The sequence below is a fragment of the Eubalaena glacialis genome, chromosome 11 (assembly GCF_028564815.1).
Source record: "Eubalaena glacialis isolate mEubGla1 chromosome 11, mEubGla1.1.hap2.+ XY, whole genome shotgun sequence".
Taxonomy (NCBI): Eukaryota; Metazoa; Chordata; class Mammalia; order Artiodactyla; family Balaenidae; genus Eubalaena; species Eubalaena glacialis.
In genome coordinates this window covers 68,227,851-68,372,029 of record NC_083726.1, presented here as the reverse complement: position 1 = coordinate 68,372,029, position 144,179 = coordinate 68,227,851, and the positions used below count along the sequence as shown (strand labels likewise).

The window sequence follows — 144,179 nt, the reverse complement described above, 5'->3', positions numbered from 1 at the left end:
GTCTCATTCCCCTAGTCCCATTGGAAAAGTATCGTATTGATTATGATTTTGGCAGAGATTAATATTACTATTGTTATTTTGCTACAACTGTCCTGTTATAGAAAAGAATTACTGCTTACTGGGAATATAGGCTGTTTACTGAGAATAGTAGACTCTGGTTTGCATATAACTTGCATTAAGTTTGTATGTTGTTCATTTACAGTAAAAAATCGTAGATGTCTCTTCACACCCTAAATGTTCCTTCCCCTCCGGAGACCTTGAACACCTCTTTTTTTTTTTTTTTCTCCTTTATCTTTCTTTAATCCTTTGTTTGCCTCAGTTAATTTTTTAAAAAATCTTTATTGGAGTATAATTGCTTTACATTGTTGTGTTAGTTTCTGCTGTATAACAAAGTGAATCAGCTATACGTATACATATATCCCCATATCTCCTCCCTCTTGCGTCTCCCTCCCACCCTCCCTATCCCACCCCTCTAGGTGGTCACAAAGCACCCAGCTGATCTCCCTGTGCTATGCGGCTGCTTCTGAACACCTCTTTTTAAAAACTTAATCTTCCTGAGACTTCCCTGGTGGTGCAGTGGATAAGACTCCTCGCTCCCAATGCAGGGGGCCCGGGTTCGATATCTGGTCAGGGAACTAGATCCCACATGCATGCCGCAACTAAGAGTTCACGTGCCACAACTAAGGACCTTGCGAGCCGCAACGGAGACCTGGTACCACCAAACAAATAAATTAATATTAAAAGAAAAACAAACTTGATCTTCATTAGTTTCTCTGTCTTCTTCACTTCAAATTAAAAAAAAAAACATTTGCAAGAAGGGCTCTGATTATATGTATAAAACAGTGACATTTCACAGATGTTACACAGATGAACAGACTATTGAAACCCTACATTTTGGTGAGGTTGTGTTTGGAGTTCCAGCTGATAGTGTCATCTTTTATTGCATGCTTATTAAGTAAGATACATTGTCTTTTTATTAAAGAATTCTTAAATGATGATTATTATTGAAGACAGAATGTTGACATTTATTTAAATAGCTGAGACTCTTTTGTTACTTTATAGACCCATGGCATTGTTTTGAATTCTCCTTTGTCAGTTTTTCAACAAATATTTTATGGACACCCGCCATGTGCCCAGGACCATGCTAGGTACTGGGATATAAGGTGGTACTGGTGACCAAGAGACTCGGCTTAGCCTCCTCCCTCATTGCAGTTCACAGTCTAGATGTTGAGACAGACAAGTGAAGGAGGAGCTATAATACTGATCTGTAAGGGTAATAATTAGGGGTAGAGTAGCCGTCCTCATTAGACTGAAACTGAGGCTTGGCTACATTAAAATGTGAAAGAAAGTAACATTTCTTTCCTTAAGAACCTACTCTCTCCACACAAAAGAGTGGAGAAGAGCTTGAAAGTGTGTTTAAAATTTAATGTAGACGTATTCGAGCATATTTGGTGTGAGATTGTGTGCCACATTTGAAATGTGTCAAGGGACAAGAAAGAAGCCATATTGTGAGAAGGCAGACTCTGGTATGCTGAGCCAAACTTAGCAAAAGGACTGACCGAGGGATGGGGGGATGTTATTCCTTCATATGTGCTGTGGCCTTGGCCTCCGAACTCATCCTATCTTTTCCAGCATCCTGGATCTCTGTGTGTGAATAAAAATTCCTCCTGCTTTGAAGTTCAAGCAACCTTCTATGGTGGGAGTCTCTAAATGATCTACAACAGAGAATAAAGTACATCTTCTTCACTTTACAAGAGATTGCAGAGATGTCAGAGCATGGTGAAGATGGCTATCTTCAGAAGATGGCTATTGAAGTAGTCAATGCAATGAGCAGTAATCTGCATCTCAGTAGGCACCATGCAGAGCTTGGAGTGGCTGAGACTAGCGGTGCTCCTTGGCTTGGATTGCCAGTAGCCAACAGACGTAGCAATAGCGAAAATATACATTTTCTGTGGTATCTCTCTAAGTAGTTTTGCACCTTTGAACATTTTGTAAGGTCTCTCAAAAATATTGCATGAGATGGTGTCAGAGACCAGTGCAACTGGTGACACAGACTGATTCTTAAGTGCATGCAAGACCCTCCTTGGGAACTCCTATGTGCTCCCAAATGACCTCACAGGGAAGTTTCTTTATGAACTGCGTGGGGGCTTAGCACAGTCAAGATGTGGCATGAATATTAATAAAACTTCTATTCCAAGACTGGGAAGAAACTCTTCAAGCCTGAATCAAATCCTTGTTTTTGTTATCTTTCTTTTCCAGTCCCATTCTTGTTCTCTGGTATATGTGCCTCTATCCTCCAATGAATTCCGTCCCTTTGGCAGTTTTAAAACAAGGTGTCAAATTATTTGGCCCACTTTCCATTAAGAGGCAGCATCTACATTCCCTCCTGAATCTAGGGAGATGTGTGAGTCCTCAACCAATAGGATAGGGTGTAAACGTGTCTAAGTGGTGTTGTGTGACTTTTTAGGCTAAGGCGTCTTGTGCCTCTTGGAGGCCTGAGTGCCATATAAGAAATCCCACTGCCTGGGACCACCATCCGGAGATGCAGTACACTGGTGCTCTGGTGGACAGTCCCAGCTGAGTCCAGCCTTCCAGACATCCCTGCCAAAGTGCCAGACATGTGAATGAACCATCTTGTATCCTCCAAATCCACCATCTGCCAGCTAACCACTGAGTGACCTCCATTAACACCGCAAGAGACAGATGAATCACCCAAAAGCCCTCCAAAATATTGCTTTTCCCTCTTATCTCAATTATTATGGCTCATATAATTTAAAAATCTCATTTTTAATTAAAAGTTTTCAATTAGGAACTTTGTAAGTGGAGAAAATCTCTCTTTTAAATCTGTTCAAACCCACAAAATCATGATATAACAATGGTTGTTGGTTTGAGCCAGCATCTTGAGGGGGGGTACTTTGTCACCCAGCAATAGATAAGTGGAACAATTTCCTTAGGAGCTGCTTTTTGGGAAATCTGTTGTGTTCTGAAATTATGTGTTCTTGTTTTTAAAATTCAGAATTGCATTTTGTACAATTTTGAATATAAGGGGTTAAATGACGTCAAAATAGTCTCCGGCCAATATCTCAGTTACCTTATGGCTCAGGTTGGCCTTTATGGGCTGGTCTGAGGACCTCATCACCAATAAGGAATGATGTGTGTGTTCTGAGTACCCAACGCCTAAGCAGTGAGTGAATTTCTGGAGTCCAGCTGTTTGTTGGTTGGGAACTGTCTATATTGAAAGCAACTGTAGCTCTGGGAATGAACTCAGCTCCAGTGAACTCAGGCCAGGGCTGTCTGCAAACTGAGTGGGCGTGGCTCCAGAAAGGGTGGCAGGGCCAGCTTCATCAGCCCTTTTTTCTGTGGCGCTCTCACCTCCATACTGCGCTCTGCGCTGTGGGGGAGCCTCACCCAACTGCTCTTAGATGCTCAGTAACATTTTGCTTGTATTTCTTCCATGGTGCTTGCCGCATTCTGCCTTGAATTTTTATTTCTACATATTTATTTTCCTCTATTTTACTAAATCGTAAGCTTCTTGAGAGCAGGGGTTATGCTGCATTAATTTTCTATCATTGGACAGTGCATGCTGCCTTGCAAGACAGATAAATATTTGTGACTAAATGGAGAGTTCCTCCTTAAAATGACTGCAACAGCCAATGCATGATGTCCTGGCCTTAAATTGCCAGCCTGCGGAACTTTTTCCTTTCTCTTTATGAATTTAGAATCACGGAATATCAGAGCTGGCTGGGAACTTAGGGATCATTTACAGATGGAGGAGTGGGAACAGGGGCTGCCTAGTGAGTGTGAGAGCTGGAACTGGAGCCCAGGTGTCCTGACTCCGCGCCCTAGCTGCTTCCACCAAACTAAACAGCCTCGTGTCATTCATTTACCCATTCTCTCCATCCTGGCAATGGTGATAAGATACCGTAAGCAGCTGCTCCACAGATCTCTCTCTAGCCAGTTTTGCATCTTTGACCATTGTTAAAGTCCCTCAGTTTTGCTTTCCCACCCCATCTCAATTATTGTGGTTACACCATTTTAATAACTCATTTTCAAGTATTAGTTTTCAAGTACAAACTTGATAGGGGCTGTGTCTCCCTCAGAAAAGTTTTCTTAATGCTCTCAGACCCACATTAAATGCATTCTTTGATTCAGTAGGTATTCATCACATATTTATCATAAGCATTGCAACAGACTGCTGTGTGGTCTTTTTCCTATTTATCATGCTATTATTAATTTCTTTTTAAGATACTCAAAATCATCATTTGATTTTATTTCTTTTCTTTTTAAAAAATATTTATTTATTTATTTGGCTGTGCCGGTCTTAGTTGGGGCATGAGGGATCTTTTAGTTGCAGCATGCGGGATCTTTTAGTTGCGGCATGCATGTGGGATCTAGTTCCCTAACCAGGGATCAAACCCAGGCCCCCAGCATTGGGACCGTGGAGTCTTAACCACTGGACCACCAGGGGAGTCCCTGCTTTTATTTCTTACTTGAAATATTTACTGTTGTTTTGGATGTGCTTTCCATTCATTCATTCATTTATTCAGTAAATACTTGTTGGGGCCCCTTCATGCACTGTCCTAGGAACTTGGGATAGAGCGCTGAATGGGATGGGTAGGGTCCTTGTCTTCACAGAGACTACACTTTAGCTTTGTTTTGGCTGTCTTGGTTCTGCCTTTCCCTCTGTCCATCCTGAAATTCCCTGGGTGGGAAAAAAAAAGCATAGTTTTTCATCCCATCACATTCTGTCTTACATCCCAGGACTCACCTCTTCCTTCTGTCCGCAGTCAGTACTTCTCTCTTCTACCCCACCCATTCCCAACACCTGGGGCTCTGTCACTCACATGCTGTGCTTGTTCAAATGTCTTTGCCTTTCCCAAACAAACTCTGGAATGTCCATTCCCAAACTCTGGAATGTCCTCACCACTCCCCTTCATCAGAAAAACACCCATTCCTCTTTCAAGGTCTAGACCAGATGTTCTTCCCTCGTGAAGTTTTCCACTCCTCAGCCACACTAGCCACCTTTCAGTGGCTCAGTAGCCCCCAGATTCTTATAATAAAGACGCAAAATCAGTCTACAATATACATGAATGCAATTCAAATTAGAATACTAAGGTGTTATTAAAAAAAAAACTCAGAAGAGATTTTTATTTTTTTAAAATAATATATGCACATGTTAAAAATTCAGTTGTATAAAGTTCCAAATTACTTCCTTCTATAGAGGAAACTATGGTTACAAGTGTGTTGTAATCTCTTCTAGATACATACGCTATGCATGTATGAGTAGGAATCAAGAATTCTGTGGACAGAATTATTTTAGGTTCATTTGAAAAAATATGTAGAAAGAAAACTATGTATAAGGATAGTAAAAGATGATGTAGGGGAGGAAAAAGTTTTCCTCAACCCTCTTAGGGTCCTTGGCTGGGTCTGAAAATTAAATTGACAAAGACAGATTAACAAGACAAAAGCATACAAATTATTTAATACAAGTTTCACGTGACACAGGAGTCTTCATAAGGAAATGAAGACCAGAAAAAAAAACAATTCAATCTGAGTATTTTAATACTGGGTTTGATGAAGTGTGGACAGTCATAGAGAAATATAATAGGGCAAGGGGTATGAGGTACATATAGTAAACTGGGGAAACTTAGCAAGGCCTGTGTGTTAGGAGCCTTCTCAGGGTCCTTTTGTCTTGTTTCAGAGATAAAGGATGCTCCTTTCTTCCAGGTTTAGGGAGGGCACCTCTCACATGAGGGTTTTATGATTGTTTCAGGGAAGAAGGACAGAGTGGGGGGTGTTTAGAGTGACATTCTTGTTTCTGCTGTTTTCTCAGACTTCTTCAGCTTGAAATATTCAATATGCCAAGGTGTCATCTTTTGTGGTAGTGTGTCCTGAACCCCATCAATGACTGCCTTACCAGTTGTTATAATAATCACAGCTAATACTTACTGACCACTTACCTTGTGCTAGGTACTGCTCTGAACTCTTTACATGCATTAGCCATTTAATCCTCATAACAGCCCCATGAGTTAGGTACTATTATTATCCCCTTTTATAGATGAAAATACTGAAGTACCTTGCCCAGAATCACAAAGTTGGTGGAGTTTGATCTAAATCCAGACCTTTAATTTCAAGAGCCCCTTCCCCACTGAAGACAGATATTTTTCTCTCTCCCAGACCCAGCTCAAGAGTTACCCCATTGTGAAGCTTTTTTCACTCACTCCCCGGCTAGACTTTCTTTGTACCCCTATGTTTGTTACCCTTACTGTAGCATCTATCAGAGTTAACTGTGTTATATGTTTACTTGTCTGTCTGCCCTTTGCTAGAAAGCAAACCTTATAAGGAGAGAGACTATGCTTCACGTACTTACTTAGTATCTTCTGTGCCCCGCCCAGAGTCAGGGCTTAATAACTGCTTGTTGAGTGGAAAGGCTAAGTCTTTGAAGGAAAAACTTACCTTGTCTGGTGTAGTTCATGACCAATTTATGGTGCTGTTCAAAAATATCATTGTTCCAGTCAGCAACCTTTAAAAAAACCTGATGATTAAGGAAATTATAAACCCTCTCCTGCTGAATCTTAGCGGGGAAAAAAAATCCTTAGGATGATTATATTTAAATTAGCCTTGAGATGTTAAGTCCTCATATCAAGTATTTCCCCTTGTAATAAAAATAGATTTTTCCCCCTAGTCTTCATTCACTCTTCTGCCCACCAAATACACACGAACATCGCTGACAGACCCAAAGGCAGCAGTAGGGAAGAGGTATGTCATACTCACCTTTCAATGTCTACTTCTGTTTTGATTTCCCCAAGGGAAAGTATTGTTTTTAAAAAAAATTGCTATAAAGGTAATACCTTGTCATTGTAAAAAAATACATCCAATGAAGAGATTTATAAAGAAGAAAGTGAAAATCACCTGGAAACTTATTATCTAGTAATTTTTACAGTTAGCATTTTAGCAATGTATATTTTTTCAGGCTTTTTTCTGTGCCCATGCCCAAAAATATTTTTTACAAAAAAAGATCATATTAATCATACTACTTTATGCCCTGACTTTTTCACCTAAGATAAATCTGGTCATCTTCCATAGTAATAAATATTTAATTTTATGGTGTTTCTTATCTGGATGCATCATGAGTTATTGACCCAATTTCCTATTGATGGACTTTTTAAGTTGCTTCTAATTTTTCACTGGTATAAAAACGTGTCTCGGAATTGCTGTCTTGGATTCTGCACATGTCATTATTTTCCTAGGATAAATTCCTAGTTGTGGAATTGCTAGGCCAAAAGATATATGCATTTTAAAGTTTTGGAAACATAGTGCCAAATTTTTTTCCAGAAAACCCTTTCCAATTTCTACTCTGGTTGACACTGTAGACAAGTGCCTGTTTTGCCACATTTATCGGCAGCATCGATGAACATTGATCATTGTTGTTAATTTGCATTTCTTTGATCATTAGGGAGGTCAAATATTTTCTCATTGTTTTTCTTGGAACTTTGATTACAGCAGTTTGTGTGTATGTGTGTGTGTTAAAGAAGTTTTTAATTTTTAATGTGTTCAATCTATGATTTTTTTGAGGTATTCGCTTTTGGGATCATATTTAGAAAGGTGTCTTTCATGACTAAAATAATAAATTAATGCACCTATGTTTTCTATTATACCTTTATCATTTTGTTTTTTAATATTTAAATTTTTCATCTGCCTGCCAATTATTTTTGCATAAGGTACGAAATAGAGTTCTAGCTTAATTTCTCCCTATTTTTAATTGATTATCTTACTTCCTTTTGAAAATAATTTACCTTTCTTCTGTTTAACTAAATAGTAATAGCAAATACTTGAATAGTGATTTGTACAACACGTACTGTTCCACTTGCTTTATGTATATGAACTCATTTAAATTTTATCACCACACTACGAAACAGGTACTATTATTATCCCCAATTTATTTTTTATTTATTTATTTTTTTAAAGAGATTGGAGTTTATTTATTTATTTATTTATTTTTTTATTTTTGGCTGTGTTGGGTCTTCCTTTCTGTGCGAGGGCTTTCTCTAGTTGCGGCAAGCGGGGGCCACTCTTCATCGCGGTGCGCGGGCCTCTCACTACCGCCGCCTCTCTCGTTGCGGAGCACAGGCTCCAGACGCGCAGGCTCAGTAGTTGTGGCTCACGGGCCTAGTTGCTCCGCGGCATGTGGGATCTTCCCAGACCAGGGCTCGAACCCGTGTCCCCTGCATTGGCAGGCAGACTCTCAACCACTGCGCCACCAGGGAAGCCCTATCCCCAATTTATTAATAAGGAAATTGAAGACAGAGGAGCTAAGTAACTTGCCCAAGGTCACGTGGCAAATCATTGCTGGAGCCAAACTGGAATCCGGGGAGTTCGGGTCCAGAATCCACTCTCCTAAGCCCTATACTGCCTCAGTGAAACTCCTCAAGGTCCAGTTCTAACCTGCTTACCCCCTACACCTTCTCTATTCACCCAGTGAGACGTGCTTTCCTTCCTTTTACTTGAAACCTGTGTATTCACAGTGCTTAAATTCCTGGTTGGCAGGAAGACTGTGTGTGTGCATGGCCCTCTTCTGAAACAAATGCCAATTTCTTTGGTGGCAGGGACAGGAATTAAGAATGTTTGCTCCAGATGCAGTGCTTTGCTCATAGACGCATGGAGTCTTCCTTTCTCTATCATTAGTTTCCATTTTAATTTAAAAATAATAAATGAATATAGTAAGCATTTATATAGCACAAGAGTGAACACTGAGATATGTCTGTTCCTACAATCTCCTTCCAGATTCATTTACTGGAAATTTTCTATTTATATATAGGTATATATGTATATTTTGTTTTACATAAATAGGAATATCCTAAGTATCTCTTCTACACCTTTTTTAATATTCATGTATCTTGAACCTAGTTCCATATGAATACATATAGATCTAGCTCATTCTTTTTAATGACTTTATAGTATTCCATTGCAAGTATGGGCCATAATTTACTTAACCAGTCCCCTATGGGTGGACATTTAAATTGTTTCCAACCTTTTGCTTTTACAATGATGAAATGAACATACTTGTACATTTGTCTTTAAGGACATATGGGAGAATATATGTAAGATAAAATTATAGCGGAGGAATTGTTCAAGGTGTATATGCATCATAAATTTTGATATATAATACTAATTGAACCATAGATTTCTAAAAGTTAGATAATATTTTAGAAATTACATAACTGACTTTAAAGAGTTATTGAATACTGAATGACTTTTGAAGAGAGAGCAAACTAAACATGTGAAGACAAAAATAATACTAATAAGTATGGAAAAAGGCTTTCAAATTGATTTGATATTTACTCTGAATAAGATAAGCGTGGATTAAAATTAATAAAATGTAAAGTGGTAGCCAAAGTCAAAGAGCACTGATCCGATCATACACTGGTTGAAAAACAGCATTCGAGGGTTAAAATCAGGGCATTGGAAACCAGACTTCCTGTGTTGGAATCCATGGTATGCCGCTTGTTAGTTGTGTGACTTTGGGCAAATTTACTTAACTTCTCTGGGCCTCAGCTTCCTCATCTTCAAAAATGGGGGAAGTAATAGTGCCTGCTTCATAGAATTGTAATGAGAATGGAAGAATACATATGAAACGCTTAGAGCAAGGCTGGTACACTGTAAGTGCTCAGTAACTGTTAGGCACTAGGTTAAGTGTCATTAAAATAATCGTGGTAAAGGAGAAAAGAGTGTCAAATGAGCTGATTGGTAGCATATTCACAGACTAGAGAATTGAAATGCAAGAAACTGGGAATAGATATAAAAGCATGTTTAACTACCAAATGTAAAATAGATAGGTAGTGGGAAGCAGCTGCATAGCACAGGGAGATCAGCTCGGTGCTTTGTGACCACCTAGAGGGATGGGATAGGGAGGGTGGGAGGGAGACGCAAGAGGGAGGGGATATGGGGATATATGTATACGTATAGCTGATTCACTTTGTTATACAGCAGAAACTAAGACAACATTGTAAAGCAATTATACTCGAATAAAGATGTTAAAAAATAAATAAATAAAAGCATGTTTATCTGTGGTGTTCATTTGACATAGCTGGAGAATCTCTGCCTTTGTTTTCCAGGAAACACAATTGTTCTTGGCTCCACTTTAGAGGATGCACATGGCTCAGTGCAGGATGAGACTGACTTTGGCAACTGAATGGAACACTGGAGTGTTCAGTTTTAAGGCTGATTTATGAAAAAACAATGTCAATTAAGCCATTGATTAAAACATCCCCATACAACAATACAAGAAAATGATTGTTTAGAGTGTTGGATGTGATTTTTGACTCTTGAATCAATTGCTCTGTTCCATTCATGAGAATAGCAGGGATTTTAACAAACACTACATAGTGTTTTTCATTTTTAAAGAACTTAAAGTTCGCATAATTTTATATACTGTTGAGTAAAACTATTAAACAGATATATTTGATCCACATGTGTATACTTATAAATGCCATGCTATTATTGGTCCCTTGAATTTATATAATGATGATAACAATAAATTCTGTACACTTGTATAGTGTTTAAAAATATTTTACAAATTTTTCAATTTCTGAGGACTGGTTCCATTTTTTTTTTTCATCATCTGCCCCGATTAACCTCTACTCTTGAAAAAAAAAGTAAGAAATTGGGACATCAGGGCTTCCCTGGTGGCGCAGTGGTTGGGAATCCGCCTGCCAATGCAGGGGACACGGGTTCGAGCCCTGGGCCGGGAAGATCTCACATGCCGCGGAGCAGCTAAGCCCTTGCGCCACAGCTACTGAGCCTGCTCTCTGGAGCCCACGAGCCACAGCTACTGAGTCCGCGAGCCACAACTACTGAAGCCCGTGAGCCTGGAGCCCGTGCTCCACAACAAAGTGAGGTCACTGCAGTGAGAGGCCCGCGCACTGCAGCGAAGAGTGGCCCCCGCTCGCCGCAACTGGAGAAGGCCAGAGAGCAGCAGCAAAGACCCAGCGCAGCCAAAAAAATAAATAAATAAATAAAATTTTTAAAGAAACAAAGAAATTGGGACATTCAGCTTCTTTAATATTAGGTTAAAGAAAAAAAGTATTTTTCTATTGTGGAGAAAATGCATAGTCAGGAAAGCATATAAAATTAATCCTTGTTGAAATGTTAATTTTATAATAACATTAGCTATAAAAGAAATCATGTGAGAGTCTGATACCATTAAAATCAGTTGATTTCTGTAGGACACAAATGACATGGATGCCTTGTGGTGGTGGGGAGGAATACAGCTATTTCTAACTTGATAACAAAATGCTATTTCTGCATTATTTTTACCTGTAAAACCTCTCAGGAAGAGACAAATTACTTTTCTACCAGCTAAAACGAAACCTTGTAATTTAATTCTTTCATTGCACAAGCTGTAGGATTCCAGATGGTGGTGCTGTTTTCATGAAAGAAAACATTCTATAAATCTGTTTTATTTTCTTAGAGATAAATTATTATTATTGCTCTTTTATTTGCAAATTGAGCTGTTAAAGCAACAATACCATCTGGGTACGATTTCTATTAACCTTTAAAAAACGACTGTTTTCAATTTGGGATTATTTTAATCTATAGTGATTAATCAGCAATGTGCTTAGCAAAAAAATAGCAGTATATTTATTTATGGTGGGTAGTAACATAAAAATGTGCATCATGGTTCTTTGTATCTGAAAAGCAAAATGTCCAGAGAATGCCCTTATCTTTGCAAACCACAGTGCTGTATTTACGAAGATATAAAAACCTGTAGAAAAGGTGCAAAATTTAAGGTGGTTAAAATGGCAACACTACTCAAATCCGAACAAGGAAGCAGACTGTTAAAGCCACAAAATATATAACTCCTAGCAGCACTGCTTTTACTTTAGATAATGCTTTGTCGTTGTTTGTTGTTTTTCTCAGTTTAGCCTCCTTGGTGTGAAAGTCATAAAGAGAGAAAAGTAAATGCTTACATATTTTTGTTTTCAAAAGTCACTTCCCAAGAGATGAAAATTTCTTTCTTTCTCTAAAGTTTTCTATATGAAATAATGTCTAAATATCTGTATGTGGTTCTCTGAATACCTGTGGTTACTTAGGGGAAAACAGTCACCACATATTTACTTAAATTAGATAAAAGCCAGTGTTTCTTGCAAAAGTCTACAGCAGTTCTGTGAATCTGGGCAGAAAATTGTTTCTGGTGTGGAAATTGTCTGTCCCTGGCAGAAGCCCATATTAAAATGATAGAATTAATCTTTCACTGTATGAAAATCAGTCATTCCCTGTCAGGAAATTTGATACCCAATGTCCCTCCCCTCAGTCAAAATGACCTGAAAGTTTTTGACCTATCTTCATTTTTTTTAGAGGAGTAGACACAATGATGTACTCAGAAAAGAATCCAAAGACTTGGAATCTAGAATCTCATCAGCTACTAACTTTGACCTTGGGCAAGATGCCTCACTTGTCTAAGCTGTTCCTTATAAATAGATGAGAGGGTTGGACTAGAATATAGATGACCTCTAAGGCCACTTCTAAATCTATAACTATGATTTAAAATCAAAGACATTAATAAAGATATAAATATATATTATATACATTATATGTTAATATGAATATAATTATATATATATCAAATATATATATAAAATAAGCAAAAAGCTATTATCTCACATAAAAAGCAAGGGGATAGGGTGATTACAGGGTGCTTAATTTAGCAGTCAATGGCATTATCAAGGACGTAGATTTTTTTCTCTTTTTGCTCTGTCATCTTTACTGTCTTGGCTTTCTCCTTAGGCTTGCCTCCTCATGGTTGCAGGACAACTGCTGTAATTCTAGGTGTTACATATAGACATGACCTCATCAGATAGAAGAAGAAGAGCCACTTCTATTTGGTGGGTCTTTTGTTACTTGTAAGGAAAATCTTTCCTTGAAGCACCATTATCCCCACCCCAACGGACCTGCTTTCATGTATCATGTATTATTAGCCAGAATTACATATCACATGCTCATGTTTAAACCATGACTGGCTTAGATCAATAAAAATTCACCTCCTGGAGGTAGAAAGGACTCATATCTCAATGAAATTGGGGTTCTACTAGCAAGAAAGAATGGGAGAAAGAAATGGCAGCTGGGTAGGCTACCAACAGGGCTAGCCACGCTGCTAAATAGTGATTTTCTGCTGTCACCATGCCCATACGCTAGGATCAGAAATATATTGCATAATAATAATAATACAAATAAGTCCACCTCCCCCCGCCCCTCCCCCCAATTTGGGCTTAAATTGCCAACACGATGCACCATTACTCACAAATACTTTAGAGTATAATTCCTACAAACATGGATATTCTCCTACAGAACTACAATATATCCATCAAAATCAAGAATTAACACTGGTACATTACTTTCACCTAATTCGCAGAAACTTTTGTTTCTAAGAATTAGAACTAAGTTTCCCTATTGTTCCCATAACATTCTTTATAGTTATAGGATCCAGTTCAAGATTGTGTGTGTTACATTTAGTTGTGGACTTCAATCCAGAACAGTATTCCTCAGTCTTTCCTTGACTCTCATGACCGTGACACTTTTTTTTTTCCCTTAGTATTTATTTATTTATTTATTTATGGCTGTGTTGGGTCTTCATTTCTGCGCGAGGGCTTTCTCTAGTTGCGGCAAGTGGGGGCCACTCTTCACCACGGTGCGCGGGCCTCATTATTGCGGCCTCTCTTGTTGCGGAGCACAGGCTCCAGACGCGCAGACTCAGTAACTGTGGCTCACGGGCCCAGTTGCTCCGCGGCATGTGGGATCCTCCCAGACCAGGGCTCGAACCCGTGTTCCCTGCATTGGCAGGCAGATTCTCAACCACTGCGCCACCAGGGAAGCCCCAACCGTGACACTTTTGAAGGTTATGGGCCAATTATTTTGTTGAGTATTTCTCAGTTTGGCTTTGTCTGATGTTTCCTCATGATTACATTCAGGTAATGCATTTTTAGCAGAAGTGTCACAAAAATGATGCTGTAAAAATATGTATTATTTATATTATATATTAAATATATATTTATATTATAAACATACATATAATATATGACATGTATTATATGTGTATACACTTAGAGAAAGCATTGATTGTAGACAATCCATAAAGTTTTAATATAATTTTGTACCTAAAGTTTTTGTTTTTTTTTAAATAAAGCTGTTGCTCTTGAATTGTGCCCTATTCATGATATATATTCTATCCCTTTTTGGTCAGAATTTATGAGCTTCATAAGACACAAAACTGATTAGCAAGAAAAGAATAAAGTATATTTGATTCTCTTCTTTGAGCAGATTGTGACATACCTTGTTCAAAAGGGAAGGACCTAGTTAGAATGGTAAAAATTAAAGGTATGTTGAGAAGTAATATATCTAAGTTCTAGAATCTGAAGTACAGTCAATAGGATAGCAGGCCCATGGATAGATTTACCGTTCAAGATGATTTTCCCATCAACAATATTGTGAAGGAGTATTGCATCCTCTGCTTACACAGCACTGTCAAAATTCTTCTAAATCAATTACTACAACGCAAGTTCATAACCAATACCTTATGACTTTCTGAAAAGAAGTTAAATTTTGGATTATCTGATTTTCTTTTTCATATACTTGTACAAATTAGATTGCAGATCAAGCAACTACAACTAAGTCCCTTTCGTAGACTGTAGCAATATGCTTTTATGAAAAAATGAATATAGACTAAGTATTTATTTGCAATTGATATGTACTGTTATACTCATGAAATAATTAAGCTGATAAAGTGATATAAACCAAAATATATCTGTTTTACTTTTGAGCTATTTGAGCTATTATAGGATGATAAAACAATCATTAACCAATAAAGGAAAATTATTACCCGGCAAAAAAAATATAAGTAATGTATCTATATGGAGTTTTTTTTTTTCCAGGAAGTACTTTGCATACAGTAGATTCTCAGTAAATATTTGTTGAAGAACATTGAATTTTAGGGTAGAGCACAATGAAAAACATTTGGTGAGCATCAAATCAAAAGAAACAGGAGTAGAATTATTGTGGCAGAAGACCAAGGAATTACCTGCCAGATGGAAGGAATAGATAGTGCATTCTTACTGTGGATTACAAAACTAAAATGAAGGCATGATATTACGGAATTGAAGAGAATAAGATGTACTTTTTTTTTCTAAATTAATTAATTAATCAATTAATTAATTAACTAATTTTTGGCTTCGTTGGGTCTTCATTGCTGTGTGCGGGCTTTCTCTAGTTGTGGTGAGCGGGGGCTACTCTTTGTTGTGGTGCGCGGGCTTCTCATTACAGTGGCTTCTCTTGTGGACCACCGGCTCTAGGCACGCGGGCTTCAGTAGCTGTGGCACATGGGCTCAGTAGTTGTGGCTCACGGGCTCTAGAGCACAGACTCAGTAGTTGTGGTGCACGGGCTTAGTTGCTCCGCGGCATGTGGGATCTTCCCGGACCAGGGATTGAACCCATGGCCCCTGCATTGGCAGGCAGATTCCTAACCACTGTGCCACCAGGGTGTACTTTTTACTTCCTTTGCTCACCAGTTTTGTCTCTTGGGAGGCTCCGAAGGCTATCCTGGCTTGAATTTTGACCAGCAAAAAAGGAACCTATTTGTTAAGGTGATATAGCAGGAACCTTGTGAAAAACGAGTTACATCATCTCAAAGTTCTGATTATCAAAAAAGTGATTGTGGGGCATAGATAAAATACACATGAGGCTTGAGAAAAACAGATTTCAAGAGTTCAGAGAAAAAAATTCATCATCTGAGGTACGTCAAAAATAAGGCAGAATTCTGACAATGTGAAATGCTCCTCAGGAGTGTCCAATCTTGAGTTTTATAGAAGGGTGTCAAACTGGTCAAATATGGGAACATCAAGGCCAAGAATCTGGCAGTAAAAAACCTGCAAAGGAACAGGCTGCTGGTTACCAACAGAGTTCTAGAGGGAAAGAAGAGAATAAACACCACACTTACCTCTCAGAGTCCAAGGAAAGTTTTACTTTGGAGTACAGAATGATTTGTTCATGCCATGTGTACACAGAAGGAAAACTAATTTTCTTTGAAGATCAATACATTACAGAAGAAATTTTAATCAGTTAGAAAACTGACTGATCTGTAGCAAAGAATCAATAAAACTTGGGTTATGGAATTATAACTGAGCTTGTCTCCCAAACCCCAAGGTATTATGACTTTTGTAGTGAGACATTGTAATAAAGAATCATTACAATAAGGTTTAGTCCATGGGTCACTACATAACTTTCTTTCACAGCTTCCAAATCTTTTCCAACCAGAGCTGGAAGAAAGCAAATGTGCCACGGCTGAATGCATCACATGACCCTACCCTACCAAGATCTAACTGGCACCCTCCTCAACTCCCAAGCTGTTTGTGTGACAACACTTAGAATATAAACCCTAGTGGATCATAGGTCTAAGTGTAAAAGCCAAAATTATAAAACTTTTCGAAGGAAGCAGGAGTAAATCTTCATGACTTTGGGTTAGGTGATGATTTCTTAGATACAATATCAAAAGTACAAGTGATAAAAGAGAATATTGTTGTTTGTCTATTTTATATGTAGTAGTGTGTATATGTTAATCCCAAACTCCTAATTCATCTCTCCACCCCCCGCCCCTGCTATCCACTTTGGTAACCATAAGTTTGTTTTCTGTATCTGTGAGTCCGTTTCTGTTTTGTAAATAAGTTCATTTGTATCATTTTTTAGATTCCACATGTAAGTGATGTCGTATATTTGTCTTTGACTTACTTCACTTAGTATGATAATCTCTAGGTCCATCCATGTTGCTACAAATGGCATTATTTCATTCTTTTTATGCTGAGTAATAGTCCATTGTATAGATATACCACTCCTTTATCCATTCATCTGTCGATGGACATTTAGATTGCTTCCATGACCTGGCTATTGTAAATAGTGCTGCTATGAACATTGGGGTGCATGTATCTTTTTGAATTAGAGCTTTCTCCAACTATATGCTCAGGAGTGGGATTGCAGGATCATATGCCAACTCTATTTTTAGTTTTTTAAGGAACCTCCATACTGATTTCCACGGCAGCTGCACCAATTTACATTCCCACCAACAGTGTTGGAAAGTTCCTTTTTCTCCACACCCTCTCCAGCATCCAGCATTTGTTATTTGTAGACTTTTTAATGATGGCCATTCTGATCTGTGTCTTCTTTTGGGGTTTATTTTTCATTATTTGAAAGTATATTCTTCACTAATTTTTTCCCAAGATGATTCATGCTTGATAAATTTTTTGAGTCCTTACATTTACAAAATTGTCTTTGCTTTCACACTTGAGTTATAGTTTGGCTAGGTTAAAATTTAAGGGTCAAATTTTTTCCTCAGAACTTTGAAGATGTTGTTCCAATTTCTTCTTGATTTCAGTATGATTGATGATGTGTGATGTTAATATGATCATTGTTCTTCTGTAGATCATCTGTGTTTTATGCTCTAGAAGCCTTTAGATTTCCCTCTTTATTCTTTTCATTCTGAAATTTCACAAGGATGGATCTAGATGTAAATTCTGTTTTTCATTTGTCCTACTTGGAACCTGGTGGATACCAACATGAATATCTTCTTTCTCTGAGAAACTTTGTTTTGCTAATTCCTCATTTATCTCCTCTTTTACATTCTCTCTGTTCTCTCTTTCCAGAACCCCTATCAAATGGCTCTGGGAATCGCTGAGTCAGTTCTTCTTGTTTCTTAATTTTTCTTTCATATTCTCTTTGTCTTTTCACACTATGTTTTTCTTTGTTTGTTCTTTTGTTTTTTTTGTTTTGTTTTGTTTTCTGTTTTTTGGGTTTTCTTTGTTTTGGCTGTGTTGGGTCTTCGTTGCTCTGTGTGGGCTTTCTCTTGTTGTGGTGAGCAGGGGCTACTCTTCGTTGTGGTGCGCGGGCTTCTCATTGTGGTGGCTTCTCTTGTTGTGGAGCACAGGCTCTAGGCGCACGGGCTTCAGTAGTTGTGGCACGGGCTCAGTAGTTGCAGCACGCGGGCTTGGTTGCTCTGCGGCATGTGGGATCTTCCCGGACCAGGAATTAAACCTGTGTCCCCTGCACTGGCAGGTGGATTCTTAACCACTGTGCCACCAGGGAAGTCCCTCCCACTATGTTTTGAGAGAATTCGTCAGCTTGGTATTTCAAAATGCTGTTCATATGTGTCCATTCTACTATTTAGCTCCCAAATTGACCTTTTAATTTTGATGATCAAATTTTTAATTTCTACAATATTCAGTTAATGCTTTAGTTATAATAGCTTACATCTTTCCAGAGATATTTTTATGCGTATTCTAAAAACTTGTAAGCTCTTTTAACTCTGTTCAAGATATTTTATTTGTTGAATTTGGTCTTTGTTTCAAGGTGTTAGTTTTCCCCAAATGTTTGCAGAGTCTTAGTTGTTTCATCTTTTGAGAATCAGTAAGTTTGTCTGTTCTGTTCAAACACTGTCTATGTGGGAGTGGCAAGACGTTCAGGGATGCAGGTTGGTACTGGCCATTGGGTTTTTTCCTCATGTAGCTTCTCTAACCCTTAGAGGGCACTCTTCTTGGTTTCTTGGCCTGTTTCTCCAGGCCCAGGGCACAGCTTCACTGATTTAGCTTGTGGGTTAATACCACTGTTTTTCTATATCTCCCTGTATCTTTCAGAGTCTTACTGGCTTGTCCACTGTCTCCTTCCTGCTCTTCGCTGTAATTTCCCTAGAGAAGGGGAGAATTGGATGGGAGGTCTCTGCTATTCTCAGGTTGTATTCTTTGTTTTCAGTTTTTTTGTTTTTAACCATGTTTTAGGAACTTGGGGAATTACAAATCTCGAGGAAAAAAAAGAAAGAATGTTTAACCAAAATGTTGAGAGTCTTTCCTCTGACCCTATACAGTTACATCTTTAGCCTCAAGTGCTACTTAAAACACAGGATATGAAGTTAAGAAAACTGATATTTGACTTCCAGTTCTGCCACATTTCTTGGTGTTGCGATCCATTTTTGAACCTCAGTTTCTTCATCAATAAGTTAAGGATAGTAAGAATATCTGCAGCATATGTTCTGTGATGATAAAATATATCAGGAAAGTGAACATACTTTGTGAGCATCAAAGAGCTACTCAAAATCCATTATTCATCACATTAAATGATGCCTCCTCAGACCTTAGGTGTGTATGGAGGAGGGTAGTAGGAAATAGGAGAACATAAGGTGGAGGAAGAGACTGACACAAGCTCTTGCCCCGGACTTCTGTTTTACAATCACTGCTTTCAATTCCTTAGAATTCCTACCACCAAGATTTTCTGTGTGTCAAATTCAGAAGCACTGCTTCCCTTATGGTATAAAACCTAGCCAAAAGAATCACTGAGAAGATTACCATGTAACTAGAGCTGATAACTGGTTATGGAAGAGAGGGCATAACGGATGGCTGTTGATACTCAGATAAGATTATAAAATTACATTAACTTTTTCCTAGGACTTCATCAAAGTGACAGTTTTATATGTATCTTGTCCTCAGTGTAAAAGAACTTGGAGTTATCTGAAGTTTCAATCTGAAAATATCTTCTATAAAGAGAGAGGTTTTTTTTTTTCCCTCAATGATACAGAAGGGGTAGAAACATAAACACTTCAAAGGATCTGAAATCCATGTGGGCTGGAGCCCCGGTCAGAGTCCCCAACAGGGTCTTTCTCCTCCGAGGAGTCTCATGCTCTTCCTTTCTCTAGGGAATGCATTTTCCCAGCCAGTTCAGCCCGAGATGTGCTGCAGTGACAGGTGTCCACGTTGAGGCTTAATGTCAAGAGGTCCAATGAGTATCAAAAATACTACAATGCAATGGATAGAGAGCTTTCCTTCCAGCGCACTTTCATGTAGGTTATAATAGGTGGCCTCAGCTAAGATTGGAAGTCTGTATTTTACTTCTTGATGAAAATAAGTTTTTGCCAAAATGTTTTCTTCACGAGTGCGAAATTGTCTAGCTGAATCAAAATGGCGCCACCTGCCCATGCGTTTCTTATGTGGGTGGTCATTGTTGTTTTTTAGAGAGGAGAGAATGTGTGTTTCCCTCCATTTTTATTCTTCAGGGATTATTCTGTCATACAGGATTCAGCATGGTTTACCCAGCACTCACTCACTCTTCTTAGGTTCAAATAAAGGATGAGTTTGGGCTAAGGTTTCCCATATTTTAAAATGGAGGCACCTAGTGATGGTCAGGATTTGGGGAGGGAGTAGATTTAATAGACCAGGAGAGACTAGACACCATCTGGGGCTATTTTCAGCTAGATCAGCTAGATTCTTATTGACCCAAAGCTGGCAGCTTTTCTGTAGCCTGTAAAATATGAATATAGTGAGCTCAGCCAGTTCTCAGAGGCAGGTTCTCATATTGTTGGACATTCCAGCAGTGGTTCCCAGAATGTGAATTTCATGAACAAGTACAATTAAAAATAAAAGAAGTATGGAAATACAAAGAAGACCAAAAATGTTAGAACAAAAGTCAGTCCTTTAAATGGAGTAATTTCAAATATATGAAAAACTCACTATAATATCCTTAATTTTCTCATTTTTTTCCCTGACCAATGAAAATTAGATCCTGGGTCAACATATACATAGATGTTTGAGAACCAACTGCCCCTAGTCCTGCAAATCTACTTCAAATCTTTAAAGAGCACCTACCATGTGGGAACAAAAGGTGAAAAAAGCTCTCCATTGTAAACATACTTGTGTAACTAATTATTCAGATCACTTCACCAATAATGTCTTACTTGAATTCTTTTTATTTTTTAATTTTTAAATTTTTTATTGAAGTATAGTTGATTTACAATGTTATGTTAGTTTCAGGTGTACAGGAAAGTAATTCAGTTACACACACACACACACACACACACACATATATATTTCAGATTCTTTTCCATTATATGTTATCACAAGATAGTGAATATAGTTCCCTGTGCTGTACAGTAAACCCTTGTGGTCTATCTATTTTATATATAGTTGTGTGTATCTGTTAATCCCAAGCTCCTAATTTATCCCACCCTCCCCCTTCCCCTTGGGTAACCATAAATTTGTTTCTATGTCTGTGAGTTTATTTCTGTTTTGTAAATAAGTTCATTTGTATCTCTTTTTAGATTCCACATATAAGTGATATCATATGACATTTGTCTTTCTGTGTATGATTTACTTCACTTAACATGATAATCTCTAGGTCCATCCATGTTGCTGCAAATGGCATTATTTCATTCTTTTTATGACTAAATAATATTCTTTTAAATAAAGGATGTCTTTGTGCAGATATCATCACTCATAAAGCTATTTTTGGCTATTGTTTCAATCATAAGTCTGAATGACCCTGAGGTGAATAAAAGGGTAAACATTTCAGCATCGAGTGTTTTCTTATTTAAGCTGATGATTAGAAACCTCTGTTTGCTGAAAAGGCAAGAAAGATGAAGTATGAAGAAGAGTACACGTACACCTAAGTGTGCCTGTTTCTTTGCTGTTACGTATGTGTAACTAAGAAGCAAGAACTCAGATAAATGAATTGCAGTCTTAGGGCGTGCTCCGGAAAAGCCAAACTGGCATTTCTCTTTCGTCAGGACTGGAAATACACAAATAGATTGCGCAATTAAGGAAGGGTTGACTGAAGTCGAGGAAGTTTTCCCTGTTCCTACCCTTATTGATCAACAAGCTTAATAGGCTACATGGGAGCAGGGCGGAGGCTGGGTGGGGAGCAAGGGACTGCTTCATTCTAGGTATTATTGGGTAGCTGCCAAAGACAGTTAATAAAATAAAACAGCTCAGGCGTCTAACGCCATGAGGTACAAGATCGACGTGATGCTGATGCGGCTCACCGTTTTAGTTACAGCAAACTAATTACCATACGCCTAACTTCTAGTTATATATAAGGGGCCATTTGCGCAGCATCTAGTACTTTCCATATTATCTCACCCTGGAATCTGCAAATTAATAAAGGTGATATATTATTACAGAAAAAGATGGAATCTGACGATGATCTCAGACACTGAAGGAACCAGCTGTCCCACAGCACACGTGATTTTTCATGCTTCTTGGGAACTGGTGTTCTTATACTTCCACTGTCATTACTTTTTCCTGGTGAGCTTTTGCCCTGCTGGCCCTACTTATGTGGCCCAGCAGCCCACAAATCTGACGTCACAGCATAACGCTCCATGCCCTGGCACACTTCCCTGGTGAGAATCTACCCAGCTTCGCCTCTTGACTGTATCAGTCTCTGCCAATTGCTCTTGTAAAAAGAACTCCTTTCTAAAGCACGCAGTTTGTTTGGCTTTTATACAATGGTCTAGTCACAAACTCTCTGTGACAGCTCCACCTTGAGTATCCCCTTTGGGAATTCAGAAGAGCTATGGTTACATTTGGACTCTCTTTAACTACAACATTCTTTTGGCTTTTACGCTGGCCTCAAACCTGGTATAAACAGTGATTCTGTACTTGCTGAGTACAGTTTTCTTGTCCGTTTCTGTTGTCAACTCAGAGGAAACATGGGATATGGGCCCACAAGTAAGATCATCATGATGATAATTGATAACCTGTATTCCAGGCTTACTGTGCTAAGCGATTTATAATGTGGTGTCCCATTTATTCCTCCACAACCACTCTATGGGGTGGCTATTATTATTCCCATTTTATGGTCAAGAAAACTGAGGCTGAGAAAGATTATACTTTCTCCTAGACAAGCCATTTGTCCTTGGGTCATGTGGGAGAATCCTGGAAGAGAGGACCAGGCATTATGTGTGTGCACACACACACACACACACACACACAAATACCGTAGTCTAGCTTTGCTCCCAATCAGACATGGCATCAGTGCTTGTAAGGGCGTTTTTGCTCTGCTTAGGGCACCAAGTATCTCCAAGAGACAGCCTTTTCTTGATGCCTCACCTGGTGGTGGGCGGCACTAATGAGCAGTTTTGTTCAGGCCAATTCTCCACCACAAGAAAAGAACTTTGCCTCTATCCCAACCACCTAAGGACCACTCTCCAAGGCAGTTCCCTAAAAGGCAGGGCATGCTGGATGCCTCTTTGGACAGGATGGAAGACATATTTCCCATCATCTTCTTCTTTTATGTGGAGGTTTGATCTAAGGTTTTGCTTACAGGCGGTGCCGTAGCACTGGTGTGTAGGTGAAACTTCCTTAAGAGGACAGCCTCCTTTGTCAGTAAATGCTTCCCTTCACCCACTTGACATATAAGATGGACCCTCCTTACCAAATTCCTCTCTGTAGTAAATGGTGTTGTGAGGTTCTAGTCTAGATTTAATACATTTCCAAAGTAGTCACTCCCCCACCCAAAGTCAGGAAAATTGGACAAGTAGCCATTTTTACAATACTATTTTGAGAACTCAAAACTAAAAGTCTAATACAGAATAAATAGAAATTCCAAAATGACAAACATTTCAGCATGCCTTTCTAAAATGATGTTAAAGAGAGCTCTTCCTTCTAAAAGCAAATGAGTTCTGAAGACACAGGGTGCGTTGAAATGTTCCTGTTCTCTGGAAGGGTTTTGGAATTCTGCTTGATTGTCAGAGGTAACTGGGATATTATTTAGAAAGTGAGATAATCCAGTACCAAAAAAGGGTCTGTTTAGAATTATCTCAGTGTCTGCTGAATTCTTTTTAGCTTCAATGATAAGAGAGATGAACTTGGCAAAAAGAGCTTCCTTCGAAGGCCCCTTTCTTGAAAGCTGAATCACTTTATTTTAGAGAGGAGCTGGAATGATAGGAATTCTATTACCTAAATTTCCTCTATTGAACCTCTCTTTAAGACATATTCTGGAAAATATTAAGATTATCTAATTATTTGTTAAAATCAAATTTAGTTATAACTTTTGGAGGAACTTCCTTATGATATGACCTTATACCTGTTTACTGCTTAGTCAGTGGGTTGCAAGGTGTGAACAGAAAATCAGAATGGAGTCAGTATTGCTAAGAGAGCCCTCTAAAGTGGAGCCTGCAGGCCATTGAGGAAGTGTGACTTATGCACTTCTCAGTACAAGTGGAATCTGACATTTTGACCACTTATTGTCTTAATGCAGGCATCCAGAACATCTACCCAATGTTCCAGAAACTCAAGATACTTATCAGACCCTTACCCTAAAATAACTCATGACAGTCTATCCATTAAGGACAAATATTTCCTTTCTTGTGACAAAAAACCACCTCCATGGCTTTTTTCTTTATAAGCCCCTGACTCTTTCTCTTCAGAATACTCTTTCAGTTTTACCTGAATCAATGTCTCCCAAATTGCAGTTATTAAGACCCAAATAAACTCTTTTCTTATTTGCAGCCTTTATGTTTCTTGGTCAACATTAAATAGTGTCAGACAAATGGGATACAGAGTGACCTACCCCATCCCCTCCAGCACCATCACAGATCCAAGTAAGGTACCTACAAGAGTCCATCGTACTCTATTGTCCCCCGCGTGGTCCCAGGTCATGGCGGTGAGTCCTGCTGTACCCAAACCTCTTGTCTTGGTAGAGGTTCTAGTTTACTGGAGTGCCTCTATTGCAAGCTTCTGTTCTGGGGAGTAATTACTCTTAGAATAATGGGAGGTTTACTCTTTAAGGGTAAGGTTACAGAGCAGCATCCTCCTGGAACTTTTGATGGTTTTATGTACAAGAACTATGGGCCCTCCTCCTGCAAATATTTGCCTTGCTGGATTATGATTACCTGGAATGATTTACAGTTAAATTGGCGACTTGGGGCTCCTTTGAAATTCCAAAATTAGTCTATCTGTGTAGTCAATTAGCAAAAGGTTGCAAGAAAACAAGAATGGGAAGCCTATGTCAATTGGTATTTTGAGGTCTCCAAACATAATAATTAATCCACTATTGCTTCCTTAGAGAAACTAACTTACAATTATCTCAAAGGATTTCCAAACTGGAAAAATCCTCTGAGGCTTCTGAGAGCTCTCTCTCTCTCTCTCCAGCTTCCTCTGTTCCTTCGGGCTCCTCTGAATGTCCACCGTAATGCTCTCCTTCTTGCTCTCCATCTTTCTCTGAACCTCCTTTTTATAAAATGGAGATTGAGCTCCTGCAGAAGGTTAGTCATGCTGCCTCCACCTCCCACCCCCCGTAATGCCAGCCTCTTTTAAAACCATGTGTGATGTAGTTGGATGGGTGGATTAGCCTATGATGGCATTTAAGTTATATCTCACAAATCTGTGCAAAGCTGGAAATCCAGCCCTACAGGCAGTTCAAATTCCACCCATTCCTTTTCATCGATCCCCAGACCTCCCTTATTTATTTCAAAACTATTGTAACCTCTCTTTGAACTCTTATCTAGACCATCTTCAATTCCTAAGACTGAAAAAAAAAAAAAAAAAGGAGGAAAAGAAGTCTTTTTAAACACAAAATGCTAAAAGGACTCTCTTGCCCAAACAGCTTCCTTAAATTTCTTGTCAAGGGCCAATGCAGATCTTAAAAGTCTTCTCCACAAATAGTAAGACTTTAGCTACCTGAGTGAGTAGACTTAATTTATTCCAATTGTTATTATAAGCTGATGAGTTTTATATTATACCCGATTGATGACGAAAGTTTTAAAATGAAAACTATGAGATCTTTATGCCTACCTGTATGCATGTATGTCTATGTGTGTACATTATAAATAGGGTATTTTTAACCTCTGGATGGTATTGCCAAAATTAATTTGTGAAAGAGCTTTATTTAATTGGCTTAAAAAAGCAAGTGCCTATATAAAACTATCAGAAATGTAATAGAAACTAACCCAAATGAATTTCAGATTCATGTCATCTGGGAAAATATTTGGTGTTAAAGCCAGTTTAAGTTTGTTGGTTTAATTAATACAAATAAGTCTTTAGAATTGTCAACATTAAGTATAATACTTTTATTGTACCTAGGTTTACTAAAAGTCAAATAAGTTTCCATTATCTGTAATAAAATTTGTCTGCAAGAAAAATAACTTGGTATGATGAATTATCATAGGCAAATTAAATGTAAATGAGATAAGAGTTTTAGGTGAACTCTTTAACAATAATTATGTGTTATTGTATGTCTACTTAAAAATAGTTTCCCCAAATCTTTTTGGTAACTTGAAACTTCAGAGTTTTGTTAAGTTAAGTTAAATGATGGGACTTCATTGAATGTCTAGGTCATTTCCAAATAAGATAAAATACTGAAATATTAATTGCTAAACAAGTCTAAGGTTACCTACTTTTGACCTCTTATTACAGAAAGACTAAATGTGCCTGGGTCTATTAGTTAATATGTATACCTTGTGTGTTATTGAAATATTGTATTATGAAGTAGCATATGGTTCTAAAAATTATAAAATGCATTTGTAAATTTGCCAAGCCCCAAAATGTTAATACAGTTCACAATTGTTTACTCCTTATTTTCACTAAAAAATTAAGATTTCAAAGAATTAAGAATCTAAATTAATATATGTAATTAAAACTACTAGAATTAATAAGAAAAACCTTCCATTCAAGGAAATTTTTTTAAAGATATAAGGAATGGAAATGCATTTTGTTAAGGGAAAAGAAAGTGAATTTGTCCCAAAGCTGGTAATTTCTAAATGGGAAAGAAAACAAGGGACAAATAAAATGGCCATAGAAAGTTGTAAAAGGTTTGTTAAAAAAAAAAAAGGAATCTTTAGAAAGGAATTTTATGTGTGGTCAGAACGTGCTAAAATTGGAATAAATTTAATTAAGCAAATGAGTTTTAATATCAAAAGTAAGCTGGTACAAAATTTAAATTTGGTTTTGCTCTCTGTTTTTTTTCTATTGGCCTGCTTTTGATAATAAAGATTATGAAAGGTTTTGTTTGTTTGTTTGTTTTGTCTTTTGTTTTGTTTTAGTTTTTTTTGCCTTCAAGTAATCCATCTTAAAAAAAAAAAAAGAAACAACAGAGGTTTTATGTCTTGTCAAGTTAATCTCTTATGTTCTATGTTCTTTATCAGGTCTTTGAATACTTAAGTAAACCTTGTCCTCTGGATATTAAAAGAGCTAAGGTTTCCGCAGAACTGTATTTTGAACTTTCTGTATTTGCCTATGAGGTCTGTAATTGTTATTTTGGTTAAACGGATTACTAAGCATTGTTTCACAGTGATCTATGATCCTATTTGACCAAGTGTTTAAAAAACTTTTGATATTTTTGACAAACGTCCCCAAATCAAATTCTAAATGAAGTCTTTTTGACTTAGAACTAACTCTGAGATATGAGATGTTTCAGAGGGCTCTTGAAATATCTCAAAGATTGCTCTTTCTTTATGGAAAGGGAGATTTTAAGCTAATTAGGCTTATTTGATATGTTAAATTACATGGGAAGCATTGTCAAATAAGAAATAATACTAAGCCTTCTTTATGTTGTGTCTGTAAAGGTATATGTTATAAGTGTTTCAGAAACTATGTGAAATTCCTGAAAATCTGATATGTCCTGGTATAATATCAGTCATAATTCTAGTTATTATTTTTAAATGTTGTATGCCATAGAAATAATCAAATTTTCTTGTCAATTGCATTGTAACCAGATCTTTAACCATGCCATTTTAGGCCTTTTAGCATTTGTAGGCAGTTATTGTTTTACTCTGATGTTTTTGCAAAAATGCTTCATCTTCAAGAAAATTCATAGAAAGGATTTTTTGACAAATACAGGTTCTGATAACTTTTGGATCATACCACTGAAATGGGTAAAAAGTTACAGATGCCTAATGGAAAAACTAATGGCTTCATAAAACTGCTAACAAAAGGTCAAGGTCAAGAACTAATTATAATTATAATGACTTTTTGTTTTAAACATTGCTGGTTCTTTTATGTTTTGCTTTTCCAGATTTAAGGAAACTTTTTCTCTCAAACTGTCTATGATTTGCAGGAATTTGATAAAGTATACCTTTGTAAATGAAGATGAAACATTTATCTCTTTCTCCCTACCTGACCCTTCAGAATTCAGAAACTCTTAGTAAGTATTCTTATTTTCATGGCACTATAGTTATTTGCATAAGTTCAATAGGAATCCATTCTCCTTATAACAGGACATGATTAGAAACATTGGCTATATTACCAAGGCTTTGACTTTGAGTATACATAAACTCAGATATGATCATGCAGCTTGACGGAACTAAGGTTGACTTTATGGAGCCAATAAAGCCCCTTGGAAAAGCAGCCTGGTACCTTGCTTGCAAGATTTCCAGCATCCTGACCAGGTGAATAAGGATGGTCACTTCCTGGCAGGTACAGGAACCTCAAGATATTTGGCATACCTCAAGAAGAGAGTAATTCACCCAAGTCTATAGGTATTGCAGACAAAGTCTGATGGAAAGTACTCGGACTGGCTTTCCTGGCCTTAAGAGACTATCAAAAATTCAAGCTAATATTCTTTAAGAAAAGTTCCAACAAAGCAGATTTAAAAGAGCCTATATGATCAATTGCTGTTCTTATTACACTTATGTAAATAATCAGGCCAAGTTTATTGAAAACAAACTTATTTTGTAAGCAAGTAAGTCTTAATTTGACTACTTTTGGTAGAAATGAGGGTTAATTTTGAGAGAAAACTTATGTTTCAGTAACACACATTTGTGGGTATTAGATTTTAGTGCCGTTAATTGTCTTTGAGGTTTTGGTATTTACCTGTAAACTGAACCAGGTCCTAAATCCTTCTAGTTTCCTCCAATATGTGGCTATGACTCTCCATACTAATGTTTCCAGTTTTTCTCCTTGGAATCACTGAGAACTAAAATTGCCCTTTTTCTGAAGCCATGCAAGCTAAAATTGGACAACTTGATAAAAACCTCAGAGAAATCATTGTAACTGCTCATGTATAGACAATCCTCATGACTGTTGCTGTATGAGAAATTCAGAGAGTTTACCTAAACACCCGATGACATCATCAGAGACATTTCAAACTGCAAAAGATGCTTTGAACCTGACATTTAGAGATCTTTTTCAGTTGGCTCCCCTCTGGACTTGGTGCCTTATAGAGATCTGAATTGCAACTAATTATACTGATCATAATTCTAACTTGTTCACTCTTTGTTGTTTTTAAAATGTTGATACTTTGTATTTCTTGTTGTTGTACTATGATGCCTTCCACAGGAATAATGATAGCTCAATGTCTGGAGATGATTAACCACTCCTATAAGATTCCTCCTAATGAAGAATCATGAACTTCTCCTATTTTGAATGCTGTCTAAGACTCACTTCCTAGATGGCTCCTTGTTGTTCAAATGTGGCCATAAAGTCTCTAACAGCATACCTCTCACACAACCACCTTTTTCTCTCCTCCATGGGATATGACTCTCTAGGAATGAGACTTCTCAGTGCTGGGAAGTAGATGCCGATGCCAAATAACCAAATGGTTGATCATCAATGCTTTCTAAAGAAAGATCTTAATCAAAAGGGGGAAATGTGAAAGGAAAATAAAAATGGAGTCAGTATTGCTAAGAGAGCTCTCTAATATGTGGCTGGGAGGCCACTGAGGACATGTAACTTATGCATATCTTAGCCTGGGTGGAACCTGATTTTTGAACACTTATTGTCTTAACATAGGCATCCAAAACAATGTTCCAGAAACTCAAGATACTTATCAGACCCTTACCTTAAATAACTCATAATAGCCTATCCCTTAAGGAGAAATATTTCCTTTCTGTGTCAGAGTACAGCCTCATGGCTTTTACCTTTATAAGCCCCTCACTCGTACTCTTCCCTAGAATATGCTTTAGGTTTTATCCAAATCTGTGTCTCCCAAATTGCAATTCTTAAGATCCCAAATAAATTGTTTTCTTATTTGTAGTCTTCTGTGTTTGTTAGTTGACAGAGGGAAGCATAGCCAAGGACTGCAGTTCATTAATGCATTGTTCCATTAAATAATGGATGATGTTATAGATAATAGTCTGCCTAACGTGATTTGGTCTTGAGTTAATTGACATTGAGTCATATTTTACCTTTAAGTTCTGCTGTGTTCCTGTATTGGTGTGAAACTGTCCATTATCTCCAAAGGCAATCCTTAAATTTGAAGGAATTATTGGTCTGGAGTTGGAAGCAGGCAGCTTAAAAGTTCAGCAAAGGCTTAACTAGGAGAAAAGGGCAAATTGTATGCCTGGTTAGGATATGGATTGGTGATTCTTATCACATACCTAAAAGTAAGTGAAGTAGAATAAAATGGGTCACAGAAATTGTTGAACCAAGTAAATTCCATCCATGACTTCTTAATCAGTCCTGAGTATGTATTATTTTCAGAAAAAAATCTTCTTTTTGTGTTTCTAAAGAGTGAAATTTAAAGGAAGAGACACAGAATAAAAGATGAAATAGTATAGACAAATTAAACTAGGGCAAAGTAAGTCCCTTCACCTGTGGTAGGGGTTTTCAAACTTTAGTATGCATCAGAATTCTCTAGGGAGCTTAGTGAGTATGCAGATCCCTGACCATACACATGGCTTAATAGATCTTGGGAGGACCCAGAAATTTACATTTTTAAAAGACACCCAACTATTCTCATTCAGGTAGTCCAGAGATCATACTTTGAAAGACAATGAAGCCATACAAGGAGAGATTAATGTTGGCAGATGCTAATACAGCATTTCTTCAGGTAGTGAAACTTCATAGTGGTTGGGCAGATAAGCCTGAACAGAGAAACTTTGGAACCCATTTTTGGGCTGGGGCTTGCATATTGTTTCATTCCTTCTGGGTTATAAAAACTACATTCAGGAAAAGGTAGGGAGCAACAACAACACTCTACATACACACACACATCTATGGTTTCTAGACTTATTAATATCTTCTACAAATATATTCTGAGATGCTTATTTCATCATTAGTAAAGCCTTTCTTTAGTCATGTCCATGAATAAACCTTTGACCTTTCTTACTTTCTTCACATCCAGATTGCATAGAACACTCCAAACTCCAACCAGCACTGACAAAGGACCTTCAGTTGAGCCTTACACTGTTCCAAGATTGAGAGAAGCTGCTGGCTTTTTTTCCCTTTCTCTACACCTACCTCTCTGCTTTGACAAGACTCCCCTATCCAGGTGCTTTGAGGTAGACTCCATCTATAATCTCTGACCTGGCCCAGTTCATGACCCTATTTTTTTGAGATTAGCAGGGTGCAAACAGATTTAGATTCCTACCTCAAACCAGCAGAATTTAATATTTAAATCAGCTTCCATTCATTCAATAACATTTGAGTGCTACTCGGTATTTGAGCATCTACTATGTACCAGGTATTGTTCTAAGCACTTGGGATACATCAGTGAACACACTAGAAAGATCCCTGACCTTGCAAAGCTTCTATTCCAGCAGGGGAGACAGTCAACAAACAATAAACATTATTAAGGCAGTAATTGCTATGAGAAAATGAAAAAGTAGAGCAAGGGATGTGTGTGTGTGTGTGTGTAAGTTGAGGTATTACACAGAGTGGTCAGGGTAAGTCTTATTAAGAAAGTGAGAATTGTGCAAGGATTGAAAGGATGGGAGTGAGTTAGCCAGAGGATATTTGTGGGAAGAGCTACAAAGAGCAAAGACCCTATGACAGAGACGTGACTTGCATGCTCAAAGAGCAGTCAGGAAGCCAATGTAGCTGTAACAGATCGAACAAGCAGTATAATAGAAGGAGATAAAATAAGAGGTAATAATGGGGAAAGTCAGGAATAACGTCAACATTTTTGTCTGATCTACTAGGAGATGGGAGTTGATATCAACTGAGGGCGGGAGGGCGGGCTGTGGATGGAACAAGTTTAGGGAATAAGGGGAAATCAAGCAGTTTGTTTTGTAAATACCAGACATCCAAGTAGAGATGTTGGGTAGGCACTTGAGTATATGAGCTTGGAATTCAGAGAGATATAAAATATGGGAATCATCAGCATATAGATTTTATTTAAAGACATGAGACTGCTTGAGGTTATCAAGATGTAAATGAAGAAGAGGTTCAAACTCTGATCCCTGGGGTACTCCAAAATGAAGAGGATAAGTTAAGAGAAGCAAATAGCAAAAGAAACTGAGAAGAAACAATGAGAGAGGTAGTATGAAAACTAAGAGAATGTGTTACGCTGGAGAGTATTAGGGAGAAGGCGACAAGTCAGGTTGCTGACAGGTTAAGGTCTGAGGTTTGACCATTGGAATTAATATTGGTGACCCTGACAAAAGCAATTTTGGTGGAGTAATGGAGGTAAAGCCTGACTGAAGCAGGTTCAAGTGGAATAAAAGGAAAGTAATTGGGGACAGTAAATATAGACAATTATTTCTAAGAATCTTGATACAAATGGAAAGGAAAAATGGCAGTTGCTAATGAGGAGTTAAGAGAGATGTTTTGTTTTGTTTAAATTTTTATTGGAATATAGTTGATTTACAATGTTGTGTTAGCTTCAGATGTGTAGCAAAGTGAATCAGTTATGCATATACATATATCCACTCCTATTTTTTTAAGATTCTTTTCCCATATAGGCCATTACAGAGTATCGAGTAGAGTGCCCTGTGCCATACAGCAGGTTCTTATTAGTTATCTATTTTATATATAGTAGTGTGTATAAGTCAGTCCCAATCTCCCAATTTATCCCTCCACCCCCTTATCCCCTGGTGACCATAAGTTTGTTTTCTACATTCATGACTCTACTTCTGTTTTGTAATTTGTACCTTTTTTTAAGATTCCATATAAAAGCAACATCATATGATATTTGTCTTTCTGTGTCTCACTTACTTCACTCAGTATGACAATCTTTATGTCCATCCATATTGCTGCAAATGGCATTATTTCATTCCTTTTTATGGCTGAGTAGTATTCCATTGTATATATGTACCACATCTTCTTTATCCATTCCTCTGTTGATGGACATTTAGGTTGCTTCCATGTCCTGGCTACTGTAAATATTGCTGCAATGAACAATGGGGTGCATGTATCTTTTCTTTTTTTTTTAAATTTCTAATTTAATTTAATTTTTAAAATTTTTGGCTGCGTTGGGTCTTTGTTGCTGTGCGCAGGGCTTTCTCTGGTTGCGGTGAGCAGGGGCTACTCTTCGTTGCGGTGTGCGGGTTTCTCACTGCAGTGGCTTCTCTTGTTGCGGAGCACGGGCTCTAGGCACACAGGCTCAGTAGTTGTGGCACACGAGCTCTAGAGCAGAGGCTCAGTAGTTGTGGCACACAGGCTTAGTTGCTCGGCGGCATGTGGGATTTTCCTGGGCCAGGGCTCGAACCTGTGTCCCCTGCATTGGCAGGCTGATTCCTAACCATTGCGCCACCAGGGAAGCCCCGCATGTATCTTTTTGAATGATGTTTTTCTCTGGGTATATGCCCAGGAGTGGGATTGCTGGGGCATATGGTAGTTCTATTTTTAGTTTTTTTAAGGAACCTCCATAAGAGAGGTGTTTTTATGGCTGATTTTTAAATGGTAGAAATATAAACATGCCTGTATGACTAATGAGAATGATCCAACAAAGAGAAAGAGGATCAATACTATGGGAGAGACAAAGGAAAACTGCTAGAGCAATGTTCTTGATTAGATGAGAGAGTCTAGGTCCCGTCCACAAGTACAGAGACTGGCTTTGTAGAGAGTTCAGATAGTTCACCTGTGGTAACAGGCAGGAAAGCCAAAATATGGGAGATGATGCTGATTGGCAGGTACATGAGATGGTGTGATGAAGTTTAGGGAACTTCTCTTCTGATGCTTCAATTTTCTCAGTGAAGCAGGAAATAAAATCATCTCTTGAGATTAGAGAGGAAGATGAGGTTTTGGGGTTTCAGAAGAGAAAATGTGTGAAAAAGTTGTTTGAGAGTGGGAGAATGAGTGAACTTGTTATAAAAGGTGTGCTCATCTGTAGCCAGTAGGGGCCCAGTTGTGGTTCCTGGTCATAAATTTAAAGTACAACTTGTCAAGAGTTTGTGGTTTTTCTCCAGTCATATTGAGCTACATATACAGGTGCAGGCACAGAGTAGGTTTTCAGTTGGATTTAACCTAGGGAGAAAAGTGAAGTGACTCTCAAGAGGAGTTGATTGAAGACAGTTTAATGGAGGGACAGTCTTCAAAGGTGTGGGCAACGTTAAGAGAACCAGCAAGGATGATGAGGCATCCTAGGGTTAGCAGCAGCAGGGAGCCATTGCTTCCCCAAGGCTGAAAGGGTGAGAGGAGGCGTGGTCATCAGAACCCCGTGAGTGTTAGGGCTGCAGGAAAAGAGCTTGTCGATCTGGAGCTGTGGCCTTAGAGAAACTCAGCCAATGCTGAGCTGCAGACTGACAGGAAAGGAGAAGGGAATTGATACCCCTACCTCTCTTTCTCCTGCCCTCCACTCTCTTGCCAGTGCCTCTCATTGCAAACTGGTAGCTAAAGGGTAAGGAAGCCATGCTGAAGCATCTATAAAGGGCAGCTCCTAGTGCACAGAGCAAAGGGAAGAAGGATGGAGAGTAGATCAGAGAAGGATATGCGGCCAGACCAGAGTTGTGCTTTTGCTAGATGAGTACACTGAAGTGAGAAAGAGCAAGTACGTCAAACCAATACACAAGAGAGTCATTGTAATTGTTGCCTATGGGACTCAAATGGGTAAAAAAGGAAGAGAGGACATGCAGGGCCTGAGGGACAGTGAGAATACAAGGGAATCGCCATCTGGTGAGGGTGAAAGATACCTGCCACTCAGGTAACAGAAGGAGTGATGATAGGAGGGAAAGGCAGGAGGCGGTGGTCAAATAGTGGGATGCACGGAGTTGAGATTATGGAGGAGCTGCAGTTATTGATAATGACAAGGTCTAGCTATTAGGATGTGAGTGAGTGGCTGGGGTAGGGTGAAAAACAAAATCATTGAAGGTGGGGAGGTCAAGTGACTAAGGGGCCAGATCCCCTGGGCTCAGGAGCTCTTCCCAGACCACCACTTAGTGTTATCACTAAGCTGGGCCTCCTGTGGCTCCGCCCACTTGAGCCTCAATTGATGGCACTGGCTTATGCCTCATCCTGTTTCTTAAGTTCCAGTCAGTACCCTGTTTACTACTCCGGTCCCCTCTAGAACTAGAGACTTGCCCTAGAGTCCAGTACAGTTGACTGAGGCACTACTGTCTTTGGAGAAGTTTCCTGGCTGATGCTTATGGCTGTCCTGACCTGGGAATCACTTCTAATTACCTGTTGCAGAGTTTCATCACTAGAAGGTCCCTGGCCACTTTCTCCTTGGACCCTGTAGCTTTGACAGATGGCTGATCATGACTGAAGCTGGTGTGACACTCCCTCTGGACCTCCCTCCCCTCTCCACATCTTCAGAGTCAGCCTTGGCAGCTGGGTGGATTCCCCCAAGAGCCTATCCTCAAGTAGAATTCTCTTTACCTCCCTACCTGTCATTATGCCTGAGTCAGAGGACCGAGTTATGAAAGTATCAGCTACTACTGAAGGGAGGCTCTATAGATGGATACAGTAAAAGTGACAGGTACTAGTCACATAGCAGCCTTTTCAAAAGTAATCCTATGTCCAACTCCAAATTTGCATATCTAGAGTTTCCTTCATAAATATTTTCTTTTTGATTCATAGCTAAAGACTAAGCACTTTGTTAACTTTTCTGGCAAAGGAAAATCATGAGTTAAATATAAAGCACATGATATAAAGCAGAAATAGCTTTCAAAACATACTGTAATTCTTTCAGAGCTACAATTATTAGCTCTTTTAGAGCTAAATTTTAAAAGAAAAAAGAATGTCAGTGATACTTTGATACTTTGACAATGCTGGGAATGAGGTGCTTCTTCTACCTGACATAATGAAATAAGGAATCTGTAGTCTGCTAAGAATCAGTTAAGAATGGAGACTAAGAAAAATACTCAGTTTATAATAATGACAAAAACTATAAAATTCTTAGGAATAAATTTTAAAAGGAAGGTATAAAACCTATACGAAGTGACTGTAAAATCTTTCTGAAAGATGTAAAATAAAATCTACATAAATTGAGAGACATTTTTGTTTGGGATGGGAGAAAGACTCAATATTTTAAAGTCTATTATTCCCAAATAAATAAGATTAATGTACTGCCATTCCAACCTGACTTCTAGCAGGAAAAACCTGGGAAAATTTATTTTAGAATCAAGATACAAGATTAAATATATGAAAGTAACTAAAATTTTTAAAAGAAGGATTGAGAGGGGCTTGCCTTACCAATTATGAAAGCATGAAATGACTGTGCTAATAGTCGTTAGCACTATGTTGTGTAACTGAAATTTGCTAAGAGAGTAGAATTTACCTGTTCTCTCTCACATACACAAAAGGATAAATATGTGAGGTGACGGAGTGTTCATTAAATAGATGGGAGGAATCCTTTCACAATGTATATGTATGTCAACTCATCATGATATTACACTTTAACTATCTTACGATTTTATTTGTCAATTATACCTCAATAAAGCTGAAAAAAGAGGACTTCCCTGGTGGCGCAGTGGTTGAGAATCTGCCTGCCAATGCAGGGGACGTGGGTTCGAGCCCTGGTCCGGGAAGATCCCACATGCCGCAGAGCAACTGGGCCCATGAGCCACAATTACTGAGCCAGCGCGTCTGGAGCCTGTGCTCCGCAACAAGAGAGGCCGCGACAGTGAGAGGTCCGCGCACCGCGATGAAGAGTGACCCCCCGCTCGCCGCAACTAGAGAAAGCCCTCGCACAGAAACGAAGATCCAACACAGCCAAAAAAAAAAAAAAAAAAAAGCTGAAAAAAGAAAATGCAGGAAGTTGAAAACATTTTAAAGACAAAAAATAACAATAAAAAAATAAGACAACTGTAATTCAGATGGTTTTAGCACAGGACTAGAAAACTTGACAGGAAGAATAGAAAGCCCAGAAACAGATCAAGATATACTTGAGAACTTAATAAATAAATGGACAAAGAATGGTTTGTATAATAAATGGTGCTGACTTAATTATCCAGTCATCTTTAAGAAAACTTGTACCCCTACCTCCCATATACACACAAATATACTTCACATGGATCGAAGACCTTAAATATTATAAATAAAATAATAAACACATTCAATGAAATTTAAGAAGATATTTTTATTACTTGGTACTAAGAGAGAATTTCTTTATAAAGACTAGAAATACAGAAAAACCTAAAACCATACAGTAAAAAGAACTATATTTGACTATATGAAAGCAGAAAATAAAAGGATTCATTATATCCCAAAGTCCCAAAACAAACATGAGAGACTGGGAAAAAGTAAATATTTTATAACACATGTAATAAAATGTTCTTTTGTCCTTTTTACACAAACTGATTTTTAAAAAAATCCTGTTGAACAAGGAATAAAGAATATGAACAGGTATTTTATAGGAAAGGAAATGAAAACTGCTAATAAATATATGAAAAAATGATCAATTTTATTAATAGTTTAGAAATTTAAAATAAAAACAAGATCCCATTTCTTGATTACCATTTGGCAAAACTTTAAAAGAGTCCCAGTATCCAGTTCCAGTAAAGATGCAGAAAAGGGGCAGATATATATTATTTGTGGGTGCATGGATTATTACCAATAATTTAGAAAGTAATTTCTATTAAAATTAAATAACCATAGACCTTTTGGCCCAGCAATCTCACTTTTGAGATTTTTATCCTAGAGAAATAATACACCAATTTTCAAAGACCTGCAGTCTTACATATTTATTGTAGCACTGTATGTACTGGTAAAAACTGTAAACATCTGTCTGCCTATCAATAGGGGAAAGACTGAACAAAATTATTTCCCTGGCTTATCCATACCAGGAAATGCTACACAATTATTCATAGAATGAGTTAAATCTATAGGTACTTTGTTGGAGGGATATCCAAGATCTACTGTTAAGTGGGAAAAAAAATAGGTAACATACGTTGTGCTCACAGTACAATGTATATTATTCTAAGTTTTGGTTGTGTTTTAATTAAGTCATTTAATCCCCCAGCAAGTCTATGGAGTGGTTCTGTTATTACTTCAATTTTATAAGGGCAAAGCCAGGCATCAAGATATTAAGTAACATGTCTGAGTTTGCAAAGCCAATACATTTGAATCCAGACAATCTGATTTTAGAATTCCTGCATATAACCACCATACTGAAAGTTATATTTCTGATGTTTAGTATTAGTCCAGTAGTCTAAAGACAAGTCAGCCCTACACCTATACAGATCTGTATGAGCATAAGGAAAAAAGGTTCTAATTGTGGCTGCCTCAGGGAGTGGGATTATAAGAGAAGATTATTAATCACTCCTTCATACATCTCTATCATGTTTGACTTGTGAGGAGGGGCTTATAAATTTTAAAATACCTATAAAGAAAAATATTTTAAATTAAATTAAAAAAATTTGTAAAGGGGGAGAGAAACAAATCTGGGAACATGATATTGAATGCTGCATCTGATTATTACACTTTAAGGAAGAAAATAACTTAATGTAAACACATTAATTTATTCATTCACTCATTCAACAAATATTTATTGAACACCTACCCTGTTCCAATTGCTGGGGATACAGCAGTGAACGAAATAGACATAGACCCTCACCTCATGGAATTACATTCCAGATAGGGATAGACAGATCATAAACAAATAAACAAGCAAAGTAAAGCATTTCAGATGGAGACAAGAGTTCTAGCAACAAAATCAAAGTAAGATAAGGGATATAGGGAGTGAGCTATGAGTGTTAGGTGAGTTGCTATTTTTTTAATAGAATGGTCAGAGAATGTCTTAGGGATGAGGTGACCCTTGAGAAGAGACCTGAAGGCAAAGAGGATAACTGCCATGTGGATAACTATGGGAAGAGTGCAATAACAGAAGGAATAGCAAGTGCAAAGGCCCTGAGGTCAGAGCATGCTTGATATGTTTAAGGAACAAGAAAGCCAGATTGGGGTGAAGGTGGAGGGACAAAAAGATCATGAGAAGATCATGTAGAGAAGGACTTTAGCTTTTTCTGAGAGTAATATGGGAAGCCATTGGAGGATTCTGAACAGTGACATGATAGGATTTATGACTTGAAGAATATTTAGTTGGCCATTTCAATTTGAAGGTAGTACAGTATTTACCATTCACTCCACATAACACACGCAAACACTGCAGTGTGTCCCCTGAGAGCATTATTTGAAAAGAGGATGTGGCCTGGAGAGTTTCCAGAGAAGTCTGAGAGGGCGACTGAGTGGAATTGTTGAGAGTGCTTGGAAATCCTGTCCTCATTTGCTTGGACCCTGCTGACAAAATGTGCTGTTCCGTGTGGTTTGTTTTGTGGCTACCCTATTCAAAGAAAAGAAACCTTGGAAAATCGGACATTTTATTCCAGGAGTATTGTTTTTTGATTTTGAGTGAGGAGAAAAATGTCCCCAGGACTTAGCTAAGGCCTGATGCCCTTCCCCCACAAAGAACAAAAAACCAAACAAAAGCCCCAGGACTGTGGTTTGTCAGGAAGCTCAAGAAGCTCAGATCATTTATTTTACACAGTGTGGCCTGAGGCAAACGCAGTGTTGAAGGTCGGGTTCCCCAGAAGCAAATTCTGAGACAGAATTTGTGTAAAAGTGCTTTATTAAGAAGTGTTCCTATATGGCTTCCCTGGTGGCGCAGTGGTTGAGAATCTGCCTGCTAATGCAGGGGGACACGGGTTCGAGCCCTGGTCCGGGAAGATCCCACATGCCGCGGAGCAACTAGGCCCGTGAGCCACAACTACTGAGCCTGCGCGTCTGGAGCCTGTGCTCCACAACAAGAGAGGCCGCGATAGTGAGAGGCCTGCGCACCGCGATGAAGAGTGGCCCCCGCTTGCCGCAACTAGAGAAAGCCCTCGCACAGAAACGAAGACCCAACACAGCCAAAAATAAATTAAAATAAAAAGAAGTGTTCCTATGAACAACCCTCAGGGGGTCAGGGAGTGGGACTGGGAAGGGAAGGAGCCAGGCAAGGAATCGTGCAGGATCAGATCACGGATGTCTGAAGGAAAACTGCTCCATCCCCCATAGGAGTTCTGCAGACAGTAGGCACACCTCCACGCCACACATCTCATCCCGCAAGGTTACCAAGCTGTTATACGTCACCCCTGTCAGTCACTGGTCAGGTGCTGTGTGAAGGGGAGCAATGCTAAAGTCTCAGGCACATGGATCACAGAGTGGGCTCCACCGAAAATCTCTAAGAGAAAAGATCCAGGAGTAAGGACATTGTTTGCCAAAGGGGTCTTCGAAAACTACGAATGAAAAGTAGATTTCACACTTTCCTTCATGCTCTTCCAAACCATCATGCTTTTCAACAGGAAAGTACACCTTTACTACAAACATAAACTTCCATGTTTGAAAAGTGCTTCCCCAGGTAAGCAGGTAAGCTGCTTCCCCAGGTGGAAAAGACTGCTTCTAAACAACTTAGAAGAGCCATCTTTTCAACAGGTAGGGACAGTACATACTACTTCCTCTGATGCCCAATTTCCAAGCCCTGAGCTAGTCGTACAGACCTAGGGTTTTTTTTTTTTTTTAATTGGAGTATAGTTGCTTTACAGTAGTGTGTTAATTTATACTGTACAACAAAGTGAATCAGCTATATGTATACATATATCCCCTCTTTTTGGATTTCCTTCTCATTTAGGTCACCACAGAGCACTGAGTAGAGTTCCCTGTGCTATACAGTAGGTTCTCATTAGTTATCTATTTTATACGTAGTATCGATAATGTATATATGTCAATCCCAATCTCCCAATTCATCCCATCCCCCCCCCTTCCCCCTTGGTATCCACTCATTTGTTCTCTACGTCTGTGTCTCTATTTCTGCTTTGTAAATAAGATCACCTATACCAGTTTTTTCAGATTCCACATATATGCATTAATATACGATATTTGTTTTTCTCTTTTTGACTTACTTCACTCTGTATGACAGTCTCTAGGTCCATCCATGTCTCTACAAATGACCTAATTTTGTTCCTTTCTATGGCTGAGTAATATTCCATTGTACATATGTACTACATCTTCTTTATCCATTCCTCTGTTGATGGACATTTAGGTTGCTTCCATGACCTGGCTATTGTAAATGAACATTGGGGTGCATGTATCTTTTTGAATTACGGTTTTCTCAGGGTATATGGCCAGTAGTGGGATTGCTGGATCGTATGGTAGTTCTGTTTTTAGTTTTTTAAGGAACCTCCACACTGTTCTCCATAGTGACTGTATCAATTTACATTCCCACCAACAGTGCAAGAGGGTTCCCTTTTCTCCACACCCTCTCCAGCATTTATTGTTTGTAGATTTTTTTCATTTTTTTTTTTTTTTTTTTTTTTTTTTTGTTTGTAGATTTTTTGATGATGGCCATTCTGAACAGAGTGAGGTGATACCTCATTGTAGTTTCGATTTGCATTTCTCTAATAATTAGTGATGTTGAGCATCTTTCCATGTGTTTGTTGGCCATCTGTATGTCTTCTTTGGAGAAATGTCTATTTAGGTCTTCTGCCCATTTTTTGATTGGGTTATTTGTTTTTTTGATATTGAGCTGCATGAGCTGTTTGTATGATTTGGAGATGAATCCTTTGTCAGTTGCTTCATTGGCAAATATTTTCTCCCATTCTGAGGGTTGTCTTTTCATCTTGTTTAGGGTTTCCTTTGCTGCGCAAAAGCTTTTAAGTTTAATTAGGTCCCATTTGTTTATTTTTGTTTTTATTCTCATTACTCTAGGAGGTGGGTCAAAAAAAGATATTGCTGAGATTTATATCAAAGACTGTTCTGCCTATGTTTTCCTCTAAGAGTTTTATGGTGTCTGGCTTTACATTTAGGTCTTTAATCCGTTTTGAGTTTATTTTTGTCATACAGACCTAGTGTGTTTCCAACTGCCTAAGGAAAAAGGCACCAGCTAGTGGTCAGGGACCCATCCTGCTCTCAGATGTGTTTTGTTTGGTCTGCATAATATGTTTAAAAATTGGACTTGCAATATTTGTCTGCAAAAAAAAAAGCATCAAATATTTTGCCCACAAAAAAAGTATCAAAAATTAACATGTGTCCAGAGTGTTCATATTATGAATAAGAGGCTGAGAATCAAAGATAGAAAATAATCTCTGCTTAGGAGAACAGTGAATATGGCAACATAAAATATCATAAAAGGGATAGGAATTTCACATCGTAGAGTTTTCTTAATAAAAATAATAAGCCGAAGGTAATACACAGCCAATCTGAACTAAGTTAGTAAAACCAGCTTAAAGGGCATTTTGAGGAATTGGTTGTTTATCAGCATTTAAAAAGGAATGATAGAATAAGTTTGCTAAATTAAATACACAGCTTTTGAGGTTATATTTCTACTGGGAAGAAATCATTTGCATCTCTAACAGACAAAAATCTATAAATTAACATTAAATGTGTGATATTTAAAAATTATAATTTGTACTATTTACATATTGTATATAAGTATTACATATTTCATATGTAATTATGCAATTATCAATACATATTACAAATATAAATATATAATTACACATTACATTTAACTATTATAATATGTAATTATGTATGTTGTAATATTACAACTTAACAGATTTATCACAAAATCTGGGACTTTAGTCAGTAGTACACAGCATATCAAACAGAAGTACTTCCTCTAGATGATTAAATAATCCATGGGTGGCACTGCTAAATAATGTCCCAGTTCAATATTGTGTCTTCTCTCTGTCTTATTTCTAAGTTTTGGATAATTTAAAAAATATCTCTGGCTGTGCCACTAGAGATTATGATGGAATTGGCCTGAAGAAATACTCTGGCATATTTTTTTTTTAAAGCTGTCCTAAATTCATAAAATATATAAAACCTACCCATCACCAATTTGGAACTAGCTATGAAGAACCAAGCTGTCGTTGAACAAGAATCTACCAATTAAAATGTTCTGATGCATAAGATCAAGAAATGTCTCTAATTTCTATCTGTGATTGGAGCTAGGCTAACTGGGAAACTGAATATGGAAAACAGGGATTGGGGCTGGGTTTACTTGGGGGGTTGGTGTTAACATAAGGACTGTTCAAGAGTTTATTAAGAAAAGAGAAGAGATGAAGAAACAGCCCAAAGGACAGAAGAAACAGTGAAAAAAGAGAGACAGGGATATGAATTGAGATGAAGAGACATGATGAGAATCTGGCAGTATGTTGTTCATTTATTTCTGTTACTTCTTGTGGGTTAGAAAAATCCACAGGCATGGAATTGATGGGCAAAAGTGAAGAGCATTTACAATATTAATAGATATTGCCAAAAAAATTGCAACAGTTTATACTCTCACCAGCTGCGTATGAAACTGGCTGTTTCTTACATCCTTACCAGAACTATAATAGCAACTGTTTTAATCATTTCTGATATGAAAGTAAAATTTTAAAAGGTATATAAATGTTCTACATTCGATTTATTTACTTATGAGTTAGATTATTAGATTGAACATCATTTCAAGTGTTTATTTCTCTTTCTGGTAGCTCCTTTTTACATTTTTGTAGCCCATTTTTCTGTTGGGATTTAAATTTTTTTCTTAGTGATTTTTAAAAGCTTTTGACTAGTTAAGGAGACGAGCTCTATGCTATGTAGCCAAGGACTGGGTAGGCAGAACTTTAAGATGCTTCTAGATGCTTCTTTGTGAATACAGTTTAGTAACTTTCGAACAAGAAAAAGTCAGTGGAATGGCCTCTCTAAAGTTCTAAATAGGAGTCAAACAGACAGGCATTACCTCAAGGGAAGACTGTACCAGAAACATTTTTGTGGTTTAATGTGACTGTCCAAAGCCAAACATCGCTTGGGGTATTGAAACAATGACTGTTGGAAAGAGGCAAATTTGCAGAGGCACCACAAAGATAGTATTAATTCTCCTACCCAATACCTTCCGTTTTGAATTTTACTACTTTTAGAACCTCTTCCATAGATTCCCCAAAGGGAAACTCACCATGAGGGACATCCGGAGGGGAGACCTGGCATCAATATCAGGTTTCAGTGCCCATGGGTGGGGGAAAGGGAGAGCACTGGCTCTGATACAGTGTGCAGCTGTAATTGGAGCCCTGCCTAAGCCAGACAGCCTGGAGGGCATGAGTTGGGAACAAGCTTGTGGCAAGCAGCTCTACCTTACTTGGGTTCCCAAGGTGGCAGTCACCATAGCACTGTGTGGATTAGTTACCCTTCCTCCATGGCTTCAGCCCTGGTGGAGTTGTGGACCCGTGAGGGCACCATTGTTAACAGTAGACACAGATTAACAAACTGTGCAGAGCCAGTGTTCAATAGTGACACCGTGTGGTAGCAACAGAAACTGCACTGCAGTGGGAAGGAAGCCTGCTATGAACTGATTAAATTCACCAGTAAGTTTCTCTTTTGCCTGGAGTTTGGAAGCAAGCACTTCTGGAGCCAAATGCCTCGAGGGTTCTTGGACAATTTGGAGGGGAGGGAGTATCAAGAAAGAGACATGGGGCATCCTGGTAATATGACCAAGGGAATACTTTGAATAATTTCGACCTCAAATTTGAGAGGTCATACCAGTTGCAACCCATGTGTAGCAAATGCTAGTTTTGTCTCTCATTTGGATTTTTGGGTTTTTTGCCCTTTGGCACTTTTGTAAGTCATAGAGAGTTGAACAATTTTATAGATCAATTACTTCCCTTGTGACTTCTGTATTTTTGTACGAAGAAAGGCCTTCCCCTCTCCAAGATATTATATATATGAGATACAAATCTACAGACAGTGATAGGAAAACTGTGAAAGCCTTTGAAATAGGTAAAAATGATTACTGGGTGTCCTTTCAGTGGAATACTACACAGCTCTTCAAGGTTACCTGGAAGGATACCTATGATAGAGTGGAAACCATTAGTTACCTAGTAAATGAACCACAGCCTTTCCATCTCATTATCAAATAGCCTCTTCTATTTCTCCTTGAAACTTGCCTGAGGTCCTGTTATAAGCTACAGGCCCAAATCTGGTTCTTTAGCAAAGACACACAGGCCCAGCGACTCGTGAAAAAGGAGTGTGCCAAGTGCATTAAACTATTAACACTTCAAAGAATCAACTGCTGGGTACGAGCTTCTGAGCTGACATTACTTAGACAACTTTCAAGCTGTACCTGTGGAGTGAGTGTGGATTTACACGACCGCTTATAGTCCAGAAGCAGACAAATTTATGAAAGCAGAACATTAACCCAAGATCCAGCAGAGCAAAATTACAAGGGATGGAAGGAGATGATGAGGGAAATCTTACTGTGGCTGTGTTGAGGCTGTTTTAATACTCTTATTTTCTGGATATATAAGGAGGCCATTTCTCTTTCTTCTTAAGCTGTCTTTAATCTACAACTCAGTGGACTCTGCTTTTGTAAAGTGAAGTTAAACTCATTCAACTTCCCTCTGCCTCCAAATTAAAAAGCTCTGAGTTCCTTTACTTTTTCACAGCAATAGAGTTATTTGCATAGTTTCCTTTCTACCAGTATATAGTTGGAAAAATTGTGTATCAATTCCTTGTAATATCATATTTGTGAATGATGCTCATTTAATCAAACACCTCTAAGGAACAAAGGTTGATTTTACTTATAAAGCCAATGTCTACAAAACCATCCCAGGAAAGCTGGCCTAGTACCATCCTTATAGATGGTAAGAAAGGGCACTTCCTGGAAGGGCAGGATCCTTAGCAAATTTGGGGGGAACTCAAATAGAGAGGAATTCATCCAAATTTCTAGACAGCACAGGTGAAATATGGTGGAGTTTCTTGGGCTTCCTTTCCTAGCCTTGAGCTGGTAAATAATAGAGACTTTTAAAAGTGCAGTTCTGTGCTCCAATAGCTGTTCAATACTGCATGCCTCCGGATTTGCAAAGCAAACCCAAGAAAGCCTATGTGGTTAATTAACACTTGCTGCACCTATGCAAATTATCAGGCCAAACCTAATGAGGCCAGCCTTTTTTTTAATAACCAAGAATAATCTTTGAGATTTTTATGGTCGAAAAGCAGAAAGTTATTAGGAAAATTGGAAAGCATTTGAAAATTTGAAAGGAGCAAAAAAAATTACTGGGTTTACTACCTATGTAATACTAGATTTCCCTTCTGAGTTATCTGATTCTAAATGAATATTGCTTTCTTTTAAATTGTAGAAAACTGATAGAGACAGAAATGATTATTGCCCAGAGAAGCAAATGAATTCTGTCTGAGGGAGATGTAATTGATTTCCCTCTGTGAAGGCCAGTTTTGCATCTATTAGCAAATTCATTTCAGCATCCCTGATTGCTCATATATGTGTCTGTTCTTTGAATTCTCCTTTGAACCATTTTAAAACATCTTAATTGTTCCTTTATTAATAATGAACTAGGGCTTCCCTGGTGGTGCAGTGGTTAAGAACCCACCTGCCAATGCAGGGGACACGGGTTCGAACCCTGGTCCGCGAAGATCCCACATGCTGCGAAGCAACTAAGCCCGTGCGCTACAACTACTGAGCCTGCGCTCTAGAGCCCGCGAGCCACAACTACTGAAGCCCGTGCACCTAGAGCCCGTGCTCCGCAACAAGAGAAGCCACCGCAATGAGAAGCCTGCACACCGCTATGAAGAGTAGCCCCAGCTCACCACAACTAGAGAAAGCCCATGCGCAGCAACTAAGACCCAATGCAGCCAAAAATAAACAAAATAAATTTAAAACAAAACAAAAAATAATGAACTAGATAAATATTTTGACACACTTTGTATGAGTCATATTTCTAGATTTGTAAAAAAATAGACATATTTACCTGTGTGTTTTAAAGTCTTTAATGTATATGAGCTTTTTTTAGATATAAGGGGCAATACAAGGATATAGCTTTATTATCTTCAAAAAGCTAGTCATTTTTTCACCATTTATTGAGTAACCCTTATTTTCCCCATTAATTTGAAAGGCCACTTTTCTCACGTTATTTGTGTTCTCTATTATGAGCTATTTATTTCAGTATAAATCTGTTTTAAGTGTTATTGCTTTATAGTACATTTTGATAATTTGGCGGGTTATTACGATGTTGCACTAACCCTACCAAAGAGCAGAGTATCCTGCCAATTTGGATTAGTCTAAAATTTAAACTAATGAAAGATAAAACATTGGCATACCAAAAATTGGCTCCGTTATTTGGGCCTCATCAACCCCTTCCAGACTGGGCTAACCAGACAGAACCGAATTATAAGTCTAGAAGGTAAGCGAGCAGGTTTTCTGAGTTGCAAAGTAATCAGTAAGTCCATAGTTTATTCCATTTTGGAGGGGTAGAATAACCCATACCCAGACAATTATGTGTAAAATAGGGCAGAAGAGAACAGTATTAGCAGACACTCATGGAACTGTAGTGGAAGAAGTCAGAACCATCAAAACCACAGCAGGACCAGACCTTCTGATTTATAACAAAACCTGCTCGTATTCTCAAGCCTTTTGCATGTAGGCACTTTTACAACTGCTTGGGTTGGAAAGTGATGACGACTCACACCCTTTGTCCCTGGGGTTTTGATTAATTAAGAAATAGAAACAGGAGGCACATAAGGATAAAAGTATCAGCCTTACCGCTAATGAAGTCAGATTGGAGTCCACAGCTTGGACTCCTGGGCCCCAAATTTCCACCATGAGACCCACACGGGCGCTAAGGTGGCCCTGCAGAATGGGCTGTCTCCTGGGCAGCCCAGGGAGAGTCGAGAGCAGCCTCAGAGCCAGTCATACTATGAAGGCCCAGGTCGTTCATGCACTAACCCTATCCACAGAGGAATTTGGATATCAGACTGTGGCCATCTTGCCCTCTTGGTCTGGTAAAACTTTCCCAAGATCATGGGGAGGAGCCAGTGGTGGACATGGAAACCAGGCTGCAGGAGCTTTCCCCTCAGTAGTTCCTGGAGAAATGGAAGTGTCGATAGGATTTCCTATTTTATGGGTGGTTGCAGTGTGGGTAGAGGAAGACTAGAGTCCCTCCCACAAGATGGCACAGAAATTGATATTCATAAAGGTGAACCTGAGTTTAAGAAGAAAATATTATGTTCAGCCTACTCTGATTGCAAAGGATGGAAAAGATGTAATGTGCTTCAGATCAGATAGATTTCTATCGGAAGTAATTTTTAAAGTTTGGGCACCTGAATATAATCTTCCGTGAACTCTCGGTGTCCCAGAACACTGACAAACGTGTCAAATCTGTCTCCAACAATCCCAAATAGTGTGTAAGTACCTTAATACCTCCCTTTTTAGTACTGCACCCCAGAAGAATGAAGACAAAAATTCATAAATACTTTTATTCCACATTTTTAATGTTCAAAAACTATGTTAACAGAGCAGTTATAGAACAGAACTTCTTACATGTCTTTATTTACACCACATCCTGGGGGAGAAAAAAAAACAACTATGTGTTTGATCAACCATGAATGGCAAAGTTTTGTGACTTGTGACTCACTTAAATCATCCATCTGAAATTCATTTACAAGGTTTTTACATTAATTAAACAGTGGTGTGCTACACACACTGGACTTAGATGAAGTCTAAAGTACACTGAACTCTAGTGAGCGGATTACATACCAACGATCAAGATTCAAGTGTTTTGGGAAAAAATGACTTAACACAGTCTATGTTGGCGTTGACACTGAAAAGAAAAGGCAAACATGCAAGACTTGCAAAAGCTTGATAAAATAACGGGTTTTTTTTTCTTTCTTTCATATTTGTGCACATAGTTAATATTCAGGTCTTTCCCCCCTTTCAGAGATCCCAAAGTTTGGGAAATGCAGCAATTCAATTTTGAAAAAAAAAAAAACAAAAAAACCGTTCTCCTCCCCAACTTCTGTTTTCATAAATGCTGTGTAGTGGTATCAGTGTTAACGGTGAAACAGCATTATGAAGAAACAACTCGTTACTTTGGGTATATCTATTTCTATATGGCAATAATTTGGGTCTAAAATGTTCCTTATTTGTATCTCAGAGGACTAGCTTTGAAATAATTGATCTTAATACCAGTAATAAGAAATCAACGAAACTATTTCTCAGACATTTCTCTCTCTAAACAATTAAGTAAGATTTGTAGCTTCCAAGTTTACATTGAGAGAACTATGTTACCTGGGAGAGAAGGTAAATTTTTCTAATTCCCAAACAAAACCGCTAATATCTATGAAAACATTCTTGATACGCAGATACTGGTGACTTCTATTTCAATGTGGATCAACAACTGCAAAAATATACAGCCTCCTATTTATTTACAATATATTTACATACAAATGAAGTATTTCCTACAATAAGCCTCAACTGCATAGATTCTTCCTTTTAAAAGCACAAATTCAAGCCTGTATGCACATGGGCCCAGTTTCACAGTCCTTCCTCCAAGAAAATCCTAAAGAAGATCTGAGCCTTGTGAATTTTACATGTTTTTCAAGAATTTTCCCTTTAAGATTTAGTGGTATTTTTCAGTTGTCAGCCACCCCATCCCCAATTTGTACCTGAAAGCCTTAGATAACTACAAATAATTCACCGTGTGTATTTTAGAGGAGCTGTATTCTGCTGCTAAAAGATTCTCAGATCTGCCATCTCTAAGGAAACATTCATTAACATCGTTAAATGATGCAGTCTCAATCGTCTTTATTTTGAAAGGGGCTAGAAGTTTACTGTGCATTGGAATGGAGGAATTACATTCTTAAAGTTTACACCCTTTCTAAGCCTCATGCCACTTACACTGATAAACAGAGGGGAACTGACTGACGGCTTTTGCACTAAAGCATAAAATTATGTATCTGATCATTTCACCGACCTCCGCCCCATTCCCACCCCAACAAGACGTGCTGTCCAGCCCTCTGATCCACTGAAACCCGAGCTGAGCACTAATCTTTTCGGAGCAGTTTGTAGCCCCTCACGCAGTGCAGCACTTTCAGTAGAGAATTCACTTTAAAGGGAGGACAGGATTGATGGCCACACCCTGAACACAAACATTCTGGAGAACTTACTCCTGACATGAATTCAGTATTTCCTCTGAGGTTGCATTTACAAATGGTATATCATTTAATTCCTTTCAAAAAAGAAAAAAAAAAAACCCCAAACCCAAAACACCTCACTTTTATTTCTTCACAGCTGCCATAACTGTAATCTTATGGTGTGTCAGCCCGCGCGAGCCCCGTTTACAATGATGCACCTGTACCAGCATTTCCAGTGGGAAGGGGGCTGAGACGAGGCCCCTTCCTCCCCTCCCTAAGTCCTGCTTCCCACTTCTTGTCCGTGAGTCCTAGGAACCACCCTCAGAGAATTACGGGCAGGAATAATGAAGAGGAAAAGGAGAGACAAATTGGCTCACTGGCAGGGCTTTTAAAAACACGGTTTGCTGGGCCTCCACCTTGAGGGTTTCTGATTTTACTGGGTCTGGGGTGGGGCCTGAGAATGTGCATTCCAATGAGTTCCCAGATGACGCTTCTGGTCTGGGGATCCCCACTTGGAGAACCACTGGCTTGGAGGCTTGACTCCAACTCCAGAAAGAAGCCAATTCTGGGGTAACTGTCTGAGGTGTCCTCTGAAATACCGTGACACCTTACCACAGCCCTTTGTCCACTCCAAGCCCCACGGCCATGACCCATGGATGCCCTTCTCAACAGGGTCTGCAAATGTAAAAAAGGAAAAGTGGGTAGAGAGCTTTCTTACCCCCATTTGATTACTGGGCAGTTAAACCATGGTTTACTAGCACTAAACCCATTAAAAGTGCTGTGTGCTGGCTTCCATGACTGGCATGTGGGAGAAGCTATGCAGTGGCATCCTTTTTGGTAGCGGGAGGGAAGGAGACGAACTCCAGGAGCAAGAGGTCCTACAAACAGAAGCAGGCAGGCCAGGCCTGACACTCCAGAGAAAAGAAAGGGTAGCAGCAGAGAACGTCCCTGGCAGTTTACGGCCCACGGGAGGACCCTTCATCCTCCGTAACCCTCCTCCTACCACGAGGTCTCTGGTGCCCTGAACTTGGTCCCCCTCCTTTGCTGGAGACCTAGCTTCAGGCCACTCTGGGCACCTCTAATTGGTGGTGTGTGACTGGAGTGGGCAATCCAGATTCCACTAACAATGAGTGAGGGATTCTTGGCAACTCTGAACAAATACCCCCTAGAAACAATATTATATTTAGTGCATAGGTTCTTTAGCAATCTTGTTATATTATCCTATTTCAGCTAAACTAGGGCTTAGATCATTTTCTCCAGCTGGTCTGGGGGGCCTAACCATCATGTATAAACTGGTTTCTAAAGGAAAATGCATTCCAGGTTGCAAACAACTGACAGTTTTACAACATGGTCTGCTTACAAACTGGGGGTTGCCCGTGCTTAAAAAGACTGGACTTCTTTCCCGTATATACTCTGCAACCCCACTTCCAGTGAGTAACATGAAGGAAACTAGGGATTTACAGTGTGCTGTGTTATTATAACTAGAGAACAGCTCATAATCCAAAGTACGAAGCTGGCACTGTTCACTAGTGCTGAAATCCCACCTACCAAAGGAAAACATGCTGCTCCCAAAGGCTAAGGTATAATATTCGTTAGTCTACTCATTTAGCAGAAAAACTTCTACAGCACTTGACTGTGTTACTTAAATTCTACCTAACATCTGTGGTACATATATTTTTGGCTACCGGTTCACTGTTCTGAATAAGAAGAATAAGAGCAGTACACTTTACAGCTAATCCCACACAAATGATGTAATTAGTCAGTGATACTTGACAAATTACAGTAGGGTCTATTGTATTCAGTCAACAATAAACTTAGATAAACATTACAAAGAAGATTTTAAAAACCTGTAGCATCACAGACATTCACAACAATGTGCCTCCTCTAAATAAGCATATTTTAAATAATAATAAAAATTCCTTGTCCTGACACATAAAATCCAGAGATCCAAAAGTATCACTACACATCCCAAGAGCTAATGATCATCTTCTAAATGGACTCTGTGGGCATAAAATGAATTGTTATAAATTAATGAAGAAAATAGAAAGCAGTATAATATAGCTTGCAGGCTAAAATTTGTAGTTTTTTTAATGGAGGGTCATCCACTATCTGGCTGTTTCATTATTTGGTGCCCTGGACAGCTCAAAGGGCTAGCCAACTTGCTTTGTTGAGTTTCTCTCCTGCTCATCTAACATGGAAGACACTGCTGAGAAGGACAGAGATGGCTGTGGATTTTACTAGGTTAGGAATTCATATATAGGTAGGTACTCCTATCTAAACACCTGAACTCTGACCTAACATGCATGTAATTCTGGAGCATTATGGTGAAAGCTATGATGATCCCACTAAGAAATGCAGGAAATAACTTCTCCTTTTCCCCCAAGAGGATCACGAGAAAGTGCTCTGATGCCTGCTTTCTCTACGGGACATTAGTCTGTAAAGGGGAGGGGACATTTCCGTGTTACTCCCGGTAAGTGTGGAGGCCTCTGGGGGTCTCAGCGGGGGAGGAACAGAGCCCAGAGCTAAGTGCCTGGAAACTCTGCCAAGAGTCTGCGGTTAGAGGCCACTTATCTCTGGATAAGAAATCTGTGCTTGGTGAACTTACGTGTCTGCGGAATTCAACCAGGATGCAGATAAAACACAAGCCCTGTTTCAAGTGACCAGCTCACAGGGTACACACACTTCTCACTGTGTGATACGGACAATCCAATCATAGGTGATGGCCCAGCTCTGGCGGAATGCGGTGCTGGGTTTCTATACTGTCTCCCATGCCTTTCCAAGCTACCTTGTCCCAAACTCTCTTCTTTTTCAGCCTCTCTGTAGTTTCCTTCACTTGCTTTAGGAGAGGGGCTGGGGTAAGAGTGTGAGGCAACTCTGTCCTCCTGTGTGGGTCACGTCAGGCGGGCAGTAACGGCCCACCCTTGACTAGGGGCGAGAAGAGAGATAGCACAGACGCCAAGGTCCCCATCTGGGGGAAGAAGGTACACAGTGATTTCATCACATGTTCTTCTCAAAGACCATCTCTGAGGGCTCGTTTTCTTTTTTCAAGACTGGATGGATGGTTAATGGAGAAGAAATAGGAATGAGGCTTATTTAAGGTACAAAAATCTTATATTTGTAATAACCTAAATTTATAGATATAAAACAAGTCTTTTAAAGACCCCCCTAAAGTACCCAATATAAAACAGGAATTATTTATCCTAGATCATCCTTGGTTAGATACACATGATTCTCTGTGCAAAAAGCTGGTGGACATGAGTAAAAGCTGCTGGGTTTGTAATTTAAGAAAATGTTTTTCCCCCTTCAACAATACCGATGTAGGGCTGAAGGCTATCTGCATCCGAGGAATATTTCCTTAGGCATTTTGGACAACCTTTTTGCAGGACTCTTGCTTCTCAATTTGTTACAAAGGTATCATGGGTCTTCCCCAATAGAAGTTGACTCAGAGTAACTCTGACAGAAATTGTCAAGGGGGAAACAAAACTTCATTTGCTAGATTACCCAGATGTGTAGATTAGCATGTTCACCAAGGTAAGAATCATTCCCATCCCTTTCCCAGCTGAGAACAGTCACCAGAGAATATCTCTGCACAGAGTGGGATGCAGTGCCAGCGAGGCCATGGGCTGCTGAAGCTCGGCTGCCAGGTGATCAGAGCTGCCTCAAATATTGGGCATCCTCTGATCCAGCAAGGGTGCGCGCCCTGTGACTCTCATATGATTATCCCTATGTGCTATGTTAACCAAAATAGGCAAATTATTTACGAAACCATTTTTTTTTCTGTAAAGCAAAATAAATATATACAATTCAAGATTCTTTTCTCTTCTAAAAAGGTACAGATATTATAAGCTGAACATCAGTAGGAAAATTATGTCAGAATCTGGATGTGTAATAAATAAACATGATGGATGATCATGTCTTCCAAGTTCTAAGAGACGATGAAATCACAAAAAACAGAGTTAGGAGAGTGAAAAATAACTGATTGTGAAAAGTACTGGAAAATATGGTTGCGTGAAATTTGGAACAAAAGAAATCCATAATCCTTAAAATTGATCCCCAATCTTGGAGGGACATGAACCATGATAGAAACAGGTCTCTGTTTTGTTACCAAAGTGTTATTCCATTGTGTATCTTGTAAATTTCTGTTTGCTTCTGTAAACTTGCAAAGGATGTGATGAGGGCTTGCTGATGAGGGGTAACTTGACTGTTTCCTTTTCCATCTGGTCTCAGTGGCCTTCATCACCACTTGATGAGCAGGCCCAGTCGTAGATAACCAAGGGAATGCTGACCAGGGAAAACAACACCCCCAGACCCAAGAAAAGGGCAGCCTGGAGTGACAGAAAGGCAAGGGTTATTTTCAGGGAAGCAAACATTTCCCACACATACCTGGGAAAAAACAGATATGCTTCCCCTCTCTTTTTGAGTCCCTCCGTATTTGGAGTTTGTTACAACTATTGCTGAACTGTGAGAATCTTTCTAAAACTGTGTGCATCTGATTCTCCAAGGATGGGAAACTAAGAAAAACCAGCTATCCAGAACCATCCTCTGCATTCTGTTCTTTGACTTCACAGTCACCTCAGAGTGAATCTGTTCTACAGCTGACGGTATCCTCACAGCTTCTTTCAGACTAAGACGACAACCGAAAAAAAGAATGGGCTTAGAAAACATACAGGTCACTTCATTACTCTTTACCAACCAACCTAGGTTATCGCTGGCAGGCAAACATTTCTGTTTGAAAAAGTGTTAAAAGGATATCAAAAAGCAAAGTAGATTTGATCGAGTGAAATAGGAAATGGGTGTCCAAAACGAAGTTATTTCAAGGGTTGATGAAGGCCACAGGGGGCAGGTTGCTAACTCTAGAATCTGGAGAACTCCAGATTATAAACTGCTTGGCCTTGAGAGTTTCCAATGACAGCTGAAATTCAGGGAGAAGGATGAAGCATCATGAGAGCCAGGGGGGCTGGACTAGACTCTGGATGAGGAGACAGAGGTAAGGGAAGGGGAGGAGGTGAACGGTGGCATTGGGAGGGTTGCACACAGGCTCACCATCACCGGTCTGGTGTAACTCCCACTGGGTCCCCACATGGACTGGATCCCTTGTCTGATGCTATTTGGTAGATCCTCCTAGCAGTTTTAAAACAGGAGCAGGGTTGGAGAGGCCCAGAGAATTGACGGGCAATAGGTCTCCATCACTGTCAGATTTAATCTTAGTTTACTTTACTGCTGTGCCAGAGTGACTGCTCCTTCCTTTCTGTCCTCATGAAGTCCCCACTGGTCAGATCTAGAAGGATTGAGGATTTATGGCTTTAGGGATAATCCTGTTGGGGGAGTAGATGCTCTACCAGCATCAACGCTGCTTCTCCTAAATGCACAGCGATGATCCCCCACGCCTATGTCTCTCATCTGGGTCTGTTGGCTCAGGTAACACGTGGATTGGAGTGCTTACACTATCTGGGAGGGCGGCTGAGAAGCCTTCTCCGAAGCCAAACATAATGGTGCTCCAGAAGGTATTCATGCAGCAGCCACTTCACCCCTGCTTCCCTCACTGTCTCCAAGTGCACCACCTCCAAGATGCCCTTGAACTTCACCAGACCTGGAAACAAGAATCCCAATATAGAAAGGTAGTTTCTGAATCCAGGTCTGTTGCTCCAAAGCATTTCTGTCAAATCATAAAAAGACTCTTTACACTAACTCAGCCATTTAAATTAAGGCATTGAAGGTTCCCTGGGCTGTAGCATGGAGTTACAGGACTAGGAATTGTACTGAAACAGCAGACTGCATAAAATCTTTGAGCCCCTTTCCACTTCAGGTCTTGCTAAAGACAAGGCATTACCCTACAGAGATACAGGATGATAAACGTCTAATCTCTCAGCTGGCCCTGCCCTCGCAGAGCAAGAGCTAAGGCACAGTAAGAGCAAAACCTGAAAATATTTTGAGGGAATGGAGAAGATTCTGACATGATATTTTAAATTTCCCAAATGGGCAAACACTAGGATTGCTGCCTATTTTTGAGATCACTAAAAGTAGTATTAGTTGGTGGAGATGGACTATTTATTTGATATATTTCAGTGAAAAACTAAGCAGAAAAATGAGAGTGGCTGGCATGAGACATACCCAAATTTGTTGAGTTCCTTTATCTCCATCTTGGCTTGTGATTTTTAAATAAAGAGATGAAGGAAGAATGAAAATAAGCATATTAGCAGACGTAACTCCTGAAAAATAAGAAAAAAAAAAGTTTGAGGTTGTTATTGTGAAACTTCAGGCTTCTAAACAGCTACTGTAAATAGAATAAGCAGAAAGTCAGAAAGCCATACCTACGACTCCAAAAATATCCTTCATGGAGGGTATGAAGATCACCAACAAGTTGATAATAACCAGGAGTATGAAGGTCACCAAGACATGACGACATAAATTAAACTTTGTTTTCTTAGCCAGTTCAAATAAAGAAGAACGAACCTGCAGGAAAAGAAAACAAAAAATTCCGTAATGCCCACAGCATGCTGCCTTTCACATTTCTCAGCAGTGACTGAAAGATTGGCGCACAGGCATTTGGGACATGTTTTGTCACACCTAGTGAGTTTATAGGTAGCTTTAACAGTTTGGGAGCAGGGGGGCTTGACTTAAGATGGAAAGTCTTTTTCTTTACGAATAGGTAGTTTTCTTTTGCAGGGGGATAATTTCTGTTTTATCTATGACTGAGCGTTCTCTTCTGGTTCTTCTATATTTCCCTGTCATGGATGACTGGAATTCAAACAGTCTATCTACATTTCTCTGTAAAGAAGAGGGACAGATAAATTAGAACAAAGATTCATTCCATCAGAAGGTTACCCTAACTCACTGATCCCACTTTTTTTCCAAAGAGCCTTGGGATCCTTCCTTGATGCAGTTTCAATGATGCAGGAAAGTTCCCTGCAGCAGGTTTGCTCTGCAAGGAGACCTCAGCTTTTCTCAAGTTGCACTGAGGCCTTTTACTCACCGTGAAAAATAACACCGGCACCGTGAGGATGACGGCGACAATGACAGCCAGCCGCACGGTCAGGATGAGGATGTCATCTTTACTCTGATACTTGTGGAGGAGGTCCGAATGCACATTTTCTAAAACGAGGGAAAAGTAAGAGGGTGTTAAAACAAGACAAAAGCACATCACGGAAGGACGGGTTTTCTGAGCCACAAAGAATTTGTAAACTAAAGGGCAAGGAAAGCAATGTTCTGGGTATCGAAGTGTCTATTCAACAATTTATAAAGTTGAAAAGAAAAATCCCCTGTGTGAGATGGGCACCACCTGTCCGCACGTACCTGTAGCAAAAAGGAATGTACAGTAATCACTAGAAGAAGTTACACCAAGTGGGGAGCTTAATATACACTACACTAAACCTAAGAGTAAGTTGGGGGCAGAAATACCATATGGTTGAAGCCCAAAGCCCTTCTTCATCTAGGTTCTCCCGGACTTGATGCCACTCATCAAACAACACCGAATAGCCTCACCCTCGCTAAGTGGACTGCAGGCCCCCCGGGGCCACTTTCAAACTCTCCTCTTACAACTCAATGTCCAAGCGGCAGAGGTACCCATGGTGAAGTTCATCATTCTTCTCTTCCAGGTATGTTTTCCTCATAAAAAAAGTACTTAGCTTATACACCACTTTGAACTTTTTCTCAACTCTGAACTTCAGAAAGTGTCATTTCAAAGACAACCAAAGCTAGAATGGCAGCCACTGAGAGCAAGAATGCTCACTCGTGTCTTTTTCATCAATGACTTTTGAGCAGTTAGCTGTGATTTGGGTGTGCTCGTGAGAAGAGGTGAGCTCAAGGTCCTTCTACTCTGCCATCTTATCTCCAACTCGAAAATGCTCACTCCTTTGACAAAAGATAGTTTCCCTCCCTTCTCAAGGTTCAGGGTGTGGAACTGCAATTCTAGTCTGGGCCAGAGATTGGTCTCAATTTTAGAAAAAGGGCCCTAGGTTATAATAAAAATCTCCTTAGTTCTAACTTCCTTGATTCAAAATTCATAACCATCTAAAAATAGCTGAGTTTTTTCTTTGACCTAAGAGTATGAAAGGGTTTGGTATTCTATTCTATGTGGGAAAAAAATGGATTTGCCAAGAAAAATCATAGCTTGCACAAGGTTGCAGTGAGACCATTCAACTAACATTAGGTGCTCTCTCTCTCTCTCCCTCCCTTTACCCACCCTAATCCCTGCAACTCTGCAGGAAACTTAAGAACACCATCTTTATGCAGAAATTAAATGTGGTATTCATGGACTCATTAGACAATGCTATTCTCCATCGCTTGTGAAAATGGTACTAACGGAATTCCCTGGCGGTCCAGTGGTTAGGACTTGGTGCTTCCACTACTGAGGGCCTGGGTTCAATCCCTGGTTGGGGAACTAAGATCCCACAAACCATGCCGTGCGGCCAAAAAAAATGGTAATAATACAACTGCATAATCAGGGTAGCCTTCCTCTCCAGGATGAATTGACCATCTCTAAATGTGTTTAAATTTTGAGACATTTGTGTTTATGAAAAAATGTCCCCAAGAAATATTATTTCATAGAGAATGTGAAATTTATGTATTTAAATTTAAATTAGGTCCCAAATTATAATGATAATGAAAGATGTTAAATAAAGCTGCAGGATGATTGGAATAGAAGAGGATGAAGAGGTAGTAAAAGAAGGTAAACTATTCATACAGGGTCAATAAAAGTTACAAATGAAACCTTGTCATTTCTTTCAACTTTCTATGTCACTGCTTCAAATCGTTGCAAGGCTCCACCTGCCGCTGAACAATCAGGTGCTTTATTTTTAATTAATGCAGAGTGTCATGAGTGTAGCACTCCGCTGTTTCTCACGTTCAAAATCTGTCTCTGTCTCTCTTTTCTATTAATGGAATCTGACCCAGTTCTCAGCAGCAATTAGGAAAGCCTTCTCTGATTATAGTTTTAAACTTTCCTCAGTAAAGGTGGCGTGCTTATACAATGCAATTTCTTTTAAGAACAGTATTAGGAGAAAAAATGACAGTATATTGTTTCAGTAATGATTCTATTGTGCAGTCTGCATGAACATGTAAAGGAACCACTGCCATTTGCTTTAAGTAGAAGAAAAGATCAGCAAAGTCAATGGACAGATTTGTTGCTTTTTGGGCTATCGTATTAAAAGTTATTTTGACATTGATTTTTACTAATTTACTTACTAATACCTACATTTAGGTACTGACAGAAGGTACTTACCATAGAATGTCAAGTAGCCAAAAATGGCAGTCAAGAAATACATAACAAACATGGCGAAAAAGGAGATATTTGAAACCATCTGCATCTTTTTCTGTGATCGACTAAAAACAAAGATAAAGGAATTTGAAAAATTAAAAACCACATTACTGAATGTAAGCACCGGTGTTAACACTGAAGAATGGAACTTAACTTTCTATCAGGCTGGGGCTGACCTGACCAGCTGAAATTACCCTCAGCAAATATGCCAGTTTATAATAACTTCTTTTACACCAAATGGGTATTGTGTGAGAGAGAGCCATGTAACAAACAATCCCTTGAATGTTCTTCCCCATTCTTTTGAAAGAATATCGAGTTCTCATCTGAAGAGCAAAGAGTATTTTTTAACATTTGTTTGATACTATCTCTACACTCAGCATGCACAGGAAAAAGGCAGAATAAATTCCAAAGCTGTTCTCTCAGCTCAGAGATCGGGGCAGAGCTACAACTTGACCTCGGTGTTCAGTTGTTAAAGCTGCTATTTAAGTTCCGGTTTTCCCACTGAATAGCCCCAGGGAAGCCTGTATGTCTCCAGAACAATGAGTGCCTAAGAGCTCACAGCTGGGATAATGAAGGGCTCTCTCTTTCTCTCTTAGGTCAAGTTTACTCTGGGAGTTTGCATGAACCTCTAAGTTTCTTAAACTGCCCAAACAATGAGTCTACAAGACTTGTACTCAACAGTTGACCACCAACAGTCACAACATTTGATTGTGTCATAAAAGGGAGTATGGAAAACGAGAAAAATTGAGAAGTACCCACACGAGGAAATTACAAACTAAAAGCTGAACTATTAAATTTAAAAGATGCCAAAGATGTATTTAAACACCCTAAATATAAGGTCATAAAGTAAGCCTGATGAACACATAGATAGGTAGATGTAAATACTGATACTTCAAAGTTTACTCATATATCAATTAAATATGAAAGAGGAAGAATAATGAGTGAATTCAATGCTAAATAACATCTTTATTTTTGTTTCAAAATGGAAACAGATAGCTATATTGTATATATTTCTGAGTTTAAGACTATACCATGATGCCTACTTCAAGAAACAAGAAAAATCTCAAATAAACAATCTAACCTGACACCTAGAGGAACTAGAAAAAGAAGAACAAACAAAGTCCAAAGGAAGGAAACAAAGATCAGAGTGGAAATAAATGAAATAGAAGCTAAAAAGACAATAGAAAAGATCAGTGAAACTAAGAGCCGGTTCTTTGAAAAGATAAACAAAAATGACAAGCCTTTAGCTAGACTCACTAAGAAAAAAAGACAGAAGGCCCTGATAAATAAAATCAGAAACAAAAGAGGATAAATAACAATGGATACCACAGAAATACAAAGGATTACAAGAGAATATTATGAAAGCTATACGCCAACAAATTGGGCAACCTAGAAGAAATGGACAAATGCTTAGAATCATATAACCTTCCAAGATTGAATCATGAAGAAATAGAAAATCTGAATAGACTGATCACTAGTACAGAGATTAAAACAGTAATCAAAAACCTCCCCAAAAACAAAAGTCTCCAGGACCAGAGGGCTTCACTGGTGAATTCTACCAAACATTCAAAGAAGATTTAATACCTATCCTTCTCAAACTCTTCCAAAATTTTGAAGAGGAGGGAATGCCTCCTAACATTTTATGAGGCCAACATCAACATCACCGTGATACCAAAACCAGACAAAGACGACACAAAAACAATTGCTGGCCAATATCTCTGATGAACATAGATGCAAAAAATCCTCAACAAAATACTAGCAAACTGAATACAACAATACATCAAAAGGATCATACACTGTGATCAAGTGGAATTTATTCCAGGGATGCAAGGATAGGTCAACATTCACAAATCAATCAATGTGATACACCACATTAACAAAATACCCACTTACGATAAAAACCCAATGAAGCGGGTACAGAAGGAACATACCTCAACATAATAAAGGCCATATATGACAAACCCACAGCTAACATCATTCTCAATGATGAAAAACTGGAAGTTATCTCTCTAAAATGAGGAAGAGGACAAGTATGCCCACTCTCACCACTCTCATTCAACCTAGTATCGAAAGTCCTAGCCACAGCAATTAGGGAAGAAAATGAAATAAAAGGCATCCAAATTGGAAAACTGTCTCTATTTGCAGGTGACACGATTTTATGTATTGAAAACCCTGAAGACTCCACCAAAAAACTATTAGAAATAATAAACAAGTACAGTAAAGTTGCAGGGTACAAAATCAACACACAAAAATCTGCCATGTTTCTGTATGCTAACAATGAGCTAGCAGAAAGAGAAATTAAGAAAACAATCCATTTCCAATTGCAACAAAAAGAATAAAATACCTAGGAATAAATCTAATCAAGGAGGTAGCTACAGAGAATAGAGTAGTGGTTACCAGAGGGGAAGGGGCTGGGGGAGGACAAAACGGGTAAAGGGGATCAACTGTATGGTGATGGATGGAAACTAAATTTTTGGTGGTGAGCAGGATGTAATGTATATAGAAGGAGAAATATTAGGTTGTACACATGAAACCTATATAAGTTGTAAACCAGTTACCTCAAAAAAAGACACTATGCCATGATGACTGTTTTTATGTGGAAAGTCTGATAACAATAGGCTAAAAAGAGAACCCATGAGGGAATTTATAAGCAGGGCTTTCGTTTTCTCTAGAACAGCAATCAAAAACCAATCCATATAATCACTGTAATAGTTTGAAATGAACAACAATATTCTTTTGTCCAGTTTGTGGTCTTAACATTAATTTCTTCCTGCCTGATTTACCAGCCTTTTCCAAGTAAACCAAAAAGCAAATCAGATACAGTGTATTTAGTGGTTCACAGATGGGTCTGAAGATTATTATTATCCACTTGCAAAATAATCATAAGTAACATAAAACAACACAAATACTTGAACTCTCTTGAGTAATATAGAATCTGAAAAACCAAATTAACAAAAAAAAGCCCACAGAGTAAGCCACTTTATACACTTATGGCCAAAATATACTGCAGGTTTGTGATTTTTCTTGCTCAAGAATGGCAGAAAGTAAATGTTGAAGCTGGGTGATGAGTCAGGGGGGTTCATCATATGAGTCCATTTATTTTAAATACAGTACTTGCCTATTAATGAGGGGCCCTAAAATGATTCAGTTTGCAAAAAAAATTAAACACATCTCTTACTCTTTAAGCTCGCTGTAAATTGGCAGGACAGACGGGTGGCAGACAAATGCAAATGCAATTGTTGGTAAAGCGTACACGGTCTATTTGAAAGAAAAAATATGAATGTTACGGAAAGGCATTTTTACCATAAAAATTGTACAGCTCCAGTATTTCTGAGCTGTCTTTTCATCTGACAGCCCTTCAGAATCCCTGGATTATTTGGTTATTAGGAGAGCTTTGGTATCGAAATAGGAGCAGCTTCTCTAAGAGAGTTTATCTAGCTTGAGACATTAGGCACTTGGCAGAGAGGGGTTCTAGAGCTGGGCTCACCCACAGTGTATTTTACAACCTCCAGGCACTGCGTCACCCCGTATTTATGTGGCGCTAGCCGGTTACATAGCACTTTCCTACATTATTTCACTGAATGCCCACGACAACCCTGAGGCAGACCAGGGCTGTTCTCCTGACTCCCTCCAAGACAGGCTAGGCAACACGCCCAGAACTTCCACCTCCATTTTACTGCACTTTGCACTATATAGGGCGCATCAATCAGACTTAAATATGGCATCTAAAAAGAAAGTTACTTTCTAAAAAGAAAATCACTTCACTGCTTTGGCTGTATCCTTGAGAGTTAAAAGACAGCGAGAGAGAGAAGGAGCTAAATTAGTTTTCTTAGATAAGGTTTTTTAGAACTCCCAAATTCAATATAGTAACTTCTTATGCAAAAAGAAGTTGGCAGAGAAGGAGGGAAAAGTAACATTTCTCATGCTCTAATTTTGCCCAAGCACTGTACCAGGCACATTCTAACAAAACCCTGTAAGATACAGAATAGAATAGTCATTTTACAAATGGGGTTGATAATTTGCCTGAGGATTCAAAAGCCTGACTGGTTCCATAGTCCATCATTTCCCAATATGTCGTATGAACGTTCCTTTAGTGCCAATTTGTGGTGGTGTCTGTATTTCAACTGTGCATGCTGGGGAAGTCTGAGGTGTTCCTTTTTGTCACCACAAGATAAGAAGCAGTGGGCTAAGGATGTTAGTTATTAATCTGTTTTTAAAGATCTACAAGGAATAACAGAGCTGAGACAATTATCCAGAAAGAGGTTTTCACAGGGAATACTTAAGGCTGTCCTACACTAAACTGGGTAAAAGGGAGAATGAAATATACAATTTGTATATTTCTCCAAGGTCCCTAAATGGATTGTGGCAGTTGGAAGCAGTGATACAGTGTTCTTTTGAGAATAAACACATCAGAGACATTTTAATCAAAAGAAGTTTGAGAAATACAAATGCCCTTAGTAAAAACGCTGGTTTTTATATTTAAAGGATAAGAAACTTACCTTTGAATTGAAGGTAACATATTTTGGCGTACACATGGCAGCATTTGTTGAATTAGCACTTATTGTTGAATTTAGCTCTGGAACAAGGCAGGGAATTTGAAATTTCTTGTATATAACCTAGTATTAAAAAATAAAGGAGAAACAATCAGACTTTATCAAATAAAGCCAAATAATGCATAAATATTACATAGCATCATACTACGGCAAAACCAAGCCAACCATTTCAATCAGCACTTACCACAATTAGGAAAAAAACCATACAGCTCAAGGAAAATCCACTAGTATAGCCAAGATAGCCTAAAAAAAAAGTTTAAAGAATTATTATTATTTCATCTGTCACCTCTTTCAATGCATTATTTCAAGCATAGTTTGGGGTTCCAATAATATTCATACATGCTAATATTAATACAAGATTATTTGATAGTGCTACCTTACTTGGCAAAAATGGTGACTTTAAATTAAAACATTATAGCATTATGTGTTTTGATTCCAGTTCTTCCTGACACACTAGATAGAGAACACAGATTCCCAGAATCCAGGGGAAAAGACCTTCCCAAATTTGGCCATAGGTCTCTGTTGCTGTACTCGGATGGATTCCTATGGCCAAATCCCATTTACTCCTTGATCCATTCAATAATTCTTGATTATGCACATATTGTGTAAATACTGAATATACACAGAGGAGAGAAAGTGGTTTCCAGGGAGAAACTGAACACCTGAGGATCTCCACCTTGCTCCCCTTAGAATGCCTGGGAGATCTCTGAGCACTGTAATCTCCAGAAAGGCAGAGTTAAGTGGTCTCTGGGGGCTGCACTATTCTCACCCCTGCGGGAGAAGAGCCCTTCTCCACTTGCACTGAAAAGAGCTACATGTATATACACAGAAAAGCTTAAACACAGACTCAGAAACCAGATAATTAAGTAGCTTAAAAACAATCTACTTATAGGTCTCACAGAACAGCTACAGAGGCTTGGTATTTTTCATACAAAACAAAAAATTATGGTTAGCAATCATTTTGGGAAGAACGTTAAACGTCTGCCTTGAATGAGCCCAGAATTAAAGGAAATGCATTTCAGAGGCTTTGGACTGGACGGCAGTCTGGCTGCATTATTCCACACACAAAATGTCCATAACATCAGAGACCCTGGTCTCCAACTATAGGCACACACACAAAAATGTCAAAACCCAATGGATATGACTTAGTGATTACCTACCAGTTTTGACTTTTTGCTTCTCTCTCTTCCCTCAATGAAGCAAATAATTGAGACGGGTTAGACTCTGATAATTTAAGAGTGATTCATAATACTTTGGGGTAAAAATATAAGCAACTTTCTGTCTTGATATCAGATGTGAAATTCTGCTCGTCTAAATAATCAGAGTATGTAAGACCTTGTATGAGGAGAATTCCATTTTCTGGACTTTGTGCTTTTGGACAGAGCACTGTCTGTTGCTGGTCCCAGGACCTCCCTTCTTCCCTCCATGGTTTAGTAGAGGGATTGCTTAGGAAGTCACATACCAACCAGTGTTTTTATCCCATATTAAAGTCAAGCCTGATTAATACTTGTAATTCATCACTCATTTAATCTTTACCCTACAAGTGAAAGCAGAGGGCAAAGTTGTTCGTTTTTATTAGGTTTCTGATTCATCTGGGTATTGTAGAGACTATGAGAAAAGCAAGCTCTTACCTAAGTTCTTCAAGAGACACAGAGGGAGAATTATGCCAAAGGTAACTACCACCACCAGAAGACGGCCATCCACGTACCAGGCTCTGAAAAGCATGTGAACAGTTAGGTCACATTTTCTTAGAAAGTGACTTTTCTTTCCTCACACGTACAATTTCACAATATTTAAACTCTGTTAACTGTTATTAATGTTTACCATTAACTTTTACCATTATTCAGGTTTTATCCAACCACTCTGACCCAACCACGAGTCACTTACTCTCATCTCTCTCCCCATGCAGCAGAAGAAGAGATATTGCTTCCCCCCTCACTCCCACTGGCTAAGCCTGCCGTTCCTCTGAATTATTTACATCGTTTCAAAGCTGAATGCACACATCACCTTCTGTCAGATTACAACTTCTCTTATCAATTATTTAAAGAGAAAGTTCCTTTCTGTTTTGCTTGGCTAATATCATCGAAAAACAAGTCACCACAAGTAGCCATTGCTTTCTCCCTAATCCCTTGGATTTGACCTTGAATCCTGATGAAAGAACACTAGGAACTCTGGTTTCTATGATTCTCCCTTGAAAGAAAACAGAGAAACTAAGACTGACAAGAACTGTTAAACAAGAGGTAGTCAAAACACAGGATGTACCAAACGCAGCTGCAACATTTTCCAAGGTTAGCTACATCTTTAATGAGGTTGGCTCATGTCAATTCTGCTCCCCAGATGCTCTGTCCCTTCTTTAAGGAAGAGACTCGGGTCTTAATCTTGCTTGTTCCACTTCTGTGTCAAAAATACTCCATATCTGTTCTACTTCATAGAAACTGGATGTAGATTTCAGGCTCGTGGGAAATTGCAGCACCTAGCATTTTCAGCATGACCTGATGAATCTACCTTTTAAATGCTCAGATTCAAATGGCTCTGCCTGCTTCCTTCATTTATATACACCCCCAGAAACAACAAACCAAGAAAAAACAGCCTAGGGAAAAACTCTGTTTCTGCCGTCTTCATAACACAAAAACGTTGGTTAGCCCACATCTCAGTTAAAAGCATTTTAGTTATCTCACAAACAACGGTCTATAACTTACGAAAATGTCTCTTCCTTTCCCATTAGAAACTTTATGGCAGAGGGCAGTTCGTTTTTTACTATGAAGAGGTAGCTCAGCATTGCTAGAGGAAAATGAGAACATTTTTAGAAAGAGGATACTGAGGCTCACGTTGCAAGCTACATAAAAGGTCACCAGCCTGTTCCTAGACTAACCTTCAATAAGACACAAAGACAGCTGTAGACACTGTCCCAGTATCCTTGGTTAAGTGACTACTGTCTCTGCTGGACTTTCCAAGTGCCATTTTAGCAGTGAGAATGATACTGCTTGAATTATGTTAAAATTCACGTGGCCACCCAACCACCAGGATTAGAAAAAAATAATAGTGTTCACAACTTTAATTGTATAGAAAAACACGATCTTTTTACCTCCAGTGTTCTGTAGGGAGGTGGCTCCAAAGATGACAAGTTTCCCTGTGGTGCCAAAGACCTGTTCTCCCAGCTTTTCATAAACCATGCAGCCTGTTTAAAAACCACAGTTGAGAACAGAAGAAATGACAGAGTTCCCTACGTTCAAAATAGCCAAGATTTCATCATTCTATTGACAATTCCCCAAGTTATTGTGTCTTTATCAAAAATCACACAAATAGCCTTCTTGGCTTTGCAAGGGTTAAGGCATTCTCATTACAAAACAACCCCTTGACATTTTAAAATGTCAGACATGACCACCATTTTTTCTTTTTCAGGTTGGCTACAAAAGCACTGCAAATAAACGATGAGGTCATAAGCCTTATTTTTTTTACTGTCTCAAAAGTCTCCCTACTTTACTGGGGGGGGAAGTTCCCACTCTGATCTTATTCTCAGGTCTGGTGTGTATCATTAAAATAAAAATTTGATTTAAAAATAAAAATCCTGATGCTTGGGAAGAAAAGTTCCTTTTGAATGAATTACCTGAACTGATTAGGCTAACAAGGAATTATCTTAGTAATATTCCAACAATGCCTCATGGGTCCTAAATATAGTAACAAGCTTAGAAACATGTAATAACCATGACATCAGAATTCTGACCTGTGATAAAATTTAGTTCAGAGATTTGCAACTCACAAAAGAGGGAAGCAGGTAACTGTCAGGAGAATAATTTGGCCATAGCAAAATTCTACAGTGTTCAGCCGGCTCATGTCAATAAATACTAAAATGTTAAACCATTCATTTAAGAAAATGGGTTTATATTTCTTTGTAACAGTTCAGCTCACGTTTTTCAAAAGGTTCACAGGAAGCAATATGGGTCAGACTATAATTAAACTTTTGTTTATTCTCTCATAAGACTGGTGTTTAAACTAGACAATGGTTAGATCTGCAGTTTATTACAAAATGTTCCAGTTAAATGGAGTCATCTACATACAGTAATAGTCGGCCAATGTGGTTTTAGCTAAAGTAAAAGCCAAAGTATTACAAACGTAATCCAGTGTCCCAGGAACAGAAAATAAACACTTCAGGTATTACACTGCCCAGACAACCTGAAGTCTTTTCACAGCACACTCACTCCCATATTGCATTGGGAATCACATTTTCTCCTTGGAATATGCACGAAAGAGAATGAAAGCTCTGTTTACTTTTGAAACCTTGGAGGCTATAATATAAAAACATGGGATCCTTGGTCTGATTTTATAAAGACCTAAGGAAAAAGCCGAGGCCTTTAAAATGAAGTCATCTTAAACTAGAAAAGCAGGTATAATTGAGGGTTCTCTTTAAATGGCAAGGTTATTTGCTCATTGTTCGTAACAAGTTAACTTATATGTTGCTCTATCTACTTCTCTAGGTAAATTCCTCTATAGGTCTTCCAGTGACCACAGGTCAAAGTATTGTTTTTCTTTAATAATCAAGTTGCTGAACAGGGAGAGTATCATTTGTTCACAATATCACCATGAGAATCAACTACCCTGGCTTTACAAAACTAGACGTGCTATCAGCTTACCTGTTTCCTTTGAACAGATCAACAGAAGGTTGATTGAATATATAGACAGCAGTGTTACTGAAGTCAAAAGTACCCTAAAGCAAAGAAAATAAGTCTTGTGATAACCATAAAGAACACAGACTCTGACCTTACGTTGCATTGGGTTGGCCAAAAAGTTCGTTCAGGTTTTGTGTAACACGTTACGGAAAAACCCGAATAAACTTTTTGACCAAACCAACAGAAAGGCCAAGGCTGATTTATATGTTATACGGTTAACACTATTCATTGACAGGATCCAGATACTGGAACCTATTAGTCACACCCTCCTTAACATCCTCAATAAAAACGTTCTACCAAGTAAAGAACTGCTCATTAGAATGTAACTCCAAGAATTCAAATGCTTTACTTAATCCTAAGCGTAAACAGAAATAGCTCTCTGGGATCATTTCAGTTGAGGTGACTTTAAAACTACATTGTGAAAGAAAGCTTTTGTGGTCTATGGTACACTTGCTGTGACACCCCCGTGAGGAAGTGTGAGAAAGGGGGGGTGAGGGTAGGAGTGGGGTGAGTGGGGATGTTGAGGGAAAGGCTTGCAGTGACCCTTAGGTCCAGGACCACGTGACTGTGGGCACCTTGCTTGATGTCTCCCATCCCTCGCCTGTAACAGAAGGTCAAATGGTGTCTAGGTTCTTTCCACCTAATTACTCTATGGCTATCTTTGAATCTATACATTAGACCACTGAGATAATTCACTTTTTTTTGCACCTGGTTCCTCTTAAAATAATAATAAGTTTCCCTCTCTTAACGGATGGGAAAAGTTTGACAATCAACCGGAATGAAAAGACTTTGTTGAACGACGAACTCATGTTTTTGTTTTAGTACATCTGGCTCATTATCAAACCTTCCTCGAGAAAAAGCACAGTTAAAATGATGTGGGAGATGGCATAGATTATTTCTGAATCATTTGGTTAAAACAGACCTAAGAATTGCAAATAAAGCTTATTTATTTAAAGAACTAAATTCCAGTCCCCTAGATGAGACCGCTCGCTTCCTGATGTAGGGAAATATGTCCCAGGAACAATGCATTACTGCAATTGATTCCATGTTTGAGTAATTAAGGCAATTATTTTTCTAGCCAGTACTGCTGAGCGGTGCTTGGCGCCTTGTGCAATCCTCTCTGCGTGGGTCTCTTCCCAGCCCTTCCCCCACTCCGCACACCTGCTGAACCACTGCTCAGATGTCACCTCCTCAGGTACCTTCCCTTGCCCCAGGCAGAAACACTGCTTCTTAGCTTTCTCTTGTCTCACGGCATTTTGTTTCTCCTCTGTTTCAACCATGGGGAAATAAACGGGGGAGTACAGACAGCCAAGGGCAGAGCAGACAGACCGCCAGAGACTGGCCAGAAACCATAAAAGAGTGACAGGGCTCGGCAGAGGTAAAACAAACACTGGGAGAAAGAATGGAAAATCTAACTCTTCAGGTGAAGGGCCAACTGACCAGCTAATAAAGGGGAATTTAGGTTAAGATATGATTGTAAGGAAGTACATTCGGACATATATTGACTCAGATCCCTGAGTAAGAGGGCGAATAAGAGGGTAAGTCCCTTATTACCTATTCTGGTTAAGGGACACGAAAAACTGAGAGCCAGCCTTTATCAAGCAATCCAGCAGTTTTGAGATCTGTAATGGAACATGATTTGCTATGCTCTGCCAGAGAGTAAGAGACAGGACACAACTGTGGTACGATTTTTCCTTCATCTTATAAGATAATATTTATGTTAAGGAAGCAAGCCTTGAGTTTCACTCAGAGTTCACTCATGTTGATACTGAACCCTAAGTGGCAACTTCCACATGTGCCTGTGACAGGCCACAGGGGATTTCTGTGGCACAGAAGATCCTGGGCTACCAACTGGGGATAGAATGGATGCAATTAGAGGATTAGCCATGGGCTCTTCTGAAGTGACCCTGTCCTCTGTTGAATTGACTCTCCTGGGACTGACCTGGGGAGGAGAGGACATATCACCACTGGGTCCCAGGCTAATAAGTGAAGAGTATGACTTATTCGAAATATGTACGCTGTAGGAGGGATAAGTACTAACATCTACCTAATGGGTAACCAAAGGCCCTCAGCCAGGGAGAAGTGGGTCCTCAGCAGCAAAAGAAACATTCTACGGAAACATCTGTTCCCCCAGCTAGTAGCCCTGGGACCACATGTTCTTGCACATAGCGGCCCTGAGCCATTCTTTTGGGTGGACTTCTCTGTAGATGATGCTCAGCTGGCCTGTGGCCCTTGGCAAAAGAGAAAGGATTTCTTCATAAACGCGTCTCACCTCTTTTTCTTTTCCAAGTGGGAGAAAAGTGTTGATCAGGGAAGATTTTAGCAGGGAGCTCACCTATCTCCTTCCCCACACCTAACAACAGCAGAATGACATCCTTCCACAGTGATGACAACAAGCCCCTTGCTCCCACGTCTGAGAGACATCACGCCGCACCCCAGGCCAAACGACCCATAGTAAGTCCGACAGCCAATCCCTGAAGACCCTTTTCTCCATCCCTCCCAACATATAGACCTTCCCTTCCAAGACTGAAAACTAATATAAAGCAAAAACCTTTTTCTATCAGGTCACTAAAAGGCAACTTCTGTATGTAAAATTCCATGACTGCTTTAGCCTATAACAGAATCTAGCATTAATGGAATTAAAATTTAGAAAAGTATATCTCCCTATTTAGATCCTTAGAAAGAAGCAATAAAATATCGAATTGGTTATCACAGATCCTAGAATAGTTTAAGAGGATCCAGTCGGAGCTGACATCTAAAAGAAAGAGCAGGGAGAATGACTCGTGAGACTAAGGACTTATTTGAACATTTCTTCTATTTTGAGCATGACTGTACCCCTATTTACCCAAGTAAGTATTTGTACATATAGTTTGGTTTCCTGGAGGAGAAACATAAGCTGGTATTCCTATGCTAAGAGGAACAGAAGTGATTCATTTTTTCATTTCATCTGGGTATCATGTAAGCTTTCACACTGCTAACCATTGACCAAAAGTTTTCATATGGTTGGGGCAAAAGCTGCTCGCTGAAAAAGGCATGTTTCAATGGGAACCAAACCTCAACAACAGGCAACCGAGTTGTCAAGGTATTAATAGTTCAGACTGATGTTCAGCCTTGAAGAGAAGGGGACCTAGAACATATGACTGAACACGGGCCCTGGGGAAGCAGTGGCGGGAGAGTTAGTCTTGCGAAGAATGTGTTCAGGGATTCTGAGAACCCTCATGTGTCAGCGATACTTTGAAAAACGTGGTGCAGGGACATTCCAGTAGATTTTGTGTCCCCTGAGAAGAAAGAGGCTGGTTAGGAAACAGAATTCTAGACTCCTGGACTGGGGAGAGACCTTCAGAGACTACCCTGCCCAGCTTTTCAGGCAGGATGGGAAACCTCTATGTTCTGTGCCAACACATAGGCATCCAGGTCTGCAAAGTCTTCTCTCAGGGGACACATATGCAACCCATCCTGCTTCTGGAAAGTGCTGTGCACTGGAACTGAGGCTGAGCTGAAACTACTGCTGCTATGTTTATCTTGGGTCCTTATTTTACCCTCTGGACCTACTTGAATCTACTTGAAATCTAACCCCTCTTCCACCTAAAGGTCCCTCTGACGGTGTTCATTTTAAGATGGTGCTCCTTGACTTAAACTTCTCCAGTAGTTTCAGCTGTTCATCCTGTGATGGAGTGTTCAGCTGTTTACAGCTCAGTCGTGGTCCAGTTTCTCATCCATCCTTTTTAACGGCTGGGTGCCAAGAAAAGCATGATGCTCTCACATTAGTTTTTTTTAAAAAAATATTTATTTATTTATTTATTTATGGCTGTGTTGGGTCTTCGTTTCTGTGCGAGGGCTTTCTCTAGTTGTGGCAAGCGGGGGCCACTCTTCATCGCGGTGCGCAGGCCTCTCACTGTCACAGCCTCTCTCGTTGTGAAGCACAGGCTCCAGACGTGCAGGCTCAGTAGTTGTGGCTCACGGGCTTAGTTGCTCCGCGGCATGTGGGATCTTCCCAGACCAGGGCCCGAACCCGTGTCCCCTGCATTGGCAGGCAGATTCTCAACCACTGCGCCACCAGGGAAGCCCCCCTCACATTAGTTTTGATCCAGACAGTGCAAAGCACAGTAAGATTATTAATTTGAGTTGGACATCCTGCTTTTTTTTTTTTTATTCTTTTTATTAGTAATGTTGAGCATCTTTTCATGTGCCTCTTGGCCATCTGTATGCCTTTTTTGCTTTAATTTTTTTATACAGCAGGTTAGTTATCTATTAGTTATTAGTTTTCTACTTTATACATATTGGTGTATATATGTCAATCCCAATCTCCCAATTCATTCCACCCCACCCCCATAACCCTGCTTTCCCCACTTGCTGTCCATGTTTGTTCTCTACATCTGTGTCTCTATTTCTGCCTTGCAAACTGGTTCATCTGTACCATTTTTCTAGATTCCACATATATGCGTTAATATACGATATTTGTTTTTCTCTTTCTGACTTATTTCACTGTGTATGACAGCCTCTATGTCCATCCACGTCTCTACAAATGACCCAATTTCGTTCCTTTTTATGGCTGAGTAATATTCCATTGTATATATGTACCATATCTTCTTTATCCATTCGTCTGTTGATGGGCATTTAGGTTGCTTCCGTGACCTGGCTATTGTAAATAGAGCTGCAATGAACATTGGGGTGCATGTGTCTTTTTGAATTACGGTTTTCTCTGGGTATAGGCCCAGTAGTCATCCTGCTTCTTTTAAGGCAAACTATTTTGGTTTTCATTTTTATGGAAGCAAGTCGCACTTTTCATTCTTGTTGAGCTTCTGGGGGAACTGCTGTTAGGTCAGTCTTCCTGGTTCTATTCTGTGCACTTCTTTTTTTTTTTAAGCCAAGTATAAGGCTCTGCACTTATTTTCATTACCTTTTATCTTTCCAGTCTTGTGATATTTTTTAAATTGTTGATCCTTTTTACTTATGTATCAACTACCTCATCCAGCTTCCTATCTTGAGTCTGCCTTCATCCAAGTCACTGGTTCTTTTTGAACGGAACAAGACCATCTGGAAAACGGCCCACTGTCCAGCCAACCGCTCCAGCCAGACACCTGGAGGTCATCCCTGACTTCTCATCTACTCACTCATTGCTCATCTCTAATTCACTGGCAAGTGTCCTAACATTTCTGCCTCTAAAATATATCCCAAATCCATACGCTTCTTTTTTTTTCCATCTCCACAGCCACTACTCTAATCCAAGCCACTGTCATCTTTAATTTCTGGGCAACTGTGATAACCTGTTTCCCTTTTCTTGACCCCTCTCATCCATCCTCCATCCAGCAGCCAGAGGTATCTTTTTGTTCTATTGCTTTATTATGTTGCTTCACCACTAGACTGTAGGACAGGCCACGATGGTTTAATTCACAGTCATGGCCTGTCCTACTTACCTGTTTACTTCCAATACCAAACACAGCACATAGCGGACTCTTAGCTAAGTATAAGTGAATTCACAAAGATTAGAATCTCATTTGTAAGCCACGTGAGACTGCCAAATATCTTGCTAAAATCAAGGTACACTCTGCTTAAGCCAGTTTGGTGACCTACCAGTTCACTCTTTTTTTTTTTTTTTCTGAAAAAGAATTTATTTTTATTTTTATTTTTCTTGAATTTTTAAATTTTATTTAATTTATTTATTTATACAGCAGGTTCTTATTATACCAGTTCACTCTTATCTCAAAAGATGAAGTTAGGTTAGCACGACTATTTAGGAAAACCTTATTTGCCCCCATGGAGCAGTATTTTCTGCAGTAATTTCATGTAAATAAGCTATTTAATAATCTGCTCTAGAATAATGCTTGGGATATACTTTTTACTACTTTTGAAAGCTGGGATGAAATTTGCCCATTTCCAGTCCTCTGGCAATACTCCATGATTTTTTTTTTAATTCATATGCTTTTTCAAAAAAATTATTTATTTACTTTTGGCTGCGTTTGGGTCTTCATTGCCGCGCGCGGGCTTTCTCTAGTTGCAGTGAGTGGAGGCTTCTCTTCGTTGTGGTGCGCGGGCTTCTCACTGCAGTGGCTTCTCCTGTTGTGGAGCATGTGCTCTAGGCGCACGGGCTTCAGTAGTTGTGGCTCACAGGCTCTAGAGCGCAGGCTCAGTAGTTGTGGTGCATGGGCTTAGTTGCTCCGCGGCATGTGGGATCTTCCCGGACCAGAGCTCGAACCCGTGTCCCCTGCATTGGCAGGCAGATTGTTAACCACTGCGCCACCAGGGAAGTCCCTCCATGATTTCTTAAATATTCCTAGATATTTTTACTCTATTTGCTGCAAGAAAATTTTGACTCACACATAAAAACAATGAACATCTAAATATCTATCTTAAAAACATTTATCTGTCATTGTTTTGAATCATATTGATAGGACTATGATTCTTGTTCTTCTGTAATTTACCCAAAGATTATATGGATAATGTTATAAAAAATTTCATTTTTTGAAGTATTTTATGCTAATGAAATGGAAAGCTGTGACAATAAATGGAACCAACACACTTAAGGTGATTGAAATGTTCTATACCATGGTTGTGGTGGTGATTCCACAACTCTATTTGGGTAAACTCATCAAATCCTATCCTTTAAATTGGGAAATTTTATAAATTATATCTCAAAAAATAAAAAGAAAAAAAGAAAAAAACCCAACCTCACAGCACTGTAAGGGAGATGAGACTATCTTTTAACAGCCCAGCTATATAACGAGAAATCATACGACATCCTTCAACTGAGCGTCAGAGCCCTTGAAAGAGGTGAAGATGAAGCAGCCGTCACCGCTGCGGATCCAGAAATAGCTCAGATGGGGGTGTTCAAGGCTGCCACGCAGGTGAGGGCTTTCAACTCTTCCAGGACCCACTCCTCTCAAAAAAGAGAGAACCCTTACCAACCCTCCCAGCATGACTCTCCCTGTCCTCTCCTTTGCCAGAGTTTAAAGCAGCTATTCTCAAATTTCAACGTGTATATACGTATCTCCTTAGGATCTTGTTAAAATGAAGATTCTCATCCCATAGGTCTGGGATGGGACCTGAGGTTCTGTATTCCTCCCAAGCTCGCAGGTAGTACTGATGCTGCTGGTACATGGACTGCACCTGGAGCAGGCAGGATGTGAAGCTGCCAGCTCTGGTCCCCTGGCATATCCATCTCAGTGTTTCTGTTTCTCACAACCTCCGAACCAGCACCACCACATCGCCCGCCAGCCGCCTGCAGGTATTCAGCGTGAATAACTACGACATGGATCCCACCGCTGTCCAGGTGAGACTGCACTGAAGGGAAGCATTTACAGCTGAACCATTACCATTCCTGTGAGTCCCTGACCGGCTCTCAGTGTGAGGGCGAGTCCTGTCTGCTTCCTAAGGGTAGTAGAGCATTACTCACCTCACCAGGATATATATTTTTAAATTATTTTCAACTCCACACCCTTCCCCACACCGCCATGTCTTTCCTTCCAAAAGGGACCAAAGGCTCACCACACTATATAATCTTTCCTCTTCTAAACCTGGTTGAAAGTATAAAAGTTTTTTTTTTAATGACGTCCAGAGATGCTTGTTTTATTTCTTACCAGGTGATTGCATTTCAGGCTGGTGACATCAAGCAACCGTCTAATTATCAACTAATTTTGTACCTCTGAACTACAAATCAACAATACAACTCAGCAAGGAGCAATGGGGTCAACGTCTAACTGGGGGGGGCTGGGTTTTCCAAATAAATGGTCTTGGTTGACAGGGTGCCGTGAGTGGAGCCAAGGGCAAGGCCTGAGATCGTCTGGGAGACCCTGACACCTGGTTGAGATAGGCTGAAACCCTGTGAATCCCTAGGCCAAGCCCTCCATCCCAAATCCTAAGAGCACAGCTATAATCTTCCTTTTTGTGGTCAGTTCAGCCCAAACAAGGAGCTGAGCTGGGCCTAGCAAAGTGGATCTGGGGCCTACTTTTAGCTGATCTGTCCTCCACCTGCACTCCCAACCTTAGGGCACAGCTCTTTCTGCAGGTTCTTAGGAAAAAGCTAGGCTTCTGGTAATTTCTTGTCTCTTTTTAGTTCTGCTTTGAGAAGAAAATGGAACATCAGTAACCAAGGGTGGGCACAGGCATCTCAGCAGAGCTCCAGTGGCCCCGGAGCCCACAGCAGGGGTGAGTCAGGTCTATGCTGGTGAGGGGTGCTCCTCTAGGAACACAGGGCCACAGCATCCTCCTGGGAGAAGATCCAAGGGGAAGAATTCATTAATAACATTCCAAGCTAGTAGGGGCTGTTCATCTAAGAAGGCAGAAACTGGGAGAGGGTCAAGATCAAAGAAGAGGGCTTCCCTGGTGGTGCAGTGGTTAAGAATCCGCCTGCCAATGCAGGGGACACGGGTTTGAGCCCTGGTCTGGGAAGATCCCACATGCTGTGGAGCAACTAAGCCCATGCGCCACAACTACTGAGCCTGCGCTCTAGAGCCTGTGAGCCACAACTACTGAGCCCACGTGACACAACTACTGAAGCCCACGCGCCTAGAGCCCGTGTTCCGAATCAAGAGAAGCCACCGCAATGAGAAGCCTGCGCACCGCAACGAAGAGTAGCCCATGCTCACCGCAACTAGAGAAAGCCCAAAGCAGGAACAAAGACCCAACTCAGCCATAAATTAATTAACTAATTAATTAAAAAAAAAAAGATTAAAGAAGAAAGAGCTAGAAGGGAGGGATGAGCAGCTCTTTCTTATCACATGGGAGGCACTCCATCCAAGTAAGCAATTACTACGTGAATCATTACCGTAGTTCCTCTTCTTTTTCTCACCAGAAAATTACACAAGCTTCCTTTGAGTTCTGGAGATCCCCTGCCCAAGAACCGACTGACAAGCGGGTGTTTTTCTCTGAGACCAAGACAGACCAAGTCATTTAGGAAAGGCTGGTCTCAACAGCATCTCTACGCCGAGGCTTCACGTGGCCGCGGCTCCCACCGCGCTCAGCCTGTGCTCACGGGCGTCTCTGAGCCATAGGGCTCTGCAGATGCGTGCTGGCACCCAAGGCAGGGCCAGAGCACCCGTGCTCCGCCCCCTGGTGCCCACAAAATCCTTCTTGAATTGAAAAGCATCCTAACGTTCTAATGTTATTTAATCATGCAAGTACCTTTGTTTCTATATTCTTTGATATCCTCAGTGCCTGGGAGAGGGTCTGGCACATAAAATGTACCAATAAATATTTGATGAATAAATGAATTATTTGATTAAAAAATATAAAACTTTTACCATCCTCATGATTAGAAGAGCCCACATAAAAACTACCTTGCTGGAGGAAAAGTGGTCTTTGTTGCTCGTCCTGCTTTTATCTAACGTCATCTCCCACCCAACCACAGCCCCTCACTCCCAAACTCACAGACATAGATGCTCATCATCTGCAAGGAAATGTAAAACCCCAGGACAAGGCAATTGGACAAATGGTAGGAAACATTCTGTTTTCCGGCCAATCATCTTTCTCCAGTCCTTCCCCGGGGTGCGGGTCTCTCCCAAGCTCTCTTCTACCTCCTCCCTTTCTTCCACATTTCCAGGCTGTCTCTGCCCTCCTGCACTTTCCTTCCCACTTTCTCATTCACCTCTTATCTCCACTCACCCTCCTGCTCTTCCATTGCACCCCTATTCTTCCTATGAGAAATATCTCTATGAAGTGAATAAAAATCTAAAAACACTGTTGAAGAGAGTGCCAGCGGGGGATGAAGGAAGGGCTGGAGAGCTCACTGAGGATGAAGTTAAAGTGTCACCCATCTGTATGATGAGAGAGCGCAGATTCAGGGCTTTTCCGGGCTCGTGTGACAGAGCACCAGTAGAGGAAGGGAATTTCAGGTGTGGGGAAGACCTGAAGGGGTTTAAGGGAAGGACCGTGGCATCTAAGCTGGACAGGGGAGGAAGCACAGAGGTCCTCAGTGACACTTAAGGCCAGGCACAGTGGGAGTATCCAAGGGGGAGCCCTTGGAGGGAAGTAGAGGAGACTGCAGTCAGAAGCGGGGTGTTTGGAGGGTACGTGCAGGTAGGTGGTGCAGCCTTGTTCCTGGGGGGTGCCAGTGGGAGAGGCTTACGTGGAGAGGAAAGGGCACACAGAGAAAGTTTATTTAACAAGAGCTTAGATGGAAGAAGACACGCCTGAAAATTAGGAGAGGGGGACAAGCTGTTCTGAGACTCTAATTCATGGGGAAATTATAAATATTTTGACAAATTCAAAATTATCTTTTACATACAAATGTACTCCTAGAGCTTTCATTTACTTCAATGAGAATTCAGTATAATTAATAAAACACTTTATTGATCACCACTAATAATAAATTTAAGCGTATTCACTATGTTGGGCCCACACTAAGCACTTTTTACAATATTTTACTTATGAGTAGTACTATTACTACCTACCTTACAGATAAGGAAACTGAAGTTCAGAGAGGTTGAGTATTTTGTCCAAGGTCACAAAGTGAGCATCAGAGCCCTCAAACCCTGGTAGTCTGCCTCGAGCCCTTACCCACCATGCTCTGTTGTCTGCCAAAGTCAAATGTCCACGGAAGAATGCCAGTGTAAAAAGCAAGACCCAAGCAGAAGACAAAAAACTTAGAGTCAAATATGTCAAAATGTTAACAGAGCCTGTTTTAACAGTAAGACTTTGGGTGATTTCTTTATACTTTATTTTATGCATTTTCAAAATGGTCTTTAATGATTATCTTACTTTTACAGTAACACTATTAAAATGAAAAATAAAGGAACCTTTCAAATGAAAAGTATTATTATTCCAAACCCTTTTTGGGGTGTGTGCATTTGTCTAAGCCCCAAGCTCATCAATATAGTCCCTATTTCATTTAAGGAGCTCAAGAAATGCTTATGGAAAGGAGCAGAAACATCTAATTATTCAGACCCAAAGCGGACTTCTTAGTCACTACACCCTAATTAAATTCCAACATTCTGAGGGTCAGAGGACCAGCACACTAGGATCTAGTAGCATGTGATTATTTGTAATATTTACAAATTGAACTAGAGAATGAAAGGGATGGTTTTTAAAGGCTGGGCAGGGAACAGGTGAGGATCAATTATTTGTATACAATTCCATTTCTTTCCTTGTAGGCAAATCGAACTTCTGTGCTGCAAAGTTTCTCTTGAACTAGCCTCACTATTGATTAGATATTTTGTTTTGTCTGAGGAAAGGAATACGCATCGCTGGTGACCAGACCAAATAATATCTAATATAATCCTAAAGAGAAAGAAGTGTTTAAAAGAGATTTGCGGAGAGAAATCGCATTTATCAGTTTAGTTGATGCTTTGAGAAGTTAAGAAAGTTAGGAGGAGGGCTGAGTTTAAATGAGGAAGCTGTACCAGCAGGAAAGAAAGCCAGATGCCACCACCACTTCCTGTTTTTGCCTACAGCCCTTGGTAGAAGGCTGTGGGTTTTGTGGGCACTCCATTTATAACTCTAGACATGGCTTCCTTCCTCTTCTTCCATTCTACAAGGATCACTGGTTTCCCTTCTCCTCAAACCTAGATCCTTACCTTTCAAAACGACGCCCCCTTTATCACACTCTAAAGATGTGACTCCTGAGTGACAAGAATTCCATATAACCATTAGGTAAAGGAACATGCTGTACTTGGTGGGCATTTTGGACTTCCATTCCAGTAGGAATGATGGATTACGGGCTCCATTCACACTTTCCAACTCTGTTTCCATGGTAACAACACACATTTAAGGAGAGATGGGAGAGTTAAGAGGAATACACCTTCGTTGCCCTCCCTTCCCCCATCCCACCCCCAACTGGTGTCATCCTGGGCAAGTTACTCAACCTCTGTGAATCATAGCTTCTTTATCTGTAAAATGGGGATGATAAATAGGGTTGTTATAAAGATTCCATGAAACAATGTATACTTTATAACTACCTTCTTTTTTTAACCCTTTAAAAAAGTAAAAGCCATACAAACAGAGGCTGCAGGTGGCTTTGGTTTTTGGGCTATAGTCTGCCGACCCTGATACAGATGTAGATCATTAATACCATGTGCCTGATGAAAGGTGAAGCGTGTGGCCATAGAACAAAGCAAAACTAACTGGCCCACATCAGGGCAGTTTTCTAATCTACTAAACCAACTACCACTCTATGAGTAAGAAAAGTTCAAGCTACTCTTGAAAATCCAAATTTCTGAACTATTTGGATCTACTGTGCAGATACACATCTGTCCTACTGTAACCCAGAAGAGTAAATGTTAAAGGTATTCTACACATCACGGCTGTGAACAGTACTGTTAAAACCTTAGACAGTTTAGTTAAGTTGCCTCTTGCAGACTAAGAAAAACACGGGGCTCCAAAATGGGGGCCACACTGCTGTCCTTGGGTAGTACCAGGTCACCCGATGCAACACAGCACAGGCAGGACTGAGTGAGCTCAGTGTACATGCTCTTGCACATTCGTACACACACACACACACACACACACACACACACACCACACTCCTACGTCTCTGGGGCCAAGAGAATCGATTTCTTGGAACCCCCTTATCAGACACATATCAGATGACTCATCAACTAAGCATAACTGCTCAACTTTTAAAAACAGTGGGTGGGACCCATCGCCTACACTTGCCAACTCTGTTTACAAAACAGGCACTCATTTTTTAGCACAACACCCCTTCCCCCTTTCCTATTTGCCCATTTCTGAAAAGTTCTTCATCCAGTGAATTTCAATAGAGTTCAATGGCACTGCCGCTGTCCTTTCTACATGTATTTCTAATGCTGGCAAGCCTGAATGTGCCATTGCTTCCCTTCCAGTATTATTATTCCCAAACAAGAGACTCTGATGCCAACGATTTTTGCTGCCAGCTGAAGGACAACAATTTTCTCTTCAAAGCATTTCTAAGGAACGGAGACTATAACTCAAAGAATTTTGAAAACAAGTAAGTGACCGACGTAAGATGTAAGACGAGTGCGTCTCTACCCAGGGACCTCCTCGGATCATCAGAAGAGCAGCGTTTCCTATTGACTTCCTCTTCATCGCCCTGTTTTGGTATCACAAAATCCAATTTGGTCTTTCCTTAAGAGGCAAAGAATTGCCTGCTTAGGAGCCCACAGAGAAGACAACTTAACATTTACCAGGAATGACTTGATAGATATCACACAAACCATCTTTGTTACTGCTAAAAGCAAAATTATCACCTTGGTGGGTGTGATTCAAACTTTTGGGAATATATGGAAAGTAACAGAGCAATGACAGTTCAAGAACATGCAGAGTATTTGCAAAGGTACACTGCAATCTCACTCCAATTTGGTAGAATTTGCTGAAAATGATTTAGAAACTCCAGAGAGCTATGCTGAGGCAGTTATCTGAGACTGCAAACCTCTTGAAAGAACAAGAAGCCCATTTTTGTGACACGATAGTAACGATCAAATAACTATAATATCTGAACAGGACTTAGGGCAATGTGTTGATGGCTCTGTTGTTCTAATTCCATATCTGCCTACCCCTTATGCAGGCTGAATTGTAAAACACAGAATTTAAAGAGAGAAGGCACCTGGTAGTCTGATCTTTGTTTATAGAGTCCTCATTTTATAGATTTATCTTTACCGGCATGGCTATTTACTGATTTGTTTGTAAACACTGTGATTATGGACAACACAATGTTGCATCTTTTTGGTGGTAGGATAATGATAAGTGATAATGGTCCACAAAGGTAAATATTGAGAGAGAGAGAAGAATTCACCTACAATTGGAACAAACAATCCACCACAAAGTGAAGGTAATTGCTGTAAACTGACAATGACAATTACTGTCCTTTTTGCAAACAGCAATTTAGCAACAAACGCCCTTTTAGCAATGCAGTGCTAACCTCGTACAGTATTCCTTAACATTCTCTAACTATTTTGAATTTTCAAATGAAGGAGGCATTCCCAGGAAAGTAACCAATGGGTGGTGAGTCCCTTCCTAAACTTCTATAATTTTCATTACATCTCCAGAGCCTACTTTAAATCTGAGGGTGAACTAAACCTCATAGTTGATGTTTTCCCTCTGATAAGTGTGCAAAATTATGAGAGCCACTGTTTGCCCTAAAGCCTTGTAAGACTATGTAAGACTATGCTAATTTTTACATATTCTTTTATTTCAGGGAAACTTTATTGAGAATCAGCTATAGGCAAGCACTGTTCTAGATCCTGTCGTGGGGAGAGAGACAAGGAAGACATTAATCCTGCCCTTGTAGGGCTCAGTGTTCAATAGGAAACAAAATATATACACCTAAATAATGGAAGTAATACTTGCTATTAGAAAGATAAAGGCTACACCAAAAAGAGAAGGAAGGGAGATCTTTCCTTCCACCTGGGAGGATCAGAGAAACACTTTTGGAGATGGCATCTGACCTGGGTCTTACGGGACCGTCAGGATTCAGAAGCACGGGGACAGCACGGGAGGGGGGTGGCAGAAAGGCCGAGGTGATGGGCACGCTGCCGGCGGCCCCTACAGAAGAGAGGGAGGCTGGTATAGCTGATGCAGAGGCAGTCTGCAGGGAGGTGTGGTGAAAATGCAGTTTGGAGCAGGTGGAACTGTACTGATTGCTCATTCTAGCTCTTGTGGTCTAAATAGCGACACCGAAAATATTTTTTTCTCAAGTTTTCTGCAGGAAAGAGAAAGAGGAAAAATCTAATCACAGTGGTTTTAAGTTCTCTAAAAAACAGTTTTCTCAACTAGTTTCTTCCCCTAAAGCACATGGTAAAAAGATACTTTAAAGAGTATAAACTTTCTACTCCCACTCCACCCCCAGACCCTGTGTCACCATCCAGAAGTAGCCACTGTCAACAGTTTTCTTGTTTACCCTCCCAAACAGTCTGCGTAATATATGCACATATACGCAATCTACCCCCATCCTCACTTCCACCCAATATTGTTTGTTTTTAATTTTTCAATACCAGTACATATAAGTCTATTTTACTCCTTTAAATAGTAGTCTAATATTCCATTTTATGGAACTACTATGGTTATTTAACCAATTCCCTAATAACGAACTTGGTGTTATTTGACTTTGCTATTTCTTGGTTTTCAATTCTTAATTACAAAAAGTTTAGTTAAAGCCCTGGAAGGAATTAAGTTCAAGGGCAGAGGGAAATCTTAAATAGCACATGAGGCAAAGTCAGGCACAGATATGACAAATATGAAGCAGTTCAAAAAGTTTACTGGTTTTACAATATACTTGAGGCATGTATTGTACTTGCTGCGACCAGGAACTTGACCACCCCTGATACACAATTTCGTACCCTTGGTATTGCTGAACTATTTTCATTACAATAAAGGTGACGGTTCTTGGTGGAACGGTAGTAAAATAGTTCAGGAACACTGACTGATTTTACAAGGTGATTTTAAAGAGCTAAAGGACTAACTTGCAAGTATCCACTGATAAGAATAAAATTTGTCTCAAGAAGTACATTAATAATGTAAGTTCGGCTTCTGAAGGCATCACTAAAAGGCAGTATAGTGTTTTAGATCACTCAGGTTCTAGACTCAAGAAATCCTGGATGGAACATGGAACCCTGGCTCCCCTATTTTCTAAGTTGTTATTAAGCCTCAGTTACTTCATCTGTAAAATGGGGCTAATATTTACTTCATAATGTTGTTGGTGGGGATTAGATGAGATAACATGATATATATAGTTACCGTTCAATAAATGTTAACTATTATTTGGTAACTACCTAATTAATACTTTAACAAACACTTAGTATATAGTGTTACTATGTACCAGGCACTGCTGGTACTCTCTCCATCTCTGTCTCTCTCTCTCTCTCTCCATCTCTCTCTCTCTCTCTCTCTCTCACACACACACACACACACATACACACGCTAACTCATTAGTTTTTTATAACAGCCCTACAGGGTTGTACTAACTAGTAAATGTCTTCTTGCGTGCCACTTTTCAAAGTGTGCTTTTAGATACATTATCTTTTTCATTCTCACAACCACTACCCCAGTGAGAAAGAAAATGGAAAACACCAAAAAAAGGCAGGAATTATAATCAACCAAAATAAAATTTAAACTATTGTTTCATTCAGACTGTAACGTTGCTTCACAATTATCATTTCAAACAGATTGTTTACAAACTCAGTGTTTATGATAAACTATGACATCTCTTTGAGCTCCCAGCAATGTCATGAATTACATTCTCATTTTTCATGGTTTTAAACTTAAAGGTTACATGATTAAAATAATAATAAATAATAATGATACATGCTAAGAAGTTATGGGAAAATATAAAGCATTTATTACTTTATCAGATTCCATACAGTGTAATAAACCTCTCATTTACCTAGCACAGTGAGGAGATCACATGCCCTTCAGAGATTAATTCTCTATAAAATGTATGCATTTAATAGAAATCTTTAGAAAATGTAACTTTCCTATTTGGGGAGATGGTAATGTGAAATAACAAACAAAACAAAAGCCGTCATTCTTCTGTGCTAATATTTACTTTTAATTCCTACTTTTGCTATGATGGAGTTATGGGGAAGCTGTGGAAAAAGAGTACCAATAGAAGAGGAGGATGCAGTGGAAAAGAGATTTCTTCAGCACCCTTTGCCTTTCCCTTGGATCCCACTCAGGAAAACTCAATTCAATAGGTGCATTTTACCCTTACCTGTGCCTCAGCACATCCCCAAACTGCTGCCTCAGGGAACAGCCCCATTTTACTTCCAACAGAGAACATACACCTTCAGGACAATTGTACACTGAGATTCACCACTAGCATACTTCCGGTTCCTCAGATGCAATTATAAAATTATCCTCAGGATTTAGGATAACACAAAACCTCACAGCATTCTTATCATAGGGCTGAATTCACTGAATCGAACTGAATCAGATGTGTGTTAAACAGGAATGACAGTCATTATAGTCAGGTCCAAAAAATGAGCCCCAGACTCATCCAGCAAAAAGAAATCACCCCAGCAAGTTTCCAGATGACTCCAATCAACAGCCCAGCACCCAGCCTCAGTGAGACACAGAGGAGCCTTCCCAGCTGCTTTTCTAAAGAAGCCTGGACAGCCTTGGGCTCTTTCTCTGCATTGGCCAATATGAGTCTGGAAAGGGGCCCTGTATCAGATGAATTCTCTTCATCCTGCCAACTGCTTCTTGGCTTGAGCAGTTGTGGGAGCAGCTGGTTTTATAACACAGAGTGAGTCCTTGTTCTGAGGTAGGAGAGTTCTGCATTCTGTGAAAAACTTGTAAATTTGGGTCTCTATACAACCACCTTCATGAGCTTTAACCTGAAGGTTTGGTGTGTTGTGCTTGCTATTCATGTGTCTTGCAAAGAACCAAACAACCTATGAGAGTTTTATCCAGAGGAAATCTTCCTGCAACTATAAAAGTCACCTTTATCCAATTCTTTGTCTCAATCAGAAACTGAAGAGTCATGAGATAAGAGATCACTTATCCCTGAACCAGTATAACTAAAAATCAACTAAATTCCAGGAATGGTCGGTTGAATACAAGAATTGACTCCTGCTCCCCTCGCCCCAATAATCCAGTAAAGGGATTTCTTAAGGCATAAAACTGCTAGGATAGTAAGAACAGGAGAGAAGAGACAACAGTAACAAACATTCAGAACCTGGAAAGTGGACAGAGCTGAATCTTAAATTGACAGTGGAGAAAGCCAAGACCAATCCAATTTACACCACAGAATTCCCAAAAGGCCCTGGTGGCATTACTGGAAGTAGGGAACAATGGATAGGATGAGCTAAAATAAAGAGGGTCTGTTGAACTTCTTTCAAGAAATAGCTAGATTCCCCAGACCAGGCACCTACTCTGTAAAGCAGGGTGACTGCTCCTCTCCCATCGTGGCAAAAGATACAGAAATATACAGAAAATACATTCTCTGAAAAGTATAAAATGTAAGTCTCCGAGTGAGGGACTCAGCACAACTTGTGAGGGAGGGGTTCTGTAATGAAAACTAGGATTGGGTGGACACATGCACAGACATAGTCACCCAAGCCCTTTCCCCCAACTTGGTCCCCAGAAAGGTGGCAGAAGTGCCCAGACCCTACAGGCAGGTGACTGGAAGATCTTCTCTGGGTGATCTGAACAGCCAAGAAGAAACTGACACGGCTGGTTCCCCAAGGAAAGGGCTACTGACAGCACCTCTAGTGAATCTATTTCCAACAAACCGCACTCATGTGTACCAGGCTCCAATTAGCCTTGTTCCAGTCTACCCCCTGCAATTCTTGAATACAGCAGACAGAGAAGGACAACCTGACATCTAAGGAAAGATTCTAAAATGAAAGAGTCCAAAACAAACAGAAAAATCAACTTGCATCACAGGGATACAATCAGCAGAACTCAGATTATGGGAAACACTATAGGACAAATGGTCCAGTTTCTTCAACAAATAAATTGCGCAGAAAAGAACAGAAGAAAATGAGGGAACCTATAGAGTGAAAGAGACTTAAACCACATAACAACCAATTGTAGTATATGGACCTTATTTGAGTACTGATTTAAACAATCCAATTGCTTTTTAAAAATAAAGTAAGCAGAGCAATTTAAATATTGTTTGGGTATTTGATGATATAAGGAACTGTGGTTAATTTTTTGGGTATGGCATATTATGGTTATGTTTTTACAGTCCTTATAAATTAGAGAAATACACTGAAATATTTATGGATGAAACGATATGATGGCTGGGATTTGCTTCAAGACAATCTGGGTGAGGGGCTGACTAAACAAGCATGGTCATGAGATGAAGGGAATCATCATTCCCTTCACCAAGATGAAGGGATCTTTTAGACTCTCTACTTGATGTTTGAAATTTTCCATAACAGAGAAAAACCATCATTAGAATCCTCAGAGAAAACAATGAAATTGTAAAACAGAAACAAAATAATATAAAAAGGGAACATTCAAAGAAAGTTTAAAAGCCCCTGTAAATAAAAAAATAATAAGAGAAATAAAACATTCAGTAAAGAGTTGGAAAAAAATTGATGGCATATTCCAGAGAGTACAGTGAAAAACTTTAGAAACGAAAATAAAGAAAAGAATAAAAAGTTAGAAGGCTAGTCCAGAAGGTCCAAAATCTTGGTAACAGTTCCAGAAAGAGAGAAAAGAGAAAGAGAAGGAAGGAATTCATCAACACAACAATGCAAGAAAATGTCCCAGAACTGAAGACCATGAATTTCTAAAAGAAAAGATGTACCAGCTGCCTGACACAATGGATGAAAAAAGGCACACAGCAAGACACAGCACTGTGAAACATTGGGAACAAAGAGATCTGGCAAGTGTCCAGAAAAGACAAAATAAAAACAAAAGCCCTGGCTACATATAAAAGATGAGGAATCAGAAGCATTTGGGACTTCACAACAGAAAAAACTAGAAAGCAATGAAGCAATGCCTTCAAAATTCTGAAGGAAAATGATTGCCAACACAGAGTTCTATATCCAGCCAAACTACCAATCAATGGTGAAGGTAAAATAAAAATATTTTTCAGACATGAAGGCCTCAAAAATTTTATTTCTATTTACCCTTTCTCAACAGCAAAAGCAAGGAAGTAAATTCAGAAAGAGGAAGAAATGAAATACAGGGAACAAGGGATCTAGCAGAGAAGAGAGGTGGAGGGGATTCATAGGATGGTGACAAAGAGAGATTCCAGAATAAAAGTGTACTCTCCTTGTCTCAGTTCCCTTAAACGGGAACGAGAACTGACAGTAGTACCTGCCTCATAGACTTGTCAGGATTCAGCATAAAACACTCTGAGCAGTTTCTGGCATAGAGTGAGAGCCACAAGAGTTGTTCTCGTTATCATCATCAAAGAAATGACTCTTTATCCTACGTTAACATATAACTACTTGATATATTACAATAACTAAAAAGAAAGAAATCAGTGTAAAACACATGTCCGAACCAAACATATTTCCAGCTTTGGAATGACTGAAAATTGTCACAGAACCATAGGGTTTTGGAGGTTAACAGGGTTCTGAGATTTTTCTAGTGCAATTTCCTTGTTTCAAAGGGTAGGGAATTGAAGCTCAGAGTAGCTAAGTAAGTTGCTGGACTATACAACCATTCAGAAGAGGAGTTGAGACTAGCAGTCAGGCGTTTCATGTCAATGCACTGAAAATCACAAGGGTAGCTACTCAAACTCCATCTATGGTATCGTCACAGGGTCAGAATTTCACACATACAAAAGAGTATCACCACAGAAATATTTTATCCAACTCCTGTCATTTTACCCTAAAACCTGCCACTTGGCTCATGATATACGTAAACAGAAAGACCACCTGGAAAGATCCAGCCGGGGCAATAAAGCAAGGAGGCTACAGTTGGGTTTACTGGTTAGGTTGACAAGAGGAAGGTAATGTATTAGATTCACTGTCCTACATTGTCCTTCCTGTTTTGACTCTAGGAAGGATACCTCTAGTGGGTTTACACACAAAAGTATGAATATTAATCCCTAGTGCTGTGGACCAATATGGTGCAGCCTGGTTGGGCATTTCTGATGCCTGAGTAGTGGAATGGGTAGCAATGCACTTCCATCACAGTCTTCTAAGTCCTTCTAAAGGAATAAACACAATTTGCAGGATTAGTAGACATTTTGGTCACTGCTTCCAAGGAAATGATGGATCTGGCAATGAGGACTACTGGGCAAGCCCAATGAAGAGTGTGAGTGTCGTCAGGGGTGAAAAGGCAAGATCCCAGGAGAAGAGAATTTCCTCCTAGTCTCATCAGGCAAAGCACCACTGATACTCCTTTGAGGTCTGAGAGAGAAATCAGGCTGGGTGGGAATTTTCCTGGTATAAATTGTATGATCTGTCTTCATCTCATTCCAACTGAAATGAAGCCCTCTGTACATTTGCAGAAAGTCTCATTCAACAGTTTGAGATGAACTTATTTCAAAAGAAAATTGCCCATTTTCTTTTCACTGAATCTCAGGGGTAAAGTACAGAATAATTTCTCATCTTTAAAACACTGAAAACTTCTATGCTTCTTGAATATTTCTTACAAACAAATTTGCAGTTACCTTTGGATATAGTACATGTTCCACAGCAATCCAATACCAAAGTGGTGACTGGATGGATTAAACACCTCAATATTTTCACCATTTATTGACAGCTGAGATTTAAAGTGACAAGTCAAGAGTCCAAAAATACAAAAAGTGCTATTTTCAAATCTTTTATCCTTTTTGCAAGTGCTTATTTTGGTATTTTTGATTAAAAAGATTTTCTCCTTTCACTTTCTTATAAACATGAGGTGCTTCTTGGAAAATCATTCAAACAAACAATATAAAAGGATGCACTGTAACTTAGCCAAGTTAGTAAAACATAAAAAGAAATAAGAACTATTTCGAAATATTTCCAATGTCTTCTGTGTATGAACAGAAACATAACAGAAAATACAGTTTTTAAATGAAAAGTACGGCAGTGTCAACACTCACAGAAAAAGTAGGATTCCGGTATTTGCCAGGGCGAAGGCGAGTCCCAAAATCCCACTGCCCATAATGGCGTTGCTTAGGTTAAAAACAGACATGCCCAAGGAGGTTGTTCCTGGAATCTGAACAGAGACAGTGACACTAAGCAAAAGAGTCCTCAAGACAGATCATCACGCCAAAGCCTTTAAAGAAAGCACTAACAGGAACCAACAGGGAAATGAAATTCAAGGAATCCTTTCTCAGTGGTCTAGTTATTTTTTTTTAAATGGGTTTCAGGAGAAAATACATAGGCTCCAAGGAATAACCCGGTGAATAAATAGCTATGTTTTTGGTACTATGCTGGACGAATTAAACATCTGTCACAATTTATGTCATTTAAAAAAATAAGCAAACTTTATTATAATGGCACTTACATAGTCATCACATTTCTTTTTTTCCAAATGGCTGTTCGTGAGACTCCTTCTACTTTCACGATCAGAAATAAACTTGCTGTAAAGAGATGTATAATGATTAAATTTCATGATAATGGCTTGAAACTTAACATCATGACTAAATGATTTATTACTTACCAAAACATCACGCATGAAAAGTTATCAACCAGTTACTCAGGAGGTTTTTTTTTTTTAAATTATTTATTTATTTATTTATTTATTTTTGTCTGTGTTGGGTCTTTGTTACTGTGCGAGGGCTTTCTCCAGTTGCGGCAAGCGGGGGCCACTCTTCATCGCGGTGCGCAGGCCTCTCACTATCACGGCCTCTCTTGTTGCGGAGCACAGGCTCCAGACGCGCAGGCTCAGTAGTTGTGGCTCACGGGCCTAGTTGCTCTGCGGCATGTGGGATCTTCCTGGACCAGGGCTCGAACCCGTGTCCCCTACATCGGCAGGCGGATTCTCAACCACTGCGCCACCAGGGAAGCCCCTACTTAGGAGTTTATAGTCCTATTCAACCACTCTCCCTACCTCGTTTTTGTTTTGTTTTGGCTTTTTTTTTTGCCAGTTTTAGTTGTCCACATTCTTGTTTTACCAAATCAACTAAACGTGCTCCAAGGGCAGACACTTTGCCTCATTCCTTTTTATATCCCTCACTCTACTTAGCACAAAACAATGCAGATAGCAGGTGCTCATCTTGAGAGGAAATGAAAGACAACCATAAGTCAAAAAGAGCTATACCACCAGAAAGACAAGATCCAGCCTCATCCACCAGAACACAGGCACTAGTTCCCTCCACCAGGAAACCTACACAACCCACTGAACCAACCTTAGCCACTGGGGACAGATACCAAAAACAACGGGAACTACGAACCTGCAGCCTGTGAAAAGGAGACCCCAAACACAGTAAGATAAGCAAAATGAGAAGACAGAAAAACACACAGCAGATGAAGGAGCAGGGTCAAAACACACCAGACCTAACAAATGAAGAGGAAATAGGTAGTCTACCTGAAAAAGAATTCAGAATAATGATAGTAAGGATGATCCAAAATCTTGGAAATAGAATAGACAAAATGCAAGAAACATTTAACAAGGACGTAGAAGAACTAAAGAGGAACCAAGCAACGATGAAAAGCACAATAAATGAAATTAAAAATACTCTAGATGGGATCAATAGCAGAAAAACTGAGGCAGAAGAACGGATAAGTGACCTGGAAGATAAAATGGTGGAAATAACTACTGCAGAGCAGAATAAAGAAAAAAGAATGAAAAGAACTGAGGACAGTCTCAGAGACCTCTGGGACAACATTAAACGCACCAACATTCGAATTATAGGGGTCCCAGAAGAAGAAGAGAAAAAGAAAGGGACTGAGAAAATATTTGAAGAGATTATAGTTGGAAACTTCCCTAATGTGGGAAAGGAAATAGTTAATCAAGTCCTGGAAGCACAGAGAGTCCCATACAGGATAAATCCAAGGAGAAACACACCAAGACACATATTAATCAAACTATCAAAAATTAAATATAAAGAAAACATATTAAAAGCAGCAAGGGAAAAACAACAAATAACACACAAGGGCATCCCCATAAGGTTAACAGCTGATCTTTCAGCAGAAACTATGCAAGCCAGAAGGGAGTGGCAGGATATACTTAAAGTGATGAAGGAGAAAAACCTACAACCAAGATTACTCTACCCAGCAAGATCTCATTCAGATTTGATGGAGAAATTAAAACCTTTACAGACAAGCAAAAGCTGAGAGAGTTCAGCACCACCAAACCAGCTTTACAAGAAATGCTAAAGGAACTTCTCCAAGCAAGAAACACAAGAGAAGGAAAACACCTACAATAACAAACCCAAAACATTTAAGAAAATGGGAATAGGAACATACATATCGATAATTACCTTAAATGTAAATGGATTAAATGCTCCCACCAAAAGACACAGACTGGCTGAATGGATACAAAAACAAGACCCATATATATGCTGTCTACAAGAGACCCACTTCAGACCTAGAGACACATACAGACTGAAAGTGAGGGGATGGAAAAAGATATTCCATGCAAATGGAAATCAAAAGAAAGCTGGAGTAGCAATTCTCATATCAGACAAAATAGACTTTAAAATAAAGACTATTACAAGAGACAAAGAAGGACACTATATAATGATCAAGGGATCGATCCAAGAGGAAGGTATAACAATTGTAAATATTTATGCACCCAACATAGGAGCACCTCAATACATAAGGCAAATGCTAATGGTCATAAAAGGGGAAATCGACAGTAACACAATCATAGTAGGGGACTTTAACACCCCACTTTCACCAATGGACAGATCATCCAAAATGAAAATAAATAAGGAAACACAAGCTTTAAATGATACATTAAACAAGATGGATTTAATTGATATTTATAGGACATTCCACCCAAAAACAACAGAATACACATTTTTCTCAAGTGCTCATGGAACATTCTCCAGGATAGATCATATCTTGGGTCACAAATCAAGCCTTGGTAAATTTTAAAAAATTGAAATCGTATCAAGTATCTTTTCTGACCACAACGCTATGAGACTAGATATCAATTACAGGAAAAGAGCTGTAAAAAATACAAACACATGGAGGCTACACAATACACTACTTAATAACGAAGTGATCACTGAAGAAATCAAAGGGGAAATCAAAAAATACCTAGAAACAAATGACAATGGAGACACGACGATCCAAAACCTATGGGATGCAGCAAAAGCAGTTCTAAGAGGGAAGTTTATAGCAATACAAGCCTACATCAAGAAACAGGAAACATCTCGAATAAACAACCTAACCTCGCACCTAAAGCAATTAGAGAAAGAAGAACAAAAAAACCCCAAAGCTAGCAGAAGGAAAGAAATCATAAAGATCAGATCAGAAATAAATGAAAAAGAAATGAAGGAAACAATAGCAAAAATCAATGAAACTAAAAGCTGGTTCTTTGAGAAGATAAACAAAATTGATAAACCATTAGCCAGACTCATCAAGAGAAAAAGGGAGAAGACTCAAATTAATAGAATTAGAAATGAAAAAGGAGAAGTAACCACTGACACTGCAGAAATACAAACGATCATGAGAGATTACTACAAGCAACTCTATGCCAATAAAATGGACAACCTGGAAGAAATGGACAGATTCTTAGAAATGCACAACCTGCCGAGACTGAACCAGGAAGAAATAGAAAATATGAACAGACCAATCACAAGCACTGAAATTGAAACTGTGATTAAAAATCTTCCAACACACAAAAGCCCAGGACCAGATGGCTTCACAGGCGAATTCTATCAAACATTTAGAGAAGAGCTAACACCTATCCTTCTCAAACTCTTCCAAAATATTGCAGAGGGAGGAACACTCCCCAACTCATTCTACGAGGCCACCATCACCCTGATACCAAAACCAGACAAAGATGTCACAAAGAAAGAAAACTACAGGCCAATATCACTGATGAACATAGATGCAAAAATCCTCAACAAAATACTAGCAAACAGAATCCAACAGCACATTAAAAGGATTATACACCATGATCAAGTGGGGTTTATCCCAGGAATGCAAGGATTCTTCAATATACGCAAATCAATCAATGTGATACATCATATTAACAAATTGAAGGAGAAAAACCATATGATCATCTCAATAGATGCAGAGAAAGCTTTCGACAAAATTCAACACCCATTTATGATAAAAGTCCTGCAGAAAGTAGGCATAGAGGGAACTTTCCTCAACATAATAAAGGCCATATATGACAAACCCACAGCCAACATTGTCCTCAATGGTGAAAAACTGAAACCATTTCCACTAAGATCAGGAACAAGACAAGGTTGCCCACTCTCACCACTATTATTCAACATAGTTTTGGAAGTGTTAGCCACAGCAATCAGAGAAGAAAAAGAAATAAAAGGAATCCAAATCAGAAAAGAAGAAGTAAAGCTGTCACTGTTTGCAGATGACATGATACTATACATAGAGAATCCAAAAGATGCTACCAGAAAACTACTAGAGCTAATCAATGAATTTGGTAAAGTAGCAGGATACAAAATTAATGCACAGAAATCTCTTGCATTCCTATATACTAATGATGAAAAATCTGAAAGTGAAATTAAGAAAACACTCCCGTTTACCATTGCAACAAAAAGAATAAAATATCTAGGAATAAACCTACCTAAGGAGACAAAAGACCTGTATGCAGAAAATTATAGGACACTGATGAAAGAAATTAAAGATGATACAAATAGATGGAGAGATATACCATGTTCTTGGATTGGAAGAATCAACATTGTGAAAATGACTCTGCTACCCAAAGCAATCTACAGATTCAATGCATCCCTATCAAACTACCACTGGCATTTTTCACAGAACTAGAAGAAAAAATTTCACAATTTGTATGGAAACACAAAAGACCCCGAATAGCCAAAGCAATCTTGAGCAAGAAAAATGGAGCTGGAGGAATCAGGCTCCCTGACTTCAGACTATATTACAAAGCTACAGTAATCAAGACAGTTTGGTACTGGCACAAAAACAGAAATATAGATCAATGGAACAGGATAGAAAGCCCAGAGATAAACCCACGCATATATGGTCACCTTATCTTTGATAAAGGAGGCAAGCATATACAGTGGAGAAAAGACAGCCTCTTCAATAAGTGGTGCTGGGAAAATTGGACAGGTACATGTAAAAGTATGAAATTAGAACACTCCCTGACACCATACACAAAAATAAACTCAAAATGGATTAAAGACCTAAGTGTAAGGTCAGACACTATCAAACTCTTAGAGGAAAACATAGGCAGAACACTCTATGACATAAATCACAGCAAGATCCTTTTTGACCCAGGTCCTAGAGAAATGGAAATAAAAACACAAATAAACAAATGGGACCTAATGAAACTTAAAAGCTTTTGCACAGCAAAGGAAACCATAAACAAGACCAAAAGACAACCCTCAGAATGGGAGAAAATATTTGCAAATGAAGCAACTGACAAAGGATTAATCTCCAAGATTTACAAGCAGCTCATGCAGCTCAATAACAAAAAAACGAACAACCCAATCCAAAAATGGGCAGAAAACCTAAATAGACATTTCTCCAAAGAAGATATACAGATTGCCAACAGACACATGAAAGAATGCTCAACATCGTTAATCATTAGAGAAATGCAAATCAAAACTACAATGAGGTATCATCTCACACCGGTCAGAATGGCCATCATCAAAAAATCTAGAAACAATAAATGCTGGAGAGGGTGTGGAGAAAAGGGAACACTCTTGCACTGTTGGTGGGAATGTAAATTGATACAGCCACTATGGAGAACAGTATGGAGGTTCCTTAAAAAACTAAAAATAGAACTACCATACGACCCAGCAATCCCACTACTGGGCATATACCCTGAGAAAACCATAATTCAGAAAGAGTCATGTACCAAAATATTCATTGCAGCTCTGTTTACAATAGCCAGGACATGGAAGCAACCTAGGTGTCCATCATCGGATGAATGGATAAAGAAGATGTGGCACATATATACAATGGAATATTACTCAGCCATAAAAAGAAATGAAATGGAGGTATTTGTAATGAGGTGGATAGAGTTAGAGTCTGTCATACAGAGTGAAGTAAGTCAGAAAGAGAAAAACAAATACAGTATGTTAACACATATATATGGAATCCAAGGGGAAAAAAAAAAAAAGTCATGAAGAACCTAGTGGCAAGACGGGAATAAAGACACAGACCTACTAGAGAATGGACTTGAGGATATGGGGAGGGGGAGGGGTGAGATGTGACAGGGTGAGAGAGTGTCATGGACATATATACACTACCAAATGTAAAATAGATAGCTAGTGGGAAGCAGCCGCATAGCACAGGGAGATCAGCTCGGTGTTTTGTGACCACCTAGAGGGGTGGGATAGGGAGGGTGGGAGGGAGGGAGACGCAAGAGGGAAGAGATATGGGAACATATGTATATGTATAACTGATTCACTTTGTTATAAAGCAGAAGCTAACACACCATTGTAAAGCAATTATACTTCAATAAAGATGTTTAAAAAAAAAAGAGCTATAGATTTTGAATCATTTTAATACTAATAAATTAAAACACTATATGCAATGCAAGTTAACTTTTACATAGATTGTTCTCTAATGGAAAATGAGATAATGTCAAGAATACTAGAAAGCTGGCATTTAAAAGAATATTGCAGGCAGGATTCCTTCTGAGCTCACATTCCTGGAGCACAAAGTTATTACATAGGAATTACCTCCCCACCCCGCCCCGGCAAAAAGGAAAACAACTCTTTTCCCATCACACATTCTTTCAGCACCTGCTTATATGCAAGTCACTAGACCAGGCAATGTAGGAGATATGGGGGTGTGTAATAAGTGATACAGCAGTAGCCCACAGGAAATTATGGTGGAGGAAGCAGGGCATATGGTCCATGGTTAGGGGCAGAGCTAGTAGGGCTTAAAGCAAGCATGGGATTCAGAATGCGAGTTCAAATTCTCACTTGCTCTGAGGGCCTGAGTATGCTACCCCAGTTTCCTGATCTGTGCAATGGGAACGACACTATTACATTATCTCATAGTGTTACTGGGAGAATTAAATGAGAGCACATGTAAAATATCAGTACAGCTCCAAACAGAGAGTAAGAGCAACACATGGGAAAGATTCAGACAGGGTGAGTGGAGTAAAGTATATACAAATATACAGAAGGAGGAATTCAGAATGCTCTAAGGACCAGCAAATATATTCGGGATTAATATCAGAACTTTAAGTGTTATTGTTAAAGAAAAGTTTATTCATAAGCAAACTGCTACATGTATTAGTTAAGACATGTTAGGGGTGCTTTTTGGCTCTCCTTCTGGAAATTTTATTATCTGGTCTAAGTAAGAAATAATCAGTGTGTTTTCTACTAATAAATATAAAGCCACTTGAATTGGACTATCTTAAAGAGGCATATATCTTTAAACTATACATTATATTTTCATATGCTTTTTTTAATGAGGCTATCTTTCACCATAAACCATGTTTTAATGAAAGTTATATATCATTAATGTTGGTTTTATTTGACTACCGTTTTCATCTTTAATCCATATTCTTCAGGTTTGCATTATTTCGCCAGGAGAAACCAAAGGCAGGCAACATAGATACTATGAACGTCCCCTGAGGCCACCACCTGGTGTGAGTAGCACAGCCTACGGTTTATTTCCTCCAGCATCTGCCTTTGCCTAGGACCTGTCCAGTGACTGTCAGAGATGAAAAGGAAGTAAAGAAAACCTTGGTCTCCTGAAACCCAGGAGCTGACATTCCAGCTGAGGAGAGACCAGACCAGCTAACACCGGAATAGGAACATCAGGCCATGCAAAATGGAGAGGAGATAAGGAAGCCAGAGAAGGAAAAACCATTATTGGGTGGGATTAGCCAGAGGAAACTAAAAGGCCGAGGCCTAAGAAACAGCATTGCAGAGTCTTAGCAAGAGAATGACATAATGAAAGCTGTGTCTTTGGAGACCCATCTGGCAGTTCTCCAGCCTTGGCTCTTCTTTTGCCCTTAACATTTTAAATCTTTCCAAAGAACTGAGGTTTATAGATCTGGCTGGAGAGGGACCGGGCGAGCAGTCTTCCTTTTCACCCAGGCGGCCCAAGGAAATGGGGGTGCTGGACTTTCCAAACTGAAATTGACTCATATTTAGTGTGGCTGTTAAATAAAAGACTGTATGTAATCAGGCTAATTTTAACAATCAACTCAAGTCTACCAAATCATTATCCAGAAGGTCCCCTGTTTGCCTTTCTTGCAGAGAGACTTGCTTTTCAAAGAGAATCTCCATTATTTTTAAATTAAGGGGAAAGCCCGAACATTTTCAAATAAACTAAACCAAACACCAGTAAACCTCCTATTATGGCAGATCTAAGTTCCTGGCCTGTCAATGCTCCCCAGACTTGTGGCAGAAGACTGATAGAGAAGAACCGGATCAAGGCACCTGGATGCAGGGGCATTCAACAGGGTCAAACACTGCAACGGAAGGGGAGGAAGAAGAGGCCCCTTCATGCTTGCCAGCTCTCTGCTGCAGCGCTTCTGCGGGATGAGAATAATGCAAGTGACTTGCAGAGCTGTTGTGATGAGTAACCATGAAAAAGGGCATTAAAACACATTGTGCTTTGGGTAGTTTGTTTTTTTGTTATTGAGCTGAATGAGCTGTTTGTAAATTTTGGAGATTAATCCTTTGTCAGTTGCTTAATTTGCAAATATTTTCTCCCATTCTGAGGGTTGTCTTTTGGTCTTGTTTATCATCGGATGAATGGATAAAGAAGATGTGGCACATATATACAATGGAATATTACTCAGCCATAAAAAGAAACGAAATGGAATTATTTGTAGTGAGGTGGATGGAGTTAGAGTCTGTCATACAGAGTGAAGTAAGTCAGAAAGAGAAAAACAAATACAGTATGCTAACACGTACATATGGAATCTAAGGAAAAAATAAAAAAAAGGTCATGAAGAACCTAGTGGCAAGACGGGAATAAAGACACAGACCTACTAGAGAATGGACTTGAGGATATGGGGAGGGGGAAGGGTAAGATGTGACAAAGTGAGAGAGTGGCATGGACCTATATACACTACCAAACATAAAATAGATAGCTAGTGGGAAGCAGCCGCATAGCACAGGGAGATCAGCTCGGTGCTTTGTGACCACCTAGAGGGGTGGAATAGGGAGGGTGGGAGGGAGGGAGACGCAAGAGGGAAGAGATATGGGAACATATGTATATGTATAACTGATTCACTTTGTTATAAAGCAGAAACTAACACACCATTGTAAAGCAATTATACTCCAATAAAGATGTTAAAAAAAACAACAACAACAAAAAAACACATTGTGCTTTGAGTGCTTCCTGATTCTGCCTCTTTCTGTCTACTTTCTACAGCAAGACTTAACAGGTTTTCCCAAAAATCTTCACTGGTGCTCCCACTGAAAATGTTTCAAGTCCAAACTGCTCGCCCTGCAAATTCCAGGTACTGCTGAATTTGATTTTGCCTCACTGTTCAATCTTAGCTTCCCCTGCTCTTCCAAATGGTCTTCCCAAGAGGCGGTGAGGATCAAGATAAGACCAGGGCATTCTGAGAATAGAGACCGAAAAACAAGTACCGCTAGGAATCCACTCTCCCCTCAAGAGACCCTCCATCCTCCTCTCTGCCAATGCCTTCCTGCCCGTTCACAACCCTCATCCTCCATGAGTCTGCTGATGTTCTGGTTTGAACGCAGTTTCCTGACTCTGACCTATTTACGATTTTTCTGTAGCACCGACTGTGGCACTAAGCTCATCTTGCATCCAGAGTGGTGGTGTCATGTTCTCACTGCCTTAGCTCCTCCTTCTACGTACCTGCCCATGTGTTAGCAACTCAGAGGAACCCTCCATAAACCAAATGTGCCTCTTCCATTGAGGAACCAGGGAGTAGCTTAGGCTGCAGGTAAATCTCGCTCAGTAAGAACGGAGTACTCAGAGAAAGCCTCTGTATTCTCTTTATGGTATTTCAACTTTTTCTTCCGTCTTTCAATCTTTGCTTTGTATTTCTGCAAACTGTTTTCTAAAAACAAAATAAAACCAACCTTTTTTTTTTTGTAATGGAAAAGTCCATTTATAATAACTAGGTCAAGCAGCTTATCACAAGTTTCTGTTATCTCACCATTTAAAAAATGCAATTTCGTGTTAAAAAGCACTGACCTCTGGCAAAGACCTCTTTATTGACTTAAAAATGAGCTATTAGAGAAGGTGCCTTTGACATGAGGTCTTGGGAATGATAAAAGTATTATTAAAAAAGCATTTTCAGTGGGTTGTTCTGTACCCATAAAGCAGAATCTGATCAACTCTTAGGTAGCCAATTGTTCTGTGAACAAACAAAACAAAAATCTACAGTGGCTGTCATGCTGACCTTCAACAGACAAAGCCTTAAAAAGGATGTAGGCATTATACTGAGGTAGTGTGAAGGGAGACAAGCAATATACAGCAGTTATTTAAAGCCAAAAATAAATCAACAACAACAACAATCCAGTTAAGGATGGGTTGTACAATGGGAAGATAATCTTCCTATTTTAATCTCTACCAATCAGGTTCTTACTAGATTATAGTGTTTCATTGGAGGATTTATAACACAAAAGAGATGAGTGGTTGAACTTAAATGACCTTTCCTAGCTCTTCCCCTGAAAGTCTAACAGTCTATAAAAAAGGAAAAGAGAAAAGGAGGAAAGAAGCATGTAACCGAGAAACTGGAAAACATGAAAGAATTAAAGAAATAGCAGGCATTTAAAGAGAAGACTGAGAGGTGAGAAAAGCCTTATCTGGCGGATAAACTCTACCTAAAATAGGAGAAAACAGATTTTTGTTGTAGCAGGAGCCATTAAAGCCAGGGAAGAATTTTCTGACATGAAAACTGAATATGGGAAGAAGTTATGGTATCTTCTTCCCTAAGGTATAGAAAAGACATTAGAAGAAGAGAAGGGTTAACTTTTCAAGGGTCCTCCCAATGATACAAATGTGGTTCATGAACTCCGGAAGACATACAGGGACCACGGAAAAAAAAGGCTGATGTAAGGTGTAGTGACAAGAGTTCCTCATTAAGAAATACCTTAATGAAAGACTCTCAAATTTTGTTAGAAGCTTCCTGTGTCATAACAACAATAACTATTCATGGAGATTAGAGCAACAGTAGATAAATATTAAAATATGTGAATATTTGCCTGGCTTCAGCTAGGATAATCTATTAATATTTCAACGACTTTAAGATAACAATAACCAACAATCATCCCAAACCTAAAACAGTATTATTAGTCCTTGGGTGGAGAAGAAAGAAGCGCTTGCCAAAGAAAGAGGGTTGCACTTTTACTGTTAGAGACTTTCCTCGTACTAAAAGACTTACTCTTGCCAGACACCGTGTCAAGTGCTTTACATGAGTTTTCTCATCTCTTTTCACAATAGTTGCATGTGGTCAGTACTATTTTTAGCTCCATTCTGGAGAAATTAAGTAACTTGACCAAAGTTACATTATACCTAAACCACTGAGCCATGATTTGAACCTAAGCGGGCCGATGGTACAGCCTAAGTTCTTAACCTACAAATAGCATTGCATTTAATATTCCCCAACAATCCCAGGAGGTCAGGTATTATTTTTATCCCTGTGTTACAGGGATGGAACTAAGGCTTAAAGTACAAGATCACACAAGACCTATGGATGGAGCCAGGATTCAATATAAGTTGAAATCCAAACCACGCACTTAACTGCTCTCTCTGTCTCTCTCTCTCTTTCATTTAACAAATACTTTGTAATGTCTGCCCTGTTCCAGGCACTATTATCATATCATTACAAGGTACAAGAGATATAAAAATGATTAAGATGGGTCCTTCTCTCAAGAAGCTCACATCTAGAGGAATGTCTAGAGCTCATTACTCAAAATGTGGTCCATGGACCAGCTGTAAGGGCATCACCTGGAAGCTTGTGAGAAATTAGAATCTCAGGCCCAGTCCAGAGCTACTGAATCTGCACGTTAACAAGGTTTCCAGGTGTTTCACATGCACATTAAAATGTGAGCAGTACTGGTCCAGTGGACATTTCAAAAGGCTTTGCTTTGTAAAGCAATTATACTCCAATAAAGATGTTAAAAAAAAAAAAAAAAAGGCTTTGCTCTTCCAGGTATAGGTTTCTATGGCTACAACCCACGAATTAGGGCATGAAATAAAACAACCGAACTGGAATAAGAGCAGGTGTCCTAATGCCCAAATGGCTCTACTCTATTTTTAACTAAACTTAATAAAATGATTCTTAAGGTATCCTAGTAGGGAGTTTCCAGGCAAAGCTATCAGTTACACACCAGCTAATGAGAAGTCAACATTTGTTTTCAACATTTTCTCTAGTTTCCTAAAAAAAGGCACTGTTACCTAGAAGTTCACTGTTTTGGGAGATGGTTCTCCTAGATTCATATAATTGGGCCTACCTTCCTCCCACCAATGTGAAAAAGCTAACAGAAGAGAAAGAAGTATTAGGTGTAGCTTTGCAGAAATCACAGGGGTGGGGGGTGGGGGTGGTGGTGTGTCTTTTTTGATTTTCATTTACCTTTTTGGCTTCATGCTGTAATATGTTGTTTTTAATTTTCATTGTTCTAGAGCCAGAAATGAAGCAAAATTCATAAACCATGTTAATGAAAGAGGGGAGATAAAATAAAGCAATAAATGCATCACACCACACTTGCGACAGTGGAACCAAATTCCAAAAAACAAGAGGCTGTACAGCCCCCGTCTTAGTCATGGTCTCTGGGGAAGTGAGCTCCCCTGGCAGGCACCCCAAGGGGCGAGAAGGGGTGCCTCCTCCTACCGCAAGAGGTTATCACCTCCCAAACAATACTTTTTCTTAGTAAAACTTTTAAATATCAAGTTCAGATCCTAAGCTGAATATTATAAAAGACTCTCATTTTAAGGTCCTCAAGGTTTACACTGCTTTGGGAATGAAGCTTTGTTATAAACATAAAATGTGCTACTTGTGAAATAGCTGGAATCCCATCCACCACCATTAACTGGAGGTCAGCAGTGACTACAGAACACCCCAGGGGCCCAGGGCAGAAAATAGCACTGGTAGAGTTTAGCAGAGTTTAATTGATAGTAGAGACTATCTTTTTCATTCACGCCCGAGCATTTTAATCAGAGGCAGCAGGACACAGAGGAAAGACAGGGATTTCAGACAGACCTGTGTGTGCCCTTGAGCAAGCTATTTTATTTCTCTGAGCCTCCATTCTCTTATGGTACACTGAATTTTTAAATTTTCCTTATTTGCAAAAGAATACATTGAATGATGTTATAAGGATAAGTGGTAATATATGTAATCACACCTGGCACTCAAGAAATGGTAGTCATTCTTAATAATTACACAGAAAAGGTGAAAGAAGCAAACTTGAGTTCAACAATAGGAAATATCACATGGTGAATGATACTTGGATGGCAATGAGGAAGTATTTGGGTTGGAGACTTAACCTCTGAGAATGTGTAAGGAAGAGAACAAGGAGGAGGGGCGGGGCTGGAACTTCTGAGTATCTGTAAATGATGGCAGCCCAGTCAATTACACATTGTATCAGAATGCAGAGCAGATTATCAGAAATGATTTCGGTGAAGATGCCTGGTTAGCTGACATAATGTTTTCATCTTCCTCCCAATCTCCTTTTGACCCCACTCCCGCAAGTGTAGGTTGGTGTTCTAGTAAGTAGTCCCCATATAGTCCACTCTCTCCTCCCAGCCTTTTAGGAGGCCTCGGGCTTCAAACAAACCTCACCACTAACTCCCAAGCTGGAGAGCTTCCTGCTAAGGGATCCATATAAGCTGGCTGTAAAATCAGAAGGTCAGAATTTGCAGCAACATGGATGGACCTAGAGAGATTATCACACTAAGTGAAGTAAGTCAGAAAGAGAAAGATAAATTCCATACGATATCACTTATATGTGCAATCTAAAATATGACACAAATGAACTTATCTACGAAACAGAAACAGACTCACAGACACAGAGAAAAGACTTGTGGTTGCCAGTGGGAAGGGGGTGTGGGAGGGATGGATTGGGAGTTTGGGGTTAGCAGATGCAAACTATTATATATAGAATGGATAAACAACAAGGTCCTACTGTACAGCACAGGGAACTATATTCAATATCCTGTGATAGGGCTTCCCTGGTGGTGCAGTGGTTGGGAGTCCGCCTGCCAATGCAGGGGACACGGGTTCCAGACCTGGTCCGGGAAGATCCCACATGCCGCGCAGCAACTAAGCCCGTGCGCCACAACTACTGAGCCTGCGCTCTAGAGCCCGCGAGCCACAACTACTGAAGCCCGCACACCTAGAACCCGTGCTTGGCAACAAGAGAAGCCACCGCAATGAGAAGCCCGCGCACCGCAACAAAGAGTAGCCCCCGCTCACCGCAACTAGAGAAAGCCCGCGCGCAGCAACGAAGACCCAACGCAGCCAAAAATGAAAATAAATAAATTTATTTAAAAAAAAAATATATATATATATCCTGTGATAAACCATAATGGAAAAGAATATGAAAAAGAATATATATATATATATATGTATAACTGAATCACTTTGCTGTACACCAGAAAATAACACGACAATGTAAGTCAACTATATTTCAATAAAATACATTTTTAAAAATAATAAAAAAATAAAATCAGAAGGTCAGAGAATGCCCCAAATCATTAAAAAAAAAAAAAAGGTATTTGGTCCTACTCCTGTAACTTAAGAAACACAGGACCCAAGGGTTGGAAGGACTTGCTGAGGTCACAGCTAAGGGTGAGAGCTGCCAGGCCAGCATTCTTCCTACCTGCCCCCTACCTCCCCTCACTCACTGTATCTCTTCTTTTCTTTCTCTTTCATGTACTATTTCTCCATTTCATGTACTGTTTCATCTACTATTTCTCATAGAGCCATTTGGCTCTGTGTTATTATTACTTAAAATCCATGTTACAAACGATGCTTGTAGTGACGTATTTGTCGTTTTAACATGGGAACGTTGGCAAATGCGACTTTGACCATTCCTTGATTAACATGTGGGCAAGGCCAGATGACTGTAGTACACATTCAGATATGGCACGCAGTGAAATTCCAACAGTTGGTCTGATTCACAAACACAGAGCTTTTGAAAAGTTAAGGCTGGTTGGGGTCCAATGTATTTATACATTTTTATTAGACTCAATTGAAAGATTTGAAAGGATGAATAAATTACTTTCCTATTTGCTTCATCTGCTATTGCAGACGATGCCCAACAGATGTCACATATGAAATTCAAATTACATCTTCAAATGGAGCATAACTTTAGTAATGAATAATTCAAGAGAATAACTGAAAACCAGAATGATATTTTAGAGACATTTCTTTCATTGGAGAGAAACTGTTCGTGGAAAAATACTCACCTATTTATCTGACCATTTTCTACCTCGGTGAAATCATTGGAATCATTGCTAATGTTATCATCTTCGGGCACTGTCATGTTTTGTAATTCAGTTAATTCGAGTCCACTTTTGAAATGCATCATGTTTAGAAAGTACCTGTCGTCCAAATCCTCCTTTTCTGAGTGTATTTACAAATGGATAGCAGCAAAAATATAAGGGTCACACCCCTAAAATACAACACAAGGAAAAATAATTAAACATATGAATATCACCACTGATTACACATAAGCTATTACACACAAATGATTTGCTGATAACATAACTTTTACATTTTGCTATTCAAAGCATTAAAGCAATCTTGGTACATCAAGTTATAGAGGCTGTAAATTTTCTGTCTTTCATAAATCTTCCTGCATTTTTAACTATAAAATGAGTCATGTCCCATAATCTTTATGCTCACGTTCATAGGAATACCAAGTGATCTGTAGGCAGTAGAGATGCCCTTTTATGAAGCAGTGCGTTTAAAAGGAAAGCGAATAGGTCATTTTAATGCGTCAGACCACAGGGCTCACATATAGCTGGGTACAGACTGAACAGACACAAAAGCACCTCTGATTTAGCAATCCCAGTTTAATAAAAATGCAAATCCTCAATAAATGGCATCATGCAGGATCAACCACCCAACCTGGAGGTCAAGCAGCAAAGGACAAATCTGTGTTTTGAAATTTAGCAAACAGTTTATCCATCAACTGCAAGAGATTAAATCAGTCTCTTCAATGAAATCACTCCATGTCAGGGAGTTAGGGAATTAAAAACTCATACTCAGGGGATTTAGGTTAATCCACCTGAAACTATATTTCCTCACAGAAATGAAAGACTTGCCGAGTTCACATTTTCTCCCACATGGATGACTGTGAATTAAATTTCTGAGTGGTCACCAATAATATATAAGGGGGTAAAGAGTTTCAGACACACAGCATCACAAATCAAAAAGCAGGTGGCAACAGAGGTGTGGTACTGTGATTTATTATAAAGAATACATAGTTGGTCTTCGTTCCTATTTCTGGTTCACAGCTCCCCAAGCCCTTAGAATTTCCTAAGTGTTGAGAGTGATAAATGTCTTTTGGTATATTAATGAGGTGACTTTGGGAAAGCACCTAAGGGTGGGGGCTGGTTGCCAGTGGAGCCGAACATGTGATTAGAGGGTTGGAATTTTCAGTCCCACCCCGTGATTTCCAGGGAGAGGAGACAGCCCAAAGCTTGAATCAATCACTAATGGCCAATGAGTTCATCAATCATGCCTATGTAATGAAGCCTCCATAAAAAGCAAAAAAAGGAGGAGATTCAAAGAACATCCATACTAGGGACCCAGAACACCACGTACTGGGCACCAAGCCCCACAAGGACGAAGCTCCTGTGTTGAGGACCTTGTCCTATGTATCTCTACATCTGGCTGTTGATTTGTATCCTCTGATATCTTTTGGAATAAACTGGTAACCTAGTGAGTAAACGGGTTTTCCTGGGTTCTGTGAGCTGTTCCGGCAAATTAATGGAACCCAAGGAGGGGGTCATGGAAACCTCTGATTTATGGCCTGTCGGTCAGGAGCACAGGCAATAACCTGGGCTTGTGACTGGTGTCTGAAGTGAAGGGCAGCCTTGTGGCATGGAGCCCTTGACCCGTAGAACCTCATTCTATCTACCGGTGGACAGTGTCAGAATTGAGTTGACAATTGTTGGTGTGGGGAAGCCTACACACACACACGTTGGAAATGGGTCCAGGAACCCTTTTAAGAGGTAAATGCAACTTCAAAAGTAAGGCCTGTAAAGGTATAGGGGCCTCACTAAGATAATCTCGGTGAGGCGATGGGGATTGTGGAATGAAGCAGAATGTCAGCGAGATTTTTTTTTTTTAACCTCCAATGGATGATCCGCCTTGGATGATGTTTTGATATTTTGTCTGATCCTGAATTCCATAAGATAACTGTAACCTAGTTAACAGTCAAAGCTCCAATGTGCCCATCTAAGCATCTTAGCATATCCGAAGAAGCATTTTGCTAACTGATAATATTTTCAGGACCCCTAGAAAGTACCCTAGAATGATACTTCTTTAAGAATTTCCGGAGGGAGGGGCAAGATGGCGGAAGAGTCAGACGCGGAGATCACCTTCCTCCCCACAGATACATGAGAAATACATCTACACGTGGAACTGCTCCTACAGAACACCCACTGAACGCTGGCAGAAAACGTCAGACCTCCCAAAAGGCAAGAAAATCCCCACGTACTTGGGTAGGGCAAAAGAAAAAAGAAATAACAGAGACAAAAGAATAGGGACGGGACCTGCACCAGTGGGAGGGAGCTGTGAAGGAGGAAAGGTTTCCACACACTAGGAAGCCCCTTCGTGGGCAGAGACTGCGGGTAGCAGAGGGGGGAAGCTTCAGAGCCACGGAGGAGAGCGCAGCCACATTGGTGCGGAGGGCAAAGCGGAGATTCCCGCACAGAGGAGCGGTGCCGACCAGCACTCACCAGCCCGAGAGGCTTGTCTGCTCAGCCGCCGGGGCGGGCGGGGCCTGGGAGCTGGGGCTCGGGCTTCGGTGCTAGCCGGGAGGGAGTCCGGGAAAAAGACTGCGGCTGCCAAAGAGGCAAGAGAATTTTTCTTGCCTCTTTGTTTCGCGGCGCGCAAGGAGAGGGGATTCAGAGCGCCGCCTAAACGAGCTCCAGAGACGGGCGCGAGCCGCGGCTATCAGCGCGGATCCCACAGCAACAGGGACGCAGAGGGAAAAACGGAGAGATTCCCGCACAGAGGCTCGGCGCCGAGCAGCACTCAGCAGCCCGAGGGGCTTGTCTGCTCACCCGCCGGGGGGGGCGGGGGCTGGGAGCTGAGGCGCGGGCTTCGGTCGGATCCCAGGGAGAGGACTGGGGTTGGCTGCGTGAACACAGCCTGAAGGGTCTAGCGCACCACAACTAGCCGGGAGGGTGCACGAGAAAAAGTCTGCAGCTGCCGAAGAGGCAGGAGACTTTTTCTTGCCTCTTTGTTTCGCGGCGTGCAAGGAGAGGGGATTCAGAGCGCCACTTAAACGAACTCCAGAGACGGGCGCGAGCCGCGGCTATCAGCGCGGACCCCAGAGACGGGCATGAGACGCTAAGGCTGCTGCTGCCGCCACCAAACAGCCTGTGGGCGAGCACAGGTCATTCTCCACACCGCCCCTCCCGGGAGCCTGTGCAGCCCGCCACGGCCAGGCTCCCGTAATCCGGGGACAACTTCCCCGGGAGAGCGCACGGCGCGCCTCAGGCTGCTGCAACGTCACGCCGGCTTCTGCCGCCGCAGGCTCGCCCCGCCTCCTCCGTACCGCTCCCTCCCCCCGGCCTGACTGAGCCAGAGCCCCCGAATCAGCTGCTCCTTTAACCCCGTTCTGTCTGGGCGGGGAACAGACGCCCTCAGGGGACCTACATGCAGAGGCGGGTCCAAATCCAAAGCTGAACCCCGGGAGCTGTACGAACAAAGAAGAGAAAGGGAAATCTCTCCCAGCAGCCTCAGAAGCAGCGGATTAAAGCTCCACAAACAACTTGATGTGCCTGCATCTGTTGAATACCTGAATAGACAACGAATCATCCCAAATTTAGGAGATGGACTTTGGGAGCAGGATATATTAACTTTTCCCCTTTTCCTTTTTTTTTGTGAGTGTAGATGTGTATGCTTCTGGGTGAGATTTTGTCTGTATAGCTTTGCTCTCACCGTTAGTCCTAGGGTTAGGTCCGTCCGTTTTTTTTTTGTTTTTTGTTTTTTTTTTTTTTGGCTTAAAAATTTTTTTTTTTCCCTAATAAATGTTTTCTTAATAATTTTTTCCTTATTTTCTATTTTTAAAAAAATTTTTAATAAGTTTTTTCACATTTTTTATTTTAAAAAATTAAAAAATTTTTTTTCTTAATAGATTTTTTCTAAATAATTTTTTTCTTATTTTTAGTATAAAAAATTAATAAATCTATTTTTAAAAATTAAAAAAAATTTTTTTTCTTAATAAATTTACTCTTAATAATTTTTTTTCTTATTTTTTATTATAATTGCTTTATTTTATTTTATTTTATCCTCTTTTTTTCTTTCTTTCCATTTTTTCTCCCTTTTATTCTGAGCCGTGTGGATGAAAGGCTCTTGGTGCTCCAGCCAGGCATCAGGGCTGTGCCTCTGAGGTGGGAGAGCCAACTTCAGGACACTGGTCCACAAGAGACCTCCCAGCTCCACGTAATACTAAACGGCGAAAATCTCTCACAGATCTCCATCTCAACATCAAGACCCAGCTTCACTCAACGACCAGCAAGCTACAGTGCTGGACACCCTATGCCAAACAACTAGCAAGAGAGGAACACAGCCCCATCCATTAACAGAGAGGCTGCCTAAAATCATAATAAGGCCACAGACACCCCAAAACACACCACCAGACGTGGACGAACCCACCAGAAAGACAACATCCAGCCTCATCCACCAGAACACAGGCACTAGTTCCCTCCACCAGGAAACCTACACAACCCACTGAACCAACCTTAGCCACTGGGGACAGATACCAAAAACAACGGGAACTACGAACCTGCAGCCTGTGAAAAGGAGACCCCAAACACAGTAAGATAAGCAAAATGAGAAGACAGAAAAACACACAGCAGATGAAGGAGCAGGGTCAAAACACACCAGACCTAACAAATGAAGAGGAAATAGGTAGTCTACCTGAAAAAGAATTCAGAATAATGATAGTAAGGATGATCCAAAGTCTTGGAAATAGAATAGACAAAATGCAAGAAACATTTAACAAGGACGTAGAAGAACTAAAGAGGAACCAAGAAACGATGACAAGCACAATAAATGAAATTAAAAATACTCTAGATGGGATCAATAGCAGAATAACTGAGGCAGAAGAACGGATAAGTGACCTGGAAGATAAAATGGTGGAAATAACTACTGCAGACCAGAATAAAGAAAAAAGAATGAAAAGAACTGAGGACAGTCTCAGAGACCTCTGGGACAACATTAAACGCACCAACATTCGAATTATAGGGGTCCCAGAAGAAGAAGAGAAAAAGAAAGGGACTGAGAAAATATTTGAAGAGATTATAGTTGAAAACTTCCCTAATATGGGAAAGGAAATAGTTAATCAAGTCCTGGAAGCACAGAGAGTCCCATACAGGATAAATCCAAGGAGAAACACACCAAGACACATATTAATCAAACTATCAAAAATTAAATATAAAGAAAACATATTAAAAGCAGCAAGGGAAAAACAACAGATAACACACAAGGGCATCCTCATAAGGTTAACAGCTGATCTTTCAGCAGAAACGGTGCAAGCCAGAAGGGAGTGGCAGGATATACTTAAAGTGATGAAGGAGAAAAACCTACAACCAAGATTACTCTACCCAGCAAGGATCTCATTCAGATTTGATGGAGAAATTAAAACCTTTACAGACAAGCAAAAGCTGAGAGAGTTCAGCACCACCAAACCAGCTTTACAACAAATGCTAAAGGAACTTCTCTAGGCAAGAAACACAAGAGAAGGAAAACACCTACAATAACAAACCCAAAACATTTAAGAAAATGGGAATAGGAACATACATATCGATAATTACCTTAAATGTAAATGGATTAAATGCTCCCACCAAAAGACACAGACTGGCTGAATGGATACAAAAACAAGACCCATATATATGCTGTCTACAAGAGACCCACTTCATACCTAGAGACACATACAGACTGAAAGTGAGGGGATGGAAAAAGATATTCCATGCAAATGGAAATCAAAAGAAAGCTGGAGTAGCAATTCTCATATCAGACAAAATAGACTTTAAAATAAAGACAATTACAAGAGACAAAGACGGACACTATATAATGATCAAGGGATCGATCCAAGAGGAAGGTATAACAATTGTAAATATTTATGCACCCAACATAGGAGCACCTCAATACATAAGGCAAATACTAACAGCCATAAAAGGGGAAATCAACAGTAACACAATCATAGTAGGGGACTTTAACACCCCACTTTCACCAATGGACAGATCATCCAAAATGAAAATAAATAAGGAAACACAAGCTTTAAATGATACATTAAACAAGATGGACTTAATTGATATTTATAGGACATTCCACCCAAAAACAACAGAATACACATTTTTCTCAAGTGCTCATGGAACATTCTCCAGGATAGATCATATCTTGGGTCACAAATCAAGCCTTGGTAAATTTTAAAAAATTGAAATCGTATCAAGTATCTTTTCTGACCACAACGCTATGAGACTAGATATCAATTACAGGAAAAGATCTGTAAAAAATACAAACACATGGAGGCTACACAATACACTACTTAATAACGAAGTGATCACTGAAGAAATCAAAGGGGAAATCAAAAAATACCTAGAAACAAATGACAATGGAGACACGACGATCCAAAACCTATGGGATGCAGCAAAAGCAGTTCTAAGAGGGAAGTTTATAGCAATACAAGCCTACATCAAGAAACAGGAAACATCTCGAATAAACAACCTAACCTTGCACCTAAAGCAATTAGAGAAAGAAGAACAAAAAAACCCCAAAGCTAGCAGAAGGAAAGAAATCATAAAGATCAGATCAGAAATAAATGAAAAAGAAATGAAGGAAACAATAGCAAAAATCAATGAAACTAAAAGCTGGTTCTTTGAGAAGATAAACAAAATTGATAAACCATTAGCCAGACTCATCAAGAGAAAAAAGGAGAAGACTCAAATTAATAGAATTAGAAATGAAAAAGGAGAAGTAACCACTGACACTGCAGAAATACAAACGATCATAAGAGATTACTACAAGCAACTCTATGCTAATAAAATGGACAACCTGGAAGAAATGGACAGATTCTTAGAAATGCACAACCTGCCGAGACTGAACCAGGAAGAAATAGAAAATATGAACAGACCAATCACAAGCACTGAAATTGAAACTGTGATTAAAAATCTTCCAACACACAAAAGCCCAGGACCAGATGGCTTCACAGGCGAATTCTATCCAACATTTAGAGAAGAGCTAACACCTATCCTTCTCAAACTCTTCCAAAATATTGCAGAGGGAGGAACACTCCCCAACTCATTCTACGAGGCCACCATCACCCTGATACCAAAACCAGGCAAAGATGTCACAAAGAAAGAAAACTACAGGCCAATATCACTGATGAACATAGATGCAAAAATCCTCAACAAAATACTAGCAAACAGAATCCAACAGCACATTAAAAGGATCATACACCATGATCAAGTGGGGTTTATTCCAGGAATGCAAGGATTCTTCAATATACGCAAATCAATCAACGTGATACATCATATTAACAAATTGAAGGAGAAAAACCATATGATCATCTCAATAGATGCAGAGAAAGCCTTCGACAAAATTCAACACCCATTTATGATAAAAGTCCTGCAGAAAGTAGGCATAGAGGGAACTTTCCTCAACATAATAAAGGCCGTATATGACAAACCCACAGCCAACATTGTCCTCAATGGTGAAAAACTGAAACCATTTCCACTAAGATCAGGAACAAGACAAGGTTGCCCACTCTCACCACTATTATTCAACATAGTTTTGGAAGTGTTAGCCACAGCAATCAGAGACGAAAAAGAAATAAAAGGAATCCAAATCGGAAAAGAAGAAGTAAAGCTGTCACTGTTTGCAGATGACATGATACTATACATAGAGAATCCAAAAGATGCTACCAGAAAACTACTAGAGCTAATCAATGAATTTGGTAAAGTAGCAGGATACAAAATTAATGCACAGAAATCTCTTGCATTGCTGTATACTAATGATGAAAAATCTGAAAGTGAAATTAAGAAAACACTCCCGTTTACCATTGCAACAAAAAGAATAAAATATCTAGGAATAAACCTACCTAAGGAGACAAAAGACCTGTATGCAGAAAATTATAGGACACTGATGAAAGAAATTAAAGATGATACAAATAGATGGAGAGATATACCATGTTCTTGGATTGGAAGAATCAACATTGTGAAAATGACTCTGCTACCCAAAGCAATCTACAGATTCAATGCAATCCCTATCAAACTACCACTGGCATTTTTCACAGAACTAGAACAAAAAATTTCACAATTTGTATGGAAACACAAAAGACCCCGAATAGCCAAAGCAATCTTGAGAACGAAAAATGGAGCTGGAGGAATCAGGCTCCCTGACTTCAGACTATATTACAAAGCTACAGTAATCAAGACAGTTTGGTACTGGCACAAAAACAGAAATATAGATCAATGGAACAGGATAGAAAGCCCAGAGATAAGCCCACGCACATATGGTCACCTTATCTTTGATAAAGGAGGCAAGCATATACAGTGGAGAAAAGACAGCCTCTTCAATAAGTGGTGCTGGGAAAATTGGACAGGTACATGTAAAAGTATGAAATTAGAACACTCCCTAACACCATACACAAAAATAAACTCAAAATGGATTAAAGACCTAAGTGTAAGGCCAGACACTATCAAACTCTTAGAGGAAAACATAGGCAGAACACTGTATGACATAAGTCACAGCAAGATCCTTTTTGACCCAGGTCCTAGAGAAATGGAAATAAAAACACAAATAAACAAATGGGACCTAATGAAACTTAAAAGCTTTTGCACAGCAAAGGAAACCATAAACAAGACCAAAAGACAACCCTCAGAATGGGAGAAAATATTTGCAAATGAAGCAACGGACAAAGGATTAATCTCCAAGATTTACAAGCAGCTCATGCAGCTCAATAACAAAAAAACAAACAACCCAATCCAAAAATGGGCAGAAGACCTAAATAGACATTTCTCCAAAGAAGAGATACAGATTGCCAACAGACACATGAAAGAATGCTCAACATCTTTAATCATTAGAGAAATGCAAATCAAAACTACAATGAGGTATCATCTCACACCGGTCAGAATGGCCATCATCAAAAAATCTAGAAACAATAAATGCTGGAGAGGGTGTGGAGAAAAGGGAACACTCTTGCACTGTTGGTGGGAATGTAAATTGATACAGCCACTATGGAGAACAGTATGGAGGTTCCTTAAAAAACTAAAAATAGAACTACCATATGACCCAGCAATCCCACTATTGGGCATATACCCTGAGAAAACCATCATTCAGAAAGAGTCATGTACCAAAATATTCATTGCAGCTCTGTTTACAATAGCCAGGACATGGAAGCAACCTAGGTGTCCATCATCGGATGAATGGATAAAGAAGATGTGGCACATATATACAATGGAATATTACTCAGCCATAAAAAGAAATGAAATGGAGGTGTTTGTAATGAGGTGGATGGAGTTAGAGTCTGTCATACAGAGTGAAGTAAGTCAGAAAGAGAAAAACAAATACAGTATGCTAACACATATATATGGAATCTAAGGGAAAAAAAAAAAAAAAGAGGTCATGAAGAACCTAGTGGCAAGATGAGAATAAAGACACAGACCTACTAGAGAATGGACTTGAGGATATGGGGAGGGGGAGGGGTGAGATGTGACAGGGTGAGAGAGTGTCATGGACATATATACACTACCAAATGTAAAATAGATAACTAGTGGGAAGCAGCCGTATAGCACAGGGAGATCAGCTCGGTGCTTTGTGACCACCTAGAGGGGTGGGATAGGGAAGGTGGGAGGGAGGGAGATGCAAGAGGGAAGAGATATGGCAACATATGTATATGTGTAACTGATTCACTTTGTTGTAAAGCAGAAGCTAGCACACCATTGTAAAGCAATTATACTTCAATAAAGATGTTTAAAAAAAAAAAAAAAAAAAAGAATTTCCTTCTTCTCAACCTAGGGGCAAGACGGGAATAAAGACGCAGACCTACTACAGAATGGACTTGAGGACACGGGGAGGGGGAAGGGTAAGCTGGGACAAAGTGAGAGAGTGGCATGGACATGTATACACTACCAAACGTAAAATAGATAGCTAGTGGGAAGCAGTCGCATAGCACAGGGAGATCAGCTCAGTGCTTTGTGACCACCTAGAGGGGTGGGATAGGGAAGGTGGGAGGGAGACGCAAGAGGGAGGACATATGGGGATATATGTATATGTATAACTGATTCACTTTGTTATAAAGCAGAAACTAACACACCATTGTAAAGCAATTATACTCCAATAAAGATGTTAAAAAACAAAAAAAAGAATGTCCTTCTTCTCTTCCCCACAGCTAGGCCCCACCTTACTCCTTTCCATTCACACTGTCTCCTGTCTAGAATGAATCTTCCCTGGTTCCAGGATCCTTTACAGCTTCCACAAGATAAATACTGTCTAATACCTCAGATTCCAGGAGCCTCACCCTTCCTGCAGGGCAGGGCCTCTCCTGGAAAGCAGGAAGCCAGGATGGGAGATTGGAGCTCCATGAACTCCTGGTCTAAGGCTAACCTGGCAGCTCAGGGCTGATTCTTCTAGCTAGGGTGATAGTGCTGGAGCCTGGGCCATGACAAATTGCTTTCAGTGTCTTCACACAGCAGCAGCATTTACAGTCTGTCTTTACTTTGCAAAAGTTGAAGTGCATTAGAAAGGTTAAACCCCCTTGTCACCCCTCGGCCCCCTCTGAAGAAAGCTGCACAAATGGACTGGGCTGGGTAACCCCTAGGAGTCTTGCCACACTGGCTCTTGCCTGTATGACTCCCTCAGAGGCTACTAAAGTGATACTGTAGGGCTGCTAGAAAGTTCACCCAGTGGGGACTTCCCTGGTGGTCCAGTGGTAAAGAATACACCTTACAATGCAGGGGACGGGGGTTTGATCCCTGGTCAGGGAACTAAGATCCCACATGCCACAGGGCAACTAAGCCTGCACGCCACAACTACTGAGCCCGCGTGCCTCAACTAGAGCCTGCGTGCCGCAAACTACAGAGCCCACGTGCTCTAGAACCCGCGCCCCACAACTAGAGAAGAGAAAGCCTGCACGCCACAACTAGAGAGAAGCCCGCGCACCAAAACGAAGAGTCCCGCATGCCTCAACAAAGATCCCACGTGCCGCAACTAAGATCCGACACAGTCAAAGAAATAAATTAAATAAATAAATAAATGATAAAATAAATCTTAAATAAAAAGTTCACTCAGTGGATGGCGTTTCCAATCTGGGTTAAGGAGTCCTTTTCTCTCTAAAAACTTGTAGGAAACAGGGCACTAGACAAAAAATTTCTGAGGAGAGGAAAAGTTGACTAACAACAGATCTGGAGTCTACTGTTTGAATGTAAACTTTCATATCAATATATGTGTGTGAATACAAATATATACTACACACACACATGCAATGGACAAAAAAGGAAAAGAATAAAAAGAATAGAGTAAGTTCTGGCCACTAAAATTATGTCAGTATTAGGCAAATGCCAGTACTAAGTTAATCACATAGGATACATTTTTGCCTTTGGCTTAAAGAGAAATTTATTTTTTTTGCAGTTCCAGAAGTCCAAGATTAAGGTAATGGCAAGTTTTATTTCTTCTGAGGGCTCTCTCCTTGGCTTACAGATAGCTGTCTTCTTGCTCTGTCCTCATATGGTCTTTCGTATCTCTGTATGTTCTCTGTATTGTAACCTCCTTTTCTTTTCTTTTTTTTTTTTAATTTAGGATAAATTTTTATTGTTGTGAAATAACCTATCTGAAATCTAACTTATTCTTGAAAATAAAAACTGGAAAAATGGGGAAAATTAACAAAGTTAGTGACATCTGTCACTAAGGTTGAGGCCACACTTAGGAAATACTATCCATTCAATTTATTATATATTTATTGAGTGCTAGATGATGAAAGGATTTTAAAAGTCTGAAAAGGATCTGAGGCAGCTTCACAGAAAAATCACATTTGAACTGGCTCTTGAAAAAGAAAAAAAAAATTTTCTGGTTCTAAAGCTAATATACGCCCACTGCAGAATCTTTAGAGCAAACATTGTACAAGAAACCCCACCACCCAAAATGGGTCACTGTTAGAGTTTCATGTGCTTCCTCCCTTCTTTTCTTCTTTTTTTCTTTTCCTTTCTTTCTTCCTCTCTAGCTCTCTCTCCTCTCTCTTTTTTATTTAACATTGGAATTTTAGACTGTTTTTAGTCTATTGTTTTTCATGTAATATTACATAGTATGAATTTTGAAGAACAGAAGTGTTTTTTAAAAATATATTAGTTCCTTATTAATAAATAATACAGGTCTTTGTAGAAAAATTAGAAAATACAAGCTTGCAAATGAAAGAAAGAACAAATAAAAAGAAAAAAGTCACCTGTTATCTCAGCAAGCAGAGATGATCACTGTATATATATTGGAGTATAACCTTCAAGGGTTTTTCTACGCACATAGATATAGTGCCTGGCACACAGTAGGCACTCAATAAATATCTGTTAAATGAAAAGAATGAGTACAAATTTTTTAAAAATATGTATACATTTACAAAAATGGAAATCATACCATAGAGTTTTTAAAACATATTTTTTCACTTAACAAGATATGGTCTCCTATCCTGAGTTATGTCCGTAAACACGGGTCTACACCATTACGGCAAATGCTCCTTAACCGCTTGATTGTGCCATAAATTGACATCCAACCTACTACTGCTACACAGTCACACTGCCTGGTGGACAGGAGACTGACAGGTGGAGATGGGCCCTGAGCTGAGACTTTTCAATGAAGGAGAACACGGCCAATGACAAAGACACAGGAAGTGCAGGTTGAGTTTAAGAAACAAAAGAATTATAGTTTCACTGAAAGACTGAAGCAATTATCAGACTATACAGTTAATTAAAAGACCGAATGGGGTCTTCATGTGAAGATCATGACGTTAACCCAACCACAATTACTATCTCCCAACATTTATAATAGGTTACAAATGACGGTTTACTCAGCACAGAATATTTCTGATCCTTTACTGCAATCTTGTGAGGTATTCTTAAGAAGCATTATTATCTTGCCATGCTTATTGGTACGTTTTACTAATAGTACCAATGTAAAATACAGAAACTTCTTCTCTACTCTTCATGGTGATATGCATCAAAGGAGAGGATATTTAAAGAAATCTGGTTTGGTCTTACGTTGGTCTTACGTTGCTTACAACCTACTGAAACAAGCAAGATCTTCCCATATAAAGTGACAGTATATCATAAAACATTTGCATGATAGAGACCAAACTGTACAGTAGAACAAAGAATAAGTCCAGAAAGATTTCAGAGACATACATACATACACATGTACATACAGGAAGGAAGGAGGGAAGGAAAGAAAGAAGGAAGGAAAGAAGGGAGGGAGGGAGGGAGGCAGGAAATTGGAGCCTGGAGAAATCAGGTAAGGTTTTACAAAGAACTATGAACTATGTTGAACTATGTCTAAAAATAGGTAGGATTTAGACTGGGGTAGGGAAGGCATTCCTTGCACTGGAAACAGCACAGGCAAAGACATGGAGGCCAGATGTGCAGAGAACACCCACTCAGATGAAACTAGCTACAGCAGAGGGAGCAAGGTACATGTTCTTGAGCAATAAGAGGTTATATTGGTTTAGCAAAAGCTGATTAAAAAATTGTAGAGAGAAAACCAAACCAAAGATATACTATATATATATATAATATACTATAACTCAAACATTGTCCAAAATTACTTTTGGGGATAAATACACAAAAATACAATTTCAATCGCTAAGACACTGTGTGATGGATTGGCCCACTCAATATTTGTGCCCACTTCTTTGTAGTCCAGTTCTGCATCTAGAGGATGGAGAGTTGAAAACTATATTTCCCACATTCCTTTGCAGCTAGGGGTCTAGAGAAGATTTAGATTCCACCAATCAGAGAGCAAAGTGGTGGGGCCCAGGCACCCATTTTGCTGGTACAATTCTGGCAGATGCCACAGACAGCACTGGAGCCAGCAACTGTGGCTATGAATTCCTGATCATCAGATTTGGCCTAAGGGACGTGCTCCTGGAGCATATGTTCAAACAATGAGAAACCGGCTTCCTGGCTTCCTGATGGAGGCACAAAAGCAGCCCCTAAAGCCAGCTGAGTGGTGGTGTTCTGGTGATTCTTCCTAGAGACCCAGACGAAAGCCTGGTCTGCCATCTTTCCTAACAATTTTACAGGTCTTAATTCCCCATATTCAATCCCTTTTGCTTAACATACATAGAAAGATCTCTGTTAATATGCAGCTAAACCCTGACTGATAGTCTTAATTTTATTTTTTCCTCCCTCTAAAATTTTTTATTACGAAAATTTTAAACATATATAAAAGTGGACAGAATAGAATAATGAACGTCCATGTAGCAACTTCAACAAGGATCATTTCAGGCCAGTCTTGTTGAAGTTTTACCCCCACCATCACATAGAATTATTTAACAAAAGATCCCAGATATCCTATCATTTGTAACTATTTCAGCACATATCTCTAAAAGGTCAGATCTAATTTTAAAGCAATATCACCATATCATGATCACACCTAAAATGTAACAAGAATTCCTTAATGACATTAAATATCCAGTCATATACACTTAATTTCAAAATTGTTATGAATCACTATTATTCTTTCTATTCTGAAGAAAAAGATCACACCTCTCCCAGCTCAGCTCCTGAAGATCAATTATGACAGCTAGGTCAGTGGTTTTGAGAATGTGTTAGGCGTAAGGCCAATGATGGTCCTGGTCTTCCCGCCACCTCTTCCCATAACCAACTGAGCCTATTTACACACTTGAGGTCCTTGACTCACCGGGCTGTTCACTGTATTTCAAAGGGCCTCAAACAGGCTAAACAGGTTAACTAAAATGTCAGGAGTCCTTGCTTTTGGCAAGATTGCCTTAACTTGATGTGATAATCCTAGATTCTGACTGGCAATGTTATATATCTTTGAGTAAAAAAAGCGGGAAGTGAATTAATATTTTCAAGTTGTAGTCAAAACTCACTAAACAGTATACTTAAGATCCAGATGTTGCATTCCGTATCAGTTATACTTCAACTAAAATAAAAGCTTAAAATTGATAGTCTTTGAAAACCTGGGGTCCTCGGGAGGTGGGGAATGGCCTTCAGTAGTGAAAGGCTGGGACCCAGTAAGCATTCTCAGAAGAAAAGGTGTTTTCTCTCTTCTTACTCGAAACTCATGACTTATCCAGCGTTCATGTCTCAGCTCTGCTAGGGCTTGGCCTCCCACTTTCTCTCTACTGGCTTCCCCGACTTCAGTCAATCACGCTCAGCTTCATACCTGGAAAGTAACCTTGAACTATCACCCCTCCCTCCTGTCTTTACTGCCAACAGTCTGAACAACTTGCCCCTGTCCTCATCACTCCCCTGAACCCAGGATCCACTGGCAAATCCGGGCTTCACCTTTCAGGAGCTGTGGTGACCCTGGGCAAGTAGGTTAACTTCTCTTTACCTCAGTGTCCTCATCTGTAAAATGGAGATAAAGTAGTACCCACCTTACAGAGTCCTTATAAAGATTCCATGATTGGGTCCATGCTCGGCCCGATTCTGGTAAGTGAGGGTGACTGTCACTGCTACTATTGCTACCTCTTCCTAATCAAGGCAAGTGGCCTTTTCTCAGTCCTCATCCCTTCGCGTCCCTGCACAGGAGGGTCACTGTTTCCCGATCTCCACCGGCTTGCTCCTCATCGCATCCTCCTACACGCTGCTTCCTGCCTCCTTTGCCAGCTCCTGTCTGCCTCCCACCCTCAGTGTGAGGGCAGCCCTTCTCCCTCCACTCTTCCCTCTGCACACTCCAAACTCTTTCCTTTGTAAGCTTCAAGCCTGAAGTGTCAGGCTTCACCCCACAAGGGCATCTTTCATATCTTTTTTCCCCCCAGGCCTTTTCATTTTACAAAACTAGAAATCCTCTGCGTTTTGAAATAGGATCTTCCTCATAAATACTACTTGCTGATGATCACGTCACTTAACATGGCACGTGTTTCTTCATCTGTAAACTGAGAAGGCTGCAGGGGAGAGGCAATCTCTCAGGTTCCCTCCTGCTCAGAAAAATTTCCACAAATTCTTTTCAGACCCCAGCTGCCCGCCGGACCTCTCCACGTGGATGTTTGCCATGACCTCCAACTCCACGTGCCTCACCGAACACATCACCCGACCTCACACATCAGCTTTTCTATTTCTGTTCACGATAATGTTTGTTCCCCTCCTCACTCAGACATGGAACCCGGATATCTAATCAGTCCCCAGGTCCTGTCAACATTCTTTCATACTGTCCCTTCCTTCCTCTCATTCCTCCCAGCTCCACAGTCCTAGCCTGGCCAGTCGCTTCCCCCCGTGCTGCCTCCTGAGCCCTACCCACTTCAGGAAGACGCAGGTTCTTCCTGAAAATCCATGTCTTGCACATTCCTCTTCCCCCCCTTGCCAATCATAACTGTTCCTAACAGCTGAATCCCTGGAACCTCAAATTCAAGGCCCAGATTGCTCCCAACTCTCTCTTTAAACTTCTCTCCCACGACGTTCCTTCTGAATCTTGCATTCCTGTGATGGATCTACTTATAAGCAGTTTCCTGCTTTGCTTCCACCATCTTGGTCCTCACAATCTTCCCACAAACCCCTTTCCCATCAAGCTCATGCTCATTTAAGTACAACATTTCTTTCAAAGCCCATCTTGCTGGCTTGCATGCTTTTTTTTTTTTTTTTTAATTTCAAGCCAACCTTCTCTGTGAGGTCTTCCTCCAATGACCAGCTCGTGATTGATTATTTACCTGTGATGAATTCTTACAGCGCTTTTGTATAGATTACTCATTGGCTTATAGCAAGGGTTCTTACATATTTTCATGATCTCCTTATGGAGTTATCCAGTTCCCTAATTATTATACATTTTCAACTTCTCGAGGACAGGGACCACAGCCCTACTTAGCTCCCTAGCACACGGTGATAGTAAATATGTGAACAATAATGGTGATGACTAAATTGAAAAAGCAAGCTATGATAATCTGTCTATAAACAATACAGCAGCAATCCTCACAAACACAATTTCACAGGAAAACATAACAAAAATGGGAAGTTAAAAGGAAGCAACACATGCAGCCCCACAGCACAGTTTTCATTAAGTCTGCCACTTAATTTCTTTTACATTTGATCTGGGCATGTGAGAATTACGTGAAAGTGCATTTAAAACTGTAAAGTACTATATGAATGGAAGGTATTTATCATGAACATCCTGGCCACTATGCCTGGAATGTTTGAGAACTGTTGGCATGATTTCTACAAGTTCAGAGAAAGGGTTGTATTAAAGCAGTGGTTCTCAACTGGGGACCATTTTGGCGCCCCCCCCCCCCAAGGGACATTTGACCATGCCTGGAGACATTTTTCGTTGTCACAAGTGAGAGGGTGTTGCAGGCTTCTAGTGGAGAGAGATGCTGCTAAACACCATACACAGGGTGGCTGACAACAACAAAGCCTTATCTGGCCCCAAATGCCCAGAGTGCCGAGGGTGAGAAGCCCCATGTTAAAGGATGCTCACCAGAGGATGAGGACTGACCATTTCTGCATGGGGCAGAGGTGAGCTGCTCACTTCCTTGGACAGACTGCCCCCTGCGTCCTATCTTGTTCACAGTATCCCAGCACCTGCTCCCACCACTCCACAACGCTGTTCAGCTTCCCAGATGATCTTTTCTTAATTTTTATTTAACTATTTCATTTTATTGGAAAATATTTGACTAGGTAATACATGTACATAGTACAACATTCATAAAGTACAAAAGAGTCTACAGTGAAAAAAGCCTCCTTCACTCCTTATCCCCCAAGAAGTTCCCTCCCATGTTTTCTTCTATAACTTTTACAGTTTTATTTTTTACATTAAAATCTTTGACTCACCCAGATGATCTTTTAAATGTCTGTTATCAACATGCCCAGCCTATGATGTTGGGGAGTTAACCTACCCATATTCAGATGTTTTGAAACTATCCTGATTTCTCAAAGTCAGAAAATATTAATAAACTCTAGAAGTTAATGAAGTTAATCTGTAACTCTGGATAGAAGAGGACTGACTGTATATTACATTACAAAAACTGAAGTTTAATTAAAACAATGAGTGTCTTTGAGCAGTGTGAATACCACAAAAGTAAAAATCTTTGTCATCAACTGAAAATTCATGGATTTAAATAATTACATACAGAGTTTAAAAACAGCTTGGCATATGATAGCCTTTGAGAAATTCTTTTTCTTTGCACATGTATGTTTTTGCTATAGTAATATCTCTGATCAAGGATTACTATTGAACTAAAAACAATGAACAGGAGTTTTTTTAAGCCCTACCTGTTATGACAGCTAGCTCCCAACAAAATACTCTAGGAAAAACAGAAATAATGACAATTTGAAAGCACCACAAAGTGCTTTCAAATTGCATGTAAGGAGGTTCATTTATAAATATAAACATTAAAAAATATGCCTTTATTTGAAAAGAGCAAATATAATAAAATACACTATAACTAAATACCAAATGATGTTATAGTCCTTGAACGAGTTTTTTCTTCTCTTTGGACCTTTGTCTTAGACAGAATCTGAAGTTCAGATTAACTGATGCACTCTCAAAGATCTCTCCCAGTTCTAAAATCCTCTGAATTTATGATTCTGTAGACTGTTTCTTAATGAATCATTTTCATTTCAGAGATGAGAAGATGGGCTTGTGGACAAGTCTTTTGAATAGGTGACTTAGACTAGGAGTACTCAGTTCTGACTACACATAGAAATCACCTTGGGAGCTTTAGAAAAACAACAGTGATAATCTGCCCCCCTAACGCACACCAGTTTCTGATTCAATTGGTCTAGGATGGAATCTAAGCATGGATATTTTAAATGCTCTGTAAGGGATTCTAATGTGCTGCCGACATTAAGATCTACAGATTATATTGGGTCGGCCAAAAAGTTCATTCAGGTTTTTCCATAAGATGGTATGGAAAAACCCGAACGAACTTTTTGGCCAGCCCAATACTAAGGGTTAAAAACAAATGCAGCAGGAGCCCAAGTTGGTAAGCTGAATGAGCAAAGCAGATTGGGCACAAGAAACTGGAGAACATGTGTCTCATCTATTTCAGTAAAAGTAAGACAGATCTTTTGATTTCTTTTCAAGAAATGCCAGAAATCCAGGTTTTAAGTGAAATTCTGATACTGTACTTAAATGTTGACAAGTAATTCCAAACAATTTTAAGAGAACATGGAGGTCCCACAAAATATACCCACAGGTTTCATTTGGTTCTATAGCCACCAGTTTGCAGTATAAACAAAACCGGTTCAATAAACCAAGCCCAGCTTTTCCTCTGTGCTCTGTCCTGCCGCTCTCCCACTCAGAGCCTCCCCCTCCCAGACCTTGGGCCATAACCTCTCCCTTTCCTTTTCCTTTCCATTGTCTCTTTCTTTTCCAATCATCTTCGTCACTCCTAAGAGATGGAAACTGAGACCCACACATTAAATCTTTATTTGGCCCTGGCTGCATCACTGGATGGGCTTCTATGCCTGGGAAAATTCAGGTTATAAATTGTAACCTGAGGCTGTGACTCCAAGATGTCAACAACTGGTGAGCTTTGTCAAGTCAGGGGAAAAGCCAGTCAAGCTCATAATTTCACATTACCAAGACTTTATCAAACAATCTATGGAAGTCTTCATTTAATTTCTGCTTTTGTTTTGCTTGTTTTTAAACCTAAACCACTGAGTATGAGAATTATCCCTGGTGTTGTTTTTTTTGTTTTTTGTTTTTTTAAATTCCTATGTCTGGGCTCCGCCGCAGGATGACTAAATCTGAATCTCTGGAAATGGAGTCTGGGCATTGGTAGCTTTTAAAAGACTCTAGGTGAGTCTGATGTGAAGCTCACGTTGAGAATTGTTAATCTCTACTCATCTCCTAAAACCGCAGATTAGCAGTGTGTTTAACTCCAGATGACTATCATCTTGAGCTCTTCTAACTTGTTCAAGGATGTTCTCACCTCTGTTCTCATTGTACCTTCACAACTCTGTGAGTTTGGCAACTTGGACACTATCATTAGCATTGGACAGATGAGAAAACGAGGCATTAAAAATGTTAACTGAGTTGCCCCAGTGGACCCAGCTAGTTATTGGCAAAGACACCCTGTAGCTTCACCTGAGGCAGAGTTCCTTGATTGTAACATGGCTGCTTGCAAAGTTTCCCCAAACCATGGTGCTTCCCTATCACTGAATTCCTTTATGCTTAGTAGTAACCCTAACACACAGGAGGTGAGTAGAAAAACCAATGAATAAAAGGCGATCAACTTCCAGAAATAAGTGTAACAATGTTTTTATTTTCCTTATCATACTTAACCCTTCCCTTATTTTATTTATTTTTTATTATTTACTCATTTATTTTTAACATCTTTATTGGAGTATAATTGCTTTACAGTGTTGTGTTAGTTTTTGCTGTATAACAAAATGAATCAGCTATATGCATACATATATCCCCATATCCCCTCCCTCTTGCGCCTCCCTCCCACCCTCCCTATCCCATCCCTCTAGGTGGTCACAAAGCACTGAGCTGATCTCCCTATGCCATGCAGCTGCTTCCCACTAGCTATCTATTTTACATTTGGTAGTGTATATATGTCCATGCCACTCTCTCACTTCGTCCCAGCTTACCCTTCCCCCTCCCTGTGCCTTCAAGTCCATTCTCTATGTCTGTGTCTTTATTCCTGTCCTGCCCCTAGGTTCATCAGAACCTTTTTTTTTTTTTTTTTTTTTAGATTCCATATATATGTGTTAGCATACAGTATTTGTTTTTCTCTTTCTGACTTACTTCACTCTGTATGACAGACTCTAGGTCCATCCACCTCACTGTTTTTGAAAGACTCGATTTAGGGTAAGTGTTCTAAGGTGTCCTTCTCTGAAGTCTATGATGCTATTTGGAATGTGCTTCCTTCCACGAACCTGCACACCACCTTTCATAGATGCACATCCTCCCAGGGACTGAGAACATTCAGGTTGTTTCCATTAAGGTATTATTTTCAGAGTATTTTCAAATGATTAAATATTCATTGAATATTAGAGGTAAGGGGAACTTTCCTGATCAGCTTCCCCCATCTCCTCTGATAGATGAGAAACCTGAAGTCCCTTTTAATTCAATATATACGGACCACTAACACTGTGCCAAGCACTGCACATCCATTATCCTCATTAAACCTTCTGAATAACTCACCATACCACTACCACCATGTTTAACAAATGGGGGGAAAAAATGAGGCTCAGAAATGCTAAAAAAAAAAAAAACTTGCTCAAGGTCCCCAGGCTGGTAAGTTGAGACCCGGCACTGATTCAAAGCGTATGTCCTTATCCTCCACCTTCCATCACCTGGACTGACGATGGTGCAAAAAGTGAAAGATAAATCTTTATGAAAAGGTGAGGTGATCAGTGGACACATTTGATGAGGTAGAAAAGTGGCATTTGGGCTAAGCCTTCACAAATATATAGCATTTCAGTAGGCATTCCAGTTTGGAATCAACATCAATATTGAGGCAGAAAAGTGAAAGGAAGGGTATAGGGTGAAGTGGGAGAAAGAGGTGAGGATTGTGGAGGGTCCCGAGCGCCCAGCTAAGGAATTTAGACTTTAATTGTAGGCAACTGGAACCCACTGAAGGTTTTCAGAAGCAAGATCATTTAAAAATGAGTTTTAAAAATATAGATCACATGGAAGTGTCGAGATTGAATTAGGGGAGCAGAGCTTGGTACGGAGGAGATCAACTAGAAGCCCATCACACCTCCTTTGTCGGCTACTTCACTCTTTACCACGCTGTGCTGTGCTTGCATCTGCTCCCCTGAGCGCGGGTTTCTTCGGGGCACCTCCATGTCCGTTTCACCGTTCTTGTATCCCAACCGACCGCTGCAATTGCCCTGTCTAGGTCAGATAACAGAAACCTGAACCCGGGCAGTGGGAATGGAGACGAAAAAACATTTGTGGAGCATTTGCAGGCACCTGGTAACTGCTCAGAAGCGGAGAGAAGGTAAGAGAGAAGGAGAAGCAGAGTAGAAAAAGACTCTGACATTTCAACTTAACAGGGGAACAAATAATGAGATACAGAAAGAAAAGGATGGTCAACAGTAGCACAAAGTGCTGAACAAGATGTTTTGGCCAAGGTCGCAATCCAACAGGCATTTATTAAGCAGCTACTCTGTGCTGGGCATTAGGGGAACAATAATGAATTAGACTGGTCTTTGCCCTCAAGTATCACCCAGAGGGAGGAAAAGACAGCCTAGCAATAACCAGGTTCCTGGCCTCTTAGTCTCAGGACAAATGTCCCCTCTCACACAGGCCCTCCTAGAGGGTCGTCTGTCTCAAGCACCCTCCCCCATCACATGACCCTGTTTTATTTCTTCACTGCTGGAACAAATCTCCAAAATTCATTTATAGGTACCTTTATTGTCTGTTTCCCCTAGGAGAATGGAAGTCTCACAGAAGCAGGAACTTTATCTTGTTAGTTGCTAACTGCCACATAAACCCTCAGTAGGAAAAACTCATTGAATATGTTGGAGGGAAAAAAGAAAGTGAATAAACGTCATCAAGGTTAAGACCTCGAGCCAAACTAGGTGAGTTTCTCGATGCCTAAGGCGACATACTGAGAACTGAAGTAACTCTGAAAAGTAAAGCCATTTTGAGATTGGGGTCCAAACCGAAATCCAGGGGGCCCACCATAGATCAGAGCCCTGACTTGGCTGTTTCGCATAGATTTCAGGAATACCCACCCAGCGAGAGATATTTAACAAGGAGGCCAGCCAGCCGCCTGGCTCAGGTTTTATTTCAGTTGTCCTTCTGACGTCAGAAGAAGCACGAGTTGCTGCACGGTTTCTTCTATCAAGGTGACAAATTACAGCCTTGTTGGGCCCAGCAGTCTGCAAACCATAGATTTATTCTCTCCTCCCCCTTATATTAAAATTTTTTAAACCCACGGCAGAGATGTCAGATTCCTTTCCAAATGCAAATAAATCCTGTTTCCTAGCTCTCGGGTCTTTTTTCACTCATGAAATACATCACCAGGGATTCGTATGCGAAAGTATGTGATCCTGGTGGCAGTGAGGTTTTCACCGTAGAACCAGTGCAATAAAAACCGGGTCCGCGCCGCAGAGTGAGACACAAAGGACTCTCAAAACTGTAGCACCACCTTTCTAAGCCGAAGACAGCCTGTGAAAGGCACCCGAAACTCCGTGACGCGCTTACCGCGAAATTCCTTTTGCCGCCATATGCACTTGTACCTTCTCTGACTACAGTTCAGCCCAAACCCAGGGTCGGGCGATTCCGCAGGGAAGCGGCGCCCAGGCAGCCCTGTAACCTGGAGGTCCCAGTGGGTGCTGAGGAGCCCGATGCTCCGGGAGGCGGGGGCGCGCACCTGGGCGACGGAGCACTTTCCTCCGGGCACGGCCGCGGCGAGGTTAAAGGCCTTTTGTGGCAACGTTTAGGGAAGCGAGCGAGATGCGGGGGTGGAGGGAGGAGGTGGGAGTGCAGGCGAGGACCGTCCGCGCCCGCGCCCCGCGCAAGCGGTGGCCTTTTGTTCGCCAGCTCCAGCGGATCCCAGCTCTCCGAGCGGCACTTCTCTCTTTCTCTGCTTCTTCATTTGGGAAAGAACCTCTTTGGGGCGGGAAAGGGCAGTGAGTCACTGCCAGCATCCTTTAGCAATCACCCCACCACCACCTCCACCCCACGGCCCGCATCCTCCCACTCCTATTCATACTGAGAGCGGGGCAGAGCTCGAGAAGGGCCGGCAAGCGTGCTCCCGTTTACTCGGGCTCCGCGCCTCCTATCCCCGGCCCGCGGCCAGTTCCCGAGACCCAGCCGGCCGCACACACAGTCCCGAGGACATCACATGCCCTCCTCGGGGACCTGCGGACACAGGAAATTCCCCGCAACTGCCCGGCATTCAAACACTCCTCGGGTATGCAGTCGCGCCCTCACCTCGGCTGGGCTCTCCAGACCCTCGTGGTCCCTAACCCTCGTATGATTGAACCAGATCAGGTGCCACAAGCTGCCACTAAGAAAAGAGACTCCAAAAGTAAGCCAGAGCCCATGCAAAGGTGAGATAAGGGGCTCCGGCACCTCCTTACACTGTCGTGGGCGGTCAGGAGAACCGGGGATCTGGACTTTTCCTAAAAGCAAAATCCGAACGCATCCGGCACAGCCGCGCACTCCTTCCTTTCACGCCGCATGGATGACTTCTGCGTTACCGCCTCCTCTCCCATCTAAAATATCCCTTTCTTCCCCGCCGCCGCTCCCTCAGCTCTCCCCGGGAACGCGAAATCACCTTACCTCGGGCAATAAAGGAAAAGCGGCAAAAGGAGACGTCAAGGTATCCGCCCTTCCGTGATTTTCCCCCGGCCGTGCGATGTCCTTTGTGTCAAGGTCTGGCTGCCTCAGCGGAGGAAAGGTGGCCTCCGTCAGTGAGGGCTGGGCGGGGAGGCTCAGCGTGGCGTGGCGGATTTCCGAGGAAGGTGAAGGGCGGCGACCTTCAGGCGGAGCGGCGTGGCTGCCCCAGCCCGCGCTCTCCTGTCTCTCCTCCTCCTTTCGGGGCCGATTGCATCAGAATCTCCCCCCACCACCAACCCCCACCCACAAGGTGCTCGCCAGCCTCGCACTTACATCCACATGCTCGGCCGCCGAGGGTCTCGAATCGCAGTCATTCTCCTATTGGGGGGCGCGTCGCCCCTGTGCATCCATGGCTCGTGACGGTTTAGCTGGGAAAGTCAGGCTATTCCTCCGCGTCCAGCGTGCCGTCGCCTCCCCTCCTGCACGCCCGCTCTGTAACCGAAGCTGCGTGTCACTCAGCGGTGCCCGTCACATGGTGCCGCTGCCGGCGGCCGCCCCTTGCTGCCTTCTTGTCGCCGCCCGCCGAGGATGCAGCGACCGCGGCCGGCGGAGACTGAGCATCCGGGAAGAAGGGAGGAGTGAGGGAGGGGTTGCGGGGCGTGCGTGTGCGGGGTGCGCCGGCAGTGGCACCGGGAGCAGAGGCTGCGCGCAGCCTGGACACCTGCCCCACGCCCCCCGGGGCCTGGCAGCGAGCCCAGAGCCCAGCTGCGGCGGCGGCTGGAGAGCCCTCGGGGATGGAGGAGGTGGGGGCGGCTTGGAGGGCGCGGAAGGAGGAGAGGAGGGCTGTGCCCTGCGGGACTGGGGGGCGCTTTTGGGGTCAGCGCCAGGGCCGGGGCGCGGGAGCGAGGGGAGTTGCATTGTGGGAAGGGCGCCGCGTGAGGATGGCCGTGGGAGTGGCTGGTCCGCGCGCAGCCCCGCGAGCCGCTAGCGGCGCGGGCGCCGCGGGTATCTAGGGAGCAGCGTGTCGGCTTGCCCGGGACGGCGCCGAAATGGCCGGGGTCGGCGGGGAGGGAGCCGAAGCGGCCGGGGCAGCGGGGAACGCGGCACCTCTGGAAACCCTTTGTCCGCGACCCCCAGTGGGAGGCACCTCCTCGCTTCCGGATCCAGCACCCGCAGACCTCGCCAGCCCTCCCCGAGATCTGTTCTGGGGGGCTCTGTTTGGGTGATTGGGTGGCTTTGCTGAACTGTGGGCGCACTCTGGCCCGGCGGGGAGACCCCACGTGATTCCGCTCCGGGCTCGGCGCGTCGGGGTTCAGGGAGCCCGGCGCTCCAAGTCGGGGGCCAGCGGGGAGCGAGGGCGCAGGATGGAGGGGCCTGGGACAGCTGGGCCCGTTTCCCTTTCTTTTGCTCACTCTTTGTTCCAGGCACAGCCCCCTTTGAACTGACTGGGCACTTCCTTGCAGGGGAGTGTGTTTCCTTAAAATGGCGACAGGAAATCCCACCTGCGCGTCAGCCAATTACACTGTCAGCACAGCGCGAATTTGCGAGGTGGAAACTCGAGCCTTTTATTGACAGGAACGGTTCCGTCTCCGTGTTCCATCAAAACAGGAAAGGGAAGGTGAATCATCTTTCAAAAATTAATTTACCTGGAGCATTTCAAGCGGGCAGACCGAGTAGCCTCTGTCACCGAGTGGCTATGGCTTTTTAGTCACCGCTGGAAACGCGAGAATACAACCAAACTCCTCGTAACTGACTAAAATCCTCGTTCCGTCCAGTGGCAGAAAACGGTCTTCGTTAGTTCAACAATGGCTATCTGAGAACTCTACTCTGAAGGCCAGCTCTTGAATAAACCCGAGAAACTGAAAGGCAGTGCAAACAGAAGGGAAGATAATGGGCAGCCTCGTTCAGACAGACCTGCCGTCAAATTCTGCCTCAAACACTGTGTCCCTCGCCTGCTTAACTTTTGTCTTTAGTCATGTTTCCCGATTTGTAAAAAAGAGTGTTAGTAGGACCCATGTCATAGTAATATTCTACAGGTCACCAGAAAGTTGGTTCTTCTCCCCCTTCCTTCCTAGAGGAAGCTCTAATTTAGGATGAAATTACTAATTATAAGTAGTGTGCACCTTGCCTGGCAGAGAGAATTCTTATGAATAAGGTAGGAAATCTGAACAGGCAAAGTAGGTAGATTGTGAGCATAGCTCCATAAGCCAGTTGAAATGTTTACCTTTTTTTATCATCATGTGTATTCACCACTGTTTGGAGAGCATCTGATCGCAAGCTTATCTTTTGATTACAGTTTTAACTTATTTGCTAGTTTCTGTGCACCAAAGACTGCAGTTAAGCAGCATTTTAAAAACTGGATTCAATAGTGATGAGTTGGGCTTCACTCCTTGCCAACTACTGTGCTAAGCACTTTACGTATAAATATTATTACATGTAATCCTTTCAACTACTCAATTTGGTATTATCCTGTTTGTATAAACAAAAAAGCAGGTTTGAAGAGGCTAAGTTGGCCACGTTCACTTAAGACAGTAAGTGGTGAAAGGGGACGTAAGGGAAGTGGTTCCCATTCAGGCCTGAATTCAAAGTCCACCCTCAGGCTTAACCGTGATGCTACGACCATTTGCAAGTAGACACTCTTGGGCCTTGAGTGCGCAAAGATCTTCACCCCTCGTCTGGATTTTAGTTGACAACCTGGAACTGAAGTGTAGACATCAACATGGAGGCTGAAGTGAAGAAGCTGCCGTGGGGAGGATTGGGGGGAAGCAGAGTGTGGGTGGTGTTCAGGACGAGTGCCTGGTCATCGCAGTGCGGCTTTTCCTCCAAAACTGCTGGTAGGTGAAACTTCCTTTCAGCGGTCCTTTCAGTAGCCCAGCACTTAAACCCAATTGCTGTGGTCTCAGATGGGGGAAAGGAATGTCGTGATGATGACTGCTATTTACTGTGTGCTTCCCGAGAGACAAGCAACAGGATAAGCACCTTACAGATGGTCTCTCGTTTAATCCTCACATCATTCCTAAGAGGTTGCAGACCATCCTAACCCCTGATTCAGACGTTAAGAAATTTATTCCAAGTCCACCCAGCTCTAATTGGCATATCGAGTCTTACATCCAGAGCTGATGCCAAAGCCAGTTTTCTATGCCTGGCTCTAAAATGTTCCCCGAGGCTGGAACAGCCGCCTTTGGAGGACCAAGAGGTAGGACAAGTCCCAGGCCCCTCTGCCTTCACATGGGGACCACTTCCCTATTGCCAGAGAGCGCAGGAGTCAAGTTTGCTCTGTAATAGGTTTCTGAGCCCCAAGAGCATTGTCGTTCGTATCTAATGTTACTGTGGACCTTTGCAATTGAGTAGATTTCCCCAAAAGATGTTCAGGTAGTCAGGACACATTAATGGGTTATACTGTGGACTGCCCTATGGAACTGAGAAAAGAAAAATTCTGTATCTGAAAGTGAGGTGGAAGCAGGAAGCTCTAGTGTGAAAGGAGAACTGAATCACCTCAGATCACCTGGGAGTTTTCTAGTAGCTCCATAGGCCCTTTCTGGATGGTTCCAGGAAGGAGGGGCAGCTTTGTGAAGAAAGATCAATCACTTCCCAAAGCAGATTCAGCCTGAACTTGAGCCACATGTGCTCTCATCCCAGCTTCACGCGGTACTCACCCGGTTGTACCTCTTCTCCATCTGGGTTGCCCAATAGGACAGCTGTGAGCTTACAGAGAAAAGGTGCTTTCCTCCATGGGTTTTCAAAGCTGTCCAAATATAGCTGGTCTGATACCAGTAGACTTCTTGTGCATGAATTTTGAAATAGTGCCAAAACTACCTTCTGAAGATGGATAGCTTTTTTTCCTTTTTAATTGGTTATAGGACAGTCTGAATTTTGACAATGATGAAAAATAGAAATGTCAGTTGGTGCAGTTATTGCAGAATAAGTTGTCCTGAGCATTTCCTATTTGTAACAGAAGTAGTACAGCCATCTGAAAAAAATCTTACCTCATTAGAAGCTAAGTTATTTATTTTGAAATCAGTCTTTTATTCCTATTTATAGGGTCTGCCCTAAAACAACAGATGGTCTTTAAAATTATTAGTGTTTCTTTTGACTGATGCAATCACATTTCTTTGCCTGATTAACCCTTTTTACCAACTTTGATGTTCCTTGGATCTCATCCATAGATGACAATATTTTGACAATAAGAGTTAGTTAAAGCAGCCACAGCAAAAAGTAAATTTGCAACTAAAAGAGTCCCCAGTTGTCTGGCCTATCCTTCTGCAGATACGTGGTGCCATGTTTCCTACCCCCTTGGTAGCACTGTGACAGGGCCTGCTGTCACCTCTTCCAGCATTGCGATGGATATTCTACCTCATCAGATTTGTAACTGGCTCTGGCAGGAGGTCAACAACTCCCACTGATTCTAAACTGAATTTAAATTAAAATCCCAGAGCAGGCTTCTTAAAAAATGTCTATTGTTTCTGATTTCAGCCCAGGTCAGCTTTGTAGGGTCACAGTTAGGGAAGCAGGGACTAGGGTTTGTTAGGTATTGTGACTATATGGCAATACAGTTTCATTCATTTAAGCTCAACTAAAGAACCAGGGCCAGTGATCAGTCCCAGAAGTTTAATGTCTAATTTACCCGACGTGTTTGCATTGTTATGCAGGTCAACTTGAGTGGATCTCCCTAGCATGTTACCAGATGAGGTAATGAGACCCATCTGATGATCGAATGACTCTGTGTCTCCAGAGTATTCACCACAGTGCTTTGGCACATAATAAGTGCACAATAAATGGTATCTGTTACTATTTTGCACACTTTGCAGAAATAAGCACAAGACAATGAATATTCAAAGCCCAAGTTTATAGGCACAAAGTATTCTCTAATGCTCACTCCATACTGAAACAGCTGTCAAGCCCACACCTCTACTCCCATTCTTCCCACTACGGGACTAAGGAGACAAGGTATTTATTAGAGAATAGTTAGTCCTTCAGGTTAACTCCAAACCTTACTGTTAAAGTGAGAAAGCGCAGTTTAGGCTCTACATAAGAATGTATTAATTAAAAAGTAGACGTGTTCCCAAATTGAGTATCACATCTATACTTTTTAATGGTGCCAGTGTAAGTTAGCACAACTTTATGTGAGGTAGCAATTTAGTGATTAAGAATGTGGGCTCTGAAGCCAAATTTTCTGAGTTCTAATTCTGGCTCCACAGCCTACTAGCTCTGTGGCCTTTGGTGAGTTGCTTAACTTCTCTGTGCCTCAGTTTCCTCATCTTTAAAATGGAAATAAACAATAATACCTACCTTATACAGTTATATGACATATGTTTGTTAATATGTGTAAACACTTAAAATAAGTCACAACTTATCTTAGGTATTTAATAAATAATAATACTAATTACCGGAAAATAATTTGACAATAAATAGGAAGAACTTAGATCCCATTGGTGTCACTTCTGGGAGTCTGCATCCTAAAAATAATGCACAGAGATGTTCACAAATAGCACAGAAGGTAAGGGCACAGGCTTTGGAATCAGGCAAGTAAAGGTAAAAAGCATGTTTGAGAGTATTCATTCAAAGCAAGGATAACATAAATTCATAAATGACAGATCAAAATTAAATACTCAGGTGGCTAGGCTAGGGGAGACCTATAAACCCTCTGTAAACCCTTAGAGATACTTTGGGAAACAGAATACAGGGCTGACTGTTCCTTAGTCCTGATCCGATGTGGTTATTTTTAGTTTCTTATTAGTTTGGGTGTCCGAAGGCAATATAGCCGGAGAAAGGATCTTCATCCAAGAGTGAGAGAAATCAAAGTGATAGCAGGGAAGTGATGAAAGGCATCAAGGGAAGTGGGGATATAGATGAGAAAATGAGAAAGTGAATGACAAGATCAGAAGGCAGGAAAATCTGAAACAAGCCACAGATGCATAGCGTGAGCTAGTTCAGGCCAGGACGAGGGCAGGGTCATCTCAGGAAGTTGGAGGGGGGCTATTTGATGCTAAAATCTTGCTGGGCAGAAATATAATTTTTGTCTTCTCTGCTGAAAAGGTAGCTTTGGGGAGGAATGGTTGGTTTTTGTCTTCGTTTTTTCTATTCCTTCTGGGAAGCAATAAAAGGGGAAGAACTCTATTCATTACTTGAGTAGAGTCACACGCTTTACTAAAATGTTTCTTTTCAAAGTAATTGTTCTTAAAATAGGAAAAACCCAGTAATTTTCAGTGTGCTTGATTTTGAAGGACTATTTATTCTGTTGTATTTTAGACATCCAATGCTATTTCGTAATCACAAATGGGGTAATTTTAATAAGAGATTTATTGATATATTTATAGTTAACTATACACACACACACATATATGTACTTCTAAGATAAAATACACAAAGTTTTTGATTCAGATGTAACATGTCCAAAACTGAACCCATCCTTTCTTCCCCCAACCCAAACTCTCCTCTCCCCCATAGAACCCATCTTGGGAAACCGTACCATCGTGGTCACAACTGCTCAGGCGAGAGGTAGGGGAGTATCTTAGTGTCTCCTTCACCCTTCACATCCAATTGATGCATTCTTTGAACAAACATTTACTAAGTGCCAGGCATTCTGCTAGTCTTTCATGGAGCTTGGAAAGACCAACATTCCACAAATGATCTCGCCAGTGAATGTACGATTTATGGATGGAGAGAAGTGCTGTGAGGAAAAGGACTCAGTATGACTCTCTAGGGTAACAGAGGCACATGCACTGGGCTGGGAATCAGAGGAGGCTTCCCAGAAGACATGAGCCTTGCTTGGATTCTATCCTCTTTATGCTGAGGGTTTTAATAGGGAGGGGGTGATGGACATGATCCAGTGAGCATTTTCAAAGGAATAATCACCAGCCCTATCACTCCACCTTCTAAATACTCCTAGCATTTGTTCCTTTTCCTAACTCCTTACAACCACAACTAGTATGAGCCTCTAGTAACACACTTCTGGGAAAAGTTCTCTTCAAAAGGCATTGATAACGTACCTCATCCTTAAAAACATCTTGATTTTACTTCTGCAACGTAATATGTACTTGTATATACTTGTCAGTAATACACCTGTATTACTGTCCTGTTTATTATGTACATTAAAAACATTCACAAAACTTAAAATTAAATAGCAGGATTTTACACTTATTTGTTAATATTTTTTATTACTAAAATATAGTTCTAATTATTATTAAAATATTAACATTTTAGTGAGATAAGTTTGATTCAATATACTTTATTTTTAAAATCTTAGTTTAACACTCTGTCATACAGCAATTCACGAGTCTGGTTCCAAATTTGGTTAATTTTGACTCTTGAATTTAAGGGCTGTCATAACTGGAAAAGGGACCTCACAGAGACACGGGGACCCAATGGAGGCAGTGTACTGTTGGCTGTACTTATCAAATCAAGCTGTTCAGCTCTTAATCCTATCCACTAATTGACAAAGATTTATTTTTTCACTGTTACTCTACAAAGGTACACTTAGATGGAGGTCATCATTCATGCTTATGGAAGTGAGCCATGGGCCCTACTTGATAATTCTGAATTTGTTTTGATGGCCTTCTTATCACATTTGATTAGATGATCATTGCTTTACCTTACAATGTGGCTGACCAAAGAGCTCTCTCTAGGAGTGAAAGTGTCAGCTCTACTTTTTCTTATTTCCTTATGCTTGTATTATTATTATTTTTCATCTGAAGTTTCTTTAGAGGAATCTTTTAAATCTACTTTGTCCATTTTAGGAGGACATGTTAAAGTAGATAAAACAGAAAATATAATTTGTAAATTCACTCAGCCAAGCATACAGAAATGCAATACATTGCAATATACTGAAAGGGGACGAATTAACTAAGGCACCACTCTCACCTTCTGTGCTCCTTCCTTAAGATACCTGGGATGCTGCAGTTGATGGGGGCCATCTAATGTGTGGGCTGAGGGAGAGCCATCATTGATCTATTCATCTACGTAGGAGGTACAATATTTTCTCCCTGCAGCCCACTTTGTTACCCCGCCTTAGCCTTCCACAAGAGCCTCCTAGCTGGTCTCCCTCCAGCCACTCTTGGCCACATAATCTCTCCACAACAGTTTAGAAGTCACTTGCCTGAGTTGGCAGTTTCTGAAACCCATTGAAATGATTTATTCAGAGACTATCTTCCCCACCGGTCTGCAAGTTTCATAAAGGAATATGGCATGTTTTTAACTGTTTCCAAGCACCTCAGACATAATAGAAGCTCAATAAATATTTGTCCAATTAATGAATGTATGAATGAATAAATAGAATACCTTTACAGTTAAGTAGCTCTAATTCTTTTCTATTGAATTTAAATTTCAGGTCCTTAAAATGACAAGGAATATTAAAATATATATATATAATATTTATCAAATGTACATTTAGCTAAGTTTTTAAAGTCTGAGAGCCTATATATACAAATCAAATGAATAGCCATTTTTGGAATCTTGTGATGAATAAATTACCATTTTAAAACATCAAGGGTAAGTGTCTATTGAATGACACTTTTAAAAGGAAAAAAGGAACGTCAACCTGTGTTTAAAAAGTAAAGTAATGTATTAACCTATAATGGAAAAGAATCTGAAAAGGAATATATATGTGTGTGTGTGTGTATATATATATATATATCCCTGAATCACTTTGCTGTACACCTGAAACATTGTAAATCAACTAAACTTCAAGAAGAAATAAAAATTTTAAAAATTACAAAAAACTTTTAAGTAATGTATTTAGTTTAACAGGGTTCTAGTTTATGGGAATTATCTGTAAAATTCAGAGCCCCAACCACCTAAAAATGATCATTCCTTAATAGCAAGTGTGGTTTTTACTTCCAGACTTACCTGGATAAGTGCCAGCATTCTCTAAGTCACATTTGCTGTATGAATTAACATTTGTAAATGGAGTCTAATTAAATTTTGTGAATTAGAAAAACAGTTATAAGTTAATTGTCCTGTTGTTCCTCCTTGTTCTTCTTATAACAGTTAGTATTGAGACATCATCCTATAGTTAAGATACAAAGCACTTAGCAATATCAATTTTATAATGAAGTCAATAGTTCTTTCTCTATATTCAATATTGTAACTTTGATCAAAAAAGAAATGCACTGATCTTTCCTTTTCAATTTTGAAAAGGAACAGAATGAAAGAAAATGGTCTTATTGCTTGGCATTTGTTCATTCGTTCATTCATTCATTTGTTCAACAAATGTGTTCAAAGTTAATTCCTTTGGCAGTGTTCTTTATCTGATTTTCTGTTCTCCTTTGGAAACTTACTCCTGCATTTATTTTTCTACTATGGTATTTTCATTCTCTGCTCTACTGACTGTAAAGTATTCAAACCTCTCCCATCATTAAAAATAAAGAAAGAGAGGATGGAGGAGAAGTGGGGTGGCGGTCGGGGGGAGGGAGGAAATTTTCTTTGATTTTACATTTCTCTCTGGCTATAGCTCTCGTCTTTCTTCCATTTAAGGGCCAAGATTCGAACAGTTAACAATATGTTTCCAATTCTTTACCTCCCATTCACTTTTTAAATACACACACACACACACATACACACAATTGTAAAATTTATTCTCACTGTGGAAAAGTTGGAAAATGCAGTCAAATGTAAAGAAGAAAACCCAAATCATTCATAAGCTTACAGACTCTAGATAAACACTATTGACATTTACTTCATTTTGTATATGTGCATACCATTATTACAATCAGGATCATGTCCAGTTTTATATTTTGGTGACATTAAATTTTGATCATTTTACTATGTCATTAAAAATTCTTCAAAAACATAAAATTTTAAGACTACAAAGTATTCCATCATACGGTTTTGCAATCATTCTCATTGATTTCAGATTTTTACTTTTTTATATAAGTGTATAAAACTTTTCCCTCATCTCTGATTATTTCCATAGATAAATTTCTAGAAGTGGAATTCCAGGGTTAAAATGTATCTATGTTTTAAAATACTTCCTACAAATTTAAAATCACTTTCTAGAAAGAAAGTATGCATTAAAACATTAATAGTATGTGAAACTGCTCATGGCATTGAATCTTCAGCATTCTTGGGAATTATAATTTTACTCACTTTTATTAATTTAGTAAGTGAACAAGAGTTTCTGGGTTTAATTTGCATTTCTTTTGTTACCAGTTTTATTCAACTTTTTAAATGTGCTTATTAGACCTTTTATTTCTTCTCTGAATTGTGTATCATGTGCTTTACTCATTTTCTCCTAATATTTTAGTGTTTTGTTTGTTTTTAAATTTATTTATTTATTTATTTATGGCTGTGTTGGGTCTTCATTTCTGTTCGAGGGCTTTCTCTAGTTGTGGCAAGCGGGGGCCACTATTCATCGTGGTGCGCGGGCCTCTCACTATCGCGGCCTCTCTTGTTGCGGAGCACAGGCTCCAGACGCGTAGGCTCAGTAATTGCGGCTCACGGGCCCAGTTGCTCCGCGGCATGTGGGATCTTCCCAGACCAGGGCTCGAACCCGTGTCCCCTGCATTGGCAGGCAGATTCTCAACCACTGCGCCACCAGGGAAGCCCCATATTTTAGTGTTTTTAAATCCATTTGTGTAAGCTTTTTATATTTTAAAAGTCATAATTGTAGCTACAGTTTTTCCATTTTTGTCTGCCTTTTATTTATTTTTTTTATGTTCAGACGTCAAAATTTTTATGTCAATGAACTGTTGAGGTTTTTTTTCTTAGACCTACAAATTCATTTCTTATACAGAGGAAAGATAATATACACCAGAACTTGGCTTTAGTTCTTATGACTTAGATATTTTTCCACCCATTTAATTCTTTAATCCATCTAGGGAGAGTTAAGAATCTAAACTGATTTGTTCCAAATCACTAACCAATTATTCCACTACCCGCTGTGAAAATGCCTTCTCTTCTCTCCTCAGTTGTGGTGCCTCTTTTATCAGATGCTATTATTTATTACTGTTTATTATTCCAGATGAATTTAGGATTATTAATAAGTCAATAAAAGAAAACAATTAGACTTTTGTCACACCTATAATTCAATTTAAACACACGTAAAACATTTACGTAAAATATTTACAATGAAAACCTAAAATACCCAAGGATTCTCTTAACACAAAACGTATAGGCTATCTCTATATTTTTCAAAGTATAAAATTTTGCTAATATATAAATAAAGATCTGAATACAATGAGAAATATACCACACTCCTGAACAGCCTGAAGATAGCAATTTTTTCTAAATTAATTTATAGAAAAGGAAATTTGCCAACCAAATCTTATTTTTTTTAATAAAAATATGAATTGTCCGCCCGAGGGCAGACAGCAGAAGCAAGAAGAAGTACAATCCTGCAGCCTGTGGAACAAAAACCACATTCACAGAAAGATAGACAAGATGAAAAGGCAGAGGGCTATGTACCAGATGAAGGAGCAAGATAAAACCCCAGAAAAACAACTAAATGAAGTGGAGATAGGCAACCTTCCAGAAAAAGAATTCAGAATAATGATAGTGAAGATGATCCAGGACCTCGGAAAAAGAATGGAGGCAAAGATCGACAAGATGCAAGAAATGTTTAACAAAGACCTAGAAGAATTAAAGAACAAACACCTAGAAGAATTAAAGAACAAACAAACAGAGATGAACAATACAATAACTGAAATGAAAAACACACTAGAAGGAATCAATAGCAGAATAACTGAGGCAGAAGAACGGATAAATGACTTGGAAGACAGAATGGTGGAATTCACTACCATGGAACAGAATAAAGAAAAAAGAATGAAAAGAAATGAAGACAGCCTAAGAGACCACTGGGACAACACTAAACGCAACAACATTCGCATTATAGGGCTCCCAGAAGAAGAAGAAGAGAGAGAAAGGACCCGAGAAAATATCTGAAGAGATTATAGTTGAAAAATTCTCTAACATGGGAAAGGAAATAGTGACTCAAGTCCAGGAAGCGCAGAGAGTCTCAGGCAGGATAAACCCAAGGAGAAACATGCTGAGACACATAGTAATCAAACTGACAAAAATTAAAGACAAAGAAAAATTATTGAAAGCAGCAAGGGAAAAATGACAAATAACATACAAGGGAACTCCCATAAGGTTAACAGCTGATTTCTCAGCAGAAACTCTACAAGCCAGAAGGGAGTAGCATGACATATTTAAAGTGATGAAAGGGAAGAACCTACAACCAAGATTACTCTACCCAGCAAGGATCTCATTCGGATTTGATGGCGAAATCAAAAGCTTTACAGACAAGCAAAAGCTAAGAGAATTCAGCACCACCAAACCAGCTGTACAACAAATGCTAAAGGAACTTCTCTAAGTGGGAAACACAAGAGAAGAAAAGGACCTACAAAAACAAACCCATAACAATTAAGAAAATGGTCATAGGAACATACATATCGATAATTACCTTAAACGTGAATGGATTAAATGCTCCAACCAAAAGACACAGGCTCACTGAATGGATACAAAAACAAGACCCATATATATGCTGTCTACAAGAGACCCACTTCAGACCTAGGGACACATACAGACTGAAAGTGAGAGGATGGGAAAAGATATTCCATGCAAATGGAAATCAAAAGAAAGCTGAAGTAGCAATACTCATATCAGATAAAATAAACTTTAACATAAAGAATGTTACAAGAGACAAGGAAGGACACTACATAATGGTCAAGGGATCAATCCAAGAAGAAGATATAACAATTATAAATATATATGCACCCAACATAGGAGCACCTCAATACATAAGGCAACTGCTAACGCTATAAGAGGAAATCGACAGTAACACAATAATAGTGGGGGACTTTAACACCTCACTTACACCAATGGACAGATCATCCAAACAGAAAATTAGTAATGAAACACAAGCTTTCAATGGCACAATAGACCAGATAGATTTAATGGATATTTATAGGACATTCCATCCAAGAACAGCAGGTTACACTTTCTTCTCAAGTGCACACGGAACATTCTCCAGGATAGATCACATCTTGGGTCACAAACCAAGCCTCAGTAAATTTAAGAAAATTGAAATCATATCAAGCATCTTTTCTGACCACAATGCAATGAGCAAAAAAACCCACAAAAAACAAAAAAAAGGCTTGCTGGTTACAGAAAGATAAAGAAACATCCCAAATGTTCATTCAGAGGGGGCTAGTGAAAGCAATTATGTCTGCACAGTGGAACACTCAGCAGCCTTCAAAAAAAAAAAAAAGAATCCGCCTGCCAATGCAGGGGACACGGGTTCGAGCCCTGGTCTGCAATGATCCCACATGCCGTGGAGCAACTAAGCTAGTGAGCCACAACTACTGAAGCCCGTGCGTCTAGAGCCCATGCTCCGCAACAAGAGAAACCACTGCAATGAGAAGTCCGCGCACCGCAACGAAGAGTAGCCCCCACTCCCCGCAACTAGAGAAAGCCCACGTGCACCAACGAAGACCCAACGTAGCCAAATAAATTAAATATGTAAATAAATAAATAAATATATTAAAAAAATATGAATTGTCCTAACCATGCACAGCTAAGACACCATTTTTAGGTAAATTACATTTCTTTCAGGTAAACAGAAATAGGAACTTTTCATGTACTCGGTTTCTAGCCATCCACAATATATTGGTTGACATTCTTATTCTATAGGTAAACATGGTAGACACAACTCGTGTTTGTTACATGGAGTAAAATAGCATCTTTGTCTAAGTCACCAAGAATGTTTGAAAATCAACCAATTAGACATCTGTCATAGGTTGGGTTCCCTGGGAAACAGTGTGAGACTGAGGTTAACGAGCATAAGGTTTATTAGGGATGCTCTTGGGATCCACACTTGAGGAAGGGAAGGAAAGGAAGCAAGACTAGGGAAGAGAGAGGAGTTGGGCTATGACACAGTCTCAGCGAAAGCCTCAGCCAACCCCACAGGGAGCTCAAGGCTGTGGTGGCCCTTCAGAGTTGTCTTGAGTTAGGGTGAGGGCCCGGATATTTTTACCTCCATATTGACCAGTCATGGGATGCAGGCTGCCTTGGGAAAGGAGTGTGACCTCGGGCGAATCAGCTTTCTTTCACGGAGATACTTCCGCAAGAGGGCAGATAAGTGAGGGCTTCTGACAGCAGCAGTCCTAAAGGGGGAGAGGGACAGTGTCCTATGGTGTCTCCTGTAGCATAAACTTAAAGTAGTCCTCATCATTTCCACATCGTGTATCAATTATCAATGTCTATTCAATAAGATTTGTAACAGTAGAAAACAATTCTTGAGAGAATTATTTTTAAAAACACACAGCCTAGTGTACTCCATGTCATAAACAGATAAGATATAGAAAAGAGGGACTTCTCTGGCAGTGCAGTGGTTAAGACTTCGCCTTCCAATGCAGGGGGTGCAGGTTCAATCCCTGGTCAGGGAGCTAAGATCCCACATGCCTCGTGGCCAAAAAACCAAAACATAAAACAGAAGGAATATTGTAACAAATTCAATAAAGACTTAAAAATGGTCCACATCAAAAAAGAAAAAAAATCTTAAAATGAAAAAAAGAAAGGGTTCTAAGGTCCTCTTGTCTGACTCTTGGGCATGAAAAACTATAATGGAAGCGTTTGGATTTTGCTTTCCATTCCCTTTGCTTTTCATTGTCTTCTTTAGTGAAGCAGCAAAGTAAAAAGAAGCCAGGAAGAAACAGTAAAGGATCAAGGTTCACATATATTCTTGAACAGGGAATGTTGATAGTAATCTATCTATATTAAGAAAGATAGCTCATTTTTCTGACCTTTACGAGGTGGGGTTGGGGGATGAGGGGACAGGTAGAGATGGAGGGGAGAATGGGAGGGTTGCAGAGGTGCCGACCGAGGACGATTGCAGGGGAGGGAACAGAAGGGAAAATGACCAAACCCCTACTTGTGCCCACCTCTAAGTCACATGCTTGCGTGTTGTCTGTTTCGCCTTCACAACAACCTTTGAGGTAGATGCTATTAGCCCCAGTTTTCAGAAGGAGGATGTGAAGGGCAGAGAGGGGGTATAACT

The 144,179-nt window shown here is 40.1% G+C and overlaps 1 protein-coding gene across 1 annotated transcript; it reads right to left on the bottom strand.

Moving 5' to 3' along the window:
- Positions 1–53,904: 53,904 nt before the first annotated feature.
- On the bottom strand, positions 53,905–129,781 carry SLC38A1 (solute carrier family 38 member 1). The gene is made up of 17 exons (XM_061206268.1): positions 129,521–129,781; positions 129,191–129,442; positions 105,010–105,215; positions 90,047–90,122; positions 89,640–89,755; positions 68,207–68,280; positions 66,661–66,753; positions 66,275–66,356; positions 65,207–65,289; positions 63,760–63,818; positions 63,522–63,638; positions 62,201–62,280; positions 58,987–59,087; positions 56,740–56,858; positions 56,078–56,219; positions 55,878–55,975; positions 53,905–54,091 (listed from the first exon to the last, which is right to left on the bottom strand). The coding sequence occupies exons 3-17, from the start codon at positions 105,129–105,131 to the stop codon at positions 53,990–53,992; spliced, it is 1,464 nt and encodes a 487-aa protein (XP_061062251.1). The 5' UTR covers positions 105,132–105,215; positions 129,191–129,442; positions 129,521–129,781; the 3' UTR covers positions 53,905–53,989.
- Positions 129,782–144,179: the final 14,398 nt, after the last annotated feature.

Coding starts and splice junctions, on each gene's coding strand:
- SLC38A1 (XM_061206268.1), bottom strand. CDS start 105,131: ATGATGCATTTCAAAAGTGGACTCGAATTAACTGAATTACAAAACATG. Junction 62,281..63,521: donor ATGTTACCTTCAATTCAAAG/GTAAGTTTCTTA, acceptor TCTTTCAAATAG/ACCGTGTACGCTTTACCAAC. Junction 56,220..56,739: donor TGCCGGTGTTATTTTTCACG/GTGAGTAAAAGG, acceptor CTTTTCCTGCAG/GTTCGTTCTTCTTTATTTGA.